A 144,179-nucleotide genomic window follows, 5' to 3' on the forward strand; every position below is an offset into this window, starting at 1 on the left:
TCTCATAAACAAATTAAAGCTTCAATTTCATCCTATTTCATCATAAAATTCCAGCACATATTCATAGAAACTTTCAAATTCATTCATAAAATCAAAAACTAATGAATTTAGTAATAGGACCTAGTTGTAAAAGTCTTACAAAACACAAAAATTACAAGAAAAAGGCAAGGATTAACTCACTTGGTGTAAAAATTATGAAAAACCAGCTTGAAGAAACCCTTAGGACGTTTTTGGCTGATGAGAGTGCAGAAAATATGAAGAGAATTCTAGATATTCCACTTTAGTCCTAACTTTTAAAGAAAATTTTGCAATATTCCAATTTTACCCTTAATTCTTCAATTCTCCTGATTTTTCTCAGCATATGCCGCCCAAAATATCTCCTTTTGGGGTTATTTTCAATTTATGTCCCTCCTCATTTAACAATTGAGCTAGTTAATCCTTCTAATAACTTTTACACCTTTTCAATTTAGTCCTTTTTACGTAATTGACTATCCAAACATTAAAATTTTCTAACGAAATTTTTATACCATATTACTAATATTTCATAATTATTTATAAAATTATTTTTGACTCGATTTTACGAGATCAAAGTCTCGATACCTTATTTTTACCCAATTTCTTCAATAATTTCTTTTTCTAACTAACCACTAAATCGATAAAATTTTTCTATCGATATTTTCGTATGATTTTCCTATCATATCAATATTCATGCAAAAATATTAAAATAAATTTATCTTTAAATCAGATTTGTGATTACGAAACCACTATTCCGATAACTTTGAATTTGGGCCATTACAACTCTCCCCCCTTTAAGGATTTTCGTCCTCGAAAATCTTACCAGTAAAGAGGTTCGGGTATTGTTTCCTCATTGTCTCCCCCGGTTCCCATGTCGCTTCATCAATCCCGTTCTTTTGCCATAATACTTTCACCAAATTTATCTTTTTATTTCTAAGCTCTTTTGTTTCCCGTGCCAATATCTTGACCGGTTCTTCATTGTAAGTCATATCCGGCTGAATCTCCACTTCTGCCAGAGAAATAACATGTGAAGGATCTGATCGATACCGTCGTAGCATCGACACATGAAAAACATTATGAATTTTATCGAGTTCCGATGGTAACGCCAATCAATAAGCAACCGGTCCAATTCTTTCTATGATTTCATATGGCTCGATAAATCTTGGACTCAATTTACCTTTTCGACTGAATCAGAGAACTTTCTTCCAAGGAGACACTTTTAAGAATACCTTATCACCCACCTGAAATTCAATCTCTTTTCGTTGAAGATCAGCATATGACTTCTGACGATCGGAAGCTGCTTTTAGACTCTCTCAAATCACCTTGACTTTTTCTTCTGTTTCCCGGATCAAATCAACCCCATGCATCTTCCTTTCACTAAGCTCTGTCCAATATAATGGTGTTCTACATTTTCTACCATACAAAGCTTCATACGGAGCCATTTTAATACTGGACTGATAACTGTTATTGTAAGCAAATTCAATCAAAGGTAGATACTTCTCCCAATTACCTTCAAACTCTAATATACAACATCGGAGCATATCTTCCAGTACCTGAATTACACGCTCAGATTGGCCATCTGTCTGAGGATGAAATGCAGTGCTGAAATACAACTGAGTACCCAAGGCTTATTGCAATTTGTCCCAAAAACGAGATGTAAATCGGGGATCTTTATCTGATATAATGGAGATTGGCACTCCATGTAGCCTGACAATCTCAGATATATACAGTTCAGCCAATTTATCTAGAGAATAATCCATACGTACCGGAATAAAATGTGTTGATTTTGTTAATCGATCAACGATCACCCAAATGTCATCTTTCTTCTTTGGAGACAATGGTAATCCCGACACAAAATCCATAATAATTCTTTCCCACTTCCATTCCGGTATAGTAATTGGTTGGAGCAATCCCGAAGGTACCTGATGTTCAGCTTTGACCTGTTGACATATCAGACATCTTGATACAAACTTAGAGATATCACGTTTCATACCTGGCCACCAGTACATCTTTTTCAAATCATTATACATTTTATTATCTCTCGGATGTACGGACATAATACCACTGTGTGCCTCATGTAAAATCTTCTGTATAAGCTCTGAATTCTTCGGTACACATACTCTATCTCTTATTCAGATTGTACCAACAGTGGTGCTTTCGTCAACAAATCTTTCAATCGGTCGAAACTCTGCTGGCATTCATCAGTCCACTCGAATTTAACATCTTTTTGTAATAAATGGGTCATTGGAGAAGCTATCATAGAAAACCCCTGTACAAATCTTCGATAATAACCAGCTAAACCCAAGAAACTTCTAACTTCAGATACATTTTTCGGTGGACTCCAATTAATAATAGTTGAGATTTTACTCGGATCTACCCTGATGCCTTCTGCAGATACAATATGTCCGAGAAAACCCACTTCTCGAAGCCAAAATTCACATTTACTAAATTTAGCATATAGCTGTTTTTCTCGCAGAATTTGCAACACAATTCTCAAATGTTCTGCATGCTCATTTTCGTCTCGAGAATAGACCAAGATATCATCAATAAAAACTACCACAAATCTGTCTAAGTACGGTCTGAATATCCGATTCATCAGGTCCATAAATACTGCAGGTGCATTAGTCAGCCCAAACGGCATAACAAGAAACTCATAATGCCCGTACCTGGTTCTGAAAGCTGTTTTTGGTACATCTGACTCCTTTACCCATAACTGATAGTAGCCCGATCGGAGATCAATCTTTGAAAATACAGTGGCACCTTTCAACTGGTCAAACAGGTCATCAATCCGAGGCAATGGGTACTTATTCTTTATAGTGACTTTGTTAAGCTGTCGGTAATCAATACATAATCTTAAGGATCCGTCCTTCTTCTTCACAAATAGAACCAGAGCACCCCAAGGTGAATGACTCGGTCGAACAAAACCCCTGTCAACAAGTTCTTGCAACTGTGTCTTTAACTCCTTTAATTCCGTAGGAGCCATACGATACGAAGCTATGGAGATCGGAGTAGTTCCCGGAATCAGATCTATAGAAAATTCCACTTCTCTTTCTGGCGGCAACCCCGGTAATTCCTCTGGAAACACATCAGAAAATTCACACACAACTGGCACTGCCTGGGTCTTTGACTCAGATACTTTAGTGTCTAACACATATGACAAATAAGCATCATACCCTTTTCTGATACACCTCTGAGCTGTCAGTACTGAAATCACATTAGATAATTCCTCTGTCTAATCAGATTTAACCCGAAGTAATTCTCCATTCTGACACTTCAACACAATATATTTCTGTCTACAATTTACTACTGCATCATGCTGAGTTAGCCAATCCATACCCAATATCACATTGAACTCATCAAAAGGAAGTAACATCAAGTCCACCGAGAAACAACAACCTCTTGCCATCAGTGGACAATTTTTGCAAACTTTATCCACCATCACAAACTGGCCCAGGGGGTTCGAGACTTTAACCACAAATTCAGTAGGTTCAACAGATAAATTTTTAACAAATACTAATTTTGTGCATATATATGAATGTGTAGAACCAGGATCAATCAATGCAGTAATATCAGTATCAAGTAAAGAAAATGTACCAGTAATAACATCGGGTGCTGAGGCCTCTTCTCTAACACGGATGGCATATGTCCTAGCAGGTGCTCGTACCTCAGGCCTGCCTGCAGTATCTCTCGTAGCTCCTTGGCTACCACCGACCTCACTAGATGGTCGAGGTGGTCTACCCCTCAAAACTGGATTACTCGGCTTTGATGTCTGTTCAGCTTCTTTTTCACCCTTTTCTGGACAATCTCTGAGGAAATGATCGAAAGAACCACATCGGTAACAAGCCCCGCTCTTTAATCGGCATTCACCAAAATGAGTTTTATTACAGTACTGACATCTCGGCTTATGGGTACCAAAACTGCCAACACTGGTCACTAATGGAGTGGAAGGTCTTGGATTAGTACGTTGAAAACCTCGCTCTCTACCCGAATACCCAGTAGCTGAGGTAGAACGATCCTGGAATTTCTTCAATTTCTTTGAAGCAGAAAACTGAGATTTTTCCATCGATCTTTTACTGAAAACCCGAGCTTCTCTTTCAGTTTGTTTCTTTTCTTTGCTCAGTTCTTCTGCTTTATAAGCTCGCTCTGCCAATGTAGCAAACTCTCGAATTTCAAGAATTCCGATCAGTAGCTTAATCTCTTCATTCAACCCTTCTTCAAATCGTTTGCACATCTTGGCTTCTGATTTTACCCATTCTCGAGCATATTTGCTCAATCGGACAAATTCTCTTTCATACTCAGATACCGATCTGTTGCCGTGTTTCAGCTCAAGAAATTCTTTTCTCTTCTGATCAAGGAACCTCTGACTGATATATTTCTTTCTGAAATCGGTCTGAAAGAATTCCCATGTGATTTCTTCTTTCGGAACAACTGAAACTTTAGTATTCCACCAATGGTAAGCTGTATCTATTAGCAATGATACTGCACATTTTAGACACTCTTCTAGTGTGCAAGATAATTCCTCCAAAACCCGAATAGTATTCTCTAACCAAAACTCAGCTCGTTCGGGATCATCACTAACTGTAGCTCTGAATTCCTCTACCCTATATTTTCTAATTTTATCAACCGGAGCTTTCCCTTTTCTGATAGATTCGGCACCTGTACCCTGCGGAATCTCGAGAACCGATGGAGGAGGAGGAGGGGGAGCTTGAGTTTGCTGCACTACAGGGTTAGTTCTTATATACTGAGTAAATCATTCATTCATCATTTGATAGAAGGCCATTTTAGCCTCTTCATCTTGGTCCCTTGTCTCGGACCTTCTACTACTAGTAGCTTTAACTTCTCTATGTTCTGAAGCCAGAGCATGACTCCCGGCTTCCTCAGGTTGAGCTCGGCCGGCAGACATTTACTATAAGAAAATCACATTTCAAATGGTCAGGAGATATCACACTATCAATAATAATTCAAATGGCATGTATAGCTAATATCATATTTGCTACGTCGGCCCGAGAACCGGCTAAACCGTAGCTCTGATACCAACAAATGTAACACCCCTTATCCGTATCCGTCGTCGGAATAGGATACGAGGTATTACCAAATTTTACTGATTTTTTTAAACTCAATATAACCCCTTTTATAAATATCTAATCCTCCCTGCAAATTTTAAACCGAGACCAAGCCAACACAACCAATCCATTTCAACATATTTTCAAGATAGATTTATTGTATTCATAAGATAATCTCATCACATGCCAAAACCAAAATTTGTTAGCCATACCAATGGCTAACCATACATTCATTCCACATTAACATCTACTTTACTAGCTTATACATGCCATTGATTTCCAAAATAAAGTTTCTTTATGTACCGAGATCTTGAGGTTGATAGTGTGATGCTTCTCCGACCAAATCCGACCTCCGAGCTCTTAACACTACAAAACAGGGGAAAAAGAAACAGGGTAAGCACTTTGTGCTTAGTAAGCTCATGTAACAGGAATTATACTTACCTAATATTTTTAATACAATGCAATAAACATTCATACATCCATTCAACACATTATTCCCCTATCATGCACAAACTCAACATTCAAGTTAGTTCAATAATTTCCATGTATCAATAATATATATATCATGATTGATGAGCTCATCAATTCTATGATTTCTATTTCCTTGTTATTTTTCCATATTTATCCCGTTGAACTACTTGGAATTTCGATGGATTTTCAAGGGTACACCTAAGTGTACAAATCCGGGTCCGTCAATTCATATTCATGTGCGCACATTTCCATTTCAGAGAGCACACTCCCGTGAACCTCATCCTTACAGCGGGATTACCAGTCCAGGCTAAATCCCCTGTAATATAAACTCATAGAGTATTGTCGGGATTACCAGTCCAGGCTAAATCCCCTGCAATGACAATTACTCTAATGAGCTTGGATCTGAATTACCAGTCCAGGCTAAATTCAGACCCTAATTCGGATTACCCGTCTGGGCTAAATCCACTTTCCACATATTCTTCGAGAGGGCTATATCAGGATAAGATCACCTGTCCGGGCTAGATCCTTTTTACCGTCAATTCCTTTTCAGAGATCTATCGAATTTTCCTTTCATTCAACCGAGATTTATCTCCTCTTTTCATCAAGAATATCAATACTTCATCAATTATCATACAATAAACATCCAAATCATATTCACATCAATAACAAACATTTCAAGCATTTAGGAATATAATTCAAGTTACACGAACTTACCTCGATACTTGTTCGTAAATAAAAATTTACTAATCCCGAACTTTTTCTTTTCCTCGATCTAGCTTCGTATTTGAACTTTCTGGATCTAAATAAATAAATTTAATCATTAATCTAATACATTTCATGTTCATGTGTAAGATTCTCTATAATTCCATTATTATTTATAGTGCATTCGAAGTTGTCTCACTGAGTTATAGTCACTAAATTATTTATATCTTGAGATACTGAACTCCAAATTAAGATCCGTTAAGTTTCCCTAAAACTAGACTCACATATATTCTTATCATAAAATTTTTAGAATTTTTGGTTTAGCCAAAAAGTACAGTTTATTCTTTAAAGCTTCCCCTATTTCATTGTTTGATAGTTCCGACCCCTCTTCACTAAAAATTAATTATCTTATTATACAGAATTTAGATGATGTTTGGTTTGTTTTTTCTGAAAATAGACTCATTAAGGATTCTAACCATATAAATTATAACTCATAATCATTTTTTACAATTTTAATGATTTTCTAAAATCATAACAGGGAACCAATTCATTCTGACCTTGTCTCACAAAATCTATTATATCTCATGATTTACAATTCCATTGATTAAACCATTTCTTTTATGAGAAACTAGACTCAACAATATTTAATTTCATATTTTATTCATCCTCTAATTCGATCTCTACAATTTTGGTGAATTTTCAAAGTTGGACTACTGCTGCTGTCCAAAACTGTTTTAGTGTATGATGTTAATTACCATTTTCCCTAAACTTTTAATAAATGATAATTTCATCCTGCTCAATTAACCTCTCAATTGAGCTGATTTTCTCAATTAAAACTTTATCCCATCACTTTAAACTACTTTATAAGCTTTGGAAATCAAAATTTTAATACTAGTCTTTAATTCCAAACTTTTTCACAATTAGGTCCTATAAATCAATTTTATTGAAATTACCTAATAAAATCATCTCATAAACAAATTAAAGCTTCAATTTCATCCTATTTCATCAAAAAATTCCAGCACATATTCATAGAAACTTTCAAATTCATTCATAAAATCAAAAACTAATGAATTTAGTAATAGGACCTAGTTGTAAAAGTCTTAGAAACACAAAAATTATAAGAAAAAGGCAAGGATTAACTCACTTGGTGCAAAAATTATGAAAAACCAGCTTGAAGAAACCCTTAGGACGTTTTTGGCTGATGAGAGTGCAGAAAATACGAAGAGAATTCTAGATATTCCACTTTAGTCCTAACTTTTAAAGCAATTTTTGCAATATTCCAATTTTACCCTTAATTCTTCAATTCTCCTGATTTTTCTCAGCGTATGCCGCCCAAAATATCTCCTTTTGGGGTTATTTTCAATTTATATCCCTCCTCATTTAACAATTGAGCTATTTAATCGTTCTAGTAACTTTTACACCTTTTCAATTTAGTCCTTTTTACGTAATTGACTATCCAAACATTAAAATTTTCTAACAAAATTTTTATATCATATTACTAATATTTCATAATTATTTATAAAATTATTTTTGACTCGGTTTTACGAGATCAAAGTCTCGATACCTTATTTTTACCCAATTTCTTCAATAATTTCTTTTTCTAACTAACCACTAAATCGGTAAAATTTTTCTATCGATATTTTCGTACGATTTTCCTATCATATCAATATTCATGCAAAAATATTAAAATAAATTTATCTTTAAATCGGATTTGTGGTTACAAAACCACTATTCCGATAACTTTGAATTTGGGCCATTACATGAATTACATGATAAATACGAATAGTTACGCGGTCTCGAATGGATGTAAAATTGTTATACGAATGGATGATAGGTACATGGAGATGTTGTAATATGTTTAAAAGGTATGTGGTTGCTATTTGAAATATGAAAAGTGTATATAATTACATAAATAGAAATGATACGAATTCGATAACAAGCCCTTGTGAATTTACTTAACAATTGTGATACGAATGTCATGCCATTTAGATTCCAGAAAGGAAAATGAGTTTTGTGATCAGGAATTAATTTGATGGCTGAGATCTAACATATGTTGCAGATTCTCAACAGCTTGAGTGAGTATCATCAAATCATTCTTTATCGACGGTTGAGATTTAGCACATGTTGCGAATTCTCGATAGCTTGAGTGAGTAGCATCGAATCATTCTTTATCAATGGTTGAGATCCAACATACGTTGTAGATCCTCAACAACTTGAGTGAGCAGCATTGAATAAAACTGGCATAAATAGATCAGCTCTACAGCTTGTGGGAGCATATTAGTGCCGTGTATCTAAAGTTAAATTACTATATTCTCTGAACAGAAAATGAAAATTAAATGGTAATGAAATGATTGAATATGGATTTCGTTGATGAGTTTACATATTGAACAAGGTTGAATGGTATAACGTAAAGTAGTTTGGTTGTACATGTATATGGAATTAATACCATGATCTTGTCATGTGAGGTACTAACCTACAGGTTGTCATGTGGAATGGTTTATGAATATATATATATATATATATATATATATATATATATAAGGATACCAAGGAAATGTCATGTTGTGCCTTTGTGTTACAATTACTTAAATTGTTATAATGACAAGGTAAGTTAAGTTAATTACTTAAATGGTTTACTAAGCATTCTATATGTTTATCATTGTTTTCCTTCTCCTGTAGATTGTAGATTGCGGAACGTGTCGATCGGATCGCATCAAAGCTCACACTATCCTTCTATCGACTCAGTAGACTTTTACTCGTTTTAACTCATTATTGTGGCATGTACTTAGGTGTCATTATGTGTATGAGATTTTAGATGAAAGTTACTTTGAAGCTTGGATTGTTAATGACTATATAAAAGTGTGCATATATGGCATCATGTTGAGGTATATAAATGTTAATATGAATGCCAATATAGAAGTCAATAGAATGGGTAAAATGATGTATATGAATGAATGTTAAGTTAATGGATGAAATTGATATGTTTGGTTGTGAAATGGTGCCAGGCATATTGGCTAGTTGATTTCAAGAATTCAAAAATGAATATTTGTGTATGTTTTGGATTTATTTTGTGCAGGTTCTAAGTGTGCCTAAGGCACCAATTGAATACATACTTAGTTTAGGCATGAAAAACGGAACAAAGTGGGAGTTTTGACACTTTTGGTAATATGGTATCCATACCATGGTAAAGGTATCTATACTTAACATCTTTCATTTTGTTTTCAAACAAATAAAATGCCAAAACAGTATCGATACTGGATTTGATATTGATACTTCTTAATAGGGGTATCGATATTATATTCCAAGTATCGATACTTGTGTATGTTACCTTAAATTTGGAAACATCGAAGTTAAAATTGGTATCGGTACTTGTCTTAGGTACTGATACATGTTTTCAAATCTTTAAAAGTTTACAAACTAGTCCTTCTGCATGTTCGGGTCTGTAACAGCCTGATTTTAGGGTTAGTCAGAACTGTGGTTTTAGGACCACAATCCGAGGTCAAAATAATTATTTTATCATTTTATTAATGTTTACAATATGATAGAATGTTTGTGTGAAAATTTCGTAAAGAAATTTTGTAACACCCCCGTACCCAAGATCGTTGTCGTAGTCGAGTATGAGGTGTTATCTGACTTAACTTACTAGTTCGGAACACAAAAATTTGCTTTTAAAATTAATTTCACTATTCCCAACAAAATTGTCCACCTGCACGACTGTCACTAATTTAATTATAACTCGAGTTACAAAACTAAAAATTTAGATTCGTAAAGTTTCTTTGAAACTAGACTCATATACCTTCTTAGCATAAAATTTCCAGAATTTTTGGCTTAGCCAATTAGTATAGTTTATTCGTTAAATTCTCTCCTATTTCACTGCTCGATAGTTCTGACTTCTTGTCACTAAAAATCAATTATCTCATTGTACAGAATTCATATAATGTTATCGTTTGATTCTTTTGAAAATAGACTCACTAAGGAATCTATACATATAAATTATGACCCATAATTATTTCTGTACAATTTTAATGAATTTCTAAAGTCAGAACAGAGGACTTCAAAAATCATTCTAACCCTGTCTCACTAAAATTCAAATATCTCAAAATATAAAATTTCTTTACCTACACCGTTTCTTTCATGTAAAAACTTGATAAGATTTAATTCTATATATCATTCACTCTCTAATTCCATTTCTACTATTTTGGTGATTTTTAAAATCACGTCCTTCTTCTTGTCAAAAGCGCTTCTTTGTATTAGCTACCATTTAAACATATATAATATCAAAACATGTTCTTTACTAACCATTTCAATAGCTAATCTTTAGTCATATCATATGAAAATACTCAAAATGAATAAGTCTCTATACATGCCATAGCTTTAAACGTTTTGAAATCATAATACCGAGATGTCTGTTGATAGTGTTATACGAAGCTCCGACGATTCCCAATTCGAGTAAGCTCAAAACACTATAAAACAAAGGAAAGGAAGAAAGGAGTAAGCTACTAATAGCTTAGTAAGTTACATGTAAACAATAAGCACTCATTTAATAATTAACAATTTTTTAACATATAACTAATCAATACATTTCTTAGCAAATTCAATCACTTATATATGCACAATCTTACCAAATTCACTTGCATATACATTTACACACTTAACCTTTATCACATATGCTCATTCTTTCAAATGTACCTACATACACACCTCATTTCATATTCACTTTAACTCATTATTAATCTCGTTGAACACTCGAAATATACACGAATATGTATAGAATTAGCACATAAGTACCACACTGATATGTAGCTGAAGCTACCACTGATATGTAGCTGTAGCTACCACTGAAATGTAGCCGAGACCATCACTGATCAATAACACTGGAAATGTCCACAGGCCTGCTCATACAAGCTGTCAGGTATCTGCAACACATGCTAGATCACCCAGCACCCGGGACTCATTGTAACACTGTAACACTGGTCTCTAGTGACATGTCACTTGCATCCACTTCTATTCCTAAGTTCAACCGAGAATTTACACTTAACACTTTATTTTAAACATTTTATCACTTGAATAATTCATGAACAATTTTCCTTCCACATTCAATATTAATTCACATATCAAATATAATTCACAATTTATAAAAATATATTGCTATTATTTACACGTAACTTACCTTGGATGCAAAATGACTATTTTCGTAAATTAGTCGATAACCTTCTCTTTTCCCCTATCACTTTCACTATTCCTTCTTTCTTGATAATTGAGCTTAGAAAATTAAGAACACTAGCTATGGTGACAATGAAATTTTTGGCAGCAAGGGTCTAATTTGAAGAAGATGAACACTTTTTTCATCTTATTTTGTGTTTTATTCAATTTTGACAAAAATGCCCTTGACCCACTTACTTAGATATTTTTGTAGAATTACCCTTATGTGTCCATAACACTAATTTATAGTCTACTTGCCACATAAACACTTCCAATTTTATGCAATAATTCAATTAAGTCCTTTAATCACTAATTAGACACACTTTGCATTTTTCTCAATTTAGTCCTAAAAATTCAATTAGGGACTAAATCATTAAAATTTCCTATCCATATTTTCACACAATATTTCAATCAATCGGTAATTAATAAAAATTTATAAAATTAAACTCTTTCACTTCAGATTTGTGGTTACAAAATCACTGTTCCGATTAGGCCCTATTCCGGGCTATCACAAATTTTATTGTTTGAGTGGTTAATTCGATAAAAAGGATTAAATCGCGTAAAGCATAAAACTTGTGTTCTATTAGCTAAAAGTGTCCAATAGCTATAGAACATTAAAGTAAAGGTCCTTATGTGATAATTAATCCAATTGTGAGTTAGTGGATGATATTTGATTTGGCATTTGTGTAAATTTGATTAGTTTTAAAAGTTAATTTAGTAAAAAGGTAAATAATGATAATAAATAAAATAAAACCAAATTTCATCTTTCTATTCATCATCTTCCACCAAAAATGAGAAAGATGAATAGCCATGGAAGCTTCAATATTCGGCCAAGTTTTGTGCTTTATTTGGTGAGTATTTTTTCTCGGTTTTTAATAATTTCTACGTTTTTGAGATTGTTACTTCATAATCTAGCTAGCCCGTACCTCCGATTTCAAAACTGTTAAAGATTTTGATAGTTTTCATTGTTGAATACATGTGTTAATTGATGTTTGATGATGAAATATGAAATTTTGATGATAGTTTTACATGTTTGGTAAAGTGATTTTGAGTAAAAATGTTAATTTTAGACTAAATTGAGAAAAATGATAAATCGTGTGGTAAAAGTATGAATAAATAAAAAATGTGGGCTGTTATGGCAATAATAAAAATTTGTCTAGCTTGGGTTTGTGTTTAATTTCATGAAATTGTGATTTTATGTGATAAGAACTAAATTGCGAAAATGTGAAAGTATAGGGGCAAAAGTGTAAATTTGTCCTAATGTGTAAATTGTGTTAAATTGAGTGAACTAGTGATTAAATAAGTAAATTTTGTTATTATATAGATTGGGAAAAACAAGATTTGGACCTAGAAACAGGAGAAAAACTACGTATTGGATGAGTCGACCTAATTCGTCGTTTCAATGAACGAGGTAAGTTCGTATGTTAAATAATGTTCTTAAATTGTGTTCTAAATGTGCATTTATCATTAAATTGAATTGAATGTTGATTGGATGAGTACGAGCATGAATCGAAAAAGTTATGACGTCCGAAAGTCCCGTACGAACATTAGGAATAGCTTAGGATACTAAGATGTGGTTACGTGTAAGATCATGTCTAGGACATTGGCTTCGTTATGTGATTCATGTAAGACCATATCTGGGACATTGACATCGATATGAGATTCGTGTAAGACCATGTCTGGGACATTGGCATCGATATGAGAATCGTGTAAGACCATAGCTAGCTATTGGCATCAATTTATGATAGCATGTAAGACCATATTTGGGATATGGCATTGTGCGAGTTATACGAGATTTCTGAGTATCCTTAGTGATTCCTAATGGTTCAACGGGCAAAGTCAAGATGAGAATAAAAGTGTAAACGAAATAAGTGGTACAGGTACGTGCGATACTTATACGTATATTGAATGAAAGAAGATTGATAAATAGATGTGAGCTCATGTATATTACATGAAAAGGTTTGAGTTTATGTAAGTTTTTGATTTATATAAATGCTTATTGAGGGTATCGAATTTCACATGATGAGTAAGTGGATAATTATGAGAAATCCATATGGTTATATTGATTATGAATATGTAATGAATATTGGATTGAATGTGGGATATCTTAAATTGCTTATGCATATGTAAATGTGAATGAATTGGTGAGAATATATTAGATCTATATGAACATGGAAATGAATAAGCTTGTGAGACCTTTGGTTAGCTATGTGTATGGATTCATGGTATAACGGTGAAAGCAAATGAGTAACATTGTAATACTTAATATGTGTTATTTGATAAGTTGAGTATATTATCATACGAGCTTACTAAGCTGTATAGCTTACTTTGTTTTATTTCCTATGTTTATAGTGTTTCGGTGGCTTGCTCGGGTTGGAAGTCGTCGGAGATTTCATCACATTATCCAGCTATCGTTTTGGTATTTCAAAAGCTTTGTGATTTTGGTTATGTGGCATGTATAAGCTAGTTGGTTTATGAAGTGTATAAGTGACCTTTGGCTATTTATGCATATATGTTTGATATGTATTTAGCCATGAGATTTGGCTTAATAATGATGTAAAGTTTAATGTGTATAAGCTATGTTCATATTAGTGTGGTATGTAAATTTCCTTGTGAAATGGTATATCTTGGTATGTTTGATTGTGGTTCAAATAGCTCAATAGACATTTGGTAAGTGACATGGATATGTTTGGTTATTTGTTGCTTGACCATGAATGAAAATGTGGTGGCAATGTGGCTTAAGAAATGGTATGTTTAAATATGAATTTGAAATGATACTTTGGTATGCCTTGGTTTGGTTTTAGATCGAATGATTTGGTTGGATATTTAGTTTGAATTTAAGGCATGTGATAAATGCAATTGATAGTAAGTGGTGAATGATGAATCATGTGGAGTTGGAATGCTTTGAGCTAGTTTGTGGACATTTGATGAGTAGTAAAGAAATGGATATACAATTGTATGAAATGTACATGAAATGGTCATTTTTGGTTGCTTATTAGATGTGAAATTGATGCCAAAATGATGTGGTTTAGGTAGGCATGTGAAAGGTGAGAAATGTGGCTTGAACCAAGTCTATTTTCGTGCCGCATGGTCTAAGCACACGGACGTGTGACTCGACTGTGTGACCTCTGTTACTTAGAAAATTTTTACAAGTTCCAAAAAATTTTATATGTGATCAGTTTAGTCCCGAACCTTCTCTAATGTATGTTTAAGGTCCCGTAGACCTCTAAAAGGGACAATATGTGTATAATTGAATGATATTTATTAATGTTGGATTATTTGATTGAGAAATGGATGATGAATGTTGTGTTTCGATTGGTAACACCTCGTAAACCTATTCCGGCGACGGACACGGGTTAAGGGTGTTACAGGGTCGATGCATAAGCTTTCATAAGCTCAATTGAGAACTTTTAAAGGATCTTAAGGGATTTCTCTTTCCAAGAACTTTGAGTAATCATCGAAATTTATTATCGAAATTAATAAAGTGCAAGTTGCAAACGTATTAAATTAAATGTTTTTAATTTTTTTTTCAACAAAAGAACTTTTTGATCATAAAAGGAGGGAGATTAATGATCCATACAAGCCATAAAGGCATAACTAAGCAAGGCAAAACAAAAACAACAAAAAATCATAAAACAAAAGAAAAAAAAAAGTCATACAAAGGCATGGAACCAAACATGATCTCAATCTTTTCATGTTGGTAGAGTTTAATGCATATGAATGAACATGAAAGTTAGATGACATACTTAAAGCCACGATCTAAATCAGCCTTAGCCACCAAAACGGCTTGGTGCATTGTCAGTGACATGACATGTTTCCATGGTAGAAATATATAATGCGTTAAACTCATTGTATTATGAGAACCTTCAACAAAATAGGAAGAAAGGTTGCAAACACACTAAAAGCCCAAAAAGAAAGAAGAAGAAAAAACTTTTTCTTTACCAAAACAAAATCAAACCCCTATTAGCAACAACAATAGCTTGGATCCAAAATCAACACTAGAAAATATTCTCCTTACTTCATATTCTTGAGACTTTTCGAAGGAAAATAAAGGAAAACACCAATAATGGGAAGCACTAAAGATGGAAGCTAAAAACAAAACAAAACACAAGGATGGAAACACCAAAGTTGCAAACATTGAGTACGGAATGATAGAATGTAAGTGCGGCTCAAAAGAAATGCTAAACCTTAACAAATATCTACAGAGAACAAGCATATCGAAAACATTTTTACTTTCAATGTATCAGATCCCAAAACTTAAAATATTATACAAGGTTAGCCTAAACTCCAAACTTTCAACAAGTTATCAGGAAGAAAAGCACTTTGACAAAGTGAGGGGTTTTCTTCTCATTTTCCTATTTTTTCCCAATGTGAAGCCCTCGCCGTCAACTCCCTTTTCAATACATTGCCTCTTCAGCAGAGACGTCGATAGCCAGTTACTACCTGCCACCTCCCTCTCTTCCCTTTTTCCTCTTTTCCCCTTCCCCTCCCCTTGGTTTTCTTCTCCTTCCTTACCTCTCCACTTCTCTCATTTATAACATTCATTCCTTGTCGGTCACCCCTTCGACTTCCTTGTTTTCCCTACTCATTTCCTCCTTTGCTCCTCACCTTCGCCACTACCCTCCTCATCCTTTTCCCTGTTTATTCTCCTTCCCTAGCCTTCTCACATCCATCCTTTCACCATTTTTGGTCCTTTTTACGTTTTCCTTTCGGTAGAATAATTTTAGGCAACACTTTCTACGCCTTTGGCTCTCTCTCTTCTCTCTTTGCTTGAGGGTGATAGTTAAGCTTTCTAGAGGCATTGATGGCTCATGCAATCGGGTCTAAGACTACATGTTTTTCTCAAGTCAATGCGAGCTCATTCTCTCAAGTTTTTGATGATTCATTTTGTTTACACTTAATTCAGTGAACTATGACTTAATGAAGCTTCATGGAATTTGTTGGAAGAATTAGGATAGGACCATCATCAATAGAAACATCATACCAACTCATAGACTTCGATTTGATGATCAACTAATGTGATTGTTCCGTGATGTTTGTGGTTTAACCATCAGTTTTCTATTGTAGTAATGGTTTTAAGGTTAAGTTTTTTATTTTGGTATAAGCGTGATTTTGGATCAGCTGTTTTATACTATGTTCTCCATAAAGGTTTATGTATTGGGACCATTTCGATGTCCTTTCTTCATTTGTAAACATGTTTAAAAGGAAGAAAAAGTGGCCTTGGCCAACAATTAAGGAGGCGTCCACGAGGTGGTCCTTGGTTTGGAGATCAACAGATAACAAGAGTTGTAAAATTCTCGACTACTGCCAGTGGGTCACTTGATACAAATTTTGAACCAATGAGGGTGAAAAGCATTTTGATAAAACTGGGAAAGTTTATCATGTTATTTTGATAATTGTTTATCAAATTATTTGTTTAACTTTTTTTATTATGGATACCTCAAGCTTCTAAAACAGTTTGAAACCCCATCCATCCCTCCAATTTCTTTTGTAGTAACAGAAAAACCCCATTCCATTCTGATGGCCACTTTGGTCGTCGATCCAAACAGCGGCTTTTGCTCCAAAACCATGACGTTCCACAGCCTCCGATCTCCCGTTTCACTCCCACCCGAATCCGCACCCATTTCATTTACCGACTTCTTCTTCTTTATGCTCCAGTCCTCCCCACCCTCCCCCACCGCCGTCGTTCTCATCGACGCCACCACGCGCCGCCGTATTCTCCACACCGAACTTATCTTCCGATTCGAAAACCTAGTCACCTCCCTCCGCACCCACTTTGGCCTCTCTAAAGGCGATTGTGCTGTCGTTTTCACCCCTAACAATATCTTCACTCCCATTCTTTACTTGTCTCTCTTATCTATCGGCGTTGTTATCTCTCCCGTCAATCCCGCCGCCACTGCCCCCGAGATTCATGACCTAATCCGACATTCCAAACCTGTCATAGCTTTCGCCTCGTCGGATTCAGCTCACAAAATCCCTTTGCTCAAACACGGAGTCGTTGCTATTGACTCTGTTGAATTCGAGTCGTTAATGGAAAGCCCAAGTGAAAAAACTGAAAACAGAGGAATCAAAGTGAACCAGTCCGATGTAGCCACGATTCTCTATTCGTCCGGCACAACCGGTGGGATCAAAGGAGTTGCATTGACTCACCGTAACTTGACAGCGACGATTGCCGGAGGAATGCGTCCGGTGAGGAGTTCCCCGACGGTTGTCCTTTGTACGGTTCCATTTTTTCATGTGTATGGACTAGTATTCAGTTTGAGGTCCATGGTTTCGGGCGACTGCATGGTGATAACGGGAGGAAGTCGCTCATTTGGTCTGAGAAAAATGTATGGAGTTATCTATGAGTATAGGGTTAGCCTCTTGGCTTTGGCTCCATCGTTGATTGTAAAGATGGTGAACGATACTGCGATAATGGATGGCTATGATTTGAGCTCGCTTGAAGCTGTCCTCTGCGGCGGCGCTCATTTGAGTAAGAGCATGATCCAAAGGCTGAGAAAACGGTTGCCCAAAGTTAGGCTGGCGCAGGTAACACTTAATTACAGTGCTGATTGACCAATCAACATGATTGGCTTTGATTTGATAAATGAAGTTTTCAATATTTGTGATGAAGGCATATGGGCTAACTGAAACAACGGGGCGAGTGTTTAGCACAATGGTTCCCGATGAAACCCAAGCAGAAGGTGCGACAGGGAAGCTTATGCCAAATTGTGAAGCCAAAATCGTGGATCCTGAAACTGGTGCTGCTTTGCCACCTGCAAAGTCTGGAGAGCTTTGGGTTAGGGGACCTGTCATAATGAGGGGTAATCACTGATTTCTGTACATTGATTAACTGGCAAGAGAGTAAGTGGCCACTGTTGTTTGTTGTTGTTGATTGCTCTGTTTTACAATTTTGTTTTGGGGGTGGTTCAGGATACGTTGATAATGAGGAGGCAACTGTTGGGACTTTGGATTCAGATGGATGGTTAAGAACTGGCGATCTTTGCTACATTAATAATGAAGGTTTCCTGTTTTTCGTAGATAGGATAAAAGAGTTGATCAAATGCAAAGGCTACCAGGTTGGCTCTAAATCTAAGCTTTGTTAAAAAGTATGGTGCCCCGCAAGAACTAAAAGCTTATTTTATTATGGTTTTTAAAGTTGGTTTCTCAATCAAACAGGTTGCCCCAGCTGAATTAGAACATCTGCTTAATTCCCATCCAGATGTCGTCGAGTCTGCAGTTGTTCCGTATGTCACTTTTACTTCTCGTTATTCTCATTTAACGTTCCAAATGGATTAGTCTATAATAATTCAAGAGCAATTTAGTCCTTGTATATTTAATATATTTTAACGTTTAATGCTTCAAAATTATGCGAAGAAAGACTAAATTGCTCACTAAACCTATAGCCCCTTCCAAGTATACCAATATCAGATAGATGTTGTATTGGAGTAAATGCTTGGTTAAGCTTGCCAAGTGCTTACTTTTGACACTCTCAACAGGCTTTCAGATGAGGAAGCAGGCCAGGTACCAGTGGCCTTTGTGGTTAGACAATCAGGGAGCAACATTGATGAATCAAAACTCAAGCATTTTGTTGCCCAACAGGCATGCGTTGCTTCTAACTAAATGCAAAACAATTTCTTTTTTCATCTTTTTTTGTTGACATTCTCAAACGTTTCATCTCAGGTTTCCCCGTATAAGAGAATACGTAGAATAATGTTTATTGATTCATTGCCAAGGAATGCATCTGGTAAGGTGATGAGGAAGGAATTGGTGATCAAGTTGTCAAGTGCTACCTCCAAGTTGTAAATTTCTTCCACCTTTCCACGTTTTTATGATTCCAAAATTGCTAAATCTTGTCGTTTATCTATTTTATATAATTGAAGAACTGTTTCATATCATTACAAATAATCAAAAAATAAATTTAGAACAGACCCCATGAGTGACCTCTGTTTACACAAAATTAAAGCTCATTTTCTTACCTAGCAATAAAAAAGTTCCCTTGCTGCTTGAATTTTGTTTTGGTTAAATTATTTGTGGTTTCCATTATGAGTAAATTAATTTTGTTTATAGAAGTGAAAAATATAACTTTATACCTTAATGTTAAAATAAATAGTATTTTTACTTTTTCCAAATTAAATTTTATTTTTATTTAATTTATAATTAATTTTATTTTTATATTTAAAATTATTGTAACTTAGAAATGTTAATGAAAGAAACTTGAAATTTTGTTGAGTAATATTCCAAAACCATAAAACAAAGTCAATTTTGTCAAAATAAAACTAAAAATTCAAAACAAAAAATTAATATGAAAAAATCGAAAATTAAACCGAGTGGAATCGAATTATGATAGGCAACTCAAAAAATCCAAAAAGCACTCTACTGATCCGAACTAGTATCACCCCTCCAATTTAGTACGTTAACTTAACACTTTTTTTAATATAACACTTGAGTTTTTTTTTTTTGTCTAATTTGATATTTGAACTTTACATTTTTTCCTAATTTAGTATTTTTTTTTGGATCAATTTGATACCTAAACTAATAAAATATTATACAAATTACTCTAATATACTAATAATATTATTTTTATGAGGTAGTAAATATAATAAATGTATGCCAATAAAATAAGGTATTTACATTTATATAGAGTGCAACCAACATTAGAAAGTTTATATTTAAAAATTGTTGAAATTTTTTCTTTTCTTGTGGATTTGAACTAATGTGAATTCGTCAAAATTAAAAACTTTTATTTTCTAACATTTCCAATTGTGCAAGCCATTAACAAATTTGTTTGTTTTTAGTTTTACATATTTTAATTTTATTTTCCTTTGTTTCTTGAAATCAAATCAATCTTTAGTTATTAGGTACCAATAAAATTATCATGTCATTGAATTCATAAAATATTATTATATACTTATTCATATTCAATATTATTTTAAAAATAAATCATTAAAATTTTGAAGAAAAAAAAGAAGAAGGTGAAAACCATTAATTATGGGGAAAATGGGAAAAATCATTACCAGTCAAATTTATATTTTGCAAATGTATGGTTATTGTTTTACCCTAGTAGAGTAGGACACATGGCTCTTAAATGGCCTATGGTTGACCTTTCGCAGACCCCTCATGATACGGAATCCCGGATCTAGACACAAGAGAAATACAAATTAGAAATAAAACGAGAATAAATAAAATTAGTTAAAATAATAATAAATAAATAAATAATAAAAAGGATAGATTTGCCCTATGGAACCCTTGGTTAACTTGTAACCAAAAACGCCAATGATTGAGCGGCTCCCTCACGAAACCCTAGAAGAATAACCTCTAGAAACACCGATGAGCGGAAAGAAATTTGAATATTTGCAACTCAAATACCCTCAAAGTAACAAACTCCAAACTAAATAGCAAGAGAAGAATCACTCTACTCCCAAAAATTTGCCTCACACAAATTTGAAAGAAAATACATACTCTTCTTTTATTCTCCCTCAATGTGTAGAAAACAAGCCTATTTATAGGCAAATTACAAGAGTAATTGAATCCTAATAAAACTCTTTCAAGAGTAATTGAATCCTAATAAAACTCTTTAAAGAGTAATTGAATCCTAATAAAACTCTTTAAAATTATCTAAGAAAATAAATAAATAATAACCTAACCAATAAAATTACTTAACTCATAAATGATGTGTCCCAACCAATGAGAATTAAGTAAATAATAATAATAATATACATAAAAGATTAATCCACCAATTTATGGGCTTTCACTATTCCAAGATTGGTCCGTGAATTGCATTCTCGTATTTGTCAATGTCACGAGCAGGATGAATTAAATTTGTAGCAACAAAGTCTTGGACAAAAGCATTTATCTTTAATTTTAATTGTCGTGCCTTGCTTGAGTAATTGGACCACTAGGAAAAACAACCCTTGAGTGTCACCTCCTTGGCTCGTATCATTCTCCCCTCTTCAAGAAGATTAGTCCTCGAATCGAACACGCATAAAATTCGAAGGAGAAAGATCGAAACATTGAAAGTAGCACTAACACTATACTCACGGGAAGATCAATGCGATAAGCATTGTCATTTATTTTCTCGAGTACTTGGAATGGTCCATCTCCTCGTGCATCAAGTTTATTCTTTCTCTTAGAAGGAAATCGTTCCTTCCTCATATGCACCCATACCCAATCTCCAGGTTCAAACAAGACTTGTTTTCGCCCTTTATTAGCTCGATGTGCATTGGACTCATTCTTTTTCTCAATGGCTTTACGAGCCTTCTCATGGATCTCTTTCACTAAATCAGCTTTCCTTTCACCATCTAAATTAGCAATCTCATTCAAAGGTAAAGGAAGCAAATCTAAAACGATAAGTGGATTAAAGCCATATACAATCTCAAAAGGAGTAAAACACGTGGAAGAATGAGCGAGCGATTATAAGCAAACTCAACATAAGGTATCCATTCTTCCCAAGATTTAACATTCTTACCTATTATGGCTCTAAGCAAAGATCCCAAAACTCGATTTACCACCTCGGTTTGACCATCAGTTTGAGGGTGGCATGTAGTAGAGAAAAGTAGTTTAGTACCTAACTTACCCCATAACACCTTCCAAAAGTGACTAAGAAATTTTGCATCTCTATCGGAAACGATAGTCCTAGGGATTCCATTTAATCTCACAACTTCACGGAAAAATAGATCGGCAACATGGGTTGCATCATCAGTCTTATGGCATGGAATGAAATGAGTCATTTTAGAAAATCGATCCACAACCACAAAGATGCTATCTCGTCCACGCTTTGTCCTTGGTAAACCTATTACAAAATCCATTGAAATGTCACCAAGGTGAACTAGGAGCAGGAAGAGGAGTATATAGACCATGAGGCATCACAGTGGATTTAGCTTGTTTACAAGTAATGCAAGTAGAGCAAATTTTTTCAACAAGTTTTCGCATGTTAGGCCAATAAAAATGCTCATGTAAAACATCATAAGTCTTAGTGACTCCAAAATGACCCATAAGACCACCACTATGAGCCTCTCGAACCAACAATTCTCGCATTGAACACTTTGGTAAGCATAGTCTATTATTTCGAACAAGATAGCCATCATGCTTATAAAATTTGTGAAATGCACCATGTTCACATGCGTCATAAATGCTTGCAAAATCAGAATCAGTTGCATATAAATCTTTGAGATACTCAAAACCTAATAACTTAGTATGCAAAGTACTAAGTAAAGTGTACCTCCTTGATAGAGCATCAGCCACAATATTATCTTTACTTTTCTTATACCTTATAACATAAGGAAAAGATTCAATAAATTCAACCCACCTCGCATGTCGCTTGTTCAACTTACCTTGTCCCTTTAAGTGCTTAAGTGATTCATGGTCAGTGTGAATCACAAACTCCTTTGGTAAAAGATAATGTTGCCAAACTTCTAATGCCCTTACCAAGGCATACAACTCTTTATCATAGGTCGAATAGTTCAAATGTGCTCCACCAAGTTTCTCACTAAAGTAGGCTATTGGTTTACTATCTTGCATGAGGGCGGCACCTATACCTACACCAGAAGCATCACGTTCAATCTCAAAGGTCTTTTCAAAATTAGGTAAAACAAGAATAGGAGCATTACACAATTTATCTTTAAGTTCATTAAATGCTAATTCTTGCTTATCTGTCCAATGAAAATATCATCATTTTTAATAAGTGCAGTCAAAGGTGAAGCAATTGTGGAAAAGTTACGAACAAACCTGCGGTAGAAACCGGCTAACCCAAGGAAAGACCTTACCGCAGAAACAGTTTTAGGGATAGGCCATTCTTGAATTGCCTTTACCTTCTCCTCATCCACATGGATTCCTGTAGAACTTATCACAAAACCCAAAAAAACAAGCTTATCCATACAAAAGGTGCATTTTTCAAGATTAGCAAAGAGTTGTTCATGCCTTAACACATCCAATACTAATTTAACATGCCCAACATGATCATTCAAAGTTTTGCTATAAATCAGTATGTCATCAAAATACACAACGACAAATTTTCCTAAAAAATGTCTAAGTATGTGGTTCATTAATCTCATGAATGTGCTAGGAGCATTAGTTAAGCCAAATGGCATAACTAACCACTCATATAGGCCATACTTAGTCTTGAAAGCAGTTTTCCATTCATCACCTTGCTTCATTCTTATTTGATGGTAACCACTTTTTAAGTCAATTTTAGAGAAAATGCATGCACCATTAAGCTCATCCAACATATCATCTAATCGAGGAATTGGATATCGATACTTTACGTAATCTTGTTGAAGACGACAATCAACACACATTCTCCAAGAACCATTTTTTTTTGGGACGAGAAGTACAGGGACCGCACAAGGGCTTAGACTCTCACGAATTAACCCTTTCTCTAAGAGATCTTCAACTTGCCTTTGCAACTCCTTAGTTTCTTTAGGATTGCTTCGATAGACTGGTCTATTCAGAATACTCGAACCAGGCACAAAGTCAATTTGATGTTCAATCCCTCGTAAAAGAGGTAATCCCTTAGGCATTTCAGAAGGAAATACATCCTCAAAATCCTGCAAAAGATCAACAAAACAACTAGGCAAATGTGTATTAGGGTTAGTCAAAATAAAGTTTTCCCTAAACCTAATAATTACAAATGTTTGTTTTGTACAAAGAGCAAATTTGATATCTCGAAACCTAGCGAATAAACTCACTTTCTCATCTCGTGACTTGTGTGTGCAATCACTCACCAATGTTGGGCCTTTAAGTTGGCTTTTAACACTAAGGGCCTCTTTACTCTCAGCCTTTTTCAATGATTTTACCTCACTTCCCTTACCCATCTCACTAGCAAGTTTGAGTTGATCATTGTAGACTTCTTGAGGAGGAAGTGGAGCCAAAGTAAACTTCTTTCCAAGGAACACAAAAGTATATTGGTTAAGGAAACCATCATGATTTACTCGTCGATCAAACTGCCATGGCCGTCCAAGTAATATGTGCCCAGCTTGCATTGGAACAACATCACACAAAACTTTATCAGAGTATCTACCAATAGAAAATGAAACTAAGCATTGTTTAGATACTTTTACCTCCCCACTATCATTCAGCCATTGTAAGCGGTATGGCCTTAGATGCTTCACACAAGGTAGGCCAAGTTTCTCAACAAGGGAAGAACTCACCACATTGGTGCAACTTCCACTATCGATGATCAATGAACTAGGTTGTCCACCAATCAAACATCTCGTGTGGAAAATGTTATCTCTTTGTTCACGCCCTTCCTCTTTAAACTGGACATTTAAAGCCCTTCAAGCAACAAGTGCTTTCTCACCATACTCCAAGTATTCTTCATATTCATCATGAGTATGCACATCTTCAGCATCTTCCAAAGGAGGCATCTCATCTTCGTTATCAGACTCAAAATCAACCTCGCCATCTTCTCGAATTACCAAAGACTTTTTATTAGGGCATTCTCGAGCATAGTGACCCCTTCCTTGGCATTTGAAGCAGGTAATATCTTTTGGCTGCTTAATGGCACTAGGAGAAGTAGAAGAAGAAGATGGAGCTCAATTAGTAGAAGTAGAACCTTTAAATGAATTAGGCATACCTCTATCTTTGGAGTAAGTTTTAGGCTCATTTGGCTTGAACCGTGCATCTCTCCCATTCCACAATCTATCATCTTGTTTTTGCCAATTTCCTCTCCAAGCGGATTAAGCGAACTAGCACCCTCGGTGTCCCATGCTTTCGTAATTGCTTTTCAATGGTGAGTGCGGTTTGAAGCATCTCTTCAACATCCATGTAGTGTTGTAACTCAACTCGATTTGCAATCTCAGGCTTTAGGCCAGCAAGGAATCTAGCCATAGTCACCTCAGCCTCTTCAACAAGATTGGCTCTAATCTGAATAGTCTCCATCTCTTTGTAGTAGTCATCCACAAATCTATCTCCTTGAACAAGATGTTGGAGTCTTTGATGGAGTTCTCGATAATAGTATGGTGGAACAAACCGTTTTCGTAAGATGCGCTTCATTTCAACCCAAGTAGTAACAGGTTGCTCTCTATAAAGAATCTTGCTTTTACATAATTGATTCCACCATGTTAGTGCATAATTAACGAACTCAATGACGGTATGTTACCTTTTCTCATCGAGTAATTGTAACAAGCAAAGATCGCTTCCATCTTTTCCTCCCAATCAAGGTAAGCATCGGGATCATTCTTCCACGAGAAAGAAGGAAATTTTGGTTTGGGGTGTCATTGTTTCGTTCCACCCTTTCTCTAGGTACATACTCGGACTCAAAGTCATCATCAAAACATGGTCCTCCCTTCGTTTAAAAGTTCGATCGCGCGAATTTGATCGGCTTATAAAGGCTTCGTTCAACTTCTTGTAATTATCGGCAATGTATCTCTCTTGAGTTGTAAGTTTTGCATCAAGATACTCCCTTTGCTCTTGTATCATCTCGGGTCATGCGATGTTCGATTTGAGTTTGCAACTTTTCATCTCTTTTGTAACAACTCGACCAAAGGATCGTTATCTCTTTTTGCTCATCCTCTTCATTTTTACTAGTTTGGGATCTAGTGATCGGCATGGTATCGTGAAAAATCACACAAACAGAACAAGAAAAATAATAATAACCCCACTCGTTAGCTCTCAAAAGAATAACTCTCGAATGATTCAAAACTTGTAAATATGTTTGAGAGGGTTACTAATCAAGATCAAATAATGGAGGTGCAAACTTCAAAGAAACAATGAAGATCCTAATTGCTTTAAGAGGCCAATAAACTTGACGAAGCAATTTGTAATGGAGGCTACTACGGATGAAGGAATTGTGCGTGCCTTTAATATCTGCTAACACAAGAAGAAACAAAGTGTTAAAAACGTAAGAGAAACAAAAAAACGTAGACTGCAACGATCCCTAACTCTAGAGTCAAAGAAAAGCTTTAATAAGAAGAAAACTTAAGAAAACTCTACCCAATTTAAAGGAAAACAAAAATCGGAAGCGTTTGGTGTCTTAAGATTTTCAAAATTGAAGCTTTAATTATACTTGAGTCAAGAAAAGAAGGGAAAAATTCAATTTTGGGAAAAATAAAATAAAAATAATAACAATAATAGGAAAAGAAGAAACCTACGTATGAAAGGTAGGCAACTTTTTTTGCGCTTTTTGCTTTTTGCTTTTTTTTTTTTTTTTTTTGCTTTTACTCACTTTTTGCGATTTTTGTTTTTTAAAGAATAAGAGGAGAATAAACACAAACTTCACAAAAGAGAATCAAGAAACCGATGAAAAGTGTTTTAGGTATTTTGACTCGTTTGGATTTGATTTTAGCCGAAAATAACAAGAATGGCTGAAATCGATACCAACCGATACGGAATCCGGATCTAGACACAAGAGAAACATAAATTAGAAATAAAAGCGAGAATAAATAAAATTAGTTAAAATAATAATAAATAAATAAATAATAAAAGGATAGATTTGCCCTATGGAACCCTTGGTTAACTTGTAACCAAAAGCGCCAATGATTGAGCGGCTCCTCACGAAACCCTAGAAGAATAACCTCTAGAAACACCGATGAGCGGAAAGAAATTTGAATATTTGCAACTCAAAATACCTCGAAAGTAACAAACTCCAAACTAAATAGCAAGAGAAGAATCACTCTACTCCCAAAAAATTTGCCTCACACAAATTTGAAAGAAAATAAATACTCTTCTTTTTATTCTCCCTTCAATGTGTAGAAAACAAGCCTATTTATAGGCAAATTACAAGAGTAATTGAATCCTAATAAAACTCTTTCAAGAGTAATTGAATCCTAATAAAACTCTTTAAAGAGTAATTGAATCCTAATAAAACTCTTTAAAATTATCTAAGAAAATAAATAAATAATAATCTAACCAATAAAATTACTTAACTCATAAATGATGTGTCCCAACCAATGAGAATTAAGTAAATAATAATAATAATAATATACATAAAAGATTAATCCACCAATTTATGGGCTTTCACTATTCCAAGATTGGTCCAGTGAATTGCATTCTCGTATTTGTCAATGTCACGAACAGGATGAATTAAATTTGTAGCAACAAAGTCTTGGACAAAAGCATTCATCTTTAATTTTAATTGTCGTGCCTTGCTTCGAGTAATTGGACCACTAGGAAAAACAACCCCTTGAGTGTCACCTCCTTGGCTCGTATCACCTCATTGGATTAGCACGTAGACAGTTTGCAACTTACCCTTTATGATGCACCTCTCGTGGATCATTTGAGCTTAATCGTTTCATACAACCTCAAGGATAGAGGTGTCAGAGCAAGACAACTTACAACATAGGCGAAACCACACAACACATACCATAGACATAACTGACCTATAACATCACTAACACTTGGCCAACCCGTACAACCATGCAGGACATCGTACATCATATGGCACTACGAGACAAGGGGTGACCTACAATATAAGCTTGGGTGCACAAGGGAGTCAGGGATCCTTCTTTCCTATGATTATCATCTCTGTCGCCTTAAAAGAACATTTCCTTCCTTTTTCCTTCTCTAGCTATTCGCCTTATCTAGGTGAATTGATACTCATAACCTCCATCACATCCTTTTTATTGGTAAATTGTATCAACAATTGGTGCGATGAGTGTGAATTGAGCCACCATGGCTCACTCTTCCATTGTCATCCCCGAGAACATAGAGGACCGAAATCAGGAACTTCAACAAACCCAAACATAATCCCATCAACCTCCTCAAACTACTTAGCCACCCACCAAGTTGTTGGGATCTAGTGCCTTTAGTGTAACGATTATGTCCACATATTTGTAATTTTTGGAATAAATTAGTTTAATAATACTCCACCATTATCATTAATATCTTTTGTATTTTGTCCTCAACAGTTTTTGCACACGAAGCAAAATGAAATCAAATATTAGCTCATTGATTATCTAACTTTAACTAATACTAAGTTGCATTATGTGGAAGGATCATAATGCGAAAAGACAACTTGTATTAATAGATAACCTAAACAATTCCTTAGTCTAATCGAAATTGAGCAAGTCGATTAAAAGACTAATATGTCGTTTATAAAGTCCAAATAGAGAGATGCATTGTCTTGGGTATCGGAGTGGATAACTCTCAGAAGGTAGAGACATAGATGTGGCTGATTGGACTGATAATACATCAGACAGGACCCAAGTAGAATAAATCCTAGATTTGTTTATGGATTTATTCATTTGCGGTGTTCATAGTATGGCTTACCTCAATCCTGAGTAAGTGATGGACTATGTGTACATGACTTGTACGCTTTGATGTATTAATAGCCTGAATTCAATTGGTAATGAGTCAAAAGCTGGTACGTTGGATATATGATTTTCACTTATTTATTATTTGTTAGTACTTGACTTTTCATGAAGAAAAAATAGAATCATATTGGGAGAACATATTTATCCCAAAGAGATTAAGGATGTCTTATAAAGGTAACACCCATGTGATAAGGTTATTGGACGAGCACTTGATAAAGTAGTTTTCGTAATGGTATGCAATAGGGAGAGCTTAGTCATGGTACTTTAATGGAATGACTCTGTGACTGAATAATGTTGTAATTAATAGTTGGAGAGTTGGAACTTAATTACAAATTATTTGAGCCCTAATTATATATGTCCAATCGGTCCCTCCATTAGCTCAGTATAACCTTGATAGTTTGCATTAATCAATAATATGGAAAAAGTGAAACAATGAAATAGAGAAGATCGCATGTGTCTCTATTTGTAATGAATATGTTTTCTCGCTATGAACAAAAGATGACTCGAGAATTAAATTAATTTATCCAAATTGTTATTTAATTAAACAATTGAAGTTCGATGTGAAAATTAAATTAATTAACTCATCATGGTTTTATGAGAATGAGTTAATTAAATTAATTTACTCATAGATTATAGTACGGTAAGTTTGTCATGACTTTAACGGAATTAGAACTGGGTTGAGAAAATAATTTAATTAGTTTAATTAATTAATTAATTGAATAATTAATATTTTGGGCATATGAAATATATTTATTGGGCTGGAAAAATTATATGAGTTGGTTTAAAGATTAAATAATACATATAATTAACCCAATTACAATATGAGACCTAATTAACCCGATTTAATATGGAGGGGCGACGACCCTAGTCCCAAAAAGGGCCTGGCGTTGTCCCCTAACTCCTAGTAGGAGTTGACTTTTCCTATTAAAATATTATTATTCAGTTATTTCTTATGATATTGAAACTATTGTTATTTTCTCTATAAATAGAGACCAAAAGTTAAGTTAATATATACACTTTTCTATGTTGATATTCTATCAAAATATAGTCAAATTATTTTTCAGATAAAGTCTATCTTTTGTTAAAGTTCGTCTTTTGATTTTTTAGCTCTTAAAATTTCACTAAAGTGTTCATTGATTTGCGAATAGAGCCTACACTCTAGCAAATCGAGGTCGAGATTAGTGAAGAAGATCGAGTAGTCGAAAGTCGGGAACATCTAAGTCCACCTAATCACAAATATTTGTACTATTTGGGTAAATGGTTTATTTCTGTAAACATCACAATCGATTAGTTTTTAATGAAAAATTTTAAACTTTTTGTTGTGCCTTGAAACACTATTTTCAAACCGAATTTTCCAACACAACCTAAAGTAGCAACAAAAGCACAGACAACAATATCATCAACATTCACCGGGGACATCTTCACCCATTCCTCGCAACGCCTATGCTTACTAGCAAACCTATTCTCCATATTATCAGTATCCACCACCACCATGGTACTACCCCCACCTCCACCAAGGCAATACCAACACTAGTACCCCTTCAATTGACCAAGCCTTTCAAAATCCCAATCTAGCTCATAGCAATTCACTAAAATGCATAAAAGGATAAAAATGTTGGAGGCCCAACTCTCAGAACAACAAATGTTATTTCAGGAACAATAAGAACGCCTATTAGAATTAAAAACAAAAAAAAAGAGTGAATTATTGAGGAGGTCAAAACACGTAGGAATCTCTTACAGCATGATCGCTCGACCTAGGAGGAAAAGATAGCTTAGTCCTTCAACAGACAGCAGAATCGCCAGGAAAAGAATGACTGGTTAAACCAACCCCTCGAACCCAATCACTTAGGGACTTAAGTATAGGATGAAAACCTTTGAGGCCAAAGTGCCTCTTTGGAAGAGCAGATGTAAGCATTGAGGAGAGTACTACAAGAGTTTTTCAATACAAGGACTGAGGGAGCAGGGGCGAAGGCAGAAAATTTTTTTAGGGGGGGCCGAAATTAAATTGTAATTTTTATGATAGTAAAAATACAATTTCACCATTCTAATAGTCTCTATCTTTATAATTTTTAAAGGATTAAATCAAAAATTTTTATCATTTTAGGGGGACAAAATGTAATTTTACCTTTACTAATTTAAAATTTTTAAAATTTCAAAAGACCTAAATAAAAAAATTTTCATTTTAGGGGTGTGCCCCTGCCAGCCCCATTGGTTTTGCCCTTGTGAGGGAGCTTCATGGAGTTATGTGAACAAGCCCTCTCTCTACAAAAATTTTGGCCCTACAACCTTCCTTCGATGTTCAAGTTCTCCAAGGCATTGTACGAAGGCCAATGTGACCCATAGGACCACTTAGCCTACTACAATAACAATGAATATCCTGAGGGTCTCCAATAAGGTTAAATGTCGAGCATTCTCCATGACCTTAACTACCACAACCCAAGCTTGGTACTTGTCACTCCCACGGGCTTCTGTCCACCACTTTAATGAGTTGGCCTACTTGTTTGTGAGCAAATTTTTTGCCAACAAGATGTTGCAACAATATTATAATATTAGTGGATTACAATATGCAATCTTTAACCTATTTTGGGATATCTCCCAAACGACCTTTCTTTGCATTTTAGAATTTGAGATACAAAACAATTTTAGAATCCTTCAATTATAATAATTTTTATAAACCTAATTTGCAGTTGACTTATGCATGGTGCCTAATAGCAAACCGACTTTATAATCCTTTTAAAATATTTCGGTTAATATTTTTACACAAATTAAGTAAAACTAATATAAAATTTATAACATAACCTTTATAAAAGAGGTTTAATAGAGTGTTCAATAATTTTATAATGCTCAAATGCGTGTCCATACAAGAATAATATATAAATTATAATATAGTCTCTGTAAACCTAATATGCTATTAGGTCGAAATTTGCTTCTAATAACAAAGCATTTTCATCCAATAATAAAATATAATTATATTTTTAAAATGAAATATATGTAACATTTTATGATTGTATAAAAATAAAATTTTAAACTTAAATCATGTATCTGTATTTGAAAAGTTATAAGATAACGGTAATTGCTTATAATTATTCGCATAATTACTCCAATTCTTATCGCCTTCTAAGAATTAGAAAGTATAATTAGAGTGTTTCAATCACACTTAATTCAATGAGATCTATCAACTGTAATGGTTATCCAAATCGACACACTTATGCAATTACATGCAATTAAATCTAAATCCACTTAACTTTCTAAACACAGGTGATTTTTCAAAATTCATTATAATCTTATTTTATTTAAAACACATTATCACGCCATAAGATTAAAAGAAAATATAAAATTCAAATATAATTTTGATTTAACTCTAATGTATATTTTAATATTTTATGTCATTAAAATATTTATATACTTTTTATGAGTCTAATAACATTTATATTGCATTTTTTATATTATTTATTTTAATATCATTTTATATTTTAATTACTTTCTAATTTATAAAATTCCAATAATATAATTTTTATTTAAAAATTACATAAACAAATAATCACAATTGCTAACCTTTTGAAATGATACATCTTAAAATACTAAAATATTAAAATTCTCCAAATTTTCTCAAGGAATAAAAATTTAATTTTTAAAAGTAAACAATTAATTTTTGGTAATATCAACAAGGCCCTTAATGTATATATATATATATATTTATCAATTTGACTCTCTTTTTTCTAATTAAATTTGACCTCAACTTAAAAAAAAAAACAGTTGAATTTTATCATCAACCTTTCAAAAGAAGTTGAATTGATATTTTTAATGAAAATACTAACTAAAATTTAAAATTTTAAACATAGCACCTACATTACAATCCATGTGTACTTTATGCTAATTTTTTTATTTTTAAACTTTTATAATTTTTGGGATAAATATCAAAACTATACATGAACTTTTATCGAATGTGCAATGTCATCCATGAACTTCGATTTTATGCGATTTTATATATGAAATTTTAATTTGATTCAATTTTCACAAATCACGACAATATTATTGAATTAGCATCATTTTACGTTAATATATTGTATATACAAATAATTATATTAGTCCAATATGAAAATAAATGTATGTATCTATTTTTAAATGTGTACATTTGAATTAAAATCAAAGTTTTATGTACATATGAACTACAATTCAAATTTCATGTGTAAATTGCATATTGGATCAAAGTGCATGTATAAAATTGATATTTATTGCTAATTATTTATTTGATTTTTATTGTTTTAAATTTTTAATATTTTTGTATTTTAAATTATTTATTTATGTGACATATAATATAAATAATGTCATATTAATATGAAATACATATAAACGATCATGTGGGTGACTATGCGAGCATGGTTAAAAATTTAATATTTTAAAAATATTTTTATAAAAAGTGATTTATTTTTTTCAACTAAAGGCATATTTAATAAATTATTAAAATTTTTTATTTATATTTAATATTTTAAATGTAAATGTAAATTTAAATGTTAATTGCTAAATTGTAGACGTGGCAAATTAATCATATCCGTTGAATGGTGGCCCAAATAACATCCACGACATCACAACGTATCACCGATAGCCATCATAAACACTCTAAGAAATATTGGCCGTTAGATCACTTACCACCCCCTTTCAATCGACATTTTTTATTTTCCACCGTCAATCTCCGTTGCTAGATACCGTAGCCAACCATTCCCCACCTTCAAATTCCCTATTCCCTTTTCCTCCGCCCTTATTTCTGAATTTTGCATTCGAGCGGAATCGCAACCATCAAGGATCATCCGCGAAATTTCACTCTATGGTAGGCCTCTTTCTTTACTCTTTCACTTGCCTCGGGTTTCTGGTCGATTCATTTCATTGTTTGGTCGTGAAATGTTGTTTCGCGTTTAGTTATAGATCCAAGCAATTGAACTTTTTCCCTCATCTTCTGTTTAGATGCGATTAAGCTAGTGAAAAATGAGCGCACTGAAGAAAAGGTTTTAGTTTTAATTTGCTAGAAACTTAGCTTACTGAAGCTGGATTGTTTGTTTTAGGGTTATGATACTAATTTTAGTTAGTGTAGATTTTAATATCTCCTTGTCCATTCGCATACCTTACCAAAAAGGAATGAAGAATGTTGTTTGTTGCTTCAAATTTGGATAAATTGGATGTGGCTGATATTTTGGCCCAAGGAATTAATTTCTACATTTAGCGGTGTTTTGTGATTTCCCATGTTATGATTTTAAAATGTGATTGTGATAAGAGTATTGCTGTGAAAGTTATTTTATAACATGATATACGGTTAAAATCATGGAAAGTTATATTAAGACGTTTGTTAAATTCAATGCTTTTTCTGAGACAATAATGTTATTTTAACTAAATTATCCTTAAAATAAAAGATGTATTTTAATATTTTTCAATAATTTCTATTTGAATTAAATATCTAATAATAATATTTTTCAATAATGTTTATTATTAACAAATATTTGAATTAATCAACAAGTTATGATTTTTTTTTTTTACATTTTGATTGAATCCCTCAAGTGAATACATTTGAAAAATAACTTGCATATTAACTCAAGATTTTGAAGATATACAATTTGCAATTTCTTATTGCATTATAGGTATAAATTCAAGTGTAGCAATGTATTCATATATTGCATGCATGGCCTGAAATTATCTTGATACTAAAATTTGATATTGATGAAATAATATTTTTAAAATATTTATAAGAAAAGAAAATATAGATATTTACCCTGTGATAGCACACATATATGACATGTTAAAAAGGGAAAAAATAAATGCAGAGTAGAATTTGTAGATTGAGAATAAAACTAGAAAAAACCACTTACTTTGGAACGATGAATTGAAATTGTAGAGACTAGAGAACGAAAGAACAAGCATCAGTTATGTTTTTCTTTTTTTACGATAAACTAGTTAATACCCTAAACACAAATAAAAGAAAGGCTAATTTTGTTCTAGTGGTTTTTTTATTACTTTCCATCTAGATGGAAAAGTAACTCTCCCACTAATTATCAAGGGAATGACTTCACATTACTTGTGAGAAATTAACTCCCAAGGGAATGTTACATTCCAAGGAAAGAAGCAATTTTTGCTTACCAAACATTGAAATCACATTCCAACCAATTAAATTCCTTAAAAAGTGATAATTTTCTTAATTCTCAGAAAGATGGTTTTAGTTCAATTCAGAGAGAAGTCAGACTTCAGACTTCAAAATTGATGGACTGATTAATTTGCATAATCAAAGTTGATGGTCTTTTCTTATTTTCTTTCCGTTATTTTGGTTGCCACTAGCTGCTCTGGTTGCATTATTGACATCCAAATCCCCCTCATTGTTCACTTGGACCGTTTTTATAGGTTTTACCAATGTCAGTTGCTTCATTCAAACATGTTTGTTACTTCAAATTTGCTATTATTTTCTTCTTGAGTGTTTTCGAGCATTTGTTAGATTTATTTCTGATAGTTAGATTATTTCATGGAAGCTAAAAAAGTTGATTAGTTATGTTCCAATATCTTTGGTAAAAATGTTTAATGAGAAAGAATAAAGAAATGATTGTTCTTTCTTTGCATAGGCACCCATAAAGGGCATTCTTTCCTTGCAAAGGGCAGCTTTGTTAAGAGCTTGCGGTGAAAGGTGGAAACTAGGCACTAGATCATTTAGTACTCAAGGAGCAACAACTGCTGATGCTCCACAGGCACCTCCTCCTCCTCCACCGCCTGAAAAAACCCATTTTGGTGGTCTAAAAGATGAAGACCGTATTTTCACCAACTTATATGGGTTGCATGACCCTTTTCTCAAAGGTGCCATGAAACGTGGTGACTGGTATAGAACCAAGGATTTAGTACTCAAGGGTGCTGATTGGATTGTGAATGAAATGAAGAAATCTGGACTTCGAGGACGTGGTGGTGCTGGATTTCCATCGGGCCTCAAATGGTCTTTTATGCCAAAAGTATCTGATGGTCGTCCTTCTTATCTTGTTGTCAATGCTGATGAAAGTGAACCTGGAACCTGTAAGGACAGGGAAATTATGCGGCACGATCCACACAAACTATTGGAGGGCTGCTTGATTGCGGGGGTTGGAATGAGAGCTACAGCTGCTTATATCTACATCAGGGGTGAATATGTGAATGAACGTAAAAACCTTGAAAGAGCTAGAAAAGAAGCTTATGAAGCTGGACTATTGGGCAAAAATGCATGTGGTTCTGGTTATGATTTTGATGTTCACATCCATTATGGTGCTGGTGCCTATATTTGTGGTGAAGAAACAGCACTTTTAGAGAGCCTTGAAGGAAAACAAGGGAAACCTAGATTGAAACCTCCTTTCCCTGCTAATGCTGGATTATATGGTTGTCCCACCACTGTCACAAATGTGGAGACAGTGGCTGTTTCACCCACAATACTGAGACGTGGTCCTGAGTGGTTTGCCAGTTTTGGGAGGAAGAATAATTCCGGGACAAAATTGTTTTGTGTCTCAGGTCATGTCAACAAGCCTTGCACAGTTGAGGAGGAGATGAGTATACCACTTAAGGAGTTGATAGAGAGGCACTGTGGAGGTGTCAGAGGTGGATGGGACAATTTACTTGCAGTAATACCTGGAGGTTCATCTGTTCCACTTTTACCCAAGCACATATGTGATGATGTCTTGATGGATTACGATGCACTCAAGGCTGTCCAGTCAGGACTGGGAACTGCTGCAGTAATTGTGATGGATAAATCAACTGATGTTGTAGATGCAATCGCAAGGCTTTCATACTTCTACAAGCATGAGAGTTGTGGACAGTGCACACCCTGCAGGGAAGGGACTGGATGGCTCTGGATGATCATGGAAAGATTGAAAGTTGGGAATGCAAAGTTGGAAGAGATTGACATGCTTCAGGAGGTGACCAAGCAGATTGAAGGGCACACAATTTGCGCTTTGGGTGATGCAGCAGCTTGGCCTGTGCAGGGTCTTATACGGCATTTTAGGCCAGAGCTGGAGAGAAGGATTAGAGAGCGTGCAGAAAGGGAGTTGCTGGAGGCTTCTGCTTAATCTCTGCTCAGGTTGCTTCTGGCATCTTTTTGACTTTCAATTTGTTGCTGCATCTTTTTCTTCCAAAATATTGAAGTACTCTTATCTTGCATGATTTGGCATCAATTTCTATTTCTTTATGTGCAAATGTACATTTCTATGGAATTATGTAATCCGTTGTCTATCTTCTCAGTCTGTCAGCCACATTATGCTTGCTTTCACAACTATGTACCCTAGTATATACATGAATGATTTCATGAGAAGGAAGAAAAAAATACGGTGCTGATTAGTACAATGCCTGCAGATGAGTGAAAGAGAAAGAGAACTAACTTATTTCTTTTACTGTCCTTAAGGAATTCATTTTAGTTCTCTTCATATCATCTGGCAGTGGCACCCAAGTAATGGTTGCCTGGTCACTTGAAAAAGGGCAAAAGAACCTTACATATTTTCTTCATGAATTAGTATCTGGTTTTCTGGTTGTTAGACGATGATTTTATTAAAAGGATGTGCAAGAAATGAGTTGGACGAAAATGCAAGGGAAGGAGGCATAAGACATACCAAATCAATTTTAGTTATTTTCAAGTGGAAAACGGCATTGAAGGATGCAAGTTTAACGAGGAGTGCATCCTTATTCTTAAATGCATAACATTTAGTTTCCTCTTTGTAAGCCACGGAAATGAGTAGGATAGCATACTTAACACCTGTTTTGTGATCCTTTGCATATTCTTACAACATATAAGTCAGTTCCACAGCAACTGCAGGGTTACATTTGAAGGTTTTTGACAAGTTGCTTCTTGCTATGTAGGGATTACCTGTGCAAGTGGCCATTATGGAATAAAATTGAAGTACCCAAAACTTGGAGAATAGGTGACTCTCAGGCATCTGGTGTTGTGGAAGTGTTTTATTTGTTATCTCCTAAGCTGTTGTGTTAACAACATTTCACTGTTTTAGAAAATAATGAATGTCTCCAATGTCTGGGCAGGGATACTTGTTTCTCATAGCATCCACAACGTTTCTTTTTTGGCCCATTTGATGAACATGGTTAATGATCTGTATTCTTTTTATTTCTTTTTGGGAACATATAATGGTATCTGTATTTTTCTATGATCATAGATGTCGTAGGATAAAAATAAACGTTTTCAGAGAATTAAAATAAAGTTATACTACTACCCAGATATTGAAATGGATAATGATGGAACTGGCATGAATAGAATACGAATATGGAGGGTTGGGTGGGTGTGGTAGAGCTAGGGATGTAATGAAGCTGAATTGAGTTCAATCGGTAAGAATTTTGACTGGATGCTAGAACTTGGCTTGATCCTGATCGAATTTTATTTTGAAAGCGTGAACTTGATTCCATATTATCAGAAAGAAAAAAAAAATTCAAATAAGCTTTGATTTTTATGGTTGATTTCAAGCTTCATGCTTTATTTCGAGTTTGAATTTTTTTTTTCTCAATATAAATTAAAAAAATATTATATTTAAAATATAAAAATTAATGGTCACAAGACTATCTATGGTTTTCTAGTAGTGCAATAGAAAATACGCCAGCTTGGACTAATTTGCAGGAAAAGATTGAACAGATGGAGATAAAGTGCTACAGAGCTAAAGAAGAAAAAGCAAAGATGATAGAAGAACTGAACCTCACTTATGATGTTAGTATAGACTATGAAAGTGATTAGATGTTTCACTATTTTGTATGAGTCATAAAAGTAAGTTTGTTTGTTACGCAAAAGTAAGTGTCATAAAAGTAAGTTTGTTTGTTATGAAAATGCATGAGTAAAAAAAGTAAGTTTGTTTGTTATATATGTCATAAAAGTAAGTTTGTTTGTTATGTAAATGAGATTCCTTCTTATCATGTTTGTCTGTAAAAATATAAAATATAAAAATTAATGGTCACAAGACTATCCATGTTTTTCTAGCAGTGCAATAGAAAACACGCTAGCTTGGACTAATTCGCAGGAAAAGACATCACCTATGGAAGTAGAAGACAATCTTGACAACTCACGTGATGCTCTTGAACATAAGATTGAACAGATGGAGATAAAGTGCTACAGAGCTAAAGAAGAAAAAGCAAAAATGATAGAAGAACTGAACCTCACTTCTGATGTTAATATAGACTATGAAAGTGATTAGATGTGATTAGATGTTTCACTATTTTGTATGAGTCATAAAAGTAAGTTTGTTTGTTATGTAAAAGTATGAGTCATAAAAGTAAGTTTGTTTGTTATGAAAATGTATGAGGAAGTTTGTTTGTTATGAGTTATAAAAGTAAATTTGTTTATTATGTAAAGGAGATTCTTTCTTATCATGTTTGTCTGTAAAAATATAAAATATAAAAATTAAAGGTTACAAGACTATCCACGGTTTTCTAGCAGTGCAAGACTATCCATGGTTTTCTAGCAGTGCAATAAATCCAGCAAGGTAATGTAGTTTCTAACTATAATACATGGTTTTCTAATCTTATTAAATGGATTTGCAAAGATTTTTCATTTTTCTCAATTTTGTTTTTGATTTTTGGGTTAGTAAAGACAGTTAAAAATTTCTCGAATTTTTAGTTGTTTTCAAGTTTAATTTAGGCTATTGATTATAAGTTTAGAAGATTGATTGAAGGCTAAAAATCAGATTAGATTAAATTCCCATTGATGCGTGCTTAAAAGAAGTGGAAGAATGAGTGTTCAATTGATGATTAGATATAGGAGTGAATATAAGGTTAGATTTGAGTAGCAATAAATTTTGATTTGAGTTCTCAAAAATGGACATTGAAAGGGTGAAAAGTATCGCTTGATTGCATTGCATATATATATCAGAGGTTTTAATTGTTTATTCTTACTACACTAACTTGACTCATAATGTTGATGTTAATTTTGAAGCGAAAGAAGTTGGTGGAAGCTTTAGCAAGAAAGGCAAGGAGAAAGTTGGGGAGGCTTGATTTGATTTTTCGATTTGTGCATTTCATTTCCCAATTATCTTGTGCTATTCTTTAACTTGAATCATTTATACAAGTTTATGTTGTTATGCTTAGGAATTCATGTTGAAAGTGAACTTTGTTTAGTAAGGATTGATGGTACTGATGTCATGGTTAAATGCTCAGACCATTGAATTAATCATGGTGCTGCTATATTGGTTATGTTATTAAAGTGAATTAATATATATTAATTGGCTCATTAGATGAAATTGGATAATTCTAGAGTATAGTTAATATGTCATAAGGTATACTCTTGTGTTGCGGGTTAACTTTGTGCGCTTGAGAGATTTGTTTTATAGTACTTTGCGTAGCTTATAGAAATGGTTGGATTAAGTACCTACTATTTGTGCTTATGCACTTTTCATATATTTGTTTACAAATCTAATTTCAGTTAATAGGGAACTAAAATATGTTAATGGAAAATATATTGTATTACAAATTTTGGAATAGGTTGGTATGTATTGAAAATGAGATGTGCAAAATGAACGTTGGAGAGTTAGTTTTGTGGTATATGTTGTTGAGAATCAATACGAAATTGTTTTTATATAATTTGTGATTTAGCTTTAGATTAGGGTATTTTGGATTTGTTTTGCACCACTTAACATCATATGCTTAGTGTGCGCAGATTTTTGATGTTAGAGTTTTCTTAGAATTCAAAAAATATTAAAGGATCCTTGGCTATAATCAACCTTAGTATTAAGAGTTTCAAATGTCATTTGTATTTTAAATGTTGGTTTAACTTGGATTTTTTATAATTAAATATGATTTTTTTAAATATGATGTTAAACTACGATATGTTTAAAGCGTCTTTTTATTTTTATTTAAAATTTTGATGTAATATCTAGGTGGTAATCTTGTTATTGTAACAATAAATAAAATATAAATTCAAAGGTGTTTAGTTTTTATTTAAAATTTGGAAATTATAGTAAAAAAGTATGGTATAAAAAATCATTTAATTGCTATTTATTTTGTAAGGTTGTGGGATTAAATTTAGGAGACAATTGATCTAGACATGAAAAATTAAAAAAATTTATCAAAATTTAAATTGAATTAATTTGATTGGCTATTGTGCTGGGAAGACTTTGACCTAATTGGAGGATCATTTTTCATTCACAAAAATGGATTACACAAAAGTCTGTCTTAATTAATTAATGGCTAATGATAAATTTGATCACTAACATTGGCATATTTTGTCAAAATGGCCCTAATTATATTTTTGAGACTTTTTTATCATCAACCTTTGATTTTTTTTCAAACTATTTTTCTAATGATTTAATGAATAAATTCAATGTTTCCATCTTTCTTTCTTTTTCAAAAGGTTTCAATATTTCATATGTTTATTTACTGAGAAATTTTTCTATTGAATTAATTTTTTTAGATAATTACGTTTATTTTATTTAAATTAAGAGTTTTTTTTAATTTCATGTATTGTTTATCTATTTTATTATTTTCCATATGTAATTATCTTATAGGGTTATTTAAGTAATAAATTATATATTATTAAAATATTCTACATATAAAATTTCACATCATCCCTTTTAACTTTTTTAATGATACTTTTCATCAAATCATTAAAAAATAACTTGAAAAAGGAACAAAATTGATGGCAAAAAAATTTTTAAAATACATTTAAGATCATTTTGACAAAATATATAAATGTTAGTGGCCAAATTCGTCAGATTTCGCATGTTTTTATTAATTAATTAATACATTAAAATTAAAATAGGAAGTTGAACTTAAAATTTAACCAAACACAGTTAAGTAGTCTTATTCAATTATTTCTCTTTATGACCCAAAAGGAGCCGTCCTTTATATTAGTTGAAACCTTGAATAAAGGAAAATTTGTGATATATGATCAGAATGTAGAATGTCTTTCAAAAAATTATTACTTCCTGCTTTGCTTATTGACTTTGTCAATTGCCATTCTTAATGAGTTGTAGAGTTGTAATTAGCTGTCTCTTATAGTGCATTCATAAAAACATTAATTATACTTCATTGTCTTTTTCCATTCTTCTAAGTAACTTAACATAACAAAACAAAGGGAAAAAGAATTGTGGGTAAAAAAGAAAAACAAAAAAAACCTGCATCTTGCATCCTAAAATTGTGACATTTCCTCACGAGTTCTGATTTCTATCATTTTCAAACACATTGTTCAAAGTTTTGACCCTTTACAATTCAAAATACTAGCATTTCCTCAACTTTTGTTTAGTTGTTTTCTAGAAAGAAAATTCTTTACATTTTCTTCCTTTGAATTCCTCATCTGCCTCCACTATGTACATTTCAGCTCTCTTTTTCTCTGGGGATATCCAACGTTGTTCTGCTTCTAACTCTATTTTTCCTGAGTTAAATGATGTTTGCATGAATTGGGTTGCTTATCCTTTTGTCTATATCATTCCTAGTCTTGACTTTAATGATGTTTGCATGAAATGGGTTGCTTTTCTTCTCCCTATTGCTGTTACGATGATTCGTTTTTTTTTTATTGCAACTGAAGTAATGTTTTAAATATAGATTTTGTTTTTATTTTTTTAAAAAAAGGGGTTTAATCTGTACTTTTCTCACTCTTTCTTTCGTCTGATTATCAAGTGGTAGGTTGTTAACTTGTTTTTTTTCCAAATTTTAAACATATTGCTCCACCGGCTGTTCACTAGTGGAGATTCCCTTCAGGTTCACGCACGCTAATTGTTTTAGTTTGCTGAAGAAACATTTCTAATCTGTTTTTTTTCTTCTTCTTCTTCTCTAAATACAGGTCTTATGGTTTTCATCAAACTTTAAGGCCTTTTAGCGGATCATATCAATTCAGATTGAAGCGGGTGTTTCATCCAAGTTCCAACAATGGTTCTTGGCCTAAGAACTAAGAACAGAAAAGGCTGCTTACATCAGCTTGTTTACACTGTAAATGTGAAGGAGATTAATCCTTGGACACCATTGCAATCACTGCAATCGGCTCAATCTGTTATGCTACAATGGGAAACTGGTGATAAGAGTTCTGGATCCATAGCTTCTACCATTGATAATGGAAAGATTGAGTTCAATGAATCTTTCAAACTTCCATTAACTTTACGTCAAGAAGCATCCCGTAAGAGCACGAATCATTTGAGTTTCCACAAGAACTGTTTAGAGTTTTACTTGTATGACTCTCGGAAAGAAAATGTGTCAAAAGCTCAACTTCTGGGATCTGCTATTGTAAATCTTGCTGATTATGGAATTATCAAGGAAACTATATCCATTAGTGCTCCTTTTAACTTGAAGAAGAGTTCTAGGAACATAGAACATCCTGTTCTTTATCTTAATATCCGACCTTTTGATAAAGATAGCTCGAGCGCTTTGTCGAAAGAAGTGTCATTAGACAAGGATGGCAGTGAATGTGTTTCTGAATTCATAAATGAAGGAAATGATGAGGAAATCGAGATTGCTTCTTTTACTGATGATGATGTTGATGATCTTTCCTCACAGTCATCCCATATTACTTCTTCTTCTTCTTCTGTTTTCGACCATTCTAGAGAGTCACATATTCAACATGATAAGGTACTTAGGTTCATCCTCCTCCTTTTGTTCTTCATTTCCATTTTCATTGAATTGTCTGTTAACTGTTGTCTTTGAATTGGGGTATAAGATTGGATTGGATTTATGAATTTGGCTTGGAGGACTTTGATCCTTGGGCATTACCATAAGTACTGCTTTTTGAGGACTTAACACCGTCCTACTTAGACACTCATGTATGCTACTCTTAGTAGTGTTAATTGAAATTGTATATATTTTGCACATGCAATTTTCTGTATAGTTACAATTTGTTTAGTTAATATGGGGAATGGGTTTTCATCTTGGGACCTTTTCTTAAGTTACGGGGTAGCTGGTGATTTTAGGCTATGGCTTGGCTTGAAAATCACTAGCAGCAATAAGATGAGCCAAAATTATATTATAGTGATTAATTTGTAGATATGATCCCTGTTTAAACATTACGCAAACATAGCTATTAGTTTTGGGAACACATCAGATGGTTGTTTCTTATCATCCGCTACCACCATGATTCTATTCTGGGAGGTCTGTCGTAGTTCTGGTTAATTTGGTGGCTGTCAATGTCATCTTAACAAAGCTAGAATTTCTGAATGTTTAATAGCATGTCACTGTTGATTACAGAATCAATCAGAATCAGCCACTGGTGGGTTTGAAAGGCTTGGGCTCACGCTTCCTTCTGCTGGAACAAATGTAAACTCGGGGGTAAGACCAATTGTTGAAGCATTCAAACAAGTGAATGGCAATACTTCTCCTTCATCTTCAATGGACTTGTGCTCCAACTCTATGAATCCTGTAACTAATCCTATGGCTAAAGTTGCATCCCCGGAGCATGGTGCTACTACCATTCCAGTAGAGACCAACTTAGACCATGTAAAGGATGAAGATTTGTCCAACAACCCCAAGAATCTTGTAACTTATCCCAAGGCTGAAGTAGCATCCTCAGAGACAAGTGTTACCATTCCGGTAAATACGAATTTAGAATATGTAAAAGGTAAAGGTTTATCCAAGAATCCTGTAAGTTATCCCATGGCTAAAGTTGAATCCGCAGAGACGAGTGTTACAATTCCAGTAGATACGAATTTAGACCATGTAACAGATAACGGTTTGCCCAATAGCCCCAAGAATCCTGTAACTTCTCCTATGGCTAAAGTTACATCCTCAGAGACGAGCATTACCATTCCTGTAGATATGAACTTTGACCATGTAAAAGATTCCCATGCCAAAAGAGAGGGTGATAGGAAAGCATTGAGGCATGACCAAAGTCATGTAGACAGATCTTTAAGTAGCATTTCACATGTTGGTCAGCGGAAGGAAAATGAGGAAAAGACACTGTGGGAAGTTGAGCTGGATAGCCAGATTTTAAATGCCAAAGAATACTCTCCGCAGGACATGTTAGGTTTTATACCGACTCAAGATTCTACAGAAAATAAAATCAGTTGGAGGAGTAACACTTTTGCGTCCAGCTGTGAAACAACTGAAGTCAAAGGTGGCTTCATTGCAAACGATGGACAGAAGCATGCGGCACCTGTTCAATTGCATTTTGACAACAATGGCCTGTCGAAGAAGATCCAGTTTATGGAGAAGGCAAAGGAACATGATATTTCCGAGGAGATTTCTAATGGTAACTCAAGTGATATGCTTAGTGAAAGGGAAGAAACTGTGAACAACTTTTCTAACGGTAAATTTAACTCAGGTAACAGTTATGGGCCACTAAAGAATACTAAGTTCATGGAGAAGGCAAAGGAATCTGATATTCCTGAAGAGATTCATAATGGTTCTACAAAGGATACATGTAATGAAAGCGAAGAAGATGCAAATAGCTTTTCCAACAGCAAAGTTGAACTGGAGTCCAAAATTGAAATGCTTGAACAAGAATTGAGAGAAGCTGCTGTTGTTGAGGCTAGTCTTTATTCTGTTATTGCAGAGCATGGGGGTTCTGTAAACAAGGTTCATGCTCCAGCTAGACGACTTTCTAGATTCTATATCCATGCTTGTAGAACAAGTAACCCAGATAAGAGGGCAAGTGCTGCTAGGGCTGCTGTTTCAGGATTGGTTTTGGTCTCTAAAGCCTGTGGAAATGATGTTCCAAGGTGTGTTCTTACACTTCCTGTAATTTTTTTCCCTTTTAGAAGATGAAACTGGAAGATTTTAGATTCTACCTTCTCTACCACCAAAGATGTTAGTTTGGTTTGCATGTTGATCATTCCTATCCCATTATTCATAGGTTAACCTTCTGGTTGTCAAATTCAATTGTACTGAGAGCAATTGTGAGCAATGCTATTGGGGGAATTCAGCTATATTCTGGACCATGCTTAAATAGTAGTAGCGAGGGAATGGTGTTGGAGGACAACTCCCATCTGCAAGAGGAATGCAATTCAACGGAAAGTTTTGAAGAGTGGGTGGACCCTCAGACGTTTCTACTTGCATTGGAGAAGTTTGAAACTTGGATCTTCTCCAGAATAATTGAGTCAGTCTGGTGGCAGGTCAATCCTTTCTTTTAAAAGCTTAGTGCATATCGTCTTCTAAGTTCATATCTAATGCTATTTCTTCCTATATACTTGCCAGACTTTGACTCCACATATGCAGTCGGCTGCTGCAAAGAGCTCAAGCTCAAGGAAAACATCAACCAAAAGATATGGATTAGGCGATGAAGAGCAGGGGAATTTTTCAGTCGAGCTTTGGAAGAAGGCTTTTAAAGATGCCTGCGAGAGGCTTTGTCCCATTCGAGCATGTGGACATGAGTGTGGTTGCTTATCCATGCTGGCTAAATTGGTATTATGATACATTTTAAGTTATTTTTATTGTATGCATAAAGAACTTGGCCTTGAAGTCTATCCTTGTTTATGTTCATTATGTCTCTTTGTGATATGATGGGGCCATGTCGTTGTTTCTATCACATTAATTATCAAATTGTTAATGTCGTCGACATGCAAATTTGAGATTAGGTCATGGAGCAATTGGTGGGTAGATTGGATGTTGCAATGTTCAATGCTATTCTTCGTGAATCAGTGGACGAAATGCCAACAGATCCTGTTTCTGATCCTATATGTGATTCAAAGGTTCTTCCCATTCCTGCAGGAAAATCAAGCTTTGGGGCTGGTGTACAATTAAAAAATGCTGTGAGTATTTGGTTGCTCTTTCTGTTGAGCTACTTTAGTACTTAATTGCCTCTATGATTCGTAAGTTCTGAACCCGTTTCCATACATTTAAAGAGAAATCCACCCAACTTACATTTTACTGATGTTAGTATTTTTATATGCACATCAAAAGTACACATTTTCATATATTCGTTTAATAACTCATCTGCTGCTGGAGATAGTTAAGTGTATCAATACCTGCAATTCCAGCCTACTAATATGCTTTACCTTCTGCTTTATTTTCTCTCTTTAACTTAACACATGATTTTATCCGACAGTCGGAAATTTCATTCACTTCGAAGAAGTTAAATGCTTGAACCTTGTGATCTCTTGTCCCCCAAATATTTTATTAAGAATTAATTTAAGCATGCAAAAGCTTATTATGTGTTTAACATTTGACTAAGAGGGATCTTTTTTCTATTGACCTTGTGTTAGCAGATTGGAAATTGGTCAAGATGGCTAACTGATCTATTCGGTATTGACGATAATGACGGTCCTGAAGATAGCAACGAAGTTGATGATGACAAAAAAGCAGGATTTGAGGCTTCCTTCAAGGCCTTTGGTCTCCTCAATGCATTGAGTGATCTCATGATGCTTCCATCCGATATGCTTGTCAATCGGTCCCTGAGGAAGGAGGTATAGTTCGGAATCATGTATATATGTATCATCATACATATTTAGTCTTGTATATACCTCATTCTTCTGTTGCATCTTTATTCATGTTGAAGGTATGCCCCAAATTCAGCCCACGATTGATCATCAAGGTTCTTAACAATTTTGTGCCTGATGAATTCAATCCGAACCTAGTTTCAGAGGCAGTTTTTGAATCATTGGACGAGGTTTGTCATGACATAACCCCAAAAAGAAAAAGTTTGCTTAAAATGAACTTTCCACTTCTTTTGTCAACCCGGAATCTTCCAAGTTTATGGTGCTGAATTTATTTTTCCTGACGGATCCGTGTTCTCGTATTCAGGATATTTCTGAGGTTGGGGACGAGTCTATTACAAACTTTCCATGTATGGCAGCTCCAACAGTGTATTCACCACCTTCGGCAGCTTCCCTAACAGGCATTGTCGGAGAGGTCGGAAGTCAAGCCTTGCGAAGAAGTAGATCAGTGCTTAGAAAATCATACACTAGTGATGATGAGCTTGAGGAGTTGGATTCACCCATCACCTCGATCATTATCGAGAACCGCAGCGATTCAACCGATTCAAAATCACTGAATTGGATGAGAATGGGAAAGGGAGACCGAAAAGTAATTCGATATCAATTAATCCGAGAAATATGGAAAGAAGGCGAATGGTAAAATTTCTTAAGTTTTAACCCCCTCCCACTGTTCTTCACTGAACATGGTTTTGTATATAAGCTCATGACTTATAGGCTGGTGTACTAAGCTGTTGGAGTTTAACAGAAATCGGCATTTTCCATCAGCTATTCAGCTCATATCGTCTATGTTATGTTTTTTTGCATGCCAACAAAATCAAGATACTGCAGAGGCATGTACGGAAAAGCTAAGCTTAGACTTAATCTATTTGCCCGTTTAATTAATATTTTTCAATTGGATCATTTTAAATCATCTTTTTATTTTTTAAATTTTTAAATTTTAATCTTAACAATACCTAAAAATAACAATTCCAGAATTGCCCCAGATAAAACTTGAGAAAGGATGACTCATTATTTTTACTGATCTGTAGAATTGGTTATTCCAGCTGCTACCAATTTATGTATAAATCTGCTACCTGTTATTGGAAATGGGAATTGGTTAAATGACATTTCAGTTTGCCCCTCTAGTTTGTTGTTTTTTTCTAATCATGATACTTATTTTCTGACTCATTATACATATACTCATATATTTGCCCTTAAAAAATAATACCACTTAATAAATTTGATAGTTATTATTAGAAAAACCAATTTCCCTTTGGTTGGTATCATATATGTAAGGTATGTTTAAAGAAGGAAGGTTTAGAAAATTTTGGTATAGATTAAAATTTTATTACTATTTTTGTGAAAAAATATTTTCAACCATTAAATAAATATTAATATATACAATTTGATTGATATGATACAAATATTGGATTGGTTTGAAAATTTACATTCATTCCAACTGACAAGTACAATTGTATTGATTAAATGCTAAAATTACGTATTTTATATAATTAAATTGGTTAATTTATGAGAGTGCACCACTGATTTTTCCATGTTTATATTGAATTTTGTGCAGGGATGCAATTTGGGGCTAAATAGAAGAAAAAAGAAACATTTGGGCTAGATTGAAGAAATGTGCAAAGAAGGCGGGACAAAGCAGAATTTTTCCAAGATGTAATTAGCTGAAATTTTATGTTGACTAAGTAGAGATTATGTAGGGATTTTTTATATCATGGAATATTTTATTTCCTTGATTTTCTATGGCTAGTGGCTCTTAATTAGTAAAGCCACTAGTATAAATAGGGAGCTACTTGTTCATTTAATCATCAAGTCATTAATCAAGTTTTTAATTACCATTTTTTTTATTAAGTTTTGCATCAAGTTCTTTTTAAGCTTTTCATCAATTCTTTCATCAAGTGTTTTTCATCAAGTTTTTAAGCAAGTTTCCATCAAGTTTTTAATCAAGCCTTTATCTTTTGAATTTAATCTTTTCTTTCCTTTTTGCAAATTTATTTGCTTACATTGATTCCTTATATCTTTCCATTTATTAGTTTCCAGCTTTAGAAATGCTGCACCGAAACCTTGCGTCACCCACATCCATCCATTTACATTTTTTTTTCATTTATCCAACCCTCTCCAAATATGCCTAACTCCAACATGCCCAAAACCTTAGTCAACTAAATTCATTTCAGCTTTAGGTCGGTGTTAGCTTCGTCAAGACCCTTGAGCTACGAACCCGAGTAATTTAACTCCTAAATTTCAGTACTTATTATTTCTCCAGATTAAGAGTATGATTTTGTCAACTCACAAAATCAAATCAACACTAAGTCAAAAAATACGTCGTTTGAGTTAGTCCTGTCCATGGGCCGGCCCGAAAAAAAATTTTGGCCCCACTCTTAGGCCCGGGCCTCGCCCGGCCCTAAATATGGGCCTAAAATTTTGCCCAGGCCCGGCCCGGGAAAAAAATAATAAGCCCGGCCCGGCACGGCACGGCCCGATTTTTAATAAACACAAAAAAAATATTTTAAAAATAAAAAATAAAAAAATATATATTTTTAAAGTATTTTAAAATTTAAAATTTAAAAATAAAAATAAAAAATATATATTTATTATATTCGGGCCGGGCCGGACTTAGGCCAAAAAAGTTGAGCCCGAGCCCAGCCCATTTTTTAAACGAGCCTCGTTTTTTTGCCCAAGCCCATACTTTGGGCCTATATTTTTACCCAAACCCTCCCATATTTCGGGAGGGTCGTCGGGCCGGGCCGGGCCTCCCGGCCCATGGACAGGTCTAGGTTAGACATACAGTTGGAATTCCGAAAGGATCGATTGTCTAATCGGTTTTCCGTGAACACATTTCAGGTTCCGTGAACTTGGAACCTAGAACCTGGAACCTGGAACCTCGAAAAAACTCATGCCTAAATCTGAGCTTAGTTTAATTAATTTTTCTTCAGATTTATTTAACTGTTTTTATTATTTTGTTTTCAGCTTTTACTTTTCACGCATTTTTTCCCTGTTTATTTCAGGTTCCAGGTTTTCAATTTTATCCTCCCCCAAATTTCTTGGGCACGACAACTGCCCAGACACAAATCTAGTCGAGAAAGAGAAACAATTTTCAGTAAACTCAGTCTCTAAGGGATCGACCCTACTCCCTATACTGCTTAAATTACAAATTAGGCATAGGTTTATATTGGTGGACTCGACATCCATCATGTATCGATAAATTTAATGGTTAGATCGTTAAAATATTAGTCGTACAAAGAAATATAATTTTACATCAATATAAGTGAATCCTTCCCCATTAAAATTTATTTAATTTATTTTTTTCATAAGTTAAATATTAAGTTGATTTTAAATAAGTTATCTTTTTATTATAAATATTTATGTAATTGATTTTTTTTTTGCAATCAATTCAAGTAACTTTTAATGTTTCAATATTAAAATTAGTGAATAGTTAATTGTTAAACTTAAAATATATTTTATATTAAAAAATATTAATAATATTGATTAAATTAAATTTATAAATAATAAATAACCTATAAAATAGTATAAAAATATTACTTAAATTATAAATATTAATATTAATAAAATATTGATTTTTTGTTTTAATCTTAAATATTTTCAAGATTATATGCTATTAATATAATACATTATAAATTATTTAAATATTTTTAAAAATATTTTATAGTTAAAAAAATTTAAAATCATTAAGAATTAAAAAAAAAACTAAACGATTAAAAAAATTATATAATTACCATACATAATCTGTCCAACCGTGCATTGCACAGGATATGACATATCATATGTAAACTAAGGTAGGGAGCATTTTAAGAAATTTTGAGTTCCAAAGTGTGACAAGTGTCACCACTAAATAACATTAGTTTAATTGGTGAAACACGTTCATTAAAGATAATAAACAAATTTGGAAATGATCCCTATAATTTCAATGAGTCCTTATTTATGAGCTGTAAATTGTGGAATATGTTAGTTTTTCTTACCTACAAAGATAATCATAATTTTTACAACATTAACTTCCTTTTCTTATTAAACAAGCTATCCTTTTAAAATTATTATATAAAATTATTGAGTATATTTTTAAATACAATTAATCTGTGTACTTAATTAAAATAAAATTGACTTTTCCATAATCATAACAAGTTAGTATACATTATAATATTGCAATGTTTAAATATTAAAAAATTTATGACATTCTAATTAAGGCAGAGATTGAAGATATTAAATATTAGAAATCAAGAGTTCTTTTATAAATTCTAATCTTTGACTCATTTGTTAATTTGGAAGAATATTAGTAATTAATTCATCTTTATTTTAAATATTACTTTTTAATATATATTTATTATAATACAAAATATCATAATTCTACAAATTAAATATTTATATTAATTTATTATTTTTCAATATTAATATTATTGAAATGTTACAAAATTTAATTGATACATTCAACCAAATAAAGAATTAATCATTGATAGATCAAGTTATCCATTCAAATCGAAACATTAAACCAAATTTTAAGAAGATTTGAAAAATAATATTAAGCCCAAAAATAAGATCCATTTAAAATATGAAATAAACTTTAAACATTCAAAACTCAACTCATTTTACAATTTAATGTTTTATATTATGTTATTCTATATATTGAGTAATTTATAACACATAAAAATTAAATCTATAATAAAATATAATACTAAATATTAAATATATATAATTATTTATTTTAAAAGCTAAGTTATATTTTTAAAATAACAAAACAAGCTTAAAATAAACTTAAATTAACCATTTACAAATATAAACAAAATTACCAAAATTTTAAACCGACCAAATTTGAGTAAATATAAACTAAATTCATATCATTTTTAGGTCAACTAAAACCTAATTCATTTTATAAGCACCCTATTGTCTAGATTTAAGAAAAAATTCAAAGCAAGTTTTGATTGAGAAAAATCATTCTAAAATTTCAACTCAACTAATTAGCATAACATATTATTTAATATATTTAAAATTCAACTTAAAATATTTACAACCTACTTTAATTACATCGGTATTTAAAACAAGTACTTCTGTTTCAAAATTTCAAAAGGTACAAGCGCTCAAGGATAAACAACCATCCTTCAATACAATCAACAAAATCTTATCATTTGTACTTGTATATTGCTATTCTTTAATATTCATCATCTAAAAATATAGCACTATATCAAAACATATAAACACAAACACAGTCATTTAACATATTAATTTAAATACCTTGGATTTTGACTTGCAAGTAATATTATGAGGAAAAGATTTTTGTAGATTTTGAAGTAAATTTTGAGATAAAAAGATGTAGCGACTTGTTCGAGGCCACGATCAAAACGAAAATGAAGTTAATGGGCACGGAGAATCGCTCAATGATATTGCCAACCTTCAATGCAAATCACGCCATCAATAATTAATTGACGCCTTTGCTCTGCAAATTGGCTTTCTTTTAATAAGAAGCAAAAGAAAAATAAAAAAATCTTTAGAATAAGCGGAGAAGAGGAGCAGCTGTGAGATGGCAGATTTAGATTTTTGGAAGAAGGGTCGTTTATATAGAGGGTGGTGAAGAACCAAAACCCTAAGTCGAGATTGAATTATTACTGTAAAATGGCCAAAAATACCCTTCTTTTTATAGCTTTTTGCGCTTTTGTGGGAGCAGGGCCCTGGATGAGTTTGTTCTGGGCCAATTTTCATGCTTATATTAGGCTTAATTCATTGTTCCGCTCTTAAAAGTATATATATTTTCCGTGTTTAAATTTTTTATTTTGTAACCATGGTTTTAAAATTATGTTAGGCAATTTTGATCAATGAAAAAGTGGCACATGACATGTTTTCGCCAATGAAAAAATGCATCATGTACTTAAGTTTATTTAAAATAAAAATATTAAATTTAAATTTTGGACGACGCAACGTTTTTATTAAAATGAGTGACGTCAAGATGAGCTAGGGCTTGTCGTTGTGACGTGACATATTGTGATGGTTATATCGTGACAAAAATTAGATAAAGTCGCAACGTCAATCCATATATTTTAAAAATTTTGCAATTTGCTCCTATTTTATACTTGGGTTGATAAAAAAGCTCTCATAAGCTCGATTAAAGCTCTAGACTATTTGTTTAACCTGGAATGAATGGGGTTAACATTGAATAGTATGTGTAAATGTTTGTTTTAATGTGAACTTGACGATAGTTGCTCCGGCAACGAATGTAACATTCTATAGCTCAAATCCAACAATCAGGTCGAGCGAAAGGTGTTACAATGAGTCCTGATTTTTTATGTCTGGAGATACATTTAGCTTTAGGGTGTTTTTTTTAATTTAACTTATGTATTAAATGATAAAATGAATATCATAAAAAAAATTATCATTTCAATTTGGTTTTTAAATTTTAATGGGTATTGGGTTTTAAAGTTTTAATGGGTTTTGACTTTTAAAAGTATTGTGTAATGTGTATTTTAATTTAAGGTTTAGGATTTAGGGTTTAGGGTATTTTAGTTTAATGTGTATTTGAGTAATTACCATTTACATACTCAATCCCTGAGGCAAGGATCAGTCTGATCTTACGAAGAGAACTCTATAATTCAAAAATGTTCTTAATAGCAAGTAGGTTTCTCGGGTCCTAAAGATATTTAGTTTTAAGAGTTTGAACCCAAAGACTAATATATTCATATATTAATCACCAACCCAATTTAATTGGGAGGGCTTGATTTTTCTTTTGGGTGAGGGGATACCTAATTTAATTTTGGTCTATGTGCTATACTCGAATTTAATATCTAATCTTTATACTACAAATTTTTTTTATATAAATTGGTACTTCAATTTTTACAATATCATTTATTAGCCCAAATACTTTATTTGATTAAAATGTTTATATACTTTTAAGAGTTGTAAACAATGTTAAAATCATTTGTTAAAATTAAGTCCATTGTAGTGCTTTTTTCTATTACATTGGTAGCAAATTGATACATGCATGGATGGGGTGAAATTTATTAAATTCCATTCACCGATGCTACCATTTTTTAAGTTTGGAAAATCAGTAGACTTACGGTGACTTTTTGGATGGGATATTCTAGACATTTCTAGGTTGAGATGTCTTCATGGCGTTTAAAGATCTATCTCTTAGCTTTGAAACGCATTTTGAATCACTTGATTTTGAATTCGGGAGCTCAAGTTATGATCGTTTTAGTGAAGAATGTGCAAGTAGAATTTCTAGACAGGATTATGACGGGAATTACGAGTTTCGGGCTTTTAATTTGAGTTTAAATCATATTGGGTCCGAGTTTTAGGCTTAATTTTTATTATATATGAGCCCAATATTGTATTTATCAGCTCTTATTATTTTATTATTTCAAATTTTTTAATAACTATTAAGTAGTTTAAGTTATTTAGGAGTTTTATGTCAATAAGAAAGTTTAGTTTAAAACTACTTCTGGTTTAGATTAATTAGAATTTTTTTTTTGAAATTTCAACTGAGATTAATAAAATAAAAATAGCCAAATAGGCTAGTAGTCCAGAATTAGCAAACTTACAGCAAAACTAAGAAAAGAAACATCACAGGCTTTTAACGAAATGGCCCAAACACTCAAAAGTAACCAAATAAATTTAACCCTAAGGAAAAAAAAAACCAAAAAATAATGATAAAGAAAAACAGAATGCTTCTAGAAATCTCAGTTGAATAGGAAACAGCTGGCCTTCTTTAATTTTTCCATTTCCCATCACCGGCACAGTCTTTTATAATAGCAGATTTCCCATATCTTTTTACCTTCTGCTACTCCACCCAAAAGTCACCTCTTTTCTCTCAATCTTGAAATCTTGGGCTCACCCTCTCTCCTGCTTGTCGAATGGTAGTCGGAATCGCCCCTTCCAGGTAATGTTCTTCTCCTTTCCTTAATGCTTCTGTTGCAACCGCATGAGCATAAAAATTTTCTGTTCTAGAGATAAAACTAAAACCGATACTGTTAAAACTAGTTTTAATCTCTTGAATATCATTGATGATTGCTCCGATGACCGATCTGTCTTGTTCTGAACTTTGGCACTTTTTGATGATCGTTTTTGAATCACCTAATATTTGTAAATCCTTAAACCCCATAGACCTTCCTAACTCTAAGGCTTATAACCCTGCATGTGCCTCTGCCGCGAATGGAGTTGCTATGTTGGTAGGAATAACTGATTTTGAGACCAAAATCTCCCCTCCCTCGCCTCGAACAATCAATTTCGAAGCAGATCTTGCATGTTGCTGATCAAAGGCCGCATCAAAGTAGACTGATCTACTCATTCTACTCACTTCAGTTCTTGAATCACCATTTCCAGCCAAGATAAGTTTCTTTTCCTCCACTCCTCTTAGTTCGGAAGTAAAGTCTGAAATTTTAAAGGAGATGTCTTTGCTTGTTGATTGTCTATTTTCATAAACAAATCTGTTCATGCTTGTCCAGATGATCCAAAGCCCACAACAAAAAAGACGACACTGTTCATTTGATCCACGACAGAAAACCCATGTAAGCCAATTCCAAAAAGTATCTTCAGTATTATTGAGAATCCATGATAACTGTATGAGTCTCCAAACTTCTTTTGTTGTAGGACATCCGCGAAAAATATGGTTACAATCCTCCTCTTCTGGATTGCATCGGGGACATCGAGCATCTGCAACTGTTCTTTTGATCTTTAGATTAGCAAAATTAGGAATATAATTCCAAGAGATTCCTCATATTGTAATTTTAATTTTCAGGGGGATTTGTAAATTCCATAATTTTTTGTAAAAAGCTTTAGTCTCGGTCTGTAAATTAATAGGATTTTGAATACCTTCCTGTAGTAGTTTGTAGGCACTTCGAACCAAAAAATTACCAGAAGGCTCGCCTCTCCAGACTTGGAAATCTTCACTTGCTGACATTGCCAATGGAATCTGCAAAATCTTCTTAGCAACTTCCGCATTGAAGGTATTAGAAATTATATCATCTTTCCACTTTCTATTTACTGAATCAATCAAATCCAAAACTAATGTAAAATCCCCATTTCTCTGATGATTTTGCAATCTATCTTCTTCGCTGCCCGAAATCCAGAGGTCCTCCCAAACAGAAATACGATCCCCTTTGCCAACCCTCCAGCACAGACCTTTTTCCAGGATACCTTTTGCCGACCAAATACTCTTCTAGGTAAGCGAAGGTAAATTACCTAATTGAGCATTTAGAAAACACGTATTCAGATAGTACTTAGCTTTCAACACTCGGGCTAACAAAGAATCTGGAAAATTAATAAGACGCCAACCCTATTTAGCTAATAATGCAATATTGAATTTATCAAGTTTTCTAAAGCCAAGGCCCCCTGCTTCTTTCAAAACACACACATCCTTCACATACACCAGTGAATACCCTTCCTTCCCCGATTTTTCCCCCACCAGAAACTGGCTATTATTCCTTCCAGTTCATTACATAGAGATTTAGGAAGTAGAAAACACGCCATAGAATAGGTTAGAATGGATTGTAAAACTGCCTTAATAAAAACCTCTTTTCCACATTGAGAAAGATACTTAACATTCCAATTGTCTATTCTTTGTTTTAATCTGTCCTTCAAATTTTGAAAAGCTATTTTCTTTCCTCTACCCACTAAATTTGGAAGTCCTAAATACCTTTCTAGATTATTCGAGCTTCGAACCCCAAGCATCTGAGTAATTACCCTTCTTTCATCCTCCTGCGTATTTGTACTGAAAAAAATTGAGGATTTATTATAATTAACACATTGACCCGAATTTAGCTCATATTCCTTTAAGATATTCTTCAATGCAGCAGCTCCTCTCTCTGTAGCTTCTCCAAACAGAATACAATCATCCGCAAATAACAAATGTGAAATTTGCGGACCATTTCTACTCACCTTCACTCCTCGAAAAGAGTTTCCTTCCTTTTCTTACCTTAGGAGACTAGAAAGTCCTTCTCCACAAAACAAAAATAAAAATGGGCTCAAAGGATCTCCTTGTCTAAGACCTCTAGACGGAAAAAATCTTTTTCCAATGACACTATTAAGAACCATTGAATATGATACTGTTAAAACACATTTCATCAACATGTCAACCCACTCCGAATCGAACCATAATTTCTTCATTATTTTTTCAACAAAGCCCCATTCCACCCTATCATATGCCTTACTCATATCTAATTTCACTGCCATAAGCCCTTTTTTTTCTAACCTTTTATTCTTCAAAGAATGAAGAACTTTATAGGCTAATAGAACATTATCGCTAATAAGTCTCCTAGGAACAAAAGTACTTTGAGTTAAATCAATACATCTATTCATCACAAGCCGGAGACGATTCGCGATAACTTTGGCCACCAATTTATAAAGCACATTACATAAACTAATTGGTCTGAAATTGGTAATATTCAAAGAATTTGAAATTTTAGGAATTAAAATTATATTCGTTTTATTAATTTTACTGACATCCATACCTCCATTCAGTAGATTAAGGCAAAACGATGTAACTTCTTCTTCGATAATTGACCAGCACTTTCGATAGAAAAGAGCCGGAAATCCATCCTCCCCTGGTGCTTTTGTTGGGCCTAATTCAGCCAGTGCCTCACGTATCTCTTCTTTTGTATATCTTGCCTTCAATTTCAGATTATCCTCATTAAAGATGCATTGCTTAATTCCCGCCAAAATTCTATCATTATTCCCCCTTCTCCCAGGAGAAAACAACTTAAGGAAATACATTCTGGTAATATCCTCCATTTCTGAAAAGTTTTCTGTTTCCTCACCATCTTCTGATTGCATTCTGTTAATAAAATTTCTTTGACATTTTTGAGTTGCATGTTTATGGAAGAACGCTGTATTTTTGTCCCCAAATTTCAGCCAATTAACCTTCGCCCTTTGTTCCCAGTAACGCTCATCTTTTTCGATATCAAAATTAAGCTGAATTTTTGTGTCAATAAGCTCTAGTAAGTTGTCATCGTTTCTTTCATTCTCCTCTAGATTCTCCAGTTTTAAAAGTAATGCCCTTTTCTTACTTTTCCTACTGTTTTGTATTTTATCAGCCCACTTCTTAAGCCCTCTTTTCAGACTTTCCATCTTGCTCAGCAGATCACCTTTGGCAGTAACCCAAATACTTTTAACTTCAGAATAAAAACTTTCCTTCAGAACCCATCATGCTTCAAATTTAAAACCCCTATAAATTCTTCTCTTCTCCTATTGCTTGGTAGAAATGAACAGCAGACAATGATCTGAAAAAGAGTGATACATATGTCTAATCTGGAATTCTGGGAATATTGATATCCATTCTTCCCGTAGCCACTCCCCTATCCAATCGTTCTGGAATATTTATTTCAGACAGATTTTCTCTTTCCTATGTGAACCATCTTCCAGAAAAACCCAAATCCCTAAGATCGCAATCTTCTAATGCCATTTTGAATGCTTCCATTCTCCCATCCTCTCGAGGTAAACCTTCCCTTTTTTCAAAGCCATACAAAATTTCATTAAAATCACCACAAACCATCCAAGGCAGATCACCTACATTACGTAACTGTCTCAGCAAATTCCATGATTATTCTTTATTTGAATAGGGGGACCGTAAAAACCAGTAAGTCTCCAATTCTTTCCCCCCTCAAAATCCTCAATTTGCACATCAATATAACTTTTTGAATAGCTTTAAAGTCTGATACTAATATCCCCAGGCCAAGCCAAACATAATCCACCTCGAGAACTTGTCGCGTCCACTTCAATTCCATTAAGGAAGCCACACCTTCTTCTAATACGTTCCATCCTCCCTCTGTCAATCTTTGTCTCCATAAAGAAGACCAAATGGGGATTGTATAACCTCAGCCAGTGCCGAAGTCGTTGAACTGTCCGTGGGTTCCCCAAACCTCGGACGTTCTAGCTTAAGATTTTCATTGTGATCGGTCGTCTTGCTTCTTGGCAGCCGCCGATATAACAATATTCCCATCTTCTACTCTTCGATTCCTTAACACCAGAGAACTATTCTCCTCATTAGCAAAAGCGTCTTCACTCTCCCCCTTACTCTCTTCTTTCCTTCATCCGCAATTAACACCCTGTCCTACAGATTATGATCCATCATACAATAAGGAGTATCACTGTTTTTGATAATTGGTGATTGTCCTTCCAGGTTAAATCCTAAAATTGGATCTATATTTTTGTTCTGTTCCAATCTTCTCCCTGGATCTCTCGTCATAGGCCTTAATACCAGAATCTTCTCTTTATTTCCACCCCATTCTTCTTCTTCTTCTCGTAGCCAAACACTGTTCATCGATAGAGCTCTTCTTGATTGAGCTCTTAACGATAAATCCCACCTCATCTCCCCAACTTCTGCTCCTAAAGCCATCTTCGCTTCACAAAACGAGTCACTATGTCCCAATAGTCCACAATAAAAACAAAAGAGAGATAATCGTTCATATCTAAATCTGACATATGAACATTTGCCAAAAAATAAGATCTGTTTCTTTCTTTTCAAAGGGAATCTTACATCGATTAGGATTCTGATTCTCATGAAATTTTGATTTTCTTTCCCCAAATTTGACCCATCATACTCCATATAAGTGCCTATAAAATTTCCCAACTGAATTGCCAGCCTTTCTGAGAAAAATCCTGCAAGAATATCATGAATCTAAACCCAAAAAGAAGTATATATCAAAGGAACAAGTAATGGATCCTTCGTCGATTGCAACTTATGTAGAAGCAGTAGATGATTATTGAAAGTCCATAGGGACCCCTTTAACACCCTCTCCATATCCATAACATGAAAATACTGAAATAAGTATCTTTTCCCTCCTAGATCTCGAATTTGTACCCCCCGGACTGGATGCCATAGATTGGCCATTGTACTTTTCATCGCTGGAAAGTGAATAATACTAGCAGTTAAAAAACATCCAACTAATTTAAAAGTCTCTACCTCTGTTCCTGTTTTTGTCTCAAATTGGAACTGTAAGATTTCTTCTTCCTCCTCATTGATCGTCAGCCCAGCAAACTCTGTCTCTATAATTGTAGATGTATGCTATCCAAAAACACCAACTCATAAACACAAAAGAAAAACTAAAGAACTGGCTGCCGCCGCTAAACCAAAAACATAAAACAAAAAAAACTTAAAACCTACCAGAGAGGCAGACAGAGACGTGCCAGAGAGGGCTGACTTTTTTTTTAGATTTTGATTTATTAATTATAGATTAATTAGAATTCTAGTATACTTAACAGTTTTATTTAGATTTATTTAGCTAGCCCATGTATAGGCATTTGCATTGTACATAAAAGTGATAAATTTGTTTTCATTAATAAAATTTTTAATTTTGGGAGTTTGTTTCCTGTGCAAGATTTATTTCTTGTGATTTTTAGAAGTAGTTTTATTCTCGATTTTCTTGAAAGAGTCATGAGAATTCATTCTTCACCTTTCAATTTGTCAAGGATTATTTCTTGGAGGATTGATTAAAGTCATTAATTGAGTTTGTTTGGATTTATATCTTAAAGGATTCAATTGGATATTTATCTTTCTATCCATCATAGCTATTGGTTTATTCAATTCATCTTCCACTTTTAAATTTTATCTATTTATTTATATATTATTATTTGTTCTTTGTTCTCAAATTTCTTCTTTTACTGTTTTTGACTTCTTTATTATTAAATTTGTTTTTTTTCAGATTAGATCCAAATCTTTCCTTTTCAAGTTGAAGAATTTGAATTGATTCGCTTCCACCTTCAGACCCTATCACAAATGTGTATTTTTGTTTAAATTTCAAAATGTTACACTAACGAATTTAACAAAAAAATAATAGTGTTAACAATTGAATTTAAATTTTAAATTTGAAAATACAGAAATTAAATTCTTAAAAGCGAAAACATAAAATTAAATTTCAAATGTGCAAAGGCTACATAGACATAGAGTATATTTTAATTTTCAAATATTTACAGAAACATTATTTAAATATTGTGTTTTAGATTAAATTTTAGTGTATATTGTAAATAATGTTTGAATATTAAAATGTACTCAAATTATTCAAATAAAGAAAGGGGCCCACTGGCCCAGTTTGTACTGATTTTGTCCTTTTTGGACGTTTTCGCTTTTAAAAAACAAACAAACTTAAATTAGAACCAAAAACAAAACAAACCCATGTCGAAAATCGAAATGGCAGATTTCGTAAAATTTAACAAAGGAAAAGAATACGCCCACCGTGGGGCTCGAACCCACGACCACAAGGTTAAGAGCCTTGCGCTCTACCGACTGAGCTAGACGGGCAATTTGAGAACTTACAAAAATAAATTTAAATACATTTTACTTTGACTAATTACATTCCCGCAACAATATATAGGATTCTATAATTGAGATATGAACCCATGTCTACAAACAAACTGTGGAAAGAAAATATTTTGGAAGTCAAAACTTGAAAAGTATTTCATAGCAAACAACTGTTGTAAAAAAAAAAGAGAAATATCAAATTTTATATAACATAAAATATTAGCTTATAAAAAAAATTTATATAAACATAAAATATATTAAATAAAATTATAATACAAAAAAAGTACACAAATATGAATTGAGTACACGATTTTCTGGATCTACTGTATATATATCGCGTTTGTGCACTAAAGCCCAAGTGAAAGTACATTTTCTAATGCTCGGTTTTGAACATACAGACATTGTGATTGAACGAGTGGCTAAATTTAAAGCAATTGTGTTTCCCAAATTTCCTAGCTATTATGACAAAATAGAATCTAAAGAAAGTGGAGCACTCGGACGATCATGGCCTGTGCTTCTTCATTGTTGATAATATCACAACACAATTCTCTATTTACTTCCATCTGCTCTTTTTGAAAACACTGGATTTCCACAGTTTTGGAAATACGCATGCTTTGGTTCATCATCTAAGCTTTGAATAAATATAATTTGCTTCAATCAAATTTTCTTGTTGGCCTTGTCAATCCTTCTTTGTCATTAATTCTATTACTGTGTTTTGAGCTCAAATTTGCTTGGCTCCTACCAACCAAATCAAAGATCTTCTCTTATTCCATTATCACATGATCTTTCATGCAACATTAATCTACCATTTTAACTTGGTTTATGAGTATATCACATTGTACTTTAAAAAATATAAATTCAAACCTAAAAATGACATTATTGAAACGGACAATCACTAACTCTAAACGTTCAAGATAAAAATTTATTTATTCAAAGTCAATTAGTACTCACTTAGAACCTTTTTGTTGATACTAAATAACCAAAATTAAATATAACAATTTTGGATATTACTTGATTCCATGATATCCATATAACAAATAATTAAAATATACCATATATTAATGCACGAATACATAAAATTTACAAAATTTTAATAATTTAAAAATCCTCAATTTTATTAAATCAATTAAACTTTTTTACACCCAGTTGACTTTCTGAATTGAAAAAAAGCATTAAATAATTTTTGACCGACAAAAATCATCTATTGTTAAGTTGTAACTACTATGATTAGATACTATAACTATATTGTAGTGTGAAATAAAAAGTAAACTAAATGCATCGCACCGTATCCAATTATCCATTTAAACCCATCCTAAATGGTGGCTAATGACGATTGATTCAGTTGATTATGATGAAGCCGCATACCAGGTATATAAAATGCTAACATGATATAAACATATATAGAAGATATGGGAATATAAAAAAAAAATTAGAAATAAAAAAGAGTAAAAGATTATAACAATTATTAAGTGGATCTAGATAATATATGGAAAATCAATAATAATAATAAATCTATACAACTATCTTTTTGTTTTTTTTTTGGTAAACTACCTACTTGGTCACTAAATTTTTAGGGCGTTCTCATTTTGGTCACTCAAAATGCAATCTTTGCAATTTCGTCACTCAATTTTTAGGGCGCTTTCATTTTAGTCACTTAACCGTTAAATCTATAACGACAGTTAACTGTATACGCCACATCATGATCACACTTTCATTTTGGTCACCCAACTTCTAGGCTGCTTTCATTTTGGTCACCAAATAATATCCTTTTTTTTAAGTATTGGTTGGGATAAAAAAAGTTAACCATTAAAGTGAAAAAGCGGTAGAACCTAAAATAATGCTTGTACTTGTTTACCCCCTTGGCAAAAGTTTAATTTTTTTTTTGAATATTGAAATTTTAAATTTTAAAACATCAAAATCAATTAAATAAGTTATTGACGATTTTTTATCCCTTGATAGTATCAACCGATTTGTTACAATAATATTGAAATAATTAAATTAATTAATTTAGCCTCCTTTTAAATTTTAAAATTTTATTTTATGTTTCTAAATTAAAATAAACTCAAATAAATTATTTTTAATGATTGTACATGAAATTCAGTTTTTTATTATATGATCTCAAGTCTTTCCTACTAAGCTAAAAATAAAGAAAAACCTTTACAATTAATTTAATTAATTAATTTTATCTTCCATGCCAAACAAACTCTAAAAAAAATTCATCACTTCTTTCTGAAACAAAGAACAAACAATTAATTTAATTAATTGCAATGATTTTTCTTAACTTTTAGCTTAGTATGGAAGATTTGACATTATATAATCAAAAGAAATTTAAATTTCACAGACAATTATTAAATATGAGTTATCGAGTTGATTTCATTAAGAATAATATAGAAACATAAAATAAAATTTTAATTTTAGAAAGAGACTAATTTAATTAATTTCAATATCACAATGACAAATCGGTTAACATTATCAAGGGATAAAAATTTTCAACAATTTATTTAATTGGTTTTATCTTTTGAAATTAAAAATTTCAATATTGAAAAGAAAAGAAATTTAGAATTTTGACAATGTGATAAACAAGTACAATTTAATAATTTTAATACATTATTTTAGTTTCTACCGCCTTTTCACTTTAATTAAAAAAATATTTTTTTTGGGTAACCAAAGTGAAAGCTACCTAGAAGTTGAATGACCAAAATGCAAGTGTAAATATGATGTGGTATGTACAGTTAATCACCATTACAGATTTATCAGTTGGGTGACTAAAATGAAAATACTTTAAGAGTTGGGTAACCAACTAATCAGTTTACCTTTACTTTAATCTTTAATGGTTATGGTCAAATTTGATGACTATGGTCAAATTTCATCTTTAATCCCTTTACTTTTTTAAGATTATACAAGAATGGTTAAATTTCAATTTTGATCTCTATAGTTCACTCAAATCTGAAACAGAATTTCTATACTTTAATTTTGACATAATTTGGCACCTCGATTCTTACAATGTCATTAGTTAATCTAAATACTTTATTCGATTACAATGCGTATGTGAAATTTTAAGGATTGTTAACACCGTTAAAATTCTCTATTAAATTCAAGTTCATTACAGCGTCATTTTTTTGTTATATGGATACCAAATGAGTATCTTTTTAATTTCAAAATGTTACGCTAACAAATTTAACAAAAGACTTATAACAATGTTAACAAACAAATTTAAATTAAGACTAAATTCCCAAAAGTAAAAATATAAAAATAAATTCTAAATACTCGAAAAATACTTTATAATATTATATCTTTTAAATTTTCACTTTATAATTTAATTAAAAATAAATAATTAACCCAAGCGAAGGAGAGTAAAACCATACTACTACATACTAATAATTAAAAATCTCTCTTATCAGAAAGAAACACTCACTGCTCGGAGCCTACTTTGACCCAGTGAATAACCAAAAAACTGAAATAATAAAAAGAGAACAATAATAAGATAAAACCTTCCACAAGAATGGATTCGCCCATTCGGTGGAGCCTCCAATTCATGCGTACTAATTTGAATCAATTCCAAAAAGGGATATATATTCTAATTTAAACTTTGTAATTTTGGCAAGATTTGATAACATAACTAATGTTACTGGAATAAGATTAGATCGTATAGACTAAAAACTAATTGGTATAATAATCTGAACAAAAGGATTAAATCGGCTAACTCAGATTCTACTTGAAATTAGTAAAAATAAAAAATTAGAATAGAAATCAACACCTGGACTAATTTAATAAATTCCATTTTTAATTTTTTTTAAAAAATTTAATTATTTAATTAATTATTGTTGGTTCGGCAATTGAATTGGTCGAACTAGTTGAATCTGTTTCCTGTGGTTTGACTTGTTCAACCATTGGTCTGATTATTAAAATACTGAATATGACACTTTGAGCTTGTACCATATCATTACTTGAAAGTTTATATAAAATTTTTAATTTTCAAGTAATGATATGGCACATTCTTAAAGTGCAACGTCATCAAACTTTTATATTTTTAAAATTCAGAGATCAAAATGAACCTAATTGTTAAATTCAAGTGTCAAAATTGACAAAAAAGTATAGGTACCAAAATGAATCTAGTTACCAAATTCAGGAAAAATATTATATTATCCCATGACAAAAATAGACTGTTTTTAAGCAATCCAATAACTTTGGTTGCTCCATGTTAGAATCTTTGTAGATAGACCAAACTCTACTATTTTGAATGATGAGAATGTTGGAAAAATACGGTTTAGAAAATGTGGTTGTTGCATAGTGGAAGTTTAATTTATTTTTTAAATTGAGCTTTTGTGATATTTACAACAACAAATCCTTATTCAAATTATACCTATGTTTTCAGAATAGGTCATTCCGAACTTTCAACTTCTTGAACTTCTTCATTAATCTCGACTTTGGGTTGCTAGAGTGTGGGCTTTATTCGCGAACCAATGAACACTTGTGAAAACTTTCTAAGACTAAAAACCGATTATCTAATAAAGTTTTTTTTTTACTTTTTATTTTTTAAAATCATTTGAATTTTAAATAATTTATATATAAATTTTAATTTATAAATATTTTTTATAATTTTTCTAGAACTTTTACAATTTTATATTTTTTCTATTCTTAAAAATTTAAATTATTTACTGATATAATATAATAAGACAAAATAGTATTAAGTCTGTACAGACCCATTTTGCCCGAGCCCAAACGACCCAATACCCAAACCCATTACAAACCCAAATAACCCAACAAAATAAAACCAAGCCCAATTACATCAAGCCCAAAATGCCCTAGCCCATTTTCAGAAAAATTGGCAGCCACCTAACCCTAGGTGCGCCGCACCTAGGGTCTTTGCCCACTGCCACCACCGACTCACCTGCTCCACCTACTCCGCCGCTCCCATGCCACTTGCACCTGCAAAAAGGAGAAAAGAAGCACAGGCACGCAAACAAAATAATAGAAAAATGTAATGTTGGCTATAAAAGCCGAAACACAATGTAATAGTTTTTTTTTATGGAGAAATAAAAGAAAGGAGAAGTTAAAAAAGGTTGTTGTTTTCTCTGATATTTCTATTTTATTTTATTTTTATTTTTTGTTTATTAATCTTTTTTTAAAAAAAGGTTTTAAACACTTAAAAAAGTAAATAAAAAAGAGAAAAAGAGGACTTTTTTTTACCTTTTTGACGACGCCGGAGTGTTCGGAGGGTCGGAGGGACGATTAGGCGCAAAAAAAGGGAAACTTTTCAGCTTCCCGCCGCAAACGACGCCGTTTCGTGCTCGACCCGAGAACTGATCCGACCCGCAGGGAGGATCAGCGTGTTTTTGTTGGAAGGGCTAATTGCAACTTTAGCCCTTCCGTTTTTTATGTTTTTTAATTAAGTATTTTCTATTTTTTAATTCGGCCTTAACATTTGTCACGTTTTCATTTGGGCCCTCGTCTGAATGTCGTCGTTTGGAAAAGAGGGGAAAATTATTTGTTTAATCCCTCTCCGTTACTCGTGTATTCAGTTTAGTCCTTCGCCTTTTATTTACTAGCGATTTGACCCCAAATTTCAGCTTAGTTTCTAATTTAGTCCTCCATTTGGCATTTAGGTTATTTTATTATTCAATTGATCATTTTAATATTATTATTACTATTATATTATATCATTATTACTATTATTATTATTATTATTATTTACTTATTTATAATTTATATACACATGCATATATTTTTATAATATACATACATTATTTTTACAATATATATATATATACGTATTTTTTATATTCTATAATTTATACACATATCTACATATACCTATATATATATCTTTAATTTTCATAAATTTATATATATATATACATGTTTATATATATTTTTATTATATCTTATAAAATATATATTTGCATATACTTATATTATATATATTTCTATAATTTAAATACATATCCATATATATATATATATATATATATATATCAATACACATCTCAATTTCACGAATATATAAATATACTTACATGTTTTTTTATCTTACAATTTTTATATACATATATATATATATATTACTTTTTAATCCTATTCACTTTCTATATTTATTTCCTTATTTACATTTTCATTATTATTTAGGAAGAATGTTTTAGTTCTATTTATTTATATATTTGTTATTTAGCATGATATTAATTTATCCTTTTATTTTACTTTGTTGTTATTGTTCGTATTATCTATGTTCACATTATTGTATTCGTTAACATTTTATTACGCATGTTAATATCCTTTTAAAAAAATTCAAAATAATGTAATGTTTTGCGTTTGGAAATTCGAGAAAACGTGCCCTAATGTGCTGGGTTTCGATTTTTGTCGTTCGACCAAATAGCCAAATATCCTTTTAGAATATTTCAAAATAAGGCAATATTTTGCGTTTGGAAATTCGAAAATGTGCCCTAATGTGCTAGGTTTCGATTTCTCGTTTGACCAAATAGCCAAATATACTCTTAAATCTCAATCCATGTCATTCTATTTTTTTAAGGATCGTACTTTAAATCTCTTTAAAGTTTTCAATATTCGACATTAAGACATTAACTAATCAACTAGGTACCAATTTTTGAGCGTTACGAGGGTGCTAATCCTTCCTCGTACGTAACCGACTTCCTAACCCGTTTTTTCTGAATTTCATGGACCAAAATCGTTGTTTTAATAAAATCAAATCGTTTATTAAAAACAACCACTTTTCAAGGTGATTCTATCACACATTATCAAAAAGGATTGGTGGCGACTCTCACATTCGATTTCATTTTTCAAAACCCAAGTCAACCCCGTTTTCATAAAAAAAAATGGTGCCAACAAAGTCAACATCATCGTACACATAACATGTTATGTTAACAAAGAATCAAGGGTTACTAAGAAACATGTCATCATGACGGATAGAAGTTAAGGGTCAATGACAATTTCCGCTTATTAAAGAGATTAAAGGATTCAAATAAGTGAAATAATTAATTAAAATTTCATTCTCAGTACAAACCTTTAAGCCAATTTAAATTATTAATATATAAATATATTACACAATTAAGTATAACATAAAACAATAAGAATAGCAGCATGCAGTATCAAAAGGTAATGAAAAAAGAAAGAACAAAAATAAGAATCCAATCAAGGAATCTTTGTTGGAACAAATAACTTTTGTAATTTTCCTAAGTGATGCTAGGAGATTGAGATTGGAGTATGTCTTCATCTTTTCTTTCTTCTTTCATACTTCTCAATTTTCTTCAAAAAGAAAAAGGAAAAGAACCTTCAAAAGTATACTAAATTCTGTAAATTTTATTTATATACATTGAATTTAATTTAACTTTAAAATCTTCCCTTATTTATTCGATTTTAAAACGTTTTGATTATTAAATATAGATTTTTTACCTTTCTTTAATATTATTAAATTACGTGTTCCCAAAAGTTATTTTTAAGAATAAGTTCTTTCCCAAGGATTACCTCAGTATTCGTAGGTATCAAGTTCCTTTGAAGTTTATTTACCTATAAGTTTTCAGCTCCACGTTGAAATTAGGATAATTATTTTATATGATTACAAAATTTGACACTTACAAGTATTGAGATTCTTGTACAACATTCAACTTTTAAATTGTCATAATTTAATTTTCTAATGAGGGCAAATAATTAATAAAAGTTCCTTTATTTTTAAATTATCGAAATGGGCCAGGTCCTAAATTAATTACCAAAATAGACCATTTCTCCCAAAAACGCGTCCACGTCAGCGCGTTGTCAGGGGATAAACCAGAAAAACGCTTCCTCAAGGAAGCGCTTTGTCCACGTGAACAAAAATCGCTTCCTTGAGGGCGAGCTTTGTGTCCACGTGGACAAAGCCTTTCCTTGAGGAAGTGCTTTTCCCGTTTTTTAGGATTTAGAGTTTTTTTGCAATTAGAGTTAGGGTTTTGGGGTTTTTTGAGTTTTTAGATTTTAGGGTTTTAAGGAAGCGCTTTGTCCACGTGGACACAAAGCACGCCCTCAAGGAAGTGTTTTTTACCCACGTGGACAAAGCGCTTCCTTGAGGAAGCGTTTTCCTGCTTTATCCCCTGACAACGCGCTGACGTGGACGCGTTTTTTGGGGGAAATAGTCCATTTCGGTAATTAATTCAGGACCTGGCCCATTTTGGTAATTTTAAAAATAAAGGGGCTTTTATTGGTTATTTGCCCTTCTAATGACTATGGATAACATTTAATCTGAAACCCAATACCATCAAATGTCGGGTTTGTTATGAAAATTCAAAACAAATGTACAATGTAATATGAAAAAATTTTAACAAAGAATTAGATTAACCTTGTCACGCATAACTGTTGAGGTTTTATTAAAAACCTAACATAACTCTAATTTAAAAGAACCAACACAAATCTTCTTTTACTTCTACTCTAGTCTAAGTACATAAGTATCTCAAAATTCTAATTTCCAAGCATACCGTAATAAATGCCCGTTTATTAAGATATGAACAAGGACATTTTGTCGAGAACACAACAATATTGGAATATTCTCTCGTGGCTCAAATTGGTGGTAACATGGGTTTAGACTTTACTTGACGATAGATTCATTCTTAATTAATGCAAGTCGGTTTTTATCATGCTAGCCGAATTGAGAAAGTTACTTTTGTGCCATCATTCATATATGCACTAATTGAATGATAGAGATTTGAGACCCATATGTTTCATCTCTCATGCGGCGTTGCAATAATAACACTACAAGATATAACATTGTTGACCAGTGGACAAACATCTTATAATGGGAAGTTTTTAGTATAATATAAGGCAGATCTTTTATCCAGCGTTTGGAACAGGTATTGACCTTAAGTTCAATTTCCAAGGGCTTCAAATTAAGTTAAAATGGTTGATGACCTTCAAGCATCTCCCACAGAATCTACACTCGGTGATATTGGCCGTTCTTAAGTTGATCGAAGGTACATTGATGCCAAAAAAGTCTAGTAACTTAGTTTATATCATGTACCTCCTTTATTATCAAATTTCAATTAGCTAGTATATACAATTAGGGGTCTACCGTCTTAGCATACCTTTATAGGGCGCTATACAAGGCATGTAGAGTGGGGAATGAGTAAGTAAATGACCACATTGTGATTTTACAATTGCGGGGATGGTATTGACTTTCGTGGGTTACATCTATACCTTCTCAAGCTTTCAATTTCCCTTTTGGTAGAAGGTAAAGTCAAGGTGGCAAACGAGCAAGTTCAAGCAGGCTTGGATCAGGTTGTTTTCAGATTCAAATTGTTTCTCAAGCTCAAGCTTTCTTGGGCCAGATTTTTTTTAGGCTCGAGCCCTTTCGAATTTGAGTTTATCTAGCAAGCATCCAAGATTTGGCGTATCGATCCATCTCCTCCACAATTGCATGTAGTGGAAGGGTTGGTTTGACAAGCCTTTCCAACCATATGCATTTCACACTATTGCCATCTAATTCATTATTGTCCTTATTCTTAGACGAGATGACACCCAAAAATTGACGGCACTTGTACTTTGTGTTGACGTTAGTAGTTCCGATTATTGCATATCTATGGATTGGAAGGTTGATTATTAAAGTGATATCCTCTAGCATTATAGTCGCATCCTTACATGGAAAATAGATGTGTTTTCGACTTCCATCTTTCCTACAAGGCGACAAGTAACTTAGGTATTTTAGTAAATTTCGTCATTGTAAATGTCACATATAAATTAATCGTTTTCAAGAACTCTTTGGCAGTGCATCTTCCTCTAGGAATTTCAAACTATCCTAAGCACGAACAACTTAACCGCTTCGATGTTCAAAATTCATAAAAATAATATTTAATTTCATAAAATCTTAAAAACGTTTTCACAAAAATAACAAAACTAAAAACAATTTAGTTGGAACTTTTACATTGATGGCATGGTTTGCTATGTGTTGTTCCTAAAATCTTAATATAATCATTTTCTCCAAAAAGAAAAAAGAAATATAAAACACAAATTTTTTTTGGGATAATTTAAGAGGATTTTGGTTGAGAAAAAAGAATAAAATGGGTGAGTACTTACGAAGTAAAGTCAAGTATTATAGTTGTCAACTTTCATTTATTAGAGACAACAAATAAATAAAGTATCTGGTCAAATTTCACCATCCTAAACTCACCTATCAACTGCATTTGTAGTACCTTCCTCTTTATAGTTACATACTGTCGTGATGATTTGAACTTTATGTCTTAAAATATCTTAAAATATAAAATAACTTTTGAAAACACACATAAATAATATTAAAAAAGTACTATATTTGGGTTAAAACTCAAATATTGTGTATAGAAGAAAAAGAAGGCAGTGTTTAGTGGTAGCATAACTGGTATGGATAAAAACAATAATAGCAACTTGAGTAAACCTAGCTAGGCCTCTTTCTTCTCTCTCATCCTTTTCTTACCTTCTAAGCATGTTTTCATGATTGAAACTTGGAAGTGAGGTTAATTAGATTCTATAATTGTATAATATAGAATATATTGTTAATAAAATACTAAGTTAAATATTTCACAAAATTTTAAATTTTAAAATTCTCTACACTCAAAAATAAGGAGGAAAAGAAAAGAAACAAGACAACTGACGACAAAGAAGTAGATATCTTGTCGAGAATGTTAATGACTTAATGACATACTAAGAGTAATTAGATGTCAATTATGGTGAAAATTTTAATGGTGTAAACCCCATACCAACTTAAATTTTGGATATTGAATCTTAAATTTATTTTTAATCCTCAAATTTAAAATAATTGTTTACCATTACAAATTACTTTGCATAATCAACTATGAGAATAAATTTTAATGATATGTGGGGATCACTGTCTTTTCTTTTGATTTTCTCTTACTTGAAAATTGAATAAAATTCAAATTTGTATATAATTTTTTTATTTTAAAACTTTTAGCATTTAAAATTACTTTTGAAAACCTCTAAACCTCTACCTTTGTTAGTGATCTTTTAAGGATATATAAATATTGTTTTGATTTTTACTTTTTAAACTTTTAGCATTTAAAATTATTTTTAAAGTTATACCACATTTTAGTAGTTTCTTAAGCAGTTGGATCCTTGGCAGCTAAAAAGTTAGTTTTTAAGGTTGTATTTTTATTATAGGCTTAAATTTTAAATTGGTATTTAAATTATACCATTTTTATTTTGATATTTAAATTTTTTATCACAAAATAGTGCCTAAACTACGTTTTTCCCCAAATTGGTATTCTTGTTTGTCAAACCGTTAAATATATTTTAAAAGAAGATTAACCCACAAAATTGTACGTACATTATGTATATTTTTTATTTTGATACCTAAATATTTTTTGTCACAAATGATACCTAAACTATTTTTTCTAAGTTGATATTTTGTTAGTTCAATTGTTAGTTGAACCATTAAGTCTATTTAAAAAATTAATTAAAATTGACATGTGGTAAAAAGACAAATTGTTATTTTTTTCTTATATGTTTTCTTTTTCTTATTTCTTTTTTCAGATCTAGATCGTTGGTTGAACCAATCAAACCATTAGTTCTCGATTTGATCAGTTCATCCGGTTCGATTAAATAAATTATTAAAAATTCATAAAAATAAAAATTCAAAATAGAAAAAAATCAGTTCAATTGGTTTTCTTAGCTTTGTTCAATCAGTCTATATCTATTCACAGCTTAATCGCTTCAACCCCTATCTTCGGACCAATACCCCGACCATTTCTAGGTACAGTTTTGGAAACAATGTGATCAATGAAATAACTTTTTCAACCTTGTTAGGTAGAACAAGCGAGCGATTATGTTCAAAAATAGAATTAATCGCCAACCTCTCTCGACCTCTGAAAGGAAAATTTCGAGCATTGCTATTATTGTCAATTCGATCATTGGTTCAATTCTAAAAATATTGATCTCAATATAAATTATTAGTTTATTATATATTAAGTAAATTTTGTTATAATGAAATATTTTAGTTAAATTTTCAGTAAAATCTTTGTTATTGTTACCTGTTAGTGTAAAAATTATAAAAATTATTATATAAAATCAAATGTGTTAAATAATTATGTTATAAAAATAACATATTAAAATTTAATTGTTTTTATTCTTAAAATAATTAAATAGATAAACTTGATTTTTAAAAGTTTGAAAAAAAAAAGACTAACAAAGGCTAGTTCTTCATTGTTTTTGAAAAGTACTTTTGAAAAGTATTGTGGAGAAGTGCTTTTGAAAAATTTGAGTATTTAGTATTACTGGCAAAAAGTGCTTTTGAAGAATAAAATGTCCATTTTCGACATGATATTATAAAGTAACAAATATGTATTTAAATAATGTTCAAATTAGTTAATATTATGATATTTTAGCAAAAATATAAAAATAATTTATTATAACTTATTGTTAATATTTTAATATATAATATTAATTTTAAATATTTCTAAGTAATTAATATTAATTATTTATTAAATTTAATTAGAATATATAAACTATATTTAAATATTTAAATATTTGTAATTAGATATTGACACAATTGTATTATTATAACAATTATTTTTTATTTTTAATTAATGCTTTTAACACATTTGTATTATTTTATTTTAAAATGTATTTGAATATATAACTCATATTAGATATTAACATAACATAGAAAATATAAACCTAACAAATTAAAATATTACATATATTTGGATTAAAGTTTTAAAAAGGGATAATATTTATATACCAAATATAAATACTAAAAATTTTACAATAGCATTTACAATTTAAAGTGAATACATTAAACTAGAAGCTATAACATCTCTTGTTAATTCCATTTCAAAACCACTTGAATTGTTTGATTCAGTCATCATCACCATCATCATCATCACTTTCTCGACCATGCGCATTTTCTGAATCAATAATATTCTCATGGTTTAATCCTAAAACATGCATATAGGATTGCTAAATGGATCTTGTTTTGGGCGGGGAGAGTACATAGTGCAACAATATCACTACATAAAAAACAATTAGAAAAATAAGGAAATACTTACAAACCTAATTGTTCAACAACTGTTAAGAAATGACCCCAACAAGTATACCGCTACGAAACAAGACCGAATCTGTTCCCATGTATATCAAGCAATGCAACTACTAGCACTAGAAGTTGTGTAACCAAAAAATAGATCACAGTGGGAGATCTCTAAGACTAAATTCTACAAAAGCATAGCCAAAGGGATAAACTGTCAAAATATGCAGAGACTGAAGGAAAGAATTAAAGAAAACAAAATATATCCTCACATCATAAAACCAATTAGCTTGAGCCACCAAGCATCTCCTACACTCTGTTTATAGCCTCCAACAACCCATATAACAAGATATGCAACTTGTGAAAGAAAAACAAGTAGGGAAAAGATGATAACAGGCCACAGTAACAAATATTTCCTCCTGAAACGAAATCCTACAAGAAAGTAATCCCATGTTACTTTATAAGAAATGAAAACAACTTCAAATAAAACCATTAACATACAATAATCAGAAAAAGAAATTAAACTTATAAAAAATGCAAGAAGTCAAGAAATATCATAAACCCCTCTTCTAATTTTCTTATAGACTCGGGGTTATGTAACATTAAAGATTGCTGAATTCTACAATAAGCACTTAGCAAAGTTCATTAGATACGTACAGCAAAATCTAAAGCACCAACGAGATAAAAGTCGTAAGAAAAAACAATGAACAAACAACTGAGACCCTGCTGAATTATGGAAAATTGGAACTACAAAACTACAAAGATAAAGCAAAACATTACCAGAAAATCTTCATCACTTACCTATTTTAGGTGCAGTATACTGAATGAGAAGGAAAGCGATCAAATCAACAAGAGAGATCAAACTCCACTTGAGCAATGAAGCTTCAAGAAAGACAGAACAGGTAAAAACTATTAATTAATTGATGGCAGAGCATATATGTATTTGTATATGCATACACACGACAAAAAAATGCAGTTTCAAACAGTAACTCATAAAAGAAATAAATGATCTCAACATCAGTAGAGAATTTTTCTTGTTGGGAGTCTTCTATGTAGAGCATTCTGTAAGTTATCCATTTACAGGTCTCTCAACTTATAAAATTTAAAATTAACACTCTATGGCACTCTGCTAAAACCGTGCCTCGAAGCTCATTAACAAACCAACCTGCCCCTCACCAAAAAGAATACCAATGAAGTTTTCACTTTTCAAGTGACTTTTAACTGCAAAATCCCTTCTACCCTTCTTACCTTATCAGGTTCCAAAATAACAAAGACTGGATGATGTCCTGTGTCACAAGCTAATTTTAAACTAGGTTCAGGTACCCAGAAATTAGATTTTTACAGTCTCAAAAACTTGAAACTTACAATTGATACTGGTCTAGTTCAAGAATGACCCCTTAAAGTGAATTTTCCAAACAATATATGAAAAGAACAGAAGGTTGCATATAAATGCAAAGACTAGTGTTCCCATCATGAACTCATGAGCAACAGACAAAATCCTTACTCTTAGACAACAGTTTGGATAATAATAAAAAGGGTCATTTAGACTCTCCTCAACTTCCTAAGACACTCCCTTATGGAATTCAGACATGGTTATTTCTCTATGGGACATAGCATAGCTCAAATTATACTGATAAACACGAGCACTCTAAGACATAGCTCAAACAATGATTTTAAGGAGAAAGAATTTTTGTAAAATCAGTCAATTAATTTTTATAAAATTTCTGTAAAAATCAAACAATCAAAAAACAACAAAAAACTACTAAAGTATAATGAATAATTAAAGAGAAGAAGAAGAAAAGAAACTCACCGGCGGAAGAGGAACAAAGAACCAGAGGAAAGAACTTTGAAAGAGAAAATGTGAAAAAAAAAGGGTATAGCCAAAGAACCAGAGGAAAGAATGTTTTTTGGGGAGAAAACAGGTTAAAAATGGAAATTATCAGTCAAAAGTACTTTTGGCTGAAGAAAAGTTAAAATTTTCAACTTCTCCATCTGCGAAAAAATACTTTTTTAAAGCTGAAAATTATTTTGAAATGATGTTTATTCTTATTACTTGCAAAAGTCCATCTAAAAAGCAAAGGAGGAAGGAGCCTTAGAACACTATAAATATTTATATTTTATCAATTCTATTCTATAAATATAAACATAGTAGAAATAACTTTTCACCCAATCCAAATATTTGGTTTCAACAAATTGGTAGTTACTCACTTCTCCATTGATATGAGAGTTCAACCACATTCAGTTCATTTTTATATGAATAACTTAAAAATATTATTTAATTATAAAAATAATTTGGGAGAAAAATTATGTATGAAAATGACTTGTTTGTTATAGCAGTAGTTAGTGCTGCACCATCCCCTTTTTCCCCTAATCATGACCCAATCATCAGTTTTTTTTTAAATTCCTCTTGCTCCCGCCATTGTATTAGACGACATCCGTATGTATTTTTTGAAATAACCGTGAAAAGTTTGGTTATTCATAGTGGAGAAAAAAATGAAACAAAAAATTTAATCGGTCTTGCCAGTCTGGCAGGGGCATCAGTCCAAATTTTTTTTAAAATTTTTGTCAATTCGTTGATGTGTCAAGCAACACCAGCGGTAAGTTGCCAAGAAAATTCTTTTTAAATGTGTGCCGCCAGTGTGTCAAGTGACACCATTCAAAATATATAACCCCATACCGGCCAAAAAATGGTATCTGTTGAATGTTTTGGTTTTTATTGAATTTTCGATATCTGTTTAAAAGAGAAAGAAAAAAGAAAAGGGAAGATTTGTGTTTAGTAGGAGGGTAGAAAACAATGAAAAAGAAGAAAGATTTGTATTTTTAATTTTGAAAATCAAGCTCGAGTTTATAAGGTTAGTTTCTAGTTATTTGTATGAAATTATTATTTTTTAATAGGAGCTACTATTTTTTTCATTTTTAAATTATTTTATAGATATTGTATTGAAAATGAATAACCAACTCTTCAGTATACGTTCAATTCAAGATTATTTTACAAATACTGGATGGTTGTATTTTTTAATCTTGCCAACAAATGGGAATGAGGTTTAGTAAGATGCAAAAGTTGAAGATATGAAACAAAATATATTAGTGTAAAAATAACTCGACGTTGTGGGAAGAGGATGTTTAGACTATTTTACAAATTTATAGTTTCATCAAATCATATCAAATTTATCGAGATGAAACTTGTAGATGATGAAGATGTTAAAACAATGGTTGCATTTTGTTACTCGACAGGGAACGTAAACGCTGAACCAATATTTTAATCATTTAATTTTATTATTTTAATCAAAATTTTATTAAATTTTTATATAAATTTTAATAATATATGTTTTAAATAATTTTCTTAATTAATTATTATATTGATTTTTGAGGGATTACATAAACAATAGTATATTAAATCTAAAAAAATAATCTTAAAACACTTTCATATCTTTTTCTCGTTTTCACTCCGTTCTTCTAACTCGCGTTTCTTCTACTACAAAGCCTTCTCCACCACGACCACCACCATATCCACTTTCGCCTCAACTTTTTCTATCCCGAGGTAGGGTCCCACCGTCGAATAGAAATCTCGTCCCTCAAGTTTCTTTCTCATAAATACCTCTTCTTCTCACCCAACTACCCCCTCCTCTTCTCCTCCTTTAACTTCCCTGTAAGAACTCACTCAAAACCACATTAAACCAACCAACTATTCCTTATTTCTTCTTCTCTTTCATTTTTTCTTCAAAACCCACATTTTTATTCTCAAGAAAAAAAAGAAAAGAGAAAAGGGAAACTGAGCTGCTTTTAATTGATCATGAACAATTTGCTTCTCTTTACTCTCTTCTTCCTATTCTGAAACCTAATCCCTATCCTTTCACTTTCCCCTAACGGTCTTTCTCTCCTCTCTTTAAAATCAGCCGTCGACCTACCCGCCGGTCACGACTCACCTTTCACCGACTGGAACAAAAACGACGCCACACCCTGCCGTTAGTCTGACATTTCCTGCATAACCATTACAGGCTTCCCCGACCCACGTGTTGTCGGGATCGCCGTTTCCGGTAAGAATCTCAGGGGTTATATTCCGTCAGAGCTTGGAACATTAATTTACCTCCGAAGTTTGAATCTTCACAATAATAACTTTTACGGTTCCATACTGGGCCAGCTGTTCAACGAAACGTTGCATCACTGCTTGTTTTTGTACAGTAACAATCTTTCCGGTACGTTGCCTCCATTGATTTGCAATCTTCCGATGCTACAAAACCTTGACCTCTCCAACAACTCGCTGTTGGGTTCTTTGCCTGAGAATCTTAAGAATTGCAAACAGTTACAGAGGTTGATCCTAGCTCAAAACAAGTTCTCGGGTCAAATTCCCGGTGGGATTTGGCCGAAAACGGAAAACTTAGTTCAGCTCGATCTTTCCTCCAATAAATTTAATGGGTTGATTCCCATACCATCAGGGAGTTAAATTCATTGTCGACGACTCTCAATTTGTCTTATAATCACTTGTCTGGTAAGCTCTCGAAAACATTAGGTGACTTGCCGGTTACTGTCAGCTTTGATCTCAGAAACAATAATTTAAGCAGTGAAATACCAAAAACTGGATCGTTTGCTAACCAGGGACCAACGACATTTCTAAACAATCCTCTTTTATATGGGTTTCCTCTTCAAAAACCCTGTACAAACTCCAACATTAGTCTTTCAGGAACTCAAAGCTCGAGCCGTAATAATTTAAGCGAAACTCAAAAAAAAGGTCTTGGACCTGGACTAATTTTGTTAATCTCAGCAGTCGATGCCGCTGGACTGGCTTTCTTAAGGTTGATTATAGTCTACATTTACTGGAAAAGGAAAGATTCGTCAAATGGTTGTAGCTGCACTGGGAAATGCAAATTTGGTTAAAGTGATAGAAGAAAACTTTGTTCATGTGCTTGTATCAATGGGTTTCAAAATGGAGATTCAGTAAATGAAGAGCATGAGAAAGGGGAGAGATCGGCGAAGGGAGAAGGAGAGTTGGTGGCCATTGATAAATGGTTCAACATTGAACTGGACGAGCTGCTTAGAGCGTCAGCTTATGTGTTGGGAAAGATTGGGCTTGGCATAGTTTACAAGATGGTCCTTGGAAATGGGGTCCCTGTAGCTGTACGTCGATTGGGTGAGGGTGGATTAGATCAGCAGAGGTACAGGGAGTTTGCTGTTGAAGTTTAAGCCATTGGGAAGGTTAAGCATCCCAATGTTGTGAAGTTGAGAGTTTATTATTGGGCTCTTGATGAAAAGCTTCTTATTAGTGATTTCATCTCCAATGGCAATTTGACCAATGGCATGAAAGGTTAGCTTCTCTTTTCCCTCTTCTTCCACCCAACTCTACTATTTCCTTATTCTCCATACTTTTTTTATTGTTTTTTCAAAAATCTGTCTTCCTATCCTTCAAAAACATATTCAACACTTGCATCCAATCAATCACAATTTGATTTAAGTTTTTATCATTATTTAATACAATTTGCGTTCTTTTTTTATTATATATTTTTCTATGATGTTGAAGGTTCAACCCTGTTCATTCCTAACATTAGTTGATACATTTGCTTCTTTTAATCGTGTGTTTGTTATGTTAATAAAATTTAGTATTCCTTCCCTTTCTCTTTATTTGGTAGATTTAAAAGCATAAATAATGGCAATAATAATAATAATAATAATAATAATAATAATAATAATAATAATCTAACGTTAGTCATGCTTAATGATGATGATCTAGAAATGAAGTGGTCCAAAGTGGGCGACCCCTTATGAGTGTAATTACTCACCCACGGGGACTCATTAGGCCTGCCAAAGTAGTCCCTTTCCGTTACAATTATACTCTCATAGTGCGGAAACTTTTGTTAAAGATCTTCACTTTCCGATCTGTTATAAAGATGTTGTATTTTAAAAATATATATTTAGAATAAATATTATTTTTAAAAAGATAAAAATGCATGCATAATAAAAGATATTTTGAAGAAGAAAACACCCAAAGCGGGAATGGTTTAGTATAAATTTAGTGGTAAATTACAGTAGAAAATCTAGTAATTTTTGCTTCTCTCTTATTTGTTAGTGAGTTTGACAGATTTGTAGGTTGGTACTATTGCTTTTAAACGAGTTGTATACCAAATGGTAGGTCCCTCAACAGTCACCTTTGGCCTTGGATGATATGGTTAAAAAAAGAAGTCAATTTAGTATTATCTTTTTAAGTTACCATACCACACATGTTACGTAGAAGAAAAAGAGTTTAGAAACTCATTTGATATATCTATAAATACACATATGATTACCCATTTTCATTTTTTTTCCAAATTATGTAGTTTTATTATATCGCTAATAAAATAATTTCAGTCAGAAATGGTCAGCCACCAACAAACCTTACATGGTCAACAAGGCTGAAAATCACAAAGGGATCCGCTCGTGGCCTGGCCTACCTTCACGAATGCAGTTCCAGGAAATTCGTTCACGGCAACGTTAAACCCTCCAACATCCTCATTGACCATTAATTCCATCCCTACATTTCTGATTTTAGCCTCAACAAACTCATCACTACCGGCAGTGATCCCTCTTCCTCCGGTGGCTTCATTGGCGGACTTCCTCACAAATCGATCCAAACCGAACGAACCAACAACTACCGATCGTCGGAGGCTCGAGCCATTGGTGGTCGACCCACCCAAAAATAAGATGTCTATTCATTTGGAGTGGTCTTACTTGAACTACTCATCAGGAAGTCCCCTGAGCTGTCTTCGACCACATCCAGTTTTATGGAAATTCCAGACCTGGTGAGGTGGGTAAGGAAAGGATTCGAAGAAGAAAACCCCTTGTCGGATATGGCAGATTCGATGTTATTACAAGAAGTGCATGCCAAGAAGGAAATGTTAGTTTTTTTCATGTAGCGCTTGCATGCATTGAAGCAGACCCTGAGATTGGACCCAGGATGAAAACTGTTTCCGAGAATCTGTGAAATAACATGGTATACTGATTTTTGTTAGGGGTGGAAGATTAACTATATTCATTCCTCTAAATGGTTTTCCAGATTAGACCCAAAATTTTCTTGAAAATTCAACTGTCTCGGGAGAGCCAATAGGAGACAATGTGTCCTTTCTTGGCTACAAATTTTTTTTTTGTAATTTTAAATTTCTGTTTATAGTGGGATGTGATTGTAATAATTTCTTTCTTTTCTAACAATTCTAGGCCACAGTGCTAAGGCATTAATTCTATCTATATAGGGTTAAATGCGCATTTCATGGGTTAAGTATATCATTTTTGTTAGATATTATTTTTCTGACATTAAGTTTGACCCTTTTACTTGACATTGTTGATCATATGGCAAGTGTATCCTATAAGGCCATGGAATTTGAGAAGAAAAATCTAGTACTCAGATTTTATGTTTTTAGGAAAACTAGTACTCAGATTTTATGGTTTTAGGACAATAAATAAACTTCTAACTCTTAATAGAAAAAGTAAATATAGATGAAAGTTGAAACTCAACCATTCTAGACTTGTAATGAAATTAAGAGTATAGTCTTATTAGAAAACTCATTAATCTAACTTAACAATTATAATCGACATTCAATACTTATACTTCAGAAATGAATCACTAACAAGGTAGAAAACAACCTTTAACTACTTAACTAACAATGAATTGCTCTTAATTAATTCAAGTTACTTAGTTACTTCTAATATTCCCCCTCCAGACTCAATAGCAATCACATTCATCTTAGCATGACAACAACAAAAAAAAAAAACACCTATGGTTAACGGTATGGTCTACTTGATCATTCCCAAGTACATAGTTGACCTGAAGTTGTTGCTGAGCACCTTGTCATGCACAAAATGTAAGTCAAGCTCAACATGCTTAACATGAGCATGTAGCACTGGATTTGCTGCCAAGGACACCGTGCTGGAATTATCACACCAAATTACTAGTATGCCTTTAATCTTCATACACATTTCATCCAGCGGAGAACGAAATCATGTCAATTCGCATGTTACATTAGCTACACTTCTATACTCAGCTTTTGAGGTGGCCAACACTAATTTTTGTTGGGATATGGCGTTGTATTTGCTGGTATAACAAAATCAAAGTTGAATTCTTCAGTCTTTGGTGATCCCTACAATACAATACAATGGGATCTGGAAATTATTCAAAGCAAAGCAAAGATAAGAAAAAAAACTGTCAAGTTGATTTAGATTCAGGGTTTCTTTTATATACTGAACTTAGCATACAAGTTTGGAACGAGGTTTATGTCAGTAAAGCAAAGTTAAAACAAATCCAAAAAAGAGGAATGATGAAACAACCCCCCACAACACCTTTATTTCTTTTTCTGCAACGACCATGAAAATAATAGTTCAGTAAGAAAGGTATCAATCAAACAAAGATATTGACACAGTATAAAGGCCAAATTAAGAGATCATTGATTATGGATGGACCCAAGCTAGCAAGCAGTGATATTTCTTTACTTTTAGGAGTAATTAGCTCCCCACTCCCTTCCCCTCATTTTGGTTGATTTAATTCAAGCAAAAAAGAAGAAGCTAAAACCCCATATTCCTATCCTTTCTCTCTCAATTTTCTTCTCTTTCTTTCTTGGCTTGCATTGAAGAAAAACAGGTTGGTTAAAGTGCCGCCTCATGAATGTGTAGTAGACACAGTCATTGTCACAAAAAGACATGGGCAATTGCCCTAGAGTTTGCAAGAACAAAGATGCTATAGACATGAATCTTAGTGCCCAAATTCACTCCTCCACTAAGAAGAACATTGCCAGAAAGGAGCACTCCATTGCTGAACTCGGTACTAGACGTCAGCCATCATCAATAGAATAAGAAATCAGTTTTTGAGACTTGAGTTTGTTCTCTAACCTGGCTTTCTTAACCTTTTTTTTTTGTCATCAATGGATTATTACATTATGCAGATCTTTAACCTTTATTGTTGCCTGGAAACTAATTTACTCAAGTTTTTAACATATCTAACTGAAGTGTGCCTATCATTTCCATGCAAGTAACACAGAAGAGAAGTTTTTTGATTCCATCCAATGGTTAGAATCTGACAGTGAAGATTTCTTCAGTGTGAATGGTGGTGAGATTTTCCCTAATTGTGTTGAGACAAACTATTTTCATTTCCCCATAACAATAGCATTGCTAAGTTTCTTAAATTCAAAATCACATCGTTGCTTTTGACAAAGCTTAGTTTCATCCTGATTTTACTTTTTCTTGCGCAAATAGCCCTAAAAACCTGAAAACCTGGAAGGAAAATTCTCTCACGGATATAAAGAAGCAACTAATTGAGTTATTTAGAGAGAGCTCTAATGATTATGATGATGATGATGCTGTGAATAATTACCCAAATATGAAAGATGAGTTGGAAGACAAAGCTGTAATACTGAACAAGTTTCCAAAGTCAATAAGCAAAAGTCCACATGAATCCATCTCCAACTCCATTGGCAGCAATAAAGCAAGATGCTTCCTTGGGGAAGAAAAACCAGCCCACGAAATATGAGCTTTAATGAGATAAAGAAAGGGCTAATAAACCCTCACAATAACTTATATTTATTCTGTATAAATCTCTTGTAAACAATCTACAATCTACAATCTCATAATTGAAAATGGTTCAACTCTAGTTTTTCTTTTTACTAGTGTGAGTGTGAAATTTAGAAAAATTAGCAAAATGGCAAAAAACACATTATTAACAAATAACATCCATGTACATACCATTAAAATTTAACCATAACAAATACATAAGTGTTAAACAATGGTATAAAGATTGTTAAGATGGTTGGTTTGTTATAAAATCTGTTAAGTAATTGGTTAGGAGCTATTATTCCCATATGTGTATATAAACCTCATCAATGTGTTTATTCAAAGATAAGGAATAAAGACTAAAGAATTATACTATACTTTATCTTTCTGTTCATACATATTTTGCGTAGTACCTTACATAGTATCAGTCGCCTAGTCCTGGTACGTGCTTCCGCTTTCGCATTATGGCACCATTAGCCGATTCTAACTCTGCTGATCCTATGAGTCTATCGTTTTCCAGTGCACTCTTGGTTCAATCTTTCCCTCGTCATGACACGGTGAAGCTAGAGGAAGAAAATTTTGTCCAATGGCAACAACATATCCTGTTGATAATAGAGGGATATGAGCTACAAGGATCCTTGGAGGGTGCGTTGTTTGCCCCACCTAGGTTCGTCGCATCTTCAGAAGGTGCACTTACTCTAAATCCAGATGCATCTATGTTTAATCAACAAGATAAGTTGTTAGCTTATTGGCTCTTTTCTACAAATAGTTCGTCGCTTCTATCATACTTTACATCTGCTAAATCTGTATGCGAAATATAGAGCACCGCGAATCGTCTTTTTGTTGCTTTAACTAGTGCGAAAGTTTCTCATATTAAACATGATCTTTACTCTACAAAGAAGGATGAGTTAACTGTAAAAAAGTATATTACGAAAATAAAAAATATTTGTGCGTTACTTGCAGCTTCTGGATTGGCAGTGTCAAAAGCCGAAAAGGTGAAAGTTGTTTTGGCTGGCCTCTCGTCAGATTTTGACGTAGTGTTGACCTTGGCCTAGTTTTCGATGGAGCCTCTTCTTTTTCAGCGATTAGTCGATGTTCTCATGGATTTTGAAAGTCGACAGATGCGAGTGACGTGTGAGGTTCCGATGTATGCTCATCTAGTTGAAACGCCTATGGTTGTTGCGGTAGTCGATTCAGTTTCAAGCGATGTATGTGGAGGACGTGCTATAGTAGGTTCGCGAGGGCGTGGTTTTCGATCAAAAATGTAGTGTCAAATCTGTAACAAATTCAGTCATATGGCGCAGTGCTACTTCTATCGTTTCAATTGCTCCTACGACTGCCTGAATGCTTCTACCAGGATGCAGTTTTCTTCTTCTGCGCATAATAGACAAGGGCTACAAGGTTCTGGTTCGTTGGATAGTTCTGGATTTGGTGGTGATTTTTTGGGAGGCTAGATACCATTTCAGAATCGGGATGTTTATCCGCCGTAAGCTAGGGATTTTTACCCTAATGAAGTTGGTTATGGGATTGGATTTGCTGGTGGATCAAATGGTGCTTGGTTTGGGTCTATTGGTGGCCCATCTGAATTTTATGGTAGGCGTGATATGCAGATTGATGTGGGGCATGCTTTGGGCCAACGATACGTACAGCGTGTTGGGCCTTCTGCTGTAGCACACAGGCCGAGTTATGCAGGCCAATTTCGTGGGCAGCATACTGGGTAGTGTTTTGGGCCGAATGCAGGCCAGTCTCTTGGGCTTGTTAGTGAGAAAAATAATGGGTAACATTTTAGGCCAAATGTAGGCAAGTCTCTTGGGCCTGTTAATGGGCAGAATAATGGGCCGAATAGTGGACAGGTCAATGTTAGTCAAAACTTTGGACTCAGTTCACTTGGGCCTAATGCTAATTATGTTAATCTTGAAGGCTCTATGCGAAATAATGCTTTTGAAGTTCCATGGCGGACTAAACCATGAGCCCGTGTATTTGATTTTGATTCCTCACAGTGTGTTGGGCTACCCCGAATTCCTGATTTTTATGCGTCTGATTTTTCAGATACCACACAATAAGATTCCAATTTTGATAATACTAACTCATGTGTTCCTGTGCCGATAGGAACCTTATTATGGTATCCAGATTCAGAGGCCACTCATATGTGTGCCAGAATGCGCCTGATTTAAGTGCCTCCACTCCATATATAGGTATTTCTTCTCTTTTAATGGGAAATGGGGCTCCCACTAAATTTTCTTCTATTGGGAATACTATTCTACCAACAAAAAAGAAGTTATTACATGTTTCTAATGTTTTGTGCTTGCGAAGTATCCGAAAAAATCTTATGTCTGTTTCTCAATTTGCTATTGACAACAATGTATTTTTTGAATTTCACCCCTCTTATTGTGTTTTTAAGGACATCCAGACATAGGAAATTTTACTGCGGGGCTAAGTTCATGATGGTCTCTATCAATTTTCAACCGGTTCGTCTGTTCTTTCTGATTCAATTCCCTCTATTAACAACACTGAGATCCAAGATTGTCGATTGAATGATGATGATGTCTTTTCACTGTGGCATAAAAGGCTTGGTCACCCTTCTTCTGTGATTGTTAAACTTGTACTTTACAAGTGTCGAATTGTTTCAAATAAAAAATGTTTTGATAATGTTTGCATTGCTTGTCAGAAAGGGAAATCATATAAGTTTCCCTTTTCACACTCTACCACTGAATATATTGAATTGTTTGAATTGGTTGTCTCTGATTTGTGGGGACCAACTTCTGTTGACTGTGGCGGTAATCTGTATTATGTTTCATTTATTGACATGTGTAATCGGTTTACCTGTGTTTATCTGATTAAACATAAATCTCAAGCTAGCCATAGGAAGACTATTAAGAAATTTCAAAGTGATTGGGGCAGTGAGTTTCGTACTTTTGCTTCAGTTCTAGCTAGCCATGGGATTCTTCATCGTCTTTCCTGCCCTCATACTTCAGAACAAAATGGTGTTGTTGAACGCAAACACAGGCACATTGTGGAAAATGGTCTTACACTTTTGGCCCAGGCTAATCTACCTATAAATTATTTGGGCTATGCATTCTACAATGCTGTGCATCTTATTAATCGATTGCCCACTTCAGTCTTGAAAGGTTAGTGTCCATATCAGAATCTTTATGATCGTGAGCTTAAGTATGATCACTTAAGGGTGTTTGGTTGTTGTTGCTTCCCGTATTTACGTCCTTTTATATCACACAAACTAGATTTTCGCTCATAGCCATATACGTTTCTGGGGTATAGCTCTCAGTATAAGGGTTATCATTGTCTCAAACCAAAGGGTAAGGTTGTTATTTCTCGTCATGTTGTGTTTGATGAACGTCGATTTCTGTTTTATTCATTTGCACTGCCTACTATTCAGCCGTCTTCTCATTCTCCCACATATGTTCCTGTTGTTCAAACTTCTTTTGTCTGCAGAACCCAACAGTGCCACTGTCCAGTCATCGGCTATACCTCTGCCTCCTGATCTAGGTTGCAATTTTAACCGATCTGTTACGGTTGAGTTACCAGATATGTGTCGTCCCAGTGAGTTCGTCTCAGTTGGTTCACAGGCTGAATGTGGGAGTAATATAAGGAGCATTGTATTTCGAGTTCGTCTACGGAAACTAGTCCGATTGGTCAATCCAGTGTGTCTCCAAATATTCATTCTCTTCTTGCAGAAAATACTCATGCTATGGTTACCTGGTCTAAAACAGGAATTTTTAAGCCTAAAGTTTTGTCAGTCGACGTTGTAAATTTTGAGCTTCGATCTGTTGAGGAAGCTCTTGCTCATACAGATTGGAAATTCGCAGTTCAAGCTGAATTTGATGCTTTAATGGCCAACTCTACCTAAGAGATGGTTTCTTTACCTCTTGGTCGGAAAGAAATTGGATGCAAATGGATTTTCAAAATTAGAAAGAATCCTAGTGGGTCGATTAGTCGTCAAAAACCACGGTTGCTTTCAAAGGGGTGCTCTCAGGTTCCTGGTTGTGACTTCAAAGAAACGTTTAGCCCAGTGGTCAAACCTGCTACTATTCAAACCATTTTGTCTGTCTCTATGACTAATGGTTGGAAACTTCGTCAAGTCGATGTAACCAATGCCTTTTTAAATGAAGACCTGACTGATGAAGTGTTCATGCAGCAGCCTCTAGGATATGTTCTGTAACACCCCTAACCCATATCCGTCGTCGAATTAGGGTTACGAGGCATTACCGAACAGACACAACCATTTTAAAAAAAAAAACTAAACTGATCATAAACATAGAAATTAAACCATATTCACATGGCTAATTATTTTATACAATCCAAATCTAACCAAAATCATACTCAAACCTATACATGCCATAAGATCAAGTTCAAATTGTTAACAAAATACCAAAAGAAGTCGATAGTGTGATAGACTATGCTGACGATCCCCGAGCTCGTAACGCATCTCCATAATCTATAAACAAATAAACAAAAACAATCAAAGTAAGCTTCTATAGCTCAGTAAGTTTATAGCATATCCAAAATACATATAAACGATCAGTTGTATTATCATTATATACCTAAAAATCAAGTTATATACATCATCATTAATCGCATATATAAATTCCAAATATACTTATCATTGCATTTTATTGAATGCATGTTTATGATCTTTCATATACATATGTCAATAGCAAATAATTATACTTATCAACCACATGTGCGAATGCACATATATATATATACTTTAGTTCACATATGCCAACGCATAGATATATATACTCACCGGACACAAAGATTCGAGCTTTTATATGTTCATAAAAACATAGCAATGATGTTCATATATTAATCCAATATAAATAACCAAATCATATACATATATATTCAATGTAAACAATCACTTAATTAAAACAAATTCAACGGCACATAGCCCGCTAAACTTATAGCTCGATTCGGATCACCAAGACGTAGCACGCTAGGTTTATAACCTGATTCAGATCACCGGCAATTAGCCTGCTAGACTTAAAGTCTGAAAAATTCACCGGCATTAAGCCTGCTAGGCGCTTAGCCTGAAAATCTCAATTTCACAGATACAAGGATGATTTCTCGTATATTTCTTAATAGCAACACACGTTCATAACATTTATATATAATTCACAATCTCAACTCTATCCCAAGAAAATTTGTAGTCCATGTTCGAATCATACAAGCATTTAAAATTTATACTTTTAATTCAATGCAAATCTTAAACATATATATACATATACATTCAACCATGTATATCAATATATAATTCCATACCTAATTTCAATACAAGAAATTATACCTGTACATATATATATACATAACTATATATTGAACCTCACACATATGCATATATATATAACATTCATACTCAACTAATTTTCAATACATATACTTTTAATTTTAGCTCATCAAATATACAATAGATGTACATTTATATATATATATATATATATATATATGTACATATTCGAACTTCATTTATGCATATATATATAACACTCATACTTAAAATTCATTACAAGAACATATACATATATGTAAGCATGCTTATTCAAATATAGCATATACATATAAATTACAATTCACATATACATATCTATTGAAACTTCTCATACAATCATGAGTTACATAACTTTAAATAAATCCAAGAGTTTATACATATATATATACCTACATATATATATTCGCACCATATATATATATATATATATATATATTATACATTCCTTTGATTAAAATCAAGAATTTATACCTATGCAACATTCATATTTTAACTAATTTCAATAACTTTTATATATATATGTATATATATTCTAGCATTATATATATACATATATATATACATGCTTATTCGAACATCAATTATACTCTTATACATTTCTTACCTTTATTTCAACCCATAAATCTATACAAGATTATACTTGTATATTCGAACATGCTATATATGTAAATATCATCCATACTTCAAAATTTATTCAATCAATATACTTTTAATTATAACTCAACACAAAATACAATCAGTATACATGTATAAATATTAACTTAATAAATTTTAATTGCTAATAGACTTACCTCGGATATCAGCGGACACGATCGACTATTCGATTACTTTCGTTTTTCCCCGATCCAAATTCGTTTTCTTCGTTTCTTGATCTAAACATAATCAAATTTAACCTTTTTATTCATCAAAACATTCAATTAAGTCCAAAAGTACATAAATGGGAAAATTACCATTTTGCCCCTAAGATTTTACACTTTTTGCAATTTAGTTCTTTTTGCACAAAACATAAAATACACAAAATTTGCCCACACTAAGCTAGGGCCGAATGTTCCTTGTCTTCATACAAGTCCACACATTTCATTTATTTCACATTGTAGTCTCTAAAAATATTATTTTTGAAATTTAACCCTAATTACTCAATTTCACCAAAAATTCCAATACAAAACATATTAATCTAAAACATATCTTTCATTATTTACTATCAAACATCACAAAACACAATTATTCATCAATGGCATAGACCAAAATATTCATCAAAATAAAAAATTCAAGCATGGGTCAGATAGTATTCGAAGCAACGATCTCAAAAACGTAAAAATTATCAAAAATCGAGCTAAACACATACCTTAATCAAGCTTAGACAAGACCGAACCCTAGGAACTCTTTTTCTTTTCTTTTTCTTTTAAGTTTCGGCAATGGTGATGAAAAAGATGAACAAGTGATGTTTTGTTTTATTTTTATTATCATTATTAACATAATTACCAAACTATCCTTAATGAAATAATATAAAAGCTAAAAAAAATGATTGTCCACTACCGTCCATACTATCATTTAATGGAATAATTTCATTTTAAGGCCTCCACATTAAGAAAACATAGCAATATAGCACTTTAACAAATAGCAAGTCACTTTTATAATTTACGCGATTAAGTCCATTTATAAAATTAAACAACCAATCGGTAAAATTAATTTACGAAAATTTCACACATGCATTCTAACATGCTTTAAACATATAAAATATAATTAAAATAATTTTAGGACTCGGACTTGTGGTCCCGAAACCACTATTCCGATTAGAGTCAAACCGGGTTGTTACATGTTCAATATGGTCCAAATGGTGAGCCATTAGTGTGCCATCTGACAAAGGCTTTATACGGATTATAGAAAGCTCTTTGTGCTTGGATTGAAATATTGAAACAATTTATTATCTCTACTGGGTTTGTCTTGTCTAAAGCTGATGCCTCTGTAACAGCCCGGTTTAGATCCTAGTCGGAACAATAGTTTCAGGACCACAAATTTGAGTTAGAAAAATATTTTAATATTATTTTTGGTGTCTACAGCTTGTTAATTTATATGTGTGAAAATTTCGTGTGAAAATTTTATCGTTTGTGTGCTCAATTTTATAAAAAAGACTTAATCATGTAAAATGCAAAAGTGGCTAGCTATTTGTTAGAGTGCTATATTGCTACGGCTTTTATAATGTGGGGCCCTTATGTTGATATTATACCATTAAAATTATGAGTGGACTTTTATGGACATGGTTAGTTAATTATTAAAGTAATTTTAATCAGGTTAAAATGGTAAATGGTTTATTAATATGTATTAAATAAAAACAAAACATGAATTTAGTGTTTAGTTCATTTTTATTTCACCAAAATAAGAAAAGAAAAAGGGGTTTTAAAGCTTTTGTACATTCGACCTTTGAAGGTTTTGATTGAGGTATGTTTTTTATTCGGTTTTTGATAATTTTTATGTTTTTGAGATTGTTGCTTTGAACTCTAGCTAGCCCATGTCACAATTTTTGAAATTTTTAGTGATTTTGAGATATTCCATGGATGAATCCATGAGTTTGTGTTGATAGTTGGTGAAAAATAAAAGATATATGTTGGGTTTATATGTTTTGTATTGTGATTTTGATGAATTTGCTTAGTATGGACTAATTTGTGAAAATGAGAAATTGAAGGGTTAAAATGTAAAATAAATTATAGATATGGGCTTATATGAATTGTATGAATATTCAGCCAAGCATGAGAAATATGAAATTTTATGTATTTTGTGATTTTATGAAATATGGACTAAAATGTCAAAAATGTAAATTTTAGGGGCTAAAGTGAAAAAGACCCTAATTATGTGTTTGTGGTTTAAATTGAATGAAATGTGTTATTAAATAGCCAAATTTTAATTTATGTAGATCAAGAACAAAAGAAAACGGAATTAGATATGGAGAAGTCGAAAGTGGTTGAGTAGTTGATTCCATCTATTCGTTTCCGTACGAGGTAAGGTCGTAAGTAAATAAATGTCATTAAATTTGAATGTATATGTATTGTAAATGTTGAATTTATTTTTAATGAATATATGTGTAAATGTCAAATTGTTTTAAGCATGGGGGAATTGTTTACGAGCTTGATTCGATTGAATTAAGACATCCGAAAGCTCGTACGAACCATAGGAATAGTTAGGATACATATGTCATGACATAGGATTCCGATATGTGATATCGTGTAAGACCACATTTGAGATGTTGGCATCGATTTGAGATTTACGTGTAAGACCATGTCTGGGACATTGACATCGTATATGATTTCGTGTAAGACCCTGTCTGGGACAGTGGCATCATTATTTGATTACATGTAAGACCACGTCTGGGATGTTGGCATTGTATGAGTTTTTCAAGTTATCCTTATTGATTTTGAACGGTTCGACGGGCAATATCGAGAAATGAATGATTATGTAAAAATGTATCTAATTCAGGTACGTGTGATTTGTTTATGTAATTCAGAAATGAAAAGTGAGTATGATTCAAATGACTATATGTGAAATACATGACAGTGAATGATGCTTATGTAGTAAATTAAATTATATGAGAAAAGTGAATGTATATATGTTTGAAATTGTTTGTATTCGGCCTATTTGAATTGAATTGTTAATAATCTTATAATGATTTATTTGCTTATGGATTACTAAGCTTTCCAAGCTTACTTTGTTTGCTTATTCGTTGTTTTATAGATTTTGAAAGCTAGCTTCAAGCTCGGGGATCGTCTAGGATCATCGTCACACTATCGACTATTACTCGGTACTTTTGAAGTTTGAAACTATGAACATATGGCATGTATAGGCTGCTTTTTATATGTTTGTTTTTGAAATTTGTATATAGATAGCCATGCGAAAATGGCTTGATTATAATGTTAAAGCTTGTGTGTATGTGGCTATGGCTTAAACTTATTTTGGAAGTATGTTTCTTGGTATATATGTTTGTGATGTTTGGTTATATGATTCGGCAGTGAGAAATGGTAAGTATGATGTATAATCGACTTAATAGTTAGTTCATTTTGGAAGTATGAAATGTGGAATAATTTGGGTGGTGGATGATTGTATAATTTGGCTTAGTAATGAGGTAATATGATGGATATGTATTTGATTGATATTGGCTATATAGGTTTGGCTGCTAAATGGTAAGTAATAAAGGTGTTTCATGATTGTTTTGGTTGATTGTTTTGGTACGGATCCAAATGGTAAATGATGGTTATGATTTAGGTATATTTTGGTTAGCTTTTAATGGATAGTTAAAAGTGTCAAGTTGATGTTAATATTAATATAGGTAGGCGTACATGTGTGGTTGTAAATTCAGTTACGATATTTGGTCATTTTGATAAGCATATGATCTTGATAATGGTGTGACCGAATCAATGATTAGTTAATAGGATGAAATATGAAGTTAGGTATACTAATATATATATATATATGCGAATTAGGTGTACATTGGAATGTTATTTGTGTTCAAATGTTTAATGTGGCTTTTGTTTTTAGGGTAAAATGCGTACTATGTATATGCATCAATAGTATGTTCGGCCTCTTTGTTTGTTAAAGTTTCAACCACGTCTACTGTTTATATCTTGGTTTATGTGGATGATATTGTTATTACTGGCAGTTCGACCAATGAAATAAAATGTTTTGTTCAGCAACTACATAACAAGTTCTCTCTAAAGGATATAGGTGAGCTTCACTACTTTTTAGGGATTGAGGTCAGTCGATCTTCCACTGGTAGTCTTCGTTTATGTCAGCACAAATACATTCAATACCTTCTTAACAAGAGTTCTCTGGCTAATGCAAAGAGTGTTCATACGCTAATGTTTAATTCCTCAACTTTGTCTAAAGATGACGGTGATAGGCTTGTTGATCCTATTGAATACAGAAGTTTAGCTGGTGCTCTTCAGTATGTGGTTCTAACTCGACCGAATATTGCCTATGCTGTAAATTGTGTCTGTCAATTCATGTATGATCCTACTACGGTTCATTTGATAGCCTTAAAACGTATCTTGAGATATTTACATGGTACTATTACTCATGGGCTGGTTTTTCGACGATCCGGCAGACTATTTTTGGTTGGATATGTTGATGCCAACTGGCGTCTTGATTTTGATGATCGCCGGTCTACGACAGGGTTTTGTGTCTACTTTGGTCATACACCTGTTTCGTGGTGTTCTAAGAAACAACAAGTTGTGTCACGGTCGACGGTAGAGGCAGAGTATAGAAGTCTAGCTACAGCTTCTAGTGATATTACATGGTTAGTATCTCTGTTACAAGAGTTACAAATCAGTTCTGTTGATCCTCCTACAATTTGGTGTGATAATTCATGTGCGGTCGCTGTTACAGCCAATTCAATCTTACACTCCAAATTCAAACATGTTGAACTTGACTTGTTTTTTGTCTGTGAAAAAGTAGCTAATGGGTCTCTTGTTGTCGGTGAAGTGACAGCCTGTGATCAAATTGTCGATATTCTTACTAAACCATTATCTGTCTCTTTGTTTACTCGTTTTCGAAGTTTACTTCGGGTCATACCCGTTGAGAAGCTGGGTGAATGTTAAACAATAGTATAAAGATTGTTAAGATGGTTAGTTTGTTATAAAATTTGTTAAGTAGTTGGTTAGGAGTTGTTATTCTCATATGTGTATATAAACCTCATCAATGTGTTCATTCAAAGATAAGGAATAAAGATTAAAGAATTATACTATACTTTATTTTTCTGTTCATACATATTTTGCGTAGTATCTTACGAGCAATTTACACAAAAAAGCCCTTTTTTTAAAAATTTACCGAAATGGGCCCGGTATTTAATTATTTACCGGAATGGGCCATTTTTCGGCAAATCGCGTCCACGTCAGCGCGATGTCAGGGGACGCGCCAGTAAGTCACGGCCACGTTAGCGCGCTTTGCTAACATGGCAACAAATATTAATTGTTTATTGATAATTGTATTAATTGTTAGTAACAGTTAAAACATTTTTTTTCAAATCTAACATTATGTGAATGTAAAAATATTAACTGCTAATTGTATTAATGGTTAGTAGAATTCTCAAATAATATCAAAATATTCAAAATATTTGTACAAATTAATTAAGCTCATGTTATTACATCAAATAATATCAAAATAACTCAAAAAAATTTATATTTTATTACATAAAATAATATCAAAATATTCAAAATATTTGTACAAATAAATTTAAATACAAAAATCAATGTCTATGCCCGGGGGATTCAGTGCCACATGGTGGCCGTCGACGGTTACGCGCTGGATTCCTCCTTTGTCTAGCTTCTGCCGGCGGTTGTTGTTCCTCCGGTGGGGATTCTAGTTCTTCCGGTACGACATCTGGTTGTCGGACTTGGGACGATGATCCACCTTCAAAGAATAGTGTATGTGGAGGTGTTTGCATCACGAACGGCGACGATGTTTGCAACCCATACGTTGGTGGGGATTGGTAAAAAGGAGAGCTCCCCGACAACCACTCTTGCGATCCCTCGTACACAGTTGGTCTATACATCAGCGGTCCACTCGGCATAATAGGAAATGGAGCTGAACCGGGCATTTGGCTTCAACCTGCCATAAGACTAGGGAAAAGGATACATATAAGGGTTAGGATACATATAAGGGCTAGAAAACGCACCTGGCATCATCTGAAAAGGCGGTTGCGTGGGTATCATCGGTTGAACTGCTGTGTCGGGTGACTGTGTCGGTGCTCTCGTTGGGCCTGGTGATTGCATGGCCGCAGATGATGAGCCAGGTGAATGTCTGGGCCTTTTTGAGGGGCTGCCTTCGTCGTCTTGTCGTCTTTGATTTAGAGGCCCTCGCCTTTCCCTTTCGACACATATTTGCAACTGCCTCTCCTCTGGCGTCAGTAAATACGGCTTGCCATGGATCCTAAACCATGGCATGTATTCTGGAACGCACGCTAACTCTGGAACGATGACTGGTTCCTGAGTAGGTATATATTCATACCGATCTTGCCACTTTCCATATACTCGGACCAGTATCTCGGCCAATCTGTATTCAATTGCCGAAGGTTGACTTTGTGTTAATCGTCAAACACCTCAGGATCCACGGGAACCAGTTGTCTACATCCAAACTGTCGTAGCACTCTGTCTGACTGGTGCAGCTCCACGGTTGCGTAGTTGATCAACACGACTTTCACATGCCAAGCTAGTGGATTTTGTAAGAACTCTTCCGGAATTACTGCCCGAATTGTCAGATCCACGTATGGTGTCCATTGAAACTATATGAACATGATAGAAATATTAGTTATATACATAATAGTAAATACTAAATACCAATCGACTAGCGAATGTATGGAAATATCTATTTTATTTAATACTTACTTGTGCTTCCGACCGTTGGTCCAATAGAAGTCATATATCTTCAAGAGAGGTAGGTAATCGAGCATGACTTGCCGGATGGTTCCACCTAATTAAATAAATTTTTAGCATACTTTTATTTTTAAAAATCTACATAATAATTGTAAAATCTAATATAAAATTTACCTCGTTATGAGTGGGAATGTATATGGGTGGTCTACTCGAGGACGTAGAAATGGAAAGCGAAACTGTGCCCATGACTGCAGTAGTGACAAGCAACCTCCGATTTTTGCTCTCCTCGGTCGCGTCGCCCCGCACATCTCCCGATATAAGGTTGCGAAGACGGCAGACCCCCAACTCAATTCACCGGCTCCTCTAAAATCAATGAGTTTCAGCAGCCATCTTAGATGTACGGGGCTCCGTGACGTGTCGGGCATCAGATAACCTCCAATTAATTGCAGAATGTATGCCTGAGCATATCGGATTCTTTCAATTTCGGTTGAATCTTCATCCGGATTAGGGAATGTGTCACGTAACCAGTCCATCTTGATCTTACCTCCCTCCATTTTCTCCGGAATAGTGCCCAAAAGCTCGTAGCACACAGCCCCCCAATCGCTAGATTGGGCAGACCCGGTGACTGGGTACCCGTCCACCGGCAATCCCAATTGTAGACTAACATCTTCTAGAGTGATAGTACACTCTCCACATGGAAGATGGAATGTGTGCGTCTCAAGTCTCCACCTCTCGATCAACGCACTAATTAGTTTCGGGTCCACCTTACATCCCCGGCCTACTGTCGCCACGGGCCAAAAACCCGCTTCCCGCAGGTAGTTCTCTACCAACGGTGATAGAGGAGCATGCATATTCTGGATATTGCATTTCAATACCCGATCTACAGACTTTTATAACAAATAATAAATTAATAATTATCTAAAAATGCATAAATAAAAAATTCTTAAATAATATTTAAAAATTATATTTAACGCTTACCATTTTCATTTGTTCCACCGATATGTGATAATTATCAAGACGAGTCAATTCTCCGACCATTGCTAAAATCGTACAAAATTTTACGGTATAAATTTTTTAAAAAATAATTTTTTAAAATTATTTAAAATAATGATTTAAGAGAAGTTTAAGAAGAACTTGAGAGCAAATTGAAATTAAATATAGATTTAAGAGAAATTTTGAAGGAATTTGAGAGCAAATTGAGAGGAAATTTGAGAGAGGATTAGTTTGTGAAAAAAACAAAGGGGTGGGGGGTATTTATAGTTTTTTTTACCTTTGGAGGGGGGCAACGGTCAAAAATTTGACCGTTGCGCATCGCTCAGCGCTGAGGCAGATTATGCCACGTCAACGCTTCTTTGACGTGGTGGCTATGTCAAGAAAGTTACCGACGTGGTCTGCGACTTGTTGGCGCGTCCCCTGACATCGCGCTGACGTGGACGCGATTTGTCGGAAAATGGTCATTCCGGTAAATAATAAAATACTGAGCCTATTTCGATAAATTTAAAAAAATAGGCTTTTTTTGGTAAATTACCCATATCTTACACTTAAGGATCCCAAAATACATAATGAATAAAAAAAAAATTGAACCCAACTAAACCAAATTCTAATGACACCCTCACTTCTTGCAATCATATCATTGTATGTTGTTTTCTAAAGCTGCAAAATCTCACCTTTTTCATAAACTTGCTAAATCCAGCAGAGTTCCCATTTTCTTTCAACAAATTATTCTTAATCCTCATTTCGATATATCTTATTCTTCATCTCTTCATTATATATCACTTCAATCCATCCACCACCTTAAACATAAACAAATAAGTTAAATACAAAATTTTCAACTCTAAAACAAATCATTTAAATAATTTTTAGTGTGATAAATTAAATAGAATTTTCTTAAATAGAATTTTGAATTGTAGGAGATGACTTATGGGTTTAAAGGTTTTAATTCGATTTGACAGCAATTACCTTTTATTTAGGTTTTCACAAAATATTATAATATCCATGTAGAATTGCTGTTTTGAAAAAAAATCCTAAATTTTGTGAGTATTCATTTTGGCCCTTAAATTTTATTTTAAATTTTATTCCCTTATAATTAATGTCTAAAAATATGATAATTTGTGTTTGTCCTCAAAGTTTTCCAATGTTCTTTTAGCTTGATTTCTTTTATATAATTTATAAAACTTTATATTAAATTTGTCAATATTTTTAGTTTAATTTGATAAACTAATATAAAGTAATATTTAAATATTAATTTGGTAAAAATATAGCATTAAATATTTGCAGTATATAAATATAAAATAGTATTTAAATATTAATTTAATAAAAATGAACTTATGGAATTTCAACCTCTAATATAAATTGAATATTTAACCTATTTTGCTTTTTTAAATGCTAATTTGGGTGACAAAAAACTAGCTTAAGTTAAACACATCTTGTTTGGACTGACCCATATGGATCGGGCCTACTTTAAACATAGAAATATCCCAACCCCCTTATATATATGTTTGGCTTTGCCTCTTTGGCATTTACTAACTGTGTGAACTCTAAGTGTAATAATAATACACGAATTGATTATTCAAGTACCATATTAAACATTTTTGAAGTACAAATATTATATATGACATTTATTCAAAGTATAGATGTCAAATATGACATTATCCAAAAAAAAAAAAACAAGGTCAAACAGAGGTCTAACGAATCCTCCTACCTCGAAGTGAAAAATAATGATTCAATTGATTAAACTCACAATTGTGTTGTTATCCAAACATCAAAGTCTAGAGAATTTGGAGTGAAATTGGTTTCGGTAAAATTAAAAACAATAGTAATTGCGAAATTGAATATTACAATGATGAGATTCAAGCTCAATAGTTGGATACATGTTTAGATTCAAATATACAGCTCAAACAGTAAAGTGAGAATAAAAAATGACTATTAAAGACATTATTAATATGGGAGTGTTTTTTTCTTGAGAGCAATTTTCTAAGTTATTTTTATATATTTTAAAAATAATTTAAAATTTCAATATATTATTATCCATATTAATCAACTAATTATATACTTAATAAATTTAAAAATTTAACCAGATTAAAATAATTAATTCAAAAATATTTTAATAAAAAATGAATAAAAGTAGGAGTTTAGAAAAACTATTAAAAATTAAATAGTTCAAGATTTAAAAAGACTGTCCAAAGAAAGAGCTAAACCATTTTTATTTCCATTGGATGTTCAACTTTGCAACTTCATCCAAAGCCTCCAGTGAGTAAATGGAGCCATGTTTACAAGTTCTCCACTCAAAGGCACAAAACAGTGCGATGGATTTTTAACTTGTGTTGAGATTCCAACGCAGTGAAGGTGTGTGAATCCAAATGAAGCCATAAAATTATCAATCAACGATTCATTCAAACTTTGATTGTGACACTGCATAGGCACAAACCCGAAGGCTTTATATTTGAAGTTTGCCATTCCGAACCAGGCCTCGCATTTGGATCATACGAAAGGGTTTGATAATCATGGGCGCCCTCAACCGTGAACAGTAGAAGTTTCCCATCCAATATTCCAAACCGAAACCCTACACTTGTGCTCCCTGTCAGTGGAACCCAAACCCTTTTCCAGGAACCATCATTCGGGTCAAATATTGCCAACTTCCGTGGGTTCTTCCACTCCATGCAGAAAAGCTTCTTCTCCACCACGGCATGGGTGGTGACCATGACGCAACCACCATTCTTCATCTCACACCAGTTGCGGTTCTCGGGGTTGTACACATCCACAAATCTAGAGTTTCCAATTGTAAGACTTGACCTTCCGCACCATACGTAAAGTTTTCCATTCAATCCGCATGCAAAGCAACCCCACCGTGGTCGACGGAGACTTTCGATTAGAGTCCATTTATCTGTGTCAGGATCATACACCTCTACGGTGGAAAGGCTTTCACCTTCAACCCCATAGCCTCCGACAACATAAACCTTGCCATTTACCTCTGTGCAGGCGAAATCCGCACGAGCAACATTCAAGTCTGCTAGTCTGCTCCATCTGCAAACATAGAGATATGTCACGGATGATGATTAAACCTATCAAAAGGACGGCCTATCCTTTGCACCTTGAAGACTCATCCATATCTCAGAGAATTTGGTTAAAAATATTATCCTAAAAATGTGCTTTCCCGAAGAAAAAAAATATCAAACTAGGTTGACCCGTTCTTCAATTTTATAATATATTAACTTTAATATGAAAATTAAAAAGAATATTATTTAAATATTAAAAATATGTTTTTCTTTTTTTTTCAAATGGTTATTTCCTAATTAACCAGTAAATAATAGAACAAACCTGTTGAGGCAAGAATCATATTGGTAAACATCAGGTGAGGCAGAAGCAATCCCGTCGATAACTGAATAGCCGGCTATGGCAAGAAGCTTTCCATTAACGACAGTTACCCCAAACCCTACTTTTGTAGGCCCTGGCATTAGTTGAAGAACTTGACGTTTATGTCCCAAACAATCCAAAACCTCCCACCGACTTTCTTTTCCGTCAGATTCCGTAGTTAAAACATAAAGCCATTCTTCAACCATACCCGCCATTGTTCGCTCTCTCAAGAATTCTTTACTTTCAATGAACGACCTCCACCTCTTGCATACACCGCCCATGGAAGGGAAGCTCGAACGAGGAACAAGAGCCAAGCAATACTTAGCCACATCATCTGGAAGCCCCGGAAGCAACGGGATGGCTTCAAATTTATCACCCTCATTAACTTTTGAATGAATCCATTTATCTTGGTCAACCAGGGAAGTGAGACATTCGATGGATCCTTTGTTCCTCTTCTTTCCTCTCTCAAAAGCAGGCATTTTTTCCTAGATTTTTTTTTTATCTACAATAATAAAATACTAGTTCATGTCCGAACAAAAAGCAACGTACAACCTTTAGAAAAATCCATGTAAAACCTTCTCTCAGTCTTAACAAACAAGTAATAGATTGAAGGAAAGGGTTACCTGGAAATAATGGAAAAGAATTTGCTTGTGTAAAAAGAGAAGCAGATGAGGAGATTTGATGCAAAAGAGCGAGGAATGGGGGACTGAATATATAGTATAAATATAACATCGAAGATAGAACAGACAGAGCATCACAACGTCATATAAAAGAGATATACGATGACTTCCACTACGATATGGATAGGTGCTGACTTTTTTTTTAAAAGGGTATGTGCTGACTTAAATTAATTATTTTTATACGATCCCTATCCGTGTTTAACGAAGGCCTCAAATTTGTTTTGTTCAGTTCATAAATTAAAGGAATCAACTTTTTTGCTTAAATAAAAAAATTTATCCTAAATTATGGAGGGTTTTTTCATATATCTAAACTTTTTTAATCAAAATTGTACTTTAAACTTTAACTTTGTTATCACTTTGGTCCAACATTCCAATTAAATGTTAACACATACAATAAAATAAAATTTAATATAAATTCTTTCTTTTTCCTGCTCTCTTTCTGAAACTACACAAGGTGAAGTGAAAAATATTGTGAATCTCTCCAAAATATAGATGTTAGAAAAATCGATTTAAAAACACTGTTTCTAAACCCAACAAAAGTTTAAAAAGGAATTTTGTCAAAAGTTATCCTAGATTATAGAGTTTTTCTCATTTATTTAAACTTTTTTTTTTTGTCCAAAGTTGTAGTTTAAACTTTAAATTTGTTATCACTTTGGTCCAACGCTCCACTTCCATTAAACCAATTAAATGTTGACACATAAAAAATTAATATAATTTCTTTCTTCTTTCCTACTCTCTCCTCTCTTTCTCTTTCTGAAGCTACACAAGGTCAAGCGAAAAGCATCATGAATCTCTTCAAAATATAGATGTTGGAAAAATTGATTTAGAAATCAGTGTTTCTAGGCACAGCAAAAGTTGTTAAATCGATCTCTACTTTCAACCAAAAAGTCTTCTCCTCTATTCTTGAACCACGAATTGTTTTATGTGTGGGCTCAAATAATTATGAACCAATTGCATAGAATAGAAAACTTTATTAACTTTCAGTAGGGAAATTAATTCTCTCTATAACTAGAATTATGTGGTTTTCCCAAAAAATAAATTTTATTTTGTAAAATAAATTTTCACTATTTTTTGATAGAATAACAACGCTTGTGAAGTGTGTAAATAGTTCAACATATAGTTCCTATTTATAGAGAATCGGTACAAGAGTTCTGTACAATAAGGTCTTAACTAAATAATTAGAGATTGCCGCCCCTTGATTTTCATAAGGCCTAGTTGGGCTTTTCATGTATTAGATCCAATTACATGTGTTATCTGAACTTTTATCTAACACTTATTATTTATCCAACCCAATATTTATTCTTTATTTCTCAAATATTATTTATTTAATAAATTAATTTAATTAGTTACATTAACTAAATTAATTTTTAATTAAATTATTTTCTCAACTCAATTCTAATACCGTTAAAGTCATGGCCACTTTACAATAGTAGAATCTATTAAGAAAATATATTTAATTGACTTGTTCAACAAATTCACAATGACTAATAAATTTAATTCTTACTTGAACATCAATTATTTAATTAAAATTAATTAAATAATAATTCAAGAACTTAAATTAATTTTAAGTCATCTTTTGTACTTAGCGCAAAAACACATTCATTGCGAATAATAATACATGCGATCTATTTCTCTTACTTTATCATTTTCATTCATTTCAAATTATTTGCTCTACATACAATTCATTTCTAGTTATCTTGAGCTAGCGGAAGGACCGATTAGATATATATAATTCGAGATCAAATAATTTGTAACTAAGTTCCAGCTCTTTGCCTATTAATTAGAATATTATTTAGTCATGAAATCATTCATTAAAGTATCATGACTGAGTTTTCTCGTATTATATACCATTACGAAAGCTACTCAATAAGTGTTTGTCCAATAACCTTGTTATAAGTGTGTTATCCTCATAGAATATCTTTAATCTCATTGGGATAAATTCATTCTCCCAATATAATCCTATTTAATCTCATGGTAACCATTATATATTCCTTCATGAAAAGTTAATTACTATCAAATAGTAATTTAATCATTTATACTAAAACAACTGTCCCGTCTGTGGCCTCGTTACTTTCCATTTATCATATAATGTCGATGGGAGGATATTATTTACCCTTTATTAGGCTATGAATTCCACTATTGTTGAATGATGCAACATCATGTAGAAGTCATACACTAAATGTATCAACTTTTGGTTCTTTATCAAGTTGAACTCAGGCTTTCATTTACATCAAAATATACAAGTCACGCGTACATAGTCCTATTGAGAAATGTGCCCATATTGTAGTAAATATGCAACTGTTTTCTATGTATTTAAACGATGAATAAATAAATAAAGTTAATTTCACATTTCACTATTATATCTTTTGTGTATGTTTTGCATACATAGCAAAATTGTGAAAAACAAATGTTATCTTATTGATTGTTTAAGTTCAAACTAAAGATACGTGACACTGTAAGAATGTTTAAATTGAAAGAAAAACAACTTACTTCAGTAGATAATCTAAATAAGTTGTAATCCCATAAAAGAATCAAAGTGAACATTTGATTCAAATATTCAGAATGAGTATTACGTCACCTACAATTCCAATTAGGGGGATAGCTAGTCTTGACTATCAGAGCAGTTGGCTCCACTGGTAGAGGCAATAATGTACTCATTGAAAGAATGATACATTGGATTTGACACAAGATGAATTAATTTTGAATCCGTTCGTGAATTAATCCACTTGTGACCTTCATAGTGTAACTTACCTAAATCCTGAGTTAGTCACTGACCATGACTATGTAACTCATGTGCATTGATATAGGTGGAGGCTTATGCTTTAAAGATGATCGTGAAGTACATGGCTTTACTAGCAACAATGAAATTAATAGTTTGATTAAAGAGTTAACAATATTCTCTTGTTGGCATTGTGTGAATTGATGAACATGAAACGTGGCCACGGATTGCTCGTCCTCAAATGAGCAATTTATTACAGTCATTAGTTGACAATGATCATACTAATCATTAAGAAAACCCAGTGGTGACAATGAGATAAAATAGGATTGTGTTGGATGAACGAATTTAACTCAACGGAATCAAGGATATCATATGAGGGTAACACACACATGACGAGGTCATTGGACAAAGTAGTTGGATGAATTGCTTTCGTAAATAGTATATAATAAGGAGTTTTCAATCATTGTATTTATAATAAGGAGTTTTCAATCATTGTATTTATTGTGGACTAACTCCATGATTAAGTAAATTGCAAATTATCATAACGATGCTTCTGGACATAATTATAATTATTGGAGCCTAATTCTATATGTCTGATTGGTCCCTCCACTAGCTCAACAAAAGCTCGATTGAATTACATTTGAATGAGAACAAAATTCTACAACTTTGAAAATAATTTAATTGAGTTGATTTATTATATGTGCAATTAAATTAAGCAGTCGTGAGAATTTGTTCAACAAAAGAATTTGATTAAAGAATTTTCTTGAAAAATTAATTTGAAAAATCTTAATGATTTTTGGAAAAATTAATTTTTATCAAGTAAAATTAAATTAATCAAATTAATTAAAATAAATATGATATTTTTGAAAATTAATTTTCAAGTCAGACAATTGGCCCAATAGGTAATTGAACTTGAAAATTACACCCGATATTGAAAATTGAACCCGAGAATTAAAACCCAAAAACTAGTTGAATCGAACCCTGTGTATGAAACTAGACTGACAGTCCAACCGGTGGCTGGACTGGAATAGTCGAAACGTCGCTGGACCAAATCGAACCGACCAGGCCCATTCAGGCAAAACGACGACGGTTCGAGGTACTGAGGATAGTTGGTGGCGGTGGTTCTTCAGTGGTAGAGTAGTAGAAAAATTAGACCTCTAGTAGGATTCTACTAGGTAACTTGGTTTCAAATTAATTTTTCCAAAAATAATATTATTTTAATGAATTTAATATTGATATAGATATTAATAAGAGATAGTAAATTAAATTTAATATTTATCTAGATAGTATTATATTAATTTAATATTAATGAGATTAATTCTAATCCTAATTGAACTTTCTCTAAACTCTCCCTATATAAAGAGAGCATGAGTCATCATTTTCATACACTTGAATTCAAGAAAAGTTGAAGAATAATTTTTTTCTAAAGAAATAATTTTAGAAAATTTCTAGAGATATTCTTGTTATTTACAACTTGATCGCATAAGTTTAGAGAAATTATAAAATTTCCCCATTGTTAATTTTGTGAAAAATTTCTAATTCAAAGCGAGCCCACACTCGACAGACATGAGCTTGAGAATAGCAGAGAAGACTACTCGATTAAAGCGTTCATCCTAGACAAATTACAAAGGTACGATTTTAATTAAGTATTTATTACTTTAGATAACACAACTAAGTTCTTATTTTCGGGAAAAAAGTTTTTAAAACTCTGGTTTTCCCTTAAACTTATTTTCCGTTGTGTTTTCCGGACTCAATTTTCCAACAAGTCCATCATCCACTCAAGTTAAAGTGTTTTGGAGTTGACATTAGCAGTCATTTCTTCTTTAGTAGTCCAGGTTGTCTCGGCTTTAGGAGTTTTTACTCCTTCAATTCCTGTGAAAGGATGAGTTCATCCAGTTAAAATAACCTTCTAGGCTAGTTCGGTTGTTGACTTAATAAATGATTTCATCTTAGCTTTCCAATATACATAATTTGCCCCATCGAGCATAGGGTGGCATGAGACTAAAGATCCTTCCATTGCAAGCAACTGTATCAACCAAGATAATCACTATTTATGTTTTGCAAACATAAATTGTCTCTAAAATAATGATTGGAACTGTGGCCACAATTTTAACCACAAAATCTAAAGTACAAAAACATAAAAATGAACACCGAGATTGTTTACGCAAATCAACCTTAGTTTACGTCTGCGAGGCCTAGCCTAGAGTAATGATCCATTATTTTTCTCAGAATACAACCAATTATTCAAGTCCTAACATCAATCTAACTCTCACTAAATTGGCGACCTCACCATTATACAAAGGCTAGATCAATCTCCCACTAAGTTTCCCCCTCGAAAGCCTAGTTTTGCAATTGATTGCAATCTAACACCATGTTAATATCGTTTACTAACATGGCAATGCCATATCATCACCATTTACTTATGTAGCAATGCTACATAGTTGCATGTTGCTTGCGTGGCAGTGCTACATCAGCAAAAAAAATAAAAATATCAAAAAAAATATTTGAAAATTAGCACACAATGAATCTAGACAATTAATTGTCCAAAGTCACTTGAATCTAGACAACCATTTGTCTAGATTCATTCTAGAATTATAAAAAATCATTAAAATTATTAAAATTATAATAATTATTAAAATTAATAAAGAAAAATTATTTGATACATCACTAATGGAGTTTCTTAGACTCACAAGCGAGTTGAAAGTTTGACAAGTGTATCATAGAGTGTAGTAAAAAATAAAATAAAAATAAATAATTATATAAATAAATATGACACTTGTCACATCTTAAACCCGCTATGAAATCTAAAAATCTTTACCATTAATTAAAACCTATAAAATTTTATATAATTTATAAAGAAAATAATTTATTAAAAATAAAAATAGAAAAAATAATTTATAAAAATATTTAGAAATTAATTAGAAACCATAATATTTATAAAAAATAAATTAATTTTGTAAGATTTTATAAAATTATTATTCTCATTTTATTAAATTATTTGATTAGTATAACTTTCACAAAGTGAAAAAGAGGCAAAAATAAAGCAATATTTGTTAATCTTGATTTTATTATATAAGTTGTTGATGTTACTTTTATGATTTAAAATATAAAAATAATAATTTTAATTTTTTATGATGTTTAATTAATTTCTAATAATTTTTATAAATTTTAATTTTTTTATAATTTTATGATTTTTATAATTCTAGAATTATCTAAACAAATGAGTGTCTAAATTCAAATGAACTTACACAACCATTTATCTAAATTCATTGTGTTCTTGTTTTTAAAATAATTTTAATTTTCTTTTCTCTTTTTATGTTTACTGTCATGACAATGTCACATCAACAATATACAATGATGTGACACTATCACGTTAACAATCAATCATGACATGGTACCACTATATCAACCATTAATGATGACATGGCACTACTACGTGAACAAATATTGCTGACATGGTGTATGTTAACAACTACGCAACATTGTCGTTAAATACTAACAGGTAACAACATAGGGCCAATCTGGGCAATTTTGTTAGGATGCAAAAATTTGGAGCTTAATTGATTTTTTTTTCAAAGTTAGGGCTTATAATACATCAAGCCTTTTTAATATTATAATAATTTTTAGTTATCTTAGAATATACTTTTTAAAGCTTGTGTATCTAGTCATTCTAGGACTTGAATCCAGTTAGAATAAGTGTGTATTATACTGCTATTAATTAATATCTTGTCTAATTTTGTTAAACAAAATGAAAATATAAGTTAGAAATGAAAATGAATAATGAAGACGGTTTAATCAAAGAGGATTTTGTGTCATTTACCAATATGAAGTAGTGTTTTGAAGAAGAGTGGATTCTAAATAGCCTTGCAGATTCTTCATTATTATAAAACCATGGAATATATAAAATACATATATATAGTTACGCCATCAACAATAAAACAACTCCACTAATGATTTATTGATTTTTTTTTTCAAAAACCTAATTCCATGACATGACTCGAGCAAGAGTGATATATACTGACATGGCAGAATTGTCCCATACAATCATTTCTCATGTAATCATTCGCATAAGCACAAATGCATCTTTATCTTGCTAATGTAACTAGGTTGGCTGTGGGAAGAGATGGGTCTAATCTATGAGCAGGTTCAATTGTCCTGGAAAGTATAAAATGATTTCCATTATATTAATTCATAAACAACAATAAAATCAAGGAAATCTAAATCAAAATCCAATAGCAACAATGTAATATAGTAGAATTGTCAAGAAGGAAGAGAAATTAATGCATAAGAAGGTTACTCTTCAATTAATTGTTTCATGGTTCAAAAAATTTTCAGGAAAATCAGGTCGACTATAGTATCCATCGAAGCACATAAAAGATGAAAACATCAATTCAGTCCCCTAGAAAACTCTAACGATGCTAAGATCAAATCGAATGACCTTACTTCTTGGAGCCTTTCTTTTTCGAAATCACAGTCACTTGTGGCTTGGGATGCTTCTCAGCTTCGCTGGGATCCAACCAATTGAGTGGATGGCGGTTGAAGAAAGGCCAATTTGGAATTGTAATCAATCCAGTGAGTGTCACACCACCGGCATATACGAGAACCATCATCTGAAACGATCCCAATACATAACCGGCAACGAATGCAGTCACTGCAAACACCAACAGCATTATCTGCATTATCTGCTCCGCTAACTTTTGCCCTTGCCAATCCATCTACAATACAATTCAACAACAATCCAAGCTCTAAGTGCCAACAAAAACAATCCCTAAAGCAATTAAAAGAAGTATTACTAGAAGCCCATCCATCCTTATCACTTGTCTCCCATTAAACCTTCTAATGATTTAGCATTTCAGAGCTTCGCCAATAGAGACATCTATATTTGCGTGCTTCATTTCCAATTCTGCAACTGGAATATGGAAAATTTACTATTCACATGAATCCCGATCCCCAAATAGGTTCCTACAAGTATGTTTTTTTGATAAACCCAAGAGAACGTTGATTATGATTTGGGAGCGAAGACTGCTAAATCAAAACCCTATATGATGTTTGGTTAGCGAGAAATCGAATGGCAAAATAAATAAACAAACTTAAGATCACCAAAATCACTCGCGATCAGAAGGTAGGAAATCAAGAATAAAAAATTAACGGCTAAATATTTGGGCTACGCTTGGTTTCAGAGAAAGTAGACTTTAATAATCCACGAATTCACAGCGGGAATGTGCAATTCCCTTTGATTTCCTCCGTAATTGATAAATTTCGATCAAGAAGCAAAAACAAAATCGAATCAGAAAAGCAGAAGAGGGGGGAGGGAAACGATGAACGGATTAGAAAGTATAAACCCTAGGATTTCAATTTTGAGCAAAAAAAAAGGTAAAATCTTACCGTAAAGTGAAGTGAGGGAGCGGAGAGAGGAAGAAACGTCTGAAGTGAAACGGGGTAACTAGGAAAGAAAGAAGAGAGCTTTGAGTGAAATATGACATTTACAGATATTTAATATATGGGGAACACACGATAATGCATCGCCTCACGATCCAAAGCAAGGACGTATATGATATCCGTTGGATCATATTATCCAAACTAGTTTGCAACCTAAATAAATAAAAATAATAATAAATATTAATATTAATAATTCAATTTTTTTATCTAAAATAATATTGTTTTATTATTGTTGTTGAAATTAGATTAAATCAATGGGTCGAATCAAGAATTGAGAGAATTAATGGCTAATGGTTATGTGAATTAGTATAAACTATTTGAATTGAGATGAAAATCTATAGAATTAGCAATTTGATTGGATTTTACAATTTTTTAATGATTTTTATTTAAAAGAATTCGCAAATCATTTCACGTTATCATCCTTTCATTTGGGTTTAATTTTAGTAATTTAATAATTTAAAACATGTTGAATTATTTTAGATTTAAATTATACTCATTTTTCTACTTTAGCCAATAAATATTTAATTAATTTTTAATTTTAAGATAAAATTAGATTAAAGTTAAACATGTTATTTATTCAATTTAAATTTATTATTAAAATTGATAGTTATTATAAATTATTTTTAAAATAAAATACACAAAAATACTGTAAGTTTAAATCAGTTAACCTTAATAAAAATTGCAATAAATTGATCCCTAATTGAAAGTTAGTAATCACCCTCTTAAATATTGTTTTTTTTCTTTATCAAATCCCTTAACTGGTCATTAAGTGATAATGCTAAAATTAACATGGTAATTAACGTGCAAAAAACTATTATATGACAGCTAACATGGCGTTGGATGTGAAAAATCTCCACATGAAGGGTTGAATTGGGGAGAACTTTAATTCAAAGGTGGTCTAAACTTGATCTTGGACGGATGTAGCTTGTTTCATATGTCATTATGACTTGCTTTTGAAACAGGTTTTGACTGGAAGACTGCTTTCTTTATAAACAAAGCGGGCTTTCTTTAGAACTAATACGATGTTTTTCAGGAATTCTTCAAAATTTTCAATTTCTTCAAAAATTTCTTGAGATTTTGGAGAGAACATCTGGTCTACAAAATCTTCCCTTTAGAAAACTTTTGGATTTCTAAACTAGTGAAAGTATAGAATGGCTTGGAACTGATTCCCTTTCATAGTGTTAATCACTTGAGTAAAAGAGAGTTATTGTGGAATGTAAACTCTTTATTTGAAGTGATTCGCAAATATTAAACTCTTTTATTTTATCTTTTATTCGTTTAATTAATTAAAGATAAAAATATTTTTTATTATTTTAATTAGTTTAAATTAATTAGAGAAAATAATTTTGATACAATATGTGATATCATTATTTTAACTCAAGGTAATTTTAACTTGACCCAAGATAATTTTGACTTGACATGTGATATTTTCTAATTGATTCAATTTTTTCGTCTATTGTGTGCATTATAGATTATGTATATCCCTTAAACTAAATAATTTATTAATTTATAAAAACAAATTTTTAGTCAATTTTTAAGTAAGTTGATGTTCATAAAACTAATGACATCAATTCATCAACTCCTTAAAGGTTAAAATTTTGTGTTGGCACCTTAAAGTCCAAGGTTTTAGTCCTAGTGCTAACGCCCCCTCCTCCTCAAGATTAAAATATGATCCAAATTCATATACTCTCCGAACATTTAGAATTTAATTCTTTTTATTTTATTTCTAGTAATTTAGTTCCTTTACTTACCATTTTTTAAAATTTAGGTTTAATTGTTAACATTATTAAAATTCTTCTCTTAAACTAACCAGTGTGATATTTTGAAATAAACAAATATTCACTTGATAGCTATGAAACAAGGAAAATGATGATGTAATTAACATGAATTTAACAAAAGAATATTAATAAGATTAACAATTGGGCTTACACTTTTAAATCTTAAAAATAAAGGAGCTAAACTCCATGAAACAAAAGTTGAGGCTAAATCTTAAAAATAAAGGACTCAAAAATATTTTAACCTTGCCTAAATTGTAATGTAATTTTGATTTTACCAAGAAGATAATGACATCGTTCGGTCATGAGTTTTAAGTATAGTATAAATATAAAAATTTCAATTTAAAAATAATATTTTTCACCGAGAGAATGAATTTCAATGCATCTAGTATCTATACTATTATTTAAAGAGTTGATTGAGTTGGTGTCACCCATTAGTTGAGTTCCAACTTAGGGTGTGTTAGGTAAACTAAAAATTTAAGCAATTGGAAAATTAAGTAATAAATTTTACTACTAAATTTTATAAGTGCTGAATTTATATTAGAAAATTGTTTGGTAAATTAATAAAGATAAATACTGAATATAATTATGTTGTTTGATAAAAGTAAATATTGATTTTTAAAAGGTTATTTATTTTTAAATTTCAATCTTATTAATGTAATATTTTATATTATTTTAAATAGTTTTGGATAAAAGATAAAGATGGTAATTTAAATATCTTATTTTTATAAAAATATTTTATTTCAAATTTTCAATTAGTTTCTACATTAACTGTTAAAATGATTAATTTCACATTAAGTAAAAAATTAAAATGATTATCAAACACATTTAAAATATTAAATGTTGAAAATTTTAATTTTGATAAAATTAAAATTTTGAATGGTTTATCAAACACACCCTTAATTAGGTGTTGTTTGGTAAAATGAAAATTAAGTGTTAAAAAATAAATATTAAAAATTAAATCTAAATTTAAATTATAAAATCTATTTGGTATGTTACTTAAAATTAAGCACTAAATATAATAAAACTATTTGGTAAATTTAAATTTTAAATTATGAAAGTTTTATTTTACATTTGTATCCTTACATTTTTAAACATGTAATATTATTTTAAACAAAGTTAAATTCCTAAATAGCATTTTATACATATTAAAATTTGGAATAAAGTATATTGTTAATAAATATAAATATTATAAATCTAAAAATAAATGTTAAATAAAAACAATGTGAAATTCGAGTTCAATATCTTAAAGAAAGTAATTAATTTGAATGATCATATAATTGATATAATAGACTACAAAATAGTTAAAGGATAATATAGTCTTAAAATAAATCAATTTAACGTATTCTTTATTAAGTGATAAGTAGCTCTTATCTACTTATTATTTTTAACATTTTCTTATTAAAAAATCTAGCAAATAATTTTTATTTTTATTTATCAAACGCATTTAAGAAAATAAATTACTATTTAAAAAAAACCCTAGAAGCCAAGAGTGTTATCCCTGGTGTCCTAGCGAAAACAGTGGCTGCTGCGGCTTGGGATGACGGAGAGTGGTGGCAATGATGGGTTTGGGGGAGACGAGATCTCCCTATTAGCAGAGGAACTCATTCAACTATTTGTCAAGAGTTTGATGGTGGAGGCAAACGGTAAACCTTCTCTGATCTATTCTGTATAGACAAAGAAATCTTACAATTAGGACAGTTTTAAAGCACAGATGAAAAGCATATAGAAAACAAAGAAAAAATTTGAGATTCAACAGGTTGGGCAAAACCTTTTTTTAATAGTGTTTGAATTAGACGAAGACTAAGAAACTGTTATGGAAGGTCAACCTTGGTTGTTTAGGAAACATTTAATTGTTTTTGACCGATTAACAAAATCAATGAAGAGAGATCAAATTAGACTTGTCTCATCATCGTTCTAGATCAAAATTGGGCCATGTTTACCTGAATTTGATAAAAAAGATCTTTTGCATGCTATTGGAGTCACTTTTGGAGGAGTGATCAGATCTAAAATTATTGGTGAGTTCTGTCGCCTTAGAATAAAGTTAAATGTGCAAAAACCCCTTCGCAGGGGTATTTTTATTTCAACAGGTAATGGAAATAAATGTTGGATCCCTTTCAAGTATGAAAAGCTACCGACTTTTTGTTTTGGGTGTGGTCGAGTGGGACATGGTCTTCATGAATGTACAGAATTAACCCCTGCAGAGAAGAACAAAATTAGAGAGGATCCACCTTTCTCTTTAGCATTAAAAGCTGAATTAAATTTGGTTGGCAGGGAGAGTTTAAAGTTGAATGCTCTATCAAAAAAACTTCAAACACAATGTTCTTACGCAGGAAATATTAACGAGAATCGGGAAACGCACTTATATTGTGAAAAAAGAAGTGATACGATGTAAGAGGCAAAAGACGATTCTTGGTTGACAACATTAGGATCAGAGATGGAGATACAAAAAAAAGGAGATATAATTGAAGAAAAAATAGAGAATAGCAAAGCAGATGAAAACATACTGAAACCAGTCAGGAAAGCCAGTTGGAGAAGAATAGAATCAATGTGAAGGATGAGACACTATGAGGTAGAAAGTATTATACAGAAAAGGAAATTAGCAGAGATTTTATACGATGATTACGGTACAGAGAAGACTTGGGAAGGCACAACCAAAAGGATGAGGCAGGATGGAAAAATTTTAATTAATGAGGGTGAAATCAGTTTGTTGATAGAAGACCCCAATCAGAATAGATCGGCGGCTGCCAAAAGGCAAGCCGACCGGACGTAATAAAAATTATATGCTGGAATGTCCGTGGATTAGGGAGTCCACGGGCAGTGAGAAGGCTTCAATTTTTACTGAAGCAAAACAATCTCAAACTGGTCTTCTTGATGGAGACTAAAGTTAGTGGAAAGCGCATGGAGGAAATTAGGAGGAAGTGTGGTTTTATGAATGGGATGGACGTAGGAGAAGTAGGTACGTGGGGAGGGATTTGTCTAGCATGGAGGAAAGAGGTTCAGGTTAATCTTAGAACTTTCTCAACGAACCATATTGATGTGCTAATCAAAGAAGAAGATGTTGATGAAGAATGGAGATTTACAGGTTTTTATGGATCACCTTATTCACAGAATAAAAAGGCCTCATGGGATCTATTAATATTTTTGGGGCAGGAACAAGATCATCCTTGGTTAGTGAGTGGAGACTTTAATGAAATAATTTACTCATTTGAGAAAATGGGAGGTCAACCGAGGGAGGAGAGGATAATGAAAGAGTTTCGCGATATCCTAAACGAATGCCAACTTATTGATGTGGGCTACTCGGGAACATGGTATACATGAGAAAGAGGAAATTTACCGGAAACAAATATCAGAGTAAGACTGGATAGGGGTGTTGCGAATGGCAAATGGTTGGAACTTTTCCCAGGAGGAAATATTCATCACTTAACGTCTTCACTTTCAGATCATTGTCCCCTTTTAATAAACACAACCAATGAAAGCAGTTTCAGAGTAGCCCCAAGTTTTAAATTTGAAGCATGGTGGATCACAGAGGAATCGATTGATGAGGAAATTAAGAAAGCTTGGGAGTCTTCAAATGGATCTATTTTTGAAAAGATTGAAAGATTACAGATCAGCCTATCAAAATGGGCAAAATCAATAAAGAAGAAACGGAAGGGGTTGACGAAGAAACTTTCAAAGGAGCTAGAAGATTTAATGGAAAAAGATCGAGATTGTGACATATTGGCGCGAATAATTGACACGAGAATCCATTTGAACATGGAGATCGACAAAGAGGAAGTGTATTGGGAACAGAGGGCACGGGCTAACTGGCTTAAGCTCAGGGATAAGAATAAGGCATTTTTTCATAAATGTGCCTCAATGCGGAGGAGAATCAACACAATAAGCAAGTTGGATACAGCTGATGGAAATGGAACTTGCGAGGATTCAGAAATTAATAAGATTGCAACGAAGTATTTCCAGAATCTTTTCTTGACTAATGGCGTATGAGATATGTCCCATCTTTTAACAGGTATTAATAACAACATTTCTCAGGATGTAAACACAACTCTTTTGGCAAAGTTTAAGGCAGAAGATATCTATGATGTAGTCAAAGGAATGGGTCCCACCAAAGCACCAGGTTATGGTGGTTTTCTGGTACTATTTTTTCAAAAATATTGGCATATTGTAGGTAAAGATATTGAAAACTTTTGTTTAGGAGTTTTGAATAATGGAAAGGATTTTGAAGGTTTAAATCTAACGGAGATTATACTTATACTGAAGACTTCCAAACCCACAAATCTTGCTAATTTTAGACCTATTAGTTTATGCACAGTTATATATAAAATTATAGGAAAATCTATTCCCAATCGTCTTCAGGGAATTATTGAAAGGTGTATTGATAGTGCTCAAAGTGCATTTGTTCCAGGGAGGCTCATATCAAATAATGTTTTGATTGCTTATGAACTTCTACATATACTTCGTCAAAAGCGAACGGGGAAAAAGGGATTTATGGCAATGAAGCTGGACATGAGTAAAGCTTACGACAAAGTTGAATGGGTTTTTTTGAAGAAAGTTATGATTCGTTTGGGTTTTGCAGAGGAATGGGTGTCATTAATTATGAGATGCATTTCTACAGTCTCTTATGTTGTAACCACCAATGGGAGGAGAGGCAGTGTTTTTAAACCTTCCAGAAGACTTCGACAAGGTGACCCACTCAGCCCTTTTCTTTTTCTTATTTGTAGCGAAGGACTTTCGTCTTTATTCAGGATTGCAACAGGGGAGGGTTTGATTAAAGGGGTGAAGGCTAGTAAAAGAGGCCTGGTAATTTCACACTTATTATTCACAGACGATTGCATTCTGTTTGGCGAAGCCTCAAAGAGCAAAACAAGAATCCTAAAAGATATTTTGAAGGAGTATGAAATTTGTTCGGGTCAACGTGTTAATTTTAATAAGTCCATGATTTTCTTCAGCTCTAATACAGTGGAAGGGGAAAAAGTGAGTATCTCGGCTGAAATGGGAATACGGAGATCGACTAATATGGAGAAGTATTTAGGACTACCGAATATGGTTGGAAGAAAGAAGAGGGAATCTTTCCAGAATCTAAAGGACAGAATCAAGCAGAGAATCGAGAATTGGAGTACACGGTTTTTATCTCAATGGGGAAAAGAGGTTTTCATTAAATCAATACTTCAAGCAATTCCAACTTATGCTATGACATGTTTTCTGTTGCCAAAATCGCTTTGTGGGGAATTTGAAAATATGTTCGCTAGATTCTGGTGGCAAAAATGCAATGGCAAGAAAGGAATTCATTGGTGTAAATGGGATAGCATGTGTAGTCTTAAAGAGGAGGGAGGTCTGGGTTTTCAGAATATGGCGTAATTTAATATATCTCTACTTGCTAAACAAGGGTGGAGGATTATCAACAATCAGAATGCTCTTGTTACGCAGGTTTTTAAAGCCAAATATTTCCTGAGCGACCATTTTTTAAATTCCAGTTTGGACAATTCCTGTTCTTACGCGTGGAAAAGTATTTGAGCAGCTAAAGCTTTATTGATGAAAGGTCAATGTTGGAGAGTGGGAACGGGTACTAGTATATCCATTAATGATGCTTGGATTCCAGATTCAGTTAATTTTAAATTTTCATCAAAGTTCAAATCTATGAGCGTATCCAAAGTTAATGAGCTAATTGATGGTAATAAAATAATTTGGAAAAAAAGAGCTGATTAATAGTACCTTCACAAGAGAAGACGTCGCAAGGATCCTTCGAATCCCTCTGGCACGAACACCGCATGAAGATTTTCTTATTTGGAGAGGTGAGACGTCGGGTGAATTCACAGTCCGCAGTGCTTATAAACTATTATAGAGATCGAATGGTAATCCTAGAGCTTATGCTTTACTTACCATCTACAGGAAATTCTATAAACAACTCTGGAGCCTGAATCTACCAACAAAAGTAAAGATTACAATATGGAGGCTGTCATGGAACTATCTGCCTACAAAAGTAAATATGTAACACAGGAAGCTAGCAATAAGTACAAGTTATCCTCAATGTGGAGACAGTGCTGAAACTATGAATCATTTATTCTGGGAATGCCCTGTTACAATAGGTGTATGGAGAGCATTATCTTTTCAGAATATTATGTTGAATCAAAGTGAGGACTTTGTACACTGGCTTACCTGGGTGATAGAGCAGCTCAACGCTTGTCAAGGTCGGCTTTTCTATTATGCACTCCGGGCCATATAGAGGGACAAGAACAGAAGAATACATGAAGGAAAAGTCAGTAATGGGAAGGAGATTGCAAACTTTATTAACAGTTACATCACTGAGATAACTGGCTTTGAAAGAAGAGATCTGAGGATAATAAAAGAAAACAAAAGATGGACGTACCCACAGTGGGAGGTCATCAAGATTAACTTTGATGGTGCATATAAGGAGAGCCAGGACCGATCAACTTCAGGTATTGTGGCCAGAGATTCGGAAGGAAAAGTTCTCTTATCCTGTTCAGAAATTCACAATGACCTATCGTCTGCTTTTGCTGCTGAAGCCATAGCCTGCTGGAAAGCGGTCCAAGTAGGAGTCGAGAAGGGATGGCAGTCATTTATTTTTGAAGGAGATTCCCTCGCAATAATCAAGAAATGTAATACAAAGGGTCATGACCGATCAATGGTAGGAGCTTACATTTATGATATCCAACAGAAAACATATGGACTAAATAATTTTAGATTTCAACATACACCAAGATCTACGAACAACCTTGCACACATTCTTGCAACAAAAACGTTAAAAAGAGGAGAAGAAACATACCTGGAAATGGGAGTTCCTGAGTACGCTGAAGATCAAACTAGGTATGATGGGGTAAGCGAGCCAGACTAGGGGAGTCTCAGGAGACGAAGATTGAAAGAGAGGAAATTTCAAAACAATAAGAAAATAAAAGATTTACAAGGATAGTTTTGAAAGTGAAATCGTCAAAAGGAAAATGAAATGATAGTAGAAAGGAGACGACAAATTTCAGTTTTTTCTGATTGGGTAATGAATCGGCGCTTTTAATGCTGCTTCTAGAGTTTTCCATTTTAATATCTAGATATTTTTAGTTGTTTATGGCCATCTGATTCGGGCCGTGTCATTAGGTTTCTGGGTCTAATTTATGGTGTTGGGCCGTTTGTTTTCTTAGGTTTTAGGCTTCATTTTATGAACAGTTTTTATACTTCTTTCATTAATAAAGCCCAATATGAAAAGTTTCAAAAAAAAAAAGAAAACAAATTACTAAAAATAATAACTTTCAGTCAATGGAATTTTTTCAATAGGCCCTTAGTTAGGAAATTAGCAAAAGAACCTATTTCCTTTATAAAATAAAAAACATTAGTAAGAGGATATATTTGTTATTTTATATTTTATGTAAAATCTAGAAAATTATTTCAACTAGGGCCTTAGAAGAATATTTTATATATTTTTATTTTGTATATTTATGTGTAATAGTAAATCTTGGTGTGTTATTTATTAGAAGAATGAAGGATTAAAAAGGAAGAGGGTTGATTTTAATGATAAAAACTAGGAAAGTAAATGGGTATGTTATTCGGGAAAAAAGTAGAGGGTTGTGGTTGGATAGGAATGGTCTGCAAAGTCGATAAAACAACCTTTTAAAATGGGTTGGGCTTCACTATTAAATAAAGATAGACCCAATGAGCATTAATGAAGAAGAATAAGTGCATCTCTGATTGCATCCCCACCATCTCTACTTTAATGTAAAAACTCAACGCACACTTGCGAAATGCATCTCTCCCACCAATTTCACTTTTTGAATATAAAATTTTCTGGTCAGTCCTTTTTTTGACCACCAAAAAGTCGGGGAGGGGGGAAAAAGTGGGTTGAAAAATTATAAAGGAAACCCCATTGTCTGCCATACACTTTGCCTCCCTCTTTTCTTTGTTGGAATTGAATGAAATACAACTTCACAATTCCATCCACATACCTAATTTTGTTTTTATTTCTTATGCCATTCCCAAACCCACTTTGCAAGCAATGCCCAATTTCAATGGAATTATTCTCCTACAAATTACCCAAACATTCATTTTTAATTTTTACTCCATTTTTCCTCTATAATTTATATAATACAAAAAGAGAAGAGTAAAACTCCAATTTTCAATCTCAAAATAACTCCCAACTTACACCCCCAATTAAGGGAATGAATGGAAACTCTGCCCTTTCAACCACCATACTAAATTTCCTTTTTTCAGCTTTTAGGGCCTCTGAAACAGTAAATTACCATGGGCCTTTAACTTCCAGCAATAACGTCATCATTCCCAGCAACAGCATGACCACCATCTGCTTCTTCATCCAGCCACTGCTCAACAGCCGCGCACTCTGCTTTGTGCCGAAGCTTCCAATCCAGAGCCTGGCAAGCGCGTGAGCAGTAATTTACAGCCCCACAAACCGAACATCTCCGGAATTCGTGCTTTCTTGTCTCCGGCCTCCCGCAACCAACGTGCGAGCAAAGTCTCAAACCAGGCCCCGGTATCCGGCCCCGACCTTCATACCACTCCGCTAAGAACCTGCTCGCTGGATGCGCCTCCGGTGCTGGTACATTGCACCCAAAATCACTCAGCAATGGACATCCGGGCATGGCCGGATGACGTTGGCTGGCGGGCGGGATTGGGTGTGGGCTCCACGTGAGCCAAGCATGCGTCGTTTCGTTGGAAGCAGTCGCTGATGACAACACCGCCGCTAGCTCTCGGGCGTTGGCTTGGACGAGGAACCGACGTCCCTCGGCGATGTTTTGGCGGACGCCATACCCGTCCTGCAGGCAGTGGCCGAGTTCTCGTAGGGCGTCGATGTGGCCAAGAAAAGCAGCCCGGGCGCACAAAGCCACACCGGCTCTAAGGTCCTTATCATTTTTAGAGCCGCCGCTGCCGTTGAACTGAATCACAGCCAAGGAGTAAAGCGCCGGCGCGTGGGAGTTAATCGCCGCCTTGGCCATAAGAGAGGCTCCACTCCCTCGATTTTGTAAACAGTAAAACCGAATCTGATAGCAAATCGTTAAACAGTAAGAGACTCGATAAAAATTAACAACAAATCATAATCAGTTGGTATTGATTCCGAGTCAACTCACCATGCCGAGAGTGTAACAAGCTTCAACATTTCCGGCATCAGAGCAAGTCTTCAAGAACCGGTGAGCTGACTCCGACCAGTTTATTGCTTTTATCGCAAACATTTTCGGAGATGCCTTGGATAACACCACCGAACTGAGTGCTAAACTCTTAAATCTCTTGCATCTGGTTTCACAAAATAAAAATAAAAATTCGTAAGAAAAAGAAACCCAAACTTATGGCTAAAAACACAATCGGAAATTCCAGTGGAGGTGGACGTACGTAATCAAGACGTTGATGAAATCAGAAGGGGAACGGGCAGTAGAGCTGAGCTTGGAGAATATAGAAATGACAATATCATCGGGTAAAAGATCGAAGAAATCAGGGTTTCCTGCAATCTCCGGGGAGAATCTTTGGCGTTTCCGGCAACCCATAAAATCTCGGGCGAAATCCTGAGTTTTAACAAGAAGTTTGTCTACACAGACATCGGCGGGCCTAGGGTAACAAAGGCCTCTTCTTGTTCTCATTTTCTCTATCCCTATATCTGTTATCTTAGTGGCTCAAAACACAAAAGATAAAGAGAGGAAATGAAAAGCCAAACTGAGACCTTATATATAACCAGAGGCCTCAAAGGGATAAAAGGAACAACGACAGAACCGAGTTGAAATAATCTTAAAATTAATTAATGTTGATAATTGAATAATTAGTAAAAAAACATATGCTGCCTACTGATAACCTAAACAAGTTTGGAAAGTATAAGAAAACAACAAAAGAACATTCAATTACATTATTGACCCTGCTTAGTGGCTGTTTCTACGGTCAAATACCGTTGACCCAGATCCCTCATCTCGTCGTCGGTTTTAGGATTCACTGGGAAACTCAACAACTCCGACCACTCCCTTGTAACTTTTTTATTTTATTTTTTATTATCAAGACGAGAGAAATGTAAATAAAAGAAAAAGATAAAAGCCAAAGTAAGCGATAAAATACCTCGTATGTTTCCCTTTTGTCTCGCCCGCAGCAGTACCTTGTCCAACTCCAGAAATAGTTGTGGGTTTGTTTTGAAAGCGGTTAAATTTGTTTCAAGTAAAAAAAAACTAACTACGGTTATTTTCTGTTATTCAGTTTTGCTCCAAGGTTATACGAGAATCAACGTAGGTCCGGCGCGTGAACACCGCCGGCCATTTTGGGCTCTTGTTTTGGGAGTGATTCACACGCTCTCTCTTTGCGGGTCCGACGATTTTAAACTTCTCAGCTCAGCTGCACCAACGAGCAAAGGTTCACTTCGGTTACTGTTATTTTTATTTCCGTTTCTTCTCTTTTAAGCCACGTTATTATAGAATGCATCCGTCCGTTAGTTCATTTTGATATTTTTGTGGACATACAAGGATAACAGTTTTGTTCTAAGAATATAAGCAAATTAGGTTGATTTATGTAAATATTTTTATTATTGCTTCCGCACTCTCCCTTAAAAACACAGTTAGCCAAATGAATGTCCCTCATTTAATAAATTTAATAAACACAATTTTCCAAACTGAAAATAAAGTTGTTAAAAAACCTTGAACCTCCCAACTTCACTCAGGTGGATCTACACACCAACAATTGTTTCTCACCACAACCTCCGCGAAATTCGGCAGCTCCTCCACTCAATATTTGTTCTCGTTAAAATCGAAGCCCCACAAGGTTGTTGTTCCTACTGCAAATTTTGAACCCACAAGCACCAAAACCAGTCGTACCTTGCTTCCCATCAATACAAGTGCTGATAACTGATTGGTACGTCTGGGTATCTATGAGTCTCCTAATAATCGTTTCACCCATCAGAAACCATGTCTTCAGAGGGCCACTTCTTCATTGTTTTTGAAAAGTGCTATGGAAAAATATTTTTAAGAAGTGCTTTTGAGAAATTTGAGTGTTTGGTATTACTGTCAAAAAGTACTTTTGAGAAATAAAATGTCTATTTTAGACATGATATTATAAAGTAACAAATATTTATTTAAATAATGTTCAAATTAGTAAATATTATGATATTTTAGCAAAATTATAAAAAATAATTTATTATAACTTATTGTTAATATTTTAATATATAATATTAATTTTAAATATTTCTAAGTAATTAATATTATTTATTTATTAAATTTAATTAGAATATATAAACTATATTTAAATATTTAAATATAATAATTAAATATTTGTAATTAGATATTGACACAATTGTATTATTTTAAAATTTTTTATTTTTAATTAATACTTTTAACACATTTGTATTATTTTATTTTAAAATGCATTTGAATATATAACTCATATTAGATATTAACATAACATAGAAATTATAAACCTAACAAATTAAAATATTACATATATTTAGATTAAAGTTTTTAAAAGGGATAATATTTATATACCAAATATAAATACTAAAAATTTTGTGAGAAGACAAATGTTAAAAATGTAAATAGAAGTTAAAAATTTTAACTTCTCCATCTACCAAAAAATGTTTTTTTTTTAAGTTAAATTTTTTTTTTGAAATGATGTCTGTTCTTCATTGTTTTTCAAGAAAAAATACTTTTACATGCAAAAACTCATCTAAAAAGCAAAAAACAACAGAGGCTAAATGGAGAGAGGCAAGCGAGGGGTTCTCAGGTATGTTCTTGTTCATCACTACTATCGGTCCTAATATTAAATCATCACTATTCCAGATAACAACAATTGATCTTAATTGTTTTAATTTGACTTTAAACCCCGCACCAAAGTTAACTTTAACAAACGAGGTTGAGGGGAGAGGCTGACAAGATTGAGATGGTATGTTACCATCTAGCATTTTTAATTCCCCTGCTAATTCGTTAGTTCTCATGAACCAATTTGTTACAAGAATACCATATGCTCCCGATTACCACAATCATACGACTGACTTCATAACGAGCATTATTAAAAACATGAACCATCAAATCCTTAAAGTTATCTGAATTGTTCGATGTTGGCCAAGAACATACCTACAACATGGGCAAATTGGTGAAACTACAATCCTCTTATTGTACAAGTTCTCAAAAAATTTGATTTTGCTAGAAACTTGTACTTGCCATAATTTTGTGTAATTAGGGGCTATAGAGCTGTCGAGTAAAAGCCTATAAGCACTACGTACAATATATTCGTCAATATTTCTGACCTTCTAAATTAACATCCCTTTTTGAACTGATATTGCAAGTAAAACACTCGTTATTCTCTCCGCAACAATGTTATTAAAAAAAAGATTGATTAGATATGCTTTCCAAATCTTATTTTCATGGCCAATAAAATCAGATACTATGGAAACATTACCACTAACCTCAGACCCTAAAAGCCAATTGTACATCCAAATGAAAATATTTTGCCACAATCCTACCTTCCAACGGAGCCCCGATTCCAACAAATAAGTAATATAAATAAACAATATAATGCGTAACGGTTGTAGTAGCTAAGGCTGCCGCGTGTAAAAATGGCTTGTCATTGACATGAGTATAAATTGGTGGTGTGTATTTGGATAATTTTCAATAAGGTGTTCCAATCCCACTAGTGAATGAACTCAAACTCTTGTAACTATTTTTATTTTATCTCTTCCCACTTTTATTACTAATACAAATCTAATTTTAATTTTAATTTTAATTTAATATAGACATACCTTTTTGCTATTTTAATGTTTTATTTAAGAACTTTTAATATAATAAATAAATTTTATAATTATATAATAAAAATGATTTAATGTATAGTTACTATTTTTAATTTTTTGGGTTTTTATTAATAAATTTATTATTTTACATAAAAATAGTTCTAAATTTTTTATTATTTGTTAGACTTATAATAAAAATAAATTTTGATGCATTATAATTTTTAGTTATTTATTAGTAAAATTATTATTTGATATAAATATAATTTTAACAAAACTTGATTGATTTATTAATATCATAAATATCAAATAAAATGAAATTTCCATGATATAAATTTATTTATACCATATATCCAATATGGTATGCCTTAAAATCCTTCTTTTATTTTTTAAAATATAATTTCAAATATATATGGTATTTATTTTCTTTTAACTTGAAATATAGTTACATTGTTAACAATATTTCAATATAACCGATTTATTTTTTAAAATTTAACTCGAACAAATTTATTTTACTTGATTAAAAAAATGAGTTAGAATGGTAAATTAGGATTCAGCAACTCGATTAAATCAAAAAAATTTCATTTCATTCAACTTGATTCAATCGAACACTCACCCTTATTGAGAACTTTGAGGTCTCAATTTGAGTTTCACCATAACCATAGGTGGCTTTTGGTAATTTCCCAGATTTCAATAGAATGTGACTTTTGCGAATGTGATCACTAAGAATCTTATTACTAAGAATGTAACATGATAGTGTTTGATATACATGAGAAATTATTAATTAAAGTCTCAAGAAAATTATGTTGATATGCTTGGTTCATCAAGCACTTTATTAAGGATGTGATGGTAAATCTTGAAATTACCCCTAGTGAATAAAATGAAAGTTTTATTAATTTTAACATTTTAGTGATATATATTATTAATAAAAGTTAGTTGATTATTAATAAGCATGTTATACATTTATCACAAATTTAATATATGATTAAATTTAAAATAACTAATATGTATTTAAAATAAAACTAAATTTAATTTGATAGTATTTAAAATAAATTTGATAATTTTTTTATAAAAAGCATTGTATAAAAATAATGAAATAAATAAACAGAAAAGGGTAATTTTGTCTCAAAATATATATTAGCTTTCCTAGTATATTAGAAAGTTAGCTTCCCAACATTATTCCAAGGATTTGCATTCCATAGTTGTAACTACTAAGAGAAAGTAACATTCTCACAAAAGATAATACTTTTAACCGAAAATCTTTTATGCCAGTGGTAAAAGCATTATTTTATGAAGCTTTCTTGGATTCAATCTAGCGAAACCTAATCCTTCGACTCTGATTATAATAAATAAATAAATAAATAACTTTTTAACGTACGAAATATAAGAATCATTCTCTCACCAATTAAATTCTGAAAGTGATGCTAAACCCTCTCCTAATTATTAATTAGGATTAGGATGCAGTATTAAAGTGCAATACTATAAATTTCAAGAAATATGTGGATTAATAAAGAAATTAATTAAAATCACAAATGTAAGCAAATCTTCACTAACTAAGATAGTTAAATCTGATACATATATATACATGGATTAAGCAAACCCATATTTAATTGAAATCTAGACATTGCAATGTATTGGCGTTGTGTATTGTTTTTGATATGGTAATAGATATTGAAATTTTAATGTATTTGTACCAGGCAGGTATGTTTTGGTGTCATGTCATGTTTTGATACTGTGTGTGTTTTTTGTAGAGAGAAAATGAAATCCAAGAGGTGTGGTTGAGAGATGTGGGGGCTTTATCCATTGAAGAAGGTGATAAGATGAGCTAACTAACAAACAAATTTTGTCATTTGTAACTAAATATTCATCACTGAACCTCCATTGGTATTGTTTGGTGGAAATTCATGGCAGTAATAATGCTGCCATGTGCACCGTGAACAAGAAAAATGCAAACCACCCATTATTACTCTAACACAAGTAGATCGGTTAAAAATAAATAAATAAATAAATGAAAGGTATAAGCTATTTTAGAAGTGAAGATTAAAGTCCTTGGGGAGTGGTTAACGTAGGAATGCATCAATGTGGTTCGTCCCTGAAGAATTGTAACGCTTGAGTGAGGGACCATTAAGCTATCTATCTTATAGCTTAAATCAAACTTTAAGACAAAAAAAAAAAAAAAAGAGAAGAAGAAGAAGAAGAAGAAAAAACTGCACTTTTATCTTAATATTCAAACAATAAGGAACAGAGAATATGAAGGAGACAATGGAGAGGATGTTGCTTAACGCATTTGCCATTGATTTTGCCTTTCTCTTTCCCCCTCGTATCTGCTGTGAATACAAACAAAACCCTAAAAGAATGGTGAAGTTTTGCATGCATGCATGGGCAACCACGTGATCATGTGGACTGTGGTTGAGTATGGTTGAAGCCAATTTTCGCTTGTTTGTTTGTTTTGTGCCCATTTACTAGGATATATCCTAATCAAAACTATACATCAAACACGCTTCTTTTGACCCAAATTCTAAATACAACCACCAATTGGTGACATTTGCTTTTGCAAATTTACCAAACATAACTCCAATTTAATTCAGTTAAATACAAATTATTGAAATCCACTAAATCTTTATGTCTTTCATTCAATTATTTTAAGATTTATTTTATAAACTAATATAAAGCAGAAATAGAATAAAAATGTCCCCAAGTGCTCAAAAGATTTGGGGCTCCACATTTTGCCACTGCAAGGCCACATTTCAGGTTAGCATGAATTGAAGTAGAAAATTAGAAATATTTTTTAAAGAATCGAATTTTAGGGGAGTTAAAATGTATACATCAATGTAAATGTTAGGTATTAAAACATATACTTTTTCCCTTTTGGAAGGGTTAAAACTGAATTTTAAATTTTAAAAGAGTGGTAATATGTCAATTTACCAAAAAAATTAGCTTGTAATTTTGTAATTTTAAAAGAGACGAAAGACTAATTTTCCATTTTGAAAAGCCAAGATCTATCCCTGCCTCGTCTAATACGTCCAAATTTATATATAAGAAAAAAAAAGGAAACGAAATTTTAAGGAGGGCAGAGACGAGCGTTGCGAAGCGCTCTATATAACTCACATCTGCAAAATTCTGAGACGGTTGATGTAACCACACATGTTTTCTTCATTGAAACACGTGACTGAGTTCCGACCAGATGTTTGACCGGTCTTTATTATTACATCATCTCAACTAAATTTTGTTTCCAGAAAAAAGAAAAACCCTTTACATTACAAATAGATTGAGTTGGACACGCCACCTCACACTGCCAAAACTTTTCGACACTTCCCCTTCACTTTTTATATGCAAGTTTCTCTGAATCAACTTTTCTCCTGTGGACAGTTCAATGTTGTTTCACTCTTTTCTAATTTAACAATATAATCCGGGGGAGATTGAGGGACAAGGTGGAGAGTGGTAGTGGTAAAAACCAGAGTTTGAGATATCACGTTTATTGCTCCTGCTTTCTAATCTAATGTAACGTACAACTACAGTATTGTTACTTTATTAAGAATGATTGCATGCACGGACCCCTTGCAATCCCAACCATACTGACTTTAATTTCTTTTAACTTGATGAGCATGAAAATAGGAACAAGGTTTCAGATTTTTTTAGCCGAAATTAAAACTAACAATATACACCAATACTTTTGATAATAAAAAGGGTTCATGATCTGAAAAATGCAAAAGAAAAGAGTGGTCGGTGACCAACTTTGACCGGGAGGAGGGGTGATTAAATAAAATAGAAAGAGCTTAGTAGAGGTGGACTGGCTGGGAACATTGTGCCGGCCTCTTAACAACTGTTGTCTCATTCTCATTTTTCACGTTTTCATGACCCTCTCTCTCTCCATTGATGAAATAAACGTAGAGCGGGTTAATTGTTTAAATAAATTGGCGCCATATCTTCTTCGAATGCTGACCTAAAAGGAGTGATAAAAAGAAATAATTAAAATAGGGAAATGTGAGAATTTAGCGTAACGAACCATAAATGGGATTAGGGGGAGGGAACTACGGATGCTGCACCTTAACGCATTCCCCATTTCTTATTTTATATCCTCATTTTCTTTTTTATAAATAATCATAATCTTAGGTGTTTATTTTTCAATCACAATTTTTTTAACCACCCTTATTTACCAATTTTAATTAATTTGTTTTAAAATATAACTATAATGTTAACCCCAAAAATAGCCCCCATATCCTATTTATTATATATGACATTTGAACTATTATTATTGTCACCATGAATCTGGGGCTGTTAAAAGACAACAAAAAAGAAGCGTCATGCCGGAAAGCAGGATTTAGTTTGTAATTAAATAAGAAATGGAGTCAAATTCTAATGAACAATAATGTCATTATCAAATAGACTCCACAACTCTACCAAAAAGTTTTTCACTTTTATCTTAAATTTTCCAACTTTAAATCTTCATGAGGTAATGTAACAGCTTTTACACTCAATTTTATGCATTTAAATAACTTGTTAATTTAGATTATCATTTCTTTTCTTTTTAATATTACCCATCAATTTATTAGTTCAATTCTTTTTATTACTTATCTTATTTAGAAATAATGGATCACCTAATTTTGCATTTGTTATTTAAATTGAAGAGTTTGGATAATCCCACCTTTTCCCCTAATTTTGTTTTTTAGTTAAAACTAAACTTCATAAAACTACTGGAGTTAAATGAGATGGTAAGAGTCTCTCCTATCTTAATCAGTGGTTGAGGGTTCGATCATCGCCTTGGATATGGAGTAGCTTTAAAACTTGTGGCTAACATCTACCTTCTGAATGGGCCTACAGAATACGGAAGATTAGTTATTGGGCTCGCTCCAATAGATATCTTAAGGAAAAAATTATGTCAGCATTATAATTGAAATAGTTAACGACTAATTAATGATATTATAAAAGTATTAAGACCAAATTATAGATTCAATCAAGTTTCAACATAATATAGGGGGCAAAACTGAACTTTGACCATTTTCTTATAATGCAAAAAACAAACAAAGCAAACCCAAAAGATTTGTCAATCTCTAAGACCCTTAAGACATTCAAATTATATATAGTTTTCACACCCCAAAATATAGGGGGTTAATTGAAATAATTAACTAGGTTATGACCTAAGCTTAGTGGTTAAGTAGTTAGTGTCCCTTTAAGAAATCAAAGGTTTAAGCCACACTCTTCTCATTTTTTTTTTCAGCAACCAAGCAGCAAAGCTATATTAGGATATATAATAGTTTGGGTAAAAATATAATAAGTATGAACGGTAGCCCAAATGGCTAAACATTTATTTTTCTCTTATTACCCAGGTTCAAATCACGACATTCTCACTATCATTTCTTTTATTTCCGGCAAAATGAATTAATTGCTCAAACAACCTCTAAAGTTTGAAAACCCTAGATATTTAATCTCTTTTTCAAGTCATAATAGATCTATAGTTTCATTTTCCCAATTAAACTAAAAGTTTTGCTTTCTTTTCCCTATTTATTTTCCCCTTTCTTTTCCATCTTTTTCTTTGCAAATATTTTCCTCCCATTATTGAAATTATATTTCCTTTTGCAACTCGAATCAAAGTTCATCCCCGATATTAACTCGTTTTTTTGCCAAAAACAAAATTATCGTTAGAAACGTTCCCAATCCTTGCCAATAATCGGTACATTCAATTCAAACCAATAATTAATCTCGAATTCTTGTAGTATTTACATCTGGTGTTAATCGTTCATCTAGATTAATGAATCATTTACGAATCTAGCAGAAAATCTGCCGAAAATCTTCCAAAATCTTGATTTTTCTAGAAATCCGTTATTAATTCTCGCATAATTGTTGGTTGAAAGACTCATTCTATGTATCTCAAATCAGATTTGGACGTGAGGATCTTTGCTCGATCTCTCAGTAACATGTGTGTGTTCTTTTATAAGTGAATCGAGGTAAAATCGTGCCTAGGATAAAGCTACACTGTCTACCACATGGGCGTGTGAACCACATGACCCTCTCATACGGCCATGTCCACCATGAAACGCTAGGAGTTTGATTCGCACATAGCCTGAACCTTTCCTCGCAGTCTGCCATATGGCCGTGTCTTTCCTACACCTTGATTTTACAAATTCCACACGACCTCAGTCTGTTACATGGCCTGACCACACGGTCGTGTACCCCATTCACACGACCCAAGGCTTCCCACACGGCCGTGTGTTCCCTGATTCTCAAATTTTATATTTTTGCCTAAAATTTTTATAAACTATTCAATTTAGTCCTTGCATGATCCATGAACTATTTTTAGAGTTTTTTCTGTTACAATTATGCATCTAATATTTTGAATAAGGTGGAATCTATGATTTGGTTGATTAGATTATTTCTATTTTTGCATGATATGCGATTGAAACTTGTTTACTGTTATCAGGTTATTGATGTACTATCATTATTACTCGTACTACAGTATTACTGATTGCATGAACAAAATACCTACTATTATTGATAAACTGAAATTATGACATTCATATCCACTATTATTGTTAAAATTGAGTACATTTTATGCATGTCTACTATTTCTGTACTATACTCTTAATAGCATGTCATATTGCATTGCATGGGGCGGGACGCTTTAAAAGGAGGAAGTATTGGCAGTTTTAACTACAAACACTCGTGGTTTATCCACAAATTACTAGCAGCTTTAATCTGCAAACCCTTTGTGTATTCACAACTACTTGTAGCATATTAACTTGCAAGCGCTCGTAGTTTATCCACAACTTATACTGACAGCTATTATCTACAAACCTGTTGTGTATTCAAAACCACTGGCAGTGTATTAATCTATAACACTAGTAGTTTATCCACAAATTAGAGTTACTGTGGAGTGTAGCGGTGGGGTAGAATTTATTTATACTGTTAAATTGGAATTGCTATGTATTGCATCATTACACATAAGCATGCTCGAATGTATTATCACTTTCTGTTATGCAATGAGATTGCTAATGAAATGTAAAATGTTATTACATATGCTTGGATTATTGTTTGCCACTAATTTACTTGTGATGGAACTCACCCTGAGCGCCATAGCTCACTCCCCCATTAGTTTTTATCCTTATAGATAACCCACCAGTTAGGACGCGGGCGTGACATACAGAGGTCCTCGACTTGGTTTTTAATTACAAATTATTTTTAAGTTCATTACATGATTTATTTTATTATTTGAGGACAATAATATTTTATTTTAAGTTGTGGCATGAAACTTGAATTTGGGTATTTCCTTAAATATATATACAACTCGCATGACATTAAGTTGTTTTTAGGATATCGAATATATGATTATTAATTTGCTATACATGAGCCCTAATTTTTATTTTAAACACATATAAAAACTTCACTTTTCCATTGCTAAATTATAATTAAAATTTTGGGAATAATAAATCGGTAAGTTTTCAATTAAAACTAAACAAATATTTTAAAATAACGATTTTCAAAACTTCGATAGCTTACTGGCCATTTCGGTAGCTAATGTAATCTTTCAAATGCGGGTATAACGTCTAAGCTAGGTTGGGGAGGTTACAATAGTCATGTAACTTTTTAATAAAAAAGTTCATGATATTAATTATTTTGGCTAACTAATAATATTATAAAAATATTGGAACCAAATTATATTATGAATTAAAGTATAGAGATTAAATTTCAAATTTAAACATAATAGATAAATTAAAATAGAAATTAAACATTTTATAAAAAAAAGAATCTGACTTTTATATATAACTAGCATGGTTCCTACCACACTTTACATTGAGTTTGTGGGGTGTGCCTCATATTTATCGGACGTTTTATAGGCACTTAGGAAGACGTTCGACAATTTACCGAAGAAGAGGTAAAGTAGAGGTGACATCGTGACAACATGATGAAACCCCAAACAAATATGACAGCAACATCGTGATGAGCATGCATGGGATGTCATGACTTTACGACAATTTCTCCCAAGTTATGCAGCCGTGTTTTAGACTCCAAGTAAGATTTCTTCTCCGAGTTAGAATTTGATTATTCCAGGGGTATTTTAATATGATTATAACTCTAATCTAAGCCTATTTAAAGGGGTTATTGTATCTCTGTTCAGACATGCCAATCAACAAAGACTTTTCTTTGAGGGTGACAATATGTAGTCACATATGAGTTTTTGGTGTGAGTTTCGTGATAACTATAGAGAGAATTTTGTTGTTGAGTTAAGACGTTGTTTTTGGGGTTTGGGTAATGTACATTTAGTACATTTAGGTTTATTTTCTCCAATTTGTACTCTCGTTTGTTTACTCATTTAGTGAAAATTCGATACCTTCTTTCCTCGTGGTTTTCCCTCTTTGAGGGTTTTCTACGTAAAATATTTGTGTTCGTTCTTCTCCACTTTTACTATCTCATTGTTTATACGGGTCGATCCCCAACAGAGTTAATTGTATTTTAGGTTAAATTATAGAGTAAATTTTAAAAATTAAAATATACTCCAAGTCTCTGTAGTCTTCATACATTTGAAATTTAGTTTCTGTATTTTTATTTTAAAAAATTTAGTCCTTTTATTTTTTGAATTTAAAAATTCAAACCTAATTGTTAACACTATTAAAATTTTCTGTTAATTCCTTTGGTGTGACATTTTGTAATTAAAAAAAACCTTTTAGTAGCCATGTAAAAAAATACAATGGATTTGAATTTAACAAATAATTTTAATAGCATTACTCTTAAAAGTTATATCAAGATTCCAATCAAAATAGTATTTGAGCTAATCAATAACATTGTAAAAGTTGAGGTACCAAATTATATCAAATTGTTGAAGGATAAGGATTTGACCATTGTAAAAGTTGAGTGTAGCATGTATACCAAAATAAAAAATTGACCATTGTTATATGATCTTAAATTTGAGAGTAGCATAAAGACTAAGTGTCACAACATCATTAGCATCACCATCCTCACGAGTCGCACAACATAAGCTCGAGCTAGCATTCTGGCTTCCGACTGTTGAGTAACAACATTATTTCCCTGTAACACCCCAACTCGTGTCCGTCGCCGGATTAGTGTTACGAGGCATTACCGATCAAAACCCGACTCAAATTTTATTTTATAAATAAATTAATCCATTATATATATACTAAGCCATAAATCCTAATCAATACACATTTGAATATATATACATTCGTTTACTCTATCAATAAGCCAAACGTAATTAATCACCAACATTTACAAGCATACTTCAATTTATAAATCATCTCCTATATTCACTTAACTACTAAATCCAACCAAATCATATATATTTCATATATAATACGTAACCTAGACACTTAACTTAATATTATTTATCTTAATGAATATAACAAACTTACTTACTTCAACCACATAATTACCAAACACTTGAATGAAATCACCATGCACACACATATATATATATATTACCATATAAATACTAACCATAAATACTAATCCATGATTAAAGTATGCTTAAACCATAATTCAGCCCAAAACCGAACACAAACAAGAAAATTAAGCCATTTTTGCATGGCTTAATATTACATAATCTAAATTCAAGTATTTCAGCTACGCTATACATGCCATAAGATCAAATTCAAAATTTACAAAATACCGAGAGGAGTCGATAGTGTGATAATCTTCTCTGACGATCCCCGAGCTCGTAACCAACTTCCAAAATCTATAAAACGAAGAACAACATACACACAGTAAGCTATTTAAAGCTTAGTAAGTCATAAGTAAAAATTCATATATATATATATTAATACTTATTCCATCATTAAGTTAAAATAAACCAAATATCATAATATTTTGTACCATATAACACTTTAATAAAAATCACATTGTATTTTCATATAAACAAACCATATGGCCAAATACACATAAATATTTAGCAAAGCCGAATATTCAATAAATCATCATGCTAAAACATGCTTATACTCAAATGGTTAACTCATACTCTATATTTCATTTGAAACTATTATCAAATTAAAATAATCAACTTACCTTATCGCAATTAAGCAAATGGCTAACACATACCTGAATAATTTAGCTTTCTTAACACATTTATTTGCTTTTACTATTGCTCATATAAAATTTATAAAACATAGAGCCTTGTATAAAACACCGGCATAAAGCCTGCTAGGCACAAAGCCCGATTCGTTTCACCGGCACAAAGCCTGCTAGACATAAAGTCTGAATTAATTGCCCGGCATCAAGCCTGCTAGACATAAAGTCTAAAATAATTCACCGGCATCAAGCCTGCTAGGCATTAAGCCCGAAAATCTCATATACAAAGATGATCTTTCAGATAATTCTTTATGTTTACATAAGTCTTACTCAATAATCAGATCTCCGTAAAAATTGAATTATATTCAATTCTTCATAGCAAACAAACATTCAACCACATATGTATAATTTACAACATTAAAATTCAGCTCAAAGAATTTGTAACCTATATTCGAACCACATATGTAAGTAAAATTCATACATTAAATTCAGCTCAAGAACTTTGTAACCTATATTTAAACCACATATGTATATAAAATTCATACATTAAATACAGCTCAAGAACTTTGTAACCTATATTTGAACCACATATGTATATAAAATTCATACATTAAATACAGCTCAAGAACTTTAAATATATATATTCGAACCATATGTGCATATATATATATAATTCATAATATTAAGTTCAACTCAAAGAATCAAAGAACTTGTATCATACATTCAAACTTTATATATATAATTCATAACTTTAAATTCAACTCAAGAAATTAAATCTTACATTCGAACTACATATCCATGTAAATTCTACTATTAGTTTCATATCATTGAACTTAAAGCATACTTTAGCTAATATACATGTAATTTATACCATTAATATCAACCTCCCAAAATCAATTTCTATGTTCGGCTATCACATAGAAAAATCACCAAGTTTTATTCAATTTATATACTTTTAGTTCCAGCTTACTAAATGTATGATAGATATATTTATATAAATTCCAATTTAATGACATTTAAATTGCTATTAGACTTACCTCGTACGGTGAAAAGTCGAAACCAAACGATTACTCGACAACTTTAGTTTTTCCCCAATCCAACTCTGATTTCTTCAGTTCTTGATCTAATTATATTCAAAATAAGGTAGTTTAAATATAATTATATTCAATTTAATCCAAAAACACATAAATGGGTAAATTACCATTTTGCCCCTAACATTTACACTTTTTACAATTTAATCCCTTTTGGATAAAACACAAATTACACAAAACATTCAAAATTTGACTATACCATGCTTAGGCCTAATCTTTATTATACTCATACAAGTCCATGCATTTCATTTATTTCGTATTTTAGTCCCACAAAAATTTATTTTCACAATTTAGCCTTAAATACTCAAATTCATCAAAAATTCCAAGACAAAACGTGTTAATCTAAAACATATCCTTCATTATTCATCATCAAACATCACAAAACACAAATATTCATCAATGGCATAACTTAAAATATTCATCAAAATCAGAAATTCAAGCATGGGTCGGGTAGTATTCAAAGCAACGATCTCAAAAACGTAAAAATTATCAAAAACCGAACAAAGAACTAACCTTAATTTGAGCTCATTAATGGCCGAACCTAGCTAGATTTTTTTCCTCTTGTTTCAAATTCGGCAAGAGGAAGATGATGATGAATTTATTTTCTTTTTGTTTTATTTAACATATAATAACATATATTTTTGGTTTACTATTTTAACCTTATTTAATTTAATTATAAAACATATAATACAAGGGCAATGTTGACCATTGCCACCCACTATCATCTAAATGGCCCAATTGTCATTTAAACCCCCCATTTTTAAAAGACAACAACAATTAGGTGCTTTTAAAATTGACCCCTTAAATTTTTAATTTTACACGATTAAGTCATTTTCTTTAATCGGTCATTCAAACGATAAAATTTAAACATGGAAATTTCACACAATCAAATTCACACATAATAAACTCTCTAAATACTATTAAAATATTTTTTTGACTCAGATTTGTGGTCCCGAAACCACTCTGTCCGATTAGGGTCAAAATTGGGTTGTTACGTTCCCTTTCTAGCACCACCTCTCTAAAATGAACCACTTCGACTCAACCTGCGACCCCTAGAAGCAAGCATAGATCTCTGAGAAGTAACAGGTGTAGCATTCTCATTCTTTGGACACTCTTTAACAAAATGTTCCGTAGATCCACAGCGAAAACAACCTCGAATTAACTTCTAGCATCCACCACGGTGCTTTTTCCCACAATGTTCATAATTCGGAATATCAGTATCCCTGGATGGACCTCCCACACTACTCGTAGACACAGTCAATTCTCTATCACGATTTCTATCAGTTCTATCTGACTTAAAATTTGATCTCTTGCTACCACGAAATTTTTTTGATCTCTTCGGTTGTGGATTTAAACTTGCAGATCCAAGAAGCTTTCCGATAGTACGAGCATTCTCAGTCTTTTTGTTAAAACCCAGGACTTGCTCTACCATTCTTGCCCGTTCAACTAAATCTGCAAGCTCAGTAATTCTATTCTATACCAACTGAAATCGCAACTCCTCGTGTAAACCACGCAGAAATCACTTGCAACTGTCAATTTAAGTCGGCACAAAATCAACAAGATACCTACTAAGTCGCAAGAACTCTTGTTCATAATCAACCACAGACATTTCACCTTGTTTCAGCATCAAAAACTCTTGTTTTCTATATTTAATATACAATTATATTTCTTTTGAAATTCCTTTTAGAAGATTTCCCAATTTACCTGATCTAAGGGTACATGACGCGTCACTGACTCCCACCAGGTATATGCTTCTCATTGCAGTAGAGAAACAACATATATTACACTTTCACGTGGATTGCATTCAAGTTGTTGCAAGCTGCATTTAATGGATTCAATGCAAAATTCAGTTGCAGAAGGATCAACTCCTTTCAATCCTAAGAATTCAGTTGCACCGTATTTACGCAATTCTTTAATCAAAGCTCGACGAACAGTAAGTGCAGATGTCGTAGCGGATGTGGTTCCCACCATTCGCTGAAGAGCATCAGCCATAGCTCTTAGTAACTGTGAATCATCTCTTTCTTCAATATTACCTAGTTCAATGCTAGGTTGTTGAGTACTAACTGGATTAACACTTAGTGTTGCCTATTCGGTTCCATCTAACTCATTGGAGACATCATCTCCGGTATACATCTCTTGATCAACATCATCATTATAATCATCTGACATTTTTAACTATAAAACAAAACCAAATATATCAGCATCCAAATCCTAACTCAATTCGACACAATCATGGCATGTACCTCTAGACTCAATTTCAAGCTCAATTTAGTCCAAGAATCAGCTAAACCTGCAAAACTCTAATACCACTAAATGTAACACCCTTACCCATATCTGTCGCCAAATAAGAGTTTCGAAGCATGACTGAAGTTTATCGATCAAATAGGTAGAATTCTCAAACATTTCATATCATCAAAACAAGTCATCAAAGCATAATTTTAATCCAAATTATAAACATACCAAATCCAAATCAATTTACCTAGTTCATAAGCACTTAAACATAGAATTAAATTCACATGCACCTATCTAGATTTAGTTCAATTTACCATGCCAAAATATAGCTTAAAAAACAAACACATATTTATATGTATAAAACCAACCAATATTAAACTTATAATCTCATTTACATTAAATCCACAAAATAACTATTATTTAGACACACTAGGTACATGCCGACACAAAAGAGTAATCATCACCACGTTTGAGTTCGAGAGCGTTGTTGGATACTGAATTGGCAATCAAAATTGAAGTACCTAATCTGCACACAAAAAACAAAACCGTAGGCTGAGTAAAACTCAGTGGTATTTCTATAATTTGAATATTTAAAGACAAGATAATAAAATATGCATATTTTAATTATAAGCACATTTGAATATTTAATACCACATTTATTCATACAATGGAATTAGCCATTCAATATTCAATTCATAAATACATCATTTCATGCCATTCTCAAATCTCATTACTTGCTATATAATAGCTTCTCACAATTTAATATATATATCATTTAAACAATAATATTATTCAATCCATATCCAATTCATGAATACGTAATTCATGTGTCTCATTTTCATGTCTCAATTCATTATCCCATTTTCATTCACATACAATATCATCCAATATCAATTATAGTACTATTTTATTTAATTACCCCTATTAACACGACTCAGACTCAGACGAATACACAAATCCAACCAACACACCAATTTGACACCTAGTGCCTCATCGGATAAATCCGAAGTAATAATTGTGCCTAGCGTTATATAAATTTGACACTCAGTGTCTCATTGGTTAAACCGAAGTAAATTGGCACCCAGTGCCTCATCGACTCGAAGTCGAAGAAATCCCTGAACTCTTCCAATCCTATGGCATCTATATCTGACTGAGCCCGATACAATTAATAGGATTTAATTTCACTTTCCAAATACAACCAATATTCAACTATCATATTTGCACATATATATTCATTTCAATTCAAATAATCAATTTATTCATAATATATATCAATTACATCAATTCAATCAACTTTTAATTCAATTCAACGTCAAAGTGCAAAATACTCACCTCAACACTTACCATATGCATTAAATAAAAAATACAACAATTAATAACTAGTTTCAGATTATAGAAACACAAACCAGGAATTTCAAGCTATTCCACGTCAACTTTATCTTTCCCTTTTTTAGTTCAGGGTTCCGGTACGACGTTAGCTATGGAATTAAAACAATTAAAATTCATCAATACAACACAATTCAATTTCATATTGAATGTTTCAATTTTTATTTAATATTTGCCTAAATTCTAATTTAGTCTCTAAACCAAGACTAATTTTTATTCTTCACAATTAAATATACATTTCATACAATTTACTTTAAACTAGATTTAAACCCTTATTTTCAACTAAATCCCTACATTTTAAAATTTTCATAATTTAGTCCTTATTACTCAAAATTTACAATTCATTCTACAATTTAATCCTTTTTCATTTATAACTTAAAAATCTATCAATTTAATCCCTAATACTAAAATTATTCGACATTAACAACAGTTAAAAAATCAATAATTGCTAAAATTTCGACATAGGTTTAGTAGTACTTAGCACTGGGATTACAAAAACATAAAGATTACAAGAAAATGGGACTAAATTGACTAAACAATTAAACTTAGAACTTTGAAACCCTAAGCCGTGGGTTCTTCTTTCTTTCTGTTTCGTTTTGCTTTTGTCTTTCTTTATTTCTTTTATTACTATAATATATATATTTACTTAAATATTTAGTAAAATATATTATAATATATATTTTAACTTTAATTTATTAATAATATATGCCGCCGCCTCTGTCGCGTCAACAGTGCAAGTGGCGCACTTGCCTTTGCCACCGACCCACCACCGCTATTGCCTTGCCATTGAGTACCTACAAACTATTAAAAGGAAGCGACAGCACCAATAATAGGATAATGTATAAAAGTCGAAGCAAAAAATGTAAAAGGGGTCCTTTTTTTTGTTTTCAAAAAAAGAAACAAACACAAACACTCTAAAAAAATAAAAGCAAAAACAAATTCAAGGTGATTCCATTTTTTCTTTTGGCATAAGATCTATTTTTTTCCTTTTTTCTTTCGATTTTTTTTCTTTTTTACGCACGTATAATCGAAAATAAATACAAGGAGAGATCTTACCTGAAACGGTTCTAGGCCTTGAATCGGGTTCTGAGAGGCCGGATAGGCTGAAAGGCCTTTCTCTGGAACTCCGGCCACCACACTAGGTGGCAGACGGCAGAGACCATGGCCGGAAACCCTAGGCCAAATGGGGTTTGAGAGAGAGTTCTCTCATTTTTTATAAGTCGGTAAAAACTGAAATTTTAGGGTTTATTTTGGCTTTTATAGGCGCTTGAAACGGTGCCGTTTTGGCCCTACTCCTTAGCCCCCAAAACGACGTCGTTTCACCCCAGGATCCGCGCGTCGACCCGACCCGACCAGATAATTTACGCGTTTTGAGAGTTGGGTTATTTACTGTTTTAGCCCCTCCGCTTTTTTGATATTTTGCAATCGAGTTTCTTTGGTATTTTTCAATTGCACCCCACAATTTGTTGCGCTTTCAATTTGGCCCTTATCTGAACGTTGTCGTTTGGAAAAGAGGGGAAAATTATTCCTTTAATCCCTCCTCGTTACCCGCGTGTTCAGTTGGGTCCTTCTCCTTTAATTCATTTGCGATTTGACCCCGAATTTTACTTTTAAATTCAACTTAGTCCTCTGCTTGGATTACATTATTATTACTATTATTTATTCATCTATGTCCTTTTAATTTTGTTATATATATGTATACATACATACATACATTATGTTATATATATACATACATACATTTTTTATAATTTATATATATGTACATAATTTTTAATTTATTTGTACATATATATACATACTTATATATTATTTATACTTTATACTTTATATATGTACATATATATACACATACATACATACGTTTTTTAATACATGTATATACATGCATGTATATTTTATAACTCATATATGTACATACATATATATGTCTTCTACATTTTATAATTTCAAAATATATATACATACTTACATATATTTTTATATTTAATAATTTTTAAAATATGTATACGTACATAGATTTCTCACATTTACGTAGTTTTATATACGTTCACGTGTATACATCTTTTACATTTTATAATTTTATTTATTTATTTATTTATTTATTTACGCTTTTCATTATTGTTTTAAAAGAATGTTTCACTTTTATTGGCTTATATACTTGTTATTTTGTATGCTATTGGCTTGTCCCTTTATTTATCTTATTTTCGTTAATATCGCTCGTATTATTTTTACACTATCGTATTTATTATTGTTTTGTTATGCATATCCACAATGTAATTTGTTTTCGCGTTTTTATTACGACGTCGTGTTTCATTTTACTCAATATATCAAAATTTGTTTTAAATAAATAGCATTTCTATTTTGAGATTCGGAAAAATCGTACCCTAACTTGCGGGGTTTTGATTTTCTCGATAAATCTAAATACATGAATCATTTTAAACAAAGTTTTTAAATGTTCTCGGGAATTAACAAAAGATCATGTTCTAACTCACGGGGCATGATCTCTTTCCTAAACCCGAGATAATCAAATATCTTTCAAAATAAGTAAATTTTTTTGGCATTTATTCTCGTATCGAGAATTCGAGACATTGTGTCCTAACTTACGGGACGTAATTCTTCTTCTCGATTAACGTGAATTATGCCCACTTCTCGAAAATTTTTTAGCATTTCAACAAAGGATCATGTTTCGAATCTTTTCAAATTTTTAATCTTCGACACTAAGACATTAATTAGTCAACATGGTACCAATTTTTGGACGTTACGAGGGTGCTAACCCTTCCTCGTATGTAACCGACTTTCGAACCCTTTTTTTGAATTTCGTGGACCAAAATCGTTGTTTTAATAAAACCAAGTCGTTTATTAAAAACAACCACTTTTCGAGGTGACCCGAGCACACCTCATTAAAAAAGATTGGTGGCGACTCCCATGTTCGTTTTTCATTTTTAAAATCCAAGTTGACCCCGTTTTCAAAAAAAATGGTGTCAACAATATATAATAATTTTACATCTTATGTCGCCTCATTAAAGAACAATGGTATAATTGTTTTTTAGTCCCTTTAATTATTTTTTAGTCTATAATTCAAATTTTACCCTATATGCAATTTAGTCCTTATACCTAATTACTCATAATTCATGCAAATTCACTTAACCAAAACCCAATTAACTACACAACTAACTTCAAAAATATTTTTAATAAATATTTATGAGTCTGAATTACGAAAATGGAATCCCAGAAATGCACTTTCTAACACCCCTGATTATCGGGTCGTTACGATTCTCCCCCTAATTAAATGTCGTCCCCAAAATTTACCTGAAAAGAGGTGGGGATACTGAGATCTCATAGTCTCTTCCGGTTCCTAAGTCACTTCTTCAACACTATGACTACGCCATAACACTTTCACTAATGGAACTCGCTTATTACGCAATTCTTTCACCTCACGTGCCAAAATCTCAATCGGTTCTTCTTCGTATGACAAATCAGGTTGAATTTCAATATCTTCTGTCGAAATAACATGAGATAGACCTGATCGATATCTTCTAAGCATTGAAACGTGAAAAACATCATGATTGTAGTTCCGCAGGCAAAGCTAAACAATACGCAACTGGTCCCACTCTTTCTGTGATCTCATACGGTTTTCCTTTTCGACCAAATCTCAAAATTTTTTTCCAAGGAGAAACTTTAAGAAATAATTTATCGCCAACATAATATTCAATATCTTGACGTTTCAAATCTGCATATGATTTCTGACTATGAAAAGATGTTTTCAATCTATCTCGAATTTTCTTAACAATGTATTCGGTTTCTTGAATTAATTTCGACTCGATCATTCTCCTTTCACTCAATTCCATCTAATAAATAGGTGATCAACACCTACGACCATAAAAGGTTTCATACAGAGCCATTTGAATATTCGATTGAAAACTATTATTGTATACAAATTCGGCCAAAGGTAAGTAGCGTTCCCAACCTGATTCAAATTCAGTAACACAAGTACGAAGCATATCTTCCAAAATCTGAATAACACGCTCAGATTGTGCGTCAGTCTGCGGGTGAAAACTTGTGCTAAAATTAAGTCGCGTACCAAGAGATTCATTCAATTATTTCTAAAATATTGAAGTTAATTGCGGATCTCGATTAGAAATTATCGACATAAGGACACAGTGCAATCTTACTACTTCTTGAATATAAACGTCAACAAGCTTTTGAAGTGACCAATCTGTCCTGTCTGCAATGAAATGAGCCTATTTCGTAAGTCGATCAACAATTACCCGTACAATATTTTTCTTACTTACCGATAAAGGTAACCCTATTACAAAATCCGGTGGGAACCTAATGTTTTGCCTTAACTCGCTGACAAGTTAGACATTTAGCCACATACTCGACCACATTCTCGCAGATCACAATACATTTTCATTCCTCCAGGATGCAAAGCAAAAGGACTATCATGAGCTTCGCGAAGTATCAACTCTTTTAATTCAGAAACATCCGAAACGCAAATTCAGTTATGAAATCTCAAGCAACCACAATTATCAATGCTAAATTTTTTTTGAATATACCATTCTGAACCATTTCTCTTTTCGTTGCCAACTTGCCATCTTCTAAATGCGCTAACTTGATCCGATCAAACGTCACTAGTTTGATTTTTAGTTCAGCCAATAGGCTTCAATCATCATTGATATTGAGCTGAGTAAACATTGCTCGCAATTCACTTGTTGTTTTCCTACTCAACGCATCAACTACAACATTAGCTTTACCAGGGTGGTAATCAATAACACAATCAAAATCTTTCAAAAGCTCTTTCCAATAACGCTGTCTCAAATTTAACTTCTTTTGAGATAGAAGATTTTTGAGACTCTTATTATCGGTATAAATATATCATTTTTTGCTTTACAGATAGTGTCTCCAGACCTTTAGAGAAAAAACCACATCAACTAGCTCTAAATCATGCGTCTCATACTTTAATTCCTTTCGCAATCACTTTCTCATCTTGCATCAAAACACAACCAAGACTGCTTAAGGAAGCATCACTATAAACGATAAAATCCTTTCCCAATTCTAGTAAAGTCAAAATCGACGCTTCAGTCAACATCTGCTTCAATTTCTCAAAACTTTCTTGACACTAATTGTCCCAAATGAACTGAACATTTTTATGTAACAACTTTGTCGTTGGCAAGGCTATCTTCGAAAATCCATTTACAAATCTTCGGTAATAACCAACTAATCAAAGAAAATAACGAACCTTTGACACATTTTTCGGTGCTTTCCACTGAACAATTGCCTCTACCTTTTTCGAATCAACTTTAATTCCACCTATTGAGATAACATGACTTAAAAATACAACCTCTGATAACTAGAATTCGCACTTACAAAGTTTTTCGTATAACTGTTTCTCTCGTAACACTTATAAAACAATTCTGAGGTG

At 32.7% G+C, this 144,179-nt stretch overlaps 6 protein-coding genes, 2 long non-coding RNA genes, 2 other non-coding genes and 1 pseudogene across 13 annotated transcripts; 4 read left to right on the forward strand and 7 right to left on the reverse strand.

Moving 5' to 3' along the window:
- Window positions 1–16,764: 16,764 nt before the first annotated feature.
- LOC105764329 (4-coumarate--CoA ligase-like 9) lies at window positions 16,765–19,361 on the forward strand. The gene is made up of 6 exons (XM_012582861.2): window positions 16,765–17,981; window positions 18,067–18,256; window positions 18,366–18,511; window positions 18,612–18,679; window positions 18,932–19,034; window positions 19,116–19,361. Exons 1-6 carry the CDS (start codon window positions 16,974–16,976, stop codon window positions 19,236–19,238), a joined length of 1,638 nt encoding a protein of 545 aa, XP_012438315.1. The 5' UTR covers window positions 16,765–16,973; the 3' UTR covers window positions 19,239–19,361.
- A 13,944-nt stretch (window positions 19,362–33,305) lies between these two features.
- LOC105764330 (NADH dehydrogenase [ubiquinone] flavoprotein 1, mitochondrial) lies at window positions 33,306–37,821 on the forward strand. Its single transcript, XM_012582862.2, has 3 exons — window positions 33,306–33,509; window positions 35,281–36,749; window positions 37,523–37,821. The coding sequence occupies exons 1-2, from the start codon at window positions 33,507–33,509 to the stop codon at window positions 36,736–36,738; spliced, it is 1,461 nt and encodes a 486-aa protein (XP_012438316.1). The 5' UTR covers window positions 33,306–33,506; the 3' UTR covers window positions 36,739–36,749; window positions 37,523–37,821.
- A 3,934-nt stretch (window positions 37,822–41,755) lies between these two features.
- On the forward strand, window positions 41,756–47,888 carry LOC105764331 (uncharacterized). Of its 2 annotated transcripts, XM_052624812.1 has the most exons (9): window positions 41,756–43,210; window positions 43,823–44,822; window positions 44,895–45,291; window positions 45,426–45,684; window positions 45,767–45,973; window positions 46,147–46,320; window positions 46,777–46,974; window positions 47,067–47,177; window positions 47,312–47,888. In XM_052624812.1, the coding sequence occupies exons 1-9, from the start codon at window positions 42,518–42,520 to the stop codon at window positions 47,642–47,644; spliced, it is 3,372 nt and encodes a 1,123-aa protein (XP_052480772.1). In that variant the 5' UTR covers window positions 41,756–42,517; the 3' UTR covers window positions 47,645–47,888. The 2 variants fall into 2 exon arrangements, with proteins under 2 accessions (XP_052480772.1, XP_012438320.1); XM_012582866.2 differs by having other exon boundaries at window positions 43,823–45,291.
- A 4,429-nt stretch (window positions 47,889–52,317) lies between these two features.
- LOC128035781 (small nucleolar RNA snoR86) lies at window positions 52,318–52,445 on the reverse strand. The gene has a single exon (XR_008192330.1). It is a non-coding gene; the product is annotated as a small nucleolar RNA snoR86 (small nucleolar RNA).
- Window positions 52,446–61,158: 8,713 nt separating this feature from the next.
- On the reverse strand, window positions 61,159–61,231 carry TRNAK-CUU (transfer RNA lysine (anticodon CUU)). Its single transcript has one exon. It is a non-coding gene; the product is annotated as a tRNA-Lys (tRNA).
- A 12,634-nt stretch (window positions 61,232–73,865) lies between these two features.
- Window positions 73,866–76,227, reverse strand: LOC105764334 (uncharacterized). The gene is made up of 3 exons (XR_008192169.1): window positions 76,027–76,227; window positions 75,018–75,098; window positions 73,866–74,648 (listed from the first exon to the last, which is right to left on the reverse strand). It is a non-coding gene; the product is annotated as an uncharacterized LOC105764334 (long non-coding RNA).
- A 1,477-nt stretch (window positions 76,228–77,704) lies between these two features.
- LOC105764335 (receptor protein kinase-like protein ZAR1) lies at window positions 77,705–81,492 on the forward strand (annotated as a pseudogene).
- Window positions 81,493–99,543: 18,051 nt separating this feature from the next.
- LOC105764337 (F-box/kelch-repeat protein At1g67480) lies at window positions 99,544–101,391 on the reverse strand. Of its 2 annotated transcripts, XM_052625033.1 has the most exons (3): window positions 101,342–101,391; window positions 100,683–101,220; window positions 99,544–100,388 (listed from the first exon to the last, which is right to left on the reverse strand). In XM_052625033.1, exons 2-3 carry the CDS (start codon window positions 101,195–101,197, stop codon window positions 99,758–99,760), a joined length of 1,146 nt encoding a protein of 381 aa, XP_052480993.1. In that variant the 5' UTR covers window positions 101,198–101,220; window positions 101,342–101,391; the 3' UTR covers window positions 99,544–99,757. The 2 variants fall into 2 exon arrangements, with proteins under 2 accessions (XP_052480993.1, XP_052480992.1); XM_052625032.1 differs by having other exon boundaries at window positions 100,683–101,387.
- Window positions 101,392–107,965: 6,574 nt separating this feature from the next.
- Window positions 107,966–109,659, reverse strand: LOC105764338 (signal peptidase complex subunit 1). Of its 2 annotated transcripts, XM_052624790.1 has the most exons (3): window positions 109,503–109,659; window positions 108,561–108,832; window positions 107,966–108,272 (listed from the first exon to the last, which is right to left on the reverse strand). In XM_052624790.1, exons 2-3 carry the CDS (start codon window positions 108,830–108,832, stop codon window positions 108,203–108,205), a joined length of 342 nt encoding a protein of 113 aa, XP_052480750.1. In that variant the 5' UTR covers window positions 109,503–109,659; the 3' UTR covers window positions 107,966–108,202. The 2 variants fall into 2 exon arrangements, with proteins under 2 accessions (XP_052480750.1, XP_012438325.1); XM_012582871.2 differs by lacking the exon at window positions 107,966–108,272 and having other exon boundaries at window positions 108,395–108,832.
- Window positions 109,660–112,842: 3,183 nt separating this feature from the next.
- Window positions 112,843–118,323, reverse strand: LOC128035564 (uncharacterized). The gene is made up of 4 exons (XR_008192030.1): window positions 117,699–118,323; window positions 117,488–117,529; window positions 117,044–117,405; window positions 112,843–112,998 (listed from the first exon to the last, which is right to left on the reverse strand). It is a non-coding gene; the product is annotated as an uncharacterized LOC128035564 (long non-coding RNA).
- A 1,041-nt stretch (window positions 118,324–119,364) lies between these two features.
- Window positions 119,365–120,990, reverse strand: LOC105764339 (F-box protein At1g67340). Its single transcript, XM_012582872.2, has 3 exons — window positions 120,677–120,990; window positions 120,418–120,580; window positions 119,365–120,330 (listed from the first exon to the last, which is right to left on the reverse strand). The coding sequence occupies exons 1-3, from the start codon at window positions 120,919–120,921 to the stop codon at window positions 119,584–119,586; spliced, it is 1,155 nt and encodes a 384-aa protein (XP_012438326.1). The 5' UTR covers window positions 120,922–120,990; the 3' UTR covers window positions 119,365–119,583.
- Between the last annotated feature and the right edge of the window lie 23,189 nt (window positions 120,991–144,179).

Source organism: Gossypium raimondii, chromosome 12 (assembly GCF_025698545.1).
Source record: "Gossypium raimondii isolate GPD5lz chromosome 12, ASM2569854v1, whole genome shotgun sequence".
NCBI classification, from domain to species: Eukaryota; Viridiplantae; Streptophyta; class Magnoliopsida; order Malvales; family Malvaceae; genus Gossypium; species Gossypium raimondii.

Excerpts from the sequence above, each read along its gene's own strand:
- LOC105764338 (XM_052624790.1), bottom strand. The coding sequence starts at position 108,832 with ATGGATTGGCAAGGGCAAAAGTTAGCGGAGCAGATAATGCAGATAATG. Across the intron at positions 108,273-108,560 it reads AAAAAGAAAGGCTCCAAGAA|GACAATTGAACCTGCTCATA; the intron begins GTAAGGTCATTC and ends TATACTTTCCAG.
- LOC105764339 (XM_012582872.2), bottom strand. The coding sequence starts at position 120,921 with ATGAGAACAAGAAGAGGCCTTTGTTACCCTAGGCCCGCCGATGTCTGT. Across the intron at positions 120,581-120,676 it reads TTCATCAACGTCTTGATTAC|ATGCAAGAGATTTAAGAGTT; the intron begins GTACGTCCACCT and ends TTGTGAAACCAG. Across the intron at positions 120,331-120,417 it reads CTTGTTACACTCTCGGCATG|ATTCGGTTTTACTGTTTACA; the intron begins GTGAGTTGACTC and ends ATTTGCTATCAG.
- LOC105764331 (XM_012582866.2), top strand. The coding sequence starts at position 42,518 with ATGGTTCTTGGCCTAAGAACTAAGAACAGAAAAGGCTGCTTACATCAG. Across the intron at positions 45,685-45,766 it reads TTGAGTCAGTCTGGTGGCAG|ACTTTGACTCCACATATGCA; the intron begins GTCAATCCTTTC and ends TATACTTGCCAG. Across the intron at positions 46,975-47,066 it reads ATCGGTCCCTGAGGAAGGAG|GTATGCCCCAAATTCAGCCC; the intron begins GTATAGTTCGGA and ends TTCATGTTGAAG.
- LOC105764337 (XM_052625033.1), bottom strand. The coding sequence starts at position 101,197 with ATGCCTGCTTTTGAGAGAGGAAAGAAGAGGAACAAAGGATCCATCGAA. Across the intron at positions 100,389-100,682 it reads TATGATTCTTGCCTCAACAG|ATGGAGCAGACTAGCAGACT; the intron begins GTTTGTTCTATT and ends CTATGTTTGCAG.
- LOC105764329 (XM_012582861.2), top strand. The coding sequence starts at position 16,974 with ATGGCCACTTTGGTCGTCGATCCAAACAGCGGCTTTTGCTCCAAAACC. Across the intron at positions 17,982-18,066 it reads CCAAAGTTAGGCTGGCGCAG|GCATATGGGCTAACTGAAAC; the intron begins GTAACACTTAAT and ends TTTGTGATGAAG. Across the intron at positions 18,257-18,365 it reads GGGACCTGTCATAATGAGGG|GATACGTTGATAATGAGGAG; the intron begins GTAATCACTGAT and ends GGGGTGGTTCAG.